Source organism: Cupressus sempervirens, chromosome 9, assembly GCF_028749045.1.
Source record: "Cupressus sempervirens isolate cs-2001-9-10 chromosome 9, ASM2874904v1, whole genome shotgun sequence".
In the NCBI taxonomy this organism is placed as follows: domain Eukaryota; kingdom Viridiplantae; phylum Streptophyta; class Pinopsida; order Cupressales; family Cupressaceae; genus Cupressus; species Cupressus sempervirens.
This window is the reverse complement of record NC_143126.1, coordinates 104014610-104158788: the sequence shown is the minus strand read 5'-3', so window position 1 is coordinate 104158788 and position 144179 is coordinate 104014610. Positions and strand designations below refer to the sequence as shown.

General features: G+C 30.7%; 2 protein-coding genes across 2 annotated transcripts; both read left to right on the top strand.

The window, feature by feature from the left end:
• Positions 1 to 40138: 40138 nt before the first annotated feature.
• Positions 40139 to 40759, top strand: LOC149537784 (uncharacterized). The gene has a single exon (XM_089802382.1). It carries the CDS (start codon positions 40139 to 40141, stop codon positions 40757 to 40759), a length of 621 nt encoding a protein of 206 aa, XP_089658508.1.
• Positions 40760 to 40888: 129 nt separating this feature from the next.
• LOC149537783 (uncharacterized) lies at positions 40889 to 96130 on the top strand. Its single transcript, XM_089802381.1, has 9 exons — positions 40889 to 41110; positions 41221 to 41412; positions 41509 to 41847; positions 42088 to 42597; positions 42793 to 43320; positions 43482 to 43652; positions 43771 to 44163; positions 44245 to 44433; positions 95879 to 96130. Exons 1-9 carry the CDS (start codon positions 40889 to 40891, stop codon positions 96128 to 96130), a joined length of 2796 nt encoding a protein of 931 aa, XP_089658507.1.
• The last annotated feature ends 48049 nt before the right edge of the window (positions 96131 to 144179 follow it).

Sequence of the window (144179 nt, the reverse complement as noted above, 5' to 3'; positions counted from 1 at the left end):
TATTATGACTATGCAAGAGTTGACCAATTTCTTCCCATACTAGTTTTTTATCAATATTACTAACTGGACCATACACATTAATGATAATGAAATTAAGTTTTGATTTTAAGCTTTGTACTTTACCACTAATCCAATTATTGGAGCAATTAAGGATGCCCAAACTAACCTTCCTGGGATCCTAGAGGATTCCCAATCCCCCTAATGCCCCTAAAGATTCTTGAAACTTAGACCACTAGACTCCAATCATCCTGCTAAACTTATCTATTTCTACAGACTTTAATTTAGATTCTTGAATAAGAACAATATCCGAGTTAAAAAATTTTAGGTTATGTTTTAATAACCTTTTTTTGCTAGGGGAGTTGAGACCCCTAGCATTCCAAGTAGTAATCTTCATACCTAACTAGGAAGGTGCTTCCCCTTCCCATTGTGGAAAATCTGATCAATCTTCTGCTATTCTTTACTCAGGCCTTCTGCTTCTCGAAGTAATTTAAGAGATTTCCGGCCTCTTTTACCCTTTATTCTACCACAATTTGGTGATTTAGGTCCTTCTTGGAACATATAGATACCTAGCTGGTCCAGGTTTACTTCCGCTATCTGTGTTGTATCCTTTTTTCCTGTTATGGACTGATCCTGCTCTTTTGGTTCGACTTCTGATAGAATCTATTTAGCTAGACTCTTGTGACTGATGAATTCTGTTGCCAAGTCTTCCATTTGAATATCTATTATATCTCTTTTGAGATCTGCATAAGTGTAATCCTCACCCCCTAACTATAAAATTCGTTGAATAAGCTCTTCCTTCTGCTCTGTTGTAGTATTGTCACAATCTTCAAGGCTGAAAGCTAGGACTAATTCATCAGTGAGCTTATTAATCTTCTCCCCTTCTTCCTTTGACATATCTAGTGCGATGTTATATGTATCTGAGAAATTTTCCTTGTTCAAGAATTCCTGAAATTCTTTGATTGTTAACCCAGCTTCTTTGTCACTGTCTTTATCTTGATCCTGAAGTCTGTTGTTAGGAGTGAATGGAGAGCTACAGGTAGCTACTGGTGTTTGCCAAAATTTATTTTTTTCTTTGGGCTTCTCTGGCATGCTATCCACAATCCTTGGTTGATTAGGTTTTGGTGAGCTTACATCCTTTTGAGTTTCTTGAATACTGCTATCCCTGCACGAAGTGAATAGCATGCATTTTTCCATCTCTTCTACTTGATTTGAACTTGGAAATCTTCTGGATCATCTATTTTTTGAGGATCATGGATCTTTCCCTATTGACAATCTTTCCTTTCTGTGGCTATAGTTCTCTTATAATCTTGGTAATAATTTTCTTTTGAAACTCTGAAGGGTGATTGATATACAGATTAATGAGAATTTTTACATTGTTGCAACTATAAAACTAAGCGTCAATAGCAATAACTTTACCTATTGCAGAGCCTACCTCAATAATAATGTCAACATCACATAGCTCCGGAGGGAGAGATACCATGGAGAACCATAACAGAATCATGCAATCCACACTATCTATATGGAAATTTGGAAGCCATTCTACAAATTTTACACAGAAACCTTTAAAGAAACATTCAGAGATAGCAATAAATTCTTTTTTAATCGATTCTTCTTCACATTTTAAAAACAAAGTGTTTTCATCATGGTGGAAAATACTTATCTATTCCTGGCAGTTACCTGATAGCTAATTTATTAGGGGATGGATATCTTTGGGAGGACCAGTACAAATTGCAAAGATCCCTTTCGATTGACATTCAGACCAAGAATTATCGATATCTTCGATGGTGATGTGAATAGGTTTATCAAGGGGGTTTGATCGCAGCGTTTTGGGAGAGTACTTGTGGATGGATGATTGGGGATTCTGGGTATGCCGTTTGTGAGGAGGTATATAAGATGAAGGGGAGGCCGGTTTCATATCAAATTCGTCAAATGAAAGGCTAGAATAAGATACGGTGTTCCTTTGTACAATTTGGGTTATAGATGGGTTTGGATAAGAATACTTTGTCATATTAAAAATACTGATCTGTTTATCAAGCTTATCTACCATAAAGATAGGCAATTGTGGGCGACTTACATGTTGATCTTTGCAATTAGAGGGGGCTTATGTATTGGTTTTGGCTACTGGAAGCCCTTCTTCTTGACTCAAATTAATTGTTGCCATTGTAGATTTGTCTAGTGCCCTAAATCTGTTGGTCGTAGGGACCTCGAACCTTGCATCTATAGTTCAAAATTTCCTGTAATGAGTCTTGCTTTGGTTCGCTAGAGAGCATCCTTGCCTGGTTATTTCAATCACGTGAGAGTTCCTAGGGTGTGTCCTTCTGTCCAACTATCCTCGATTCGGGCTTGAATGAAGGATTTGAATTTTCGCTATCAGCATATTCACAGAGCAGAATAATTTGCTTATATTACCATAAGACACGTTCGATTTAACTCATTTTTGATCAATAGTGAACTGGAAATTTCCCTTTTTGAACAGAAGAGAGATTTTGTTGAGATATTTAATTTAATAAAATGAGATATGCTCTCATAATTAATTTTTCTATTTAACAAAATAATCTTTAATTAATTAGAGACACTTTTTTTATTTACTTAAATAACTTCATTTAATTAACTAGGAATGGCTTCTCATTTAATTAAATAACTTTGTTTAATTAATTAGAAGTAAGTACTCCATTTAATTAAATAATTTCATTTAATTATTTCAAAATTCTTTTCGAAACTAGTCAACTCAAGTCAACCGTGGTTAAATCTGGTCAACTTTTGGTCAAACTTGATCTTCGCGTATGTGAATATGAGCAAATGTAAGCATTAATTCTAGCACCAATTCGATGCAAATTCTCATTCAAACTTTCAAAATGAATAGATGAGGGTCTCTTAAATAGACTTTCCTGGAATTCATCAAAGGTTGAGATCGATTTCAATCAACGGTCAGGATTAAAGGTGAAGTTCAGTCATAAAGGGAGATTTCCAAATTAAAGGGAGTTAACAGATTTAATTTGAGTAAAATAAAGAGTTAACTGATTCAATTTGAGTAGAAAAAGGATTTAACTCATTTTTGATCAATAGTGAACTAAAAATTTCCCTTTTTCAACTTTTGGTCAAACTTGATCTTTGCGTATGTGAATATGAGAAATGTGAGTATGAATTCTAGTACCAATTTGATGCAAATTCTCATTCAACCTTTCAAAATGAAGAGATGAGGATCTCCTAAATAGACTTTTCTGGAATTCAACAACGGTTGAGATCGATTTCAATTAATGGTCAGGATTAAAGGTGAAGTTCAATCATAAATGGAGATTTCCAAAATAAAGGGAGTTAACAAATTTAATTTGAGTAAAATAAGGAGTTAATTGATGCAATTTGAGTAGAAAAAGGACTTAATTGATTTAACTCGTTTTTGATCAATAGTGAACTGGAAATTTCCCTTTTTGAACTGAAGAGAGATTTTGTTGAGATATTTAATTTAATAAAATGAGATATGCTCTAATAATTACTTTTTCTATTTAATTGAATAATGTTTAATTAATTAGAGACACTTTTCTTATTTAATTAAATAACTTCATTTAATTAATTAGGAATGGCTTCTCATTTAATTAAATAACTTTGTTTAATTAATTAGAAGTAAGTACTCAATTTAATTAAATAATTTCGTTTAATTATTTCAAATTTTTTATCCTAACTAGTCAACTCAAGTCAACCATGGTTAAATCTGGTCAACTTTTGGTCAAACTTGATCTTTGCGTATGTGAATCTGAGCAAATGTTAGTATGAATTCCAGCAACAATTCGATGCAAATTCTCATTCAACCTTTCAAAACGAAGACATGAGGGTCTCTTAAATAGACTTTCCTAGAATTCATCAATGGTTGAGATCGATTTCAATCAACGGTCGGGATTAAAGGTGAAGTTCAGTCGTAAAGGGAGATTTCCAAATTAAAGGGAGTTAACAGATTTAATTTGAGTAAAATAAGGAATAAACTGATTCAATTTGAGTAGAAAAAGGAGTTAAATGATTTAACTCATTTTTAATCAATAATGAACTGGAAATTTCGATTTTTGAACTGAAGAGAGATTTTGTTGAGATATTTAATTTAACAAAATGAGATATGCTCTCATAATTACTTTTTCTATTTAATTAAATAATCTTTAATTCATTAGAGACACTTTTCTTATTTAATTAAATAACTTCATTTAATTAATTAGGAATGGCTTCTCATTTAATTAAATAACTTTTTTTAATTAGCTAGAAGTAAGTACTCCATTTAATTAAATAATTTCATTTAATTATTTTAAAATTCTTTTCGAAACTAGTCAACTTCAGTCAACCGTGGCTAAATTTGGTCAACTTTTGGTCGAACTTGATCTTTGCATATGTAAATATGAGCAAATGTGAGTATAAATTCCAGCAACAATTCGATGCAAATTCTCATTCAACCTTTCAAAATGAAGAGATGAGGGTCTCTTAAATAGATTTTCCTGGAATTCATCAACGGTTGAGATCGATTTCAATCAACGATAAGGATTAAAGGTGAAGTTCAGTCATAAAGGGAGATTTCCAAATTAAAGGGAGTTAACAGATTTAATTTGAGTAAAATAAGGAGTTAACTGATTCAATTTGAGTAGAAAAAGGAGTTAACTGATTTAACTAATTTTTGATGAATAGTGAACTGGAAATTTTCCTTTTTGAACTGAAGAAAGGTTTTGTTGAGATATTTAATTTAATAAAATTAGATATGCTCTCATAATTACTTTTTCTATTTAATTAAATAATCTTTAATTAATTAGAGACACTTTTCTTATTTAATTAAATAACTTCATTTAATTAATTAGGAATGGCTTCTCATTTAATTAAATAACATTGTTTAATTAGTTAGAAGTAAGTACTCTATTTAATTAAATAATTTCATTTAATTATTTCAAAATTCTTTTTGAAACTAGACAACTCAAGTCAACTGTGGTTAAATCTGGTCAACTTTTGGTCAAACTTGATCTTTGCATATGTGAATATGAGCAAATGTGAGTATGAATTCCAGAAACAATTCGATGCAAATTCTCATTCAACCTATCAAAATGAAGAGACGAGGGTCTCTTAAATAGACTTTCTTGAAATTTATCAATGGTTGAGATCGGTTTCAATCAATGGTCAGGATTAAAGGTGAAGTTCAGTCATAAAAGGAGATTTCAAAATTAAACGGAGTTAAAAAATTTAATTTGAGTAAAATAAAGAGTTCACTTATTCAATTTGAGTAGAAAAAAGAGTTAACTGATTTAACTCATTTTTTATCAATAATGAACTGAAAATTTCCCTTTTTGAACTGAAGAGAGATTTTGTTGAGATATTTAATTTAATAAAATGAGATATGCTCTCATAATTACTTTTTCTATTTAATTAAATAATATTTAATTAATTAGAGACACTTTTCTTATTTAATTAAATAACTTCATTTAATTAATTAGGAATGGCTCCTCATTTAATTAAATAACTTTGTTTAATTAGTTGGAAGTAATTACTCCACTTAATTAAATAATGTCATTTAATTATTTCAAAATTCTTTTCGGAACTAGTCAACTCAAGTCAACTGTGGTTAAATCTGGTCAACTTTTGGTCAAACTTGATTTTTGCGTATGTGAATATGAGCAAATGTGAGTATGAATTCCAGCAACAATTCGATGCAAATTGTCATTCAACTTTTCAAAATGAAGAGATCAGGGTCTCTTATATAGACTTTCTTGGAATTCATCAACGGTTGAGATCGATTTCAATCAACAGTCAGGATTAAAGGTAAAGTTTAGTCATAAAGGAAGATTTCCAAATTAAAGGGAGTTAACAGATTTAATTTGAGTAAAACAAAGAGTTAATTGATTTAATTTGAGTAAAAAAAGGAGTTAACTGATTTAACTCATTTTTGATCAATAGTGAACTGGATATTTCCCTGTTTTAACTAAAGAGAGATTTTTTTGAGATATTTAATTTAATAAAATGAGATATGCTCTCATAATTACTTTTTCTATTTAATTAAATAATCTTTAATTAATTAGAGACACTTTTCTTATTGAATTAAATAACTTCAATTAATTAATTAGGAATAGCTTCTCATTTAATTAAATAGCTTTGTTTAATTAGTTAGAAGTAAGTACTCCATTTAATTAAATAATTTCATTTAATTATTTCAAAATTCTTTAGAAAATAGGTCAACTAAAGTCAATCGTGGTTAAATGTCGTCAACATTTGGTCAAACTTGATCTTTGCGTATGTGAATATGAGCAAATGTGAGTATGAATTCTAGCGACAATTCGATGCAAATTCTCATTCAACCTTTCAAAATGAAGAGATGAGGGTCTCTTAAATAGACTTTCCTAGAATTCATCAACGGTTGAGATCAATTTCAATCAACTGTCAAGATTAAATGTGAAGTTCAGTCATAAAGGGAGATTTCCAAATTAAAGGGAGTTAACAAATTTAATTTGAGTAAAACAAACAGTTAAATGATTCAATTTGAGTAGAAAAAGGAGTTAACTGATTTAACTCATTTTTTAACAATAGTGAACTGGAAATTTCCCTTTTTGAACTGAAGAGAGATTTTTTTGAGAACTTCAATTTAATAAAATGAGATATGTTCTCACAATTACTTTTTCTATTTAATTAACTAATCTTTAATTAATTAGAGACACTTTTCTTATTCAATTAAATAATTTCATTTAATTAATTAGGAATGGCTTCTTATTTAATTAAATAACTTTGATTAATTAATTAGAAGTAAGTACTCCATTTAATTAAATAATTTCGTTTAATTATTTCAAAATGAAGAGATGAGGGTCTCTTAAATAGACCTTCCTAGAATTCATCAATGGTTGAGATCGATCTCAATCAACGGTCAGCATTAAAGGTGAAGTTCAGTCATAAAGGGAGATTTCCAAATTAAAGGGAGTTAACAGATATAATTTGAGTACAATAACGAGTTAACTGATTCAATTTGAGTAGAAAAAGGAGTTAACTGTTTTAACTCATTTTTGATCAATAGTGAATTGGAAATTTCCCTTTTTGAATTGAAGAGAGATTTTTTAGAGATATTTAATTTAATAAAATGAGATATGCTCTCATAATTACTTTTTCTATTTAATTAAATAATCTTTAATTAATTAGAGACACTTTTTTTATTTAATTAAATAACTTCATTTAATTAATTAGGAATGGCTTCACATTTAATTAAATAACTTTGTTTAATTAGTTAGAAGTAAGTACTCCATTTAATTAAATAATTTCGTTTGAGTATTTCAAAATTCTTTTCGAAAATAGTCAACTCAAGTCAACCGTGATTAAATCTGGTCAAATTTTGGTCAAACTTGATCTTTGCGTATGTGAATATGAGCAAATGTGAGTATAAATTCCAACAATAATTGGATGCAAATTCTCATTCAACCTTTCAAAATAAAGAGATGAGGGTCTCTTAAATAGACTTTTCTGGAATTCATCAATGGTTGAGATCGATCTCAATCAACGGTCAGGATTAAAGGTGAAGTTCAGTCATAAAGGGAGATTTTCAAATTAAAGGGAGTTAACATATTTAATTTGAGAAAAATAAGGAGTTAACTGATTCAATTTGAGTAGAAAAAGGAGTTAACTGATTTAACTGATTTTTGATCAATAGTGAATTGAAAATTTTCTTTTTTGAACTGAAGAGAGATTTTTTTGAGATATTTAATTTAATAAACTGAGATATGCTCTCAGAATTACCTTTTCTATTTAATTAAATAATCTTTAATTAATTAGAGACACTTTTCTTATTTAATTAAATAACTTCATTTAATCAATTAGGAATGGCTTCTCATTTAATTAAATAACTTTATTTAATTAGTTAGAAGTAAGTACTCCATTTAATTAAATAATTTTGTTTAATTATTTCAAAATTCTTTTTGAAACTAGTCAACTCAAGTCAACTGTGGTTAAATCTGGTCAACTTTTGGTCAAACTTGGTCTTTGCGTATGTATATATGAGCAAATGTGAGTATGAATTCTAGCAACAATTCGATGCAAATTCTCACTCAACCTTTCAAAATGAAGACATGACGGTCTCTTAAATAGACTTTCCTAGAATTCATCAATGGTTGAGATCGATTTCAATGAACGGTCAGGATTAAAGGTGAAGTTCAGTCATAAAAGAAGATTTCCAAATTGAGGGGAGTTAACGGATTTAATTTGGGTAAAATAAGGAGTTAACTAATTCAATTTGAGTAGAAAAAGGAGTTAACTGATTTAACTCATTTTTTATCAATAGTGAAGTCGAAATTTCCCTATTTGAACTGAAGAGAGATTATGTTGAGATATTTAATTTAATAAAATGAGATATGCTCTCATAATTACTTTTTCTATTTAATTAAATAATATTTAATTAATTAGAGACACTTTTATTATATAATTAAATAACTTCATTTAATTAACTAGGAATGGCTTCTCATTTAATTAAATAACTTTGTTTAATTAGTTAGAAGTTCTCCATTTAATTAAATCATGTTGTTTAATTATTTCAAAATTCTTTTTGAAACTAGTCAACTCAAGTCAACCGTGGTTAAATCTGGTCAACTTTTGGTCAAACGTTATCTTTGCGTATGTGAATATGACCAGATGTGAGTATGAATTCCAGCAAAAGTTTGATACAAATTCTCATTCAACTTTTCAAAATAAAGAGATGAGGGCCTCTTAAATAGACTTTCCTGGAATTCATCAACGGTTGAGATCGAGTTCAATCAACGATGGGATTAAAGGTGAAGTTCAATCATGAAGGGAGATTTCCAAAGTAAAGGGAGTTAACAGATTTAATTTGAGTAAAATAAGGAGTTAACTGATTCAATTTGAGTAAAAAAAGTAGTTAGCTAATTTAACTCATTTTTTATCAATAGTGAACGTGAAATTTCTCTTTTTGAACTGAAGAGAGATTTTGTTGAGATATTTAATTTAATAAAATTAGATATGCTCTCATAATTAGTTTTTCTATTTAATTAAATAATCTTCAATTTATTAGAGACACTTTTCTTATTTAATTATATAACTTCACTTAATTTATTAGGAATGGCTTCTCATTTAATTAAATAACATTGTTTAATTAGTTAGAAGTAAGTACTCCATTCAATTATTTCAAAATTCTTTTCGAAACAACTCAACTCAAGTCAACCGTTGTTAAATCTGGTCAACTTTTTGTCAAACTTAAGCTTTGCATATGTGAAAATGAGCAAATGTGAATATGAATTCCAGCAACAATTCGATGCAAATTATCATTCAACCTTTCTAAATGAAGAGATGAGGGTCTCTTAAATAGACTTTCTTAGAATTCATCAACGGTTGAGATCGATTTCAATTAACAGTCAGGATTAAAGGTGAAGTTCAGTCATAAAAGGAGATTTCCAAATTAAAGGGAGTTAAAATATTTAATTTGAGTAAAATAAGGAGTTAACTGATTCAATTTGAGTAGAAAATGGAGTTAACTCATTTTTTATCAATAGTGAACTAAAAGTTTTCCTTTTTGAACTGAACAGAGATTTTGTTGAGATATTTAATTTAATAAAATGAGATATGCTCTCATAATTACTTTTTCTATTTAATTAAATAATCTTTAATTAATTAGAGACAATTTTCTTATTTAATTAAATAACTTCATTTATATAAATAGGAATGGCTTCTCATTTAATTAAATAGTTTTGCTTAATTAATTAGAAGTAAGTACACCATTTAATTAAATAATTTCAAAAAAAAATTCGAAACTAGTCAACTCAAGTCAACCGTGGTTAAATCTGATCAACTTTTGGTCAAACTTGATCTTTGCGTATGTGAATATGAGCAAATGTGAGTATGAATTCCAACAAAAATTCGATGCAAATTGGCATTCAACCTTTCAAAATGAAGAGATGAGGGTCTCTTAAATAGACTTTCCTGGAATTCATCAACGATTGAGATCGATTTCAATCAACGGTCAGGATTAAAGGTGAAGTTCAGTCATGAAGGGAGATTTCCAAATTAAAGGGAGTTAACAGATTTAATTTGAGTAAAATAAGGAGTTAACTGATTCAATTTGAGTAGAAAAATGAGTTAACTGATTTAACTAATTTTTGATGAATAGTGAACTGGAAATTTTCCTTTTTGAACTGAAGAAAGGTTTTGTTGAGATATTTAATTTAATAAAATTAGATATGCTCTCATAATTACTTTTTCTATTTAATTAAATAATCTTTATTTAATTAGAGACACTTTTCTTATTTAATTAAATAACTTCATTTAATTAATTAGGAATGGCTTCTCATTTAATTAAATAACATTGTTTAATTAGTTAGAAGTAAGTACTCTATTTAATTAAATAATTTCATTTAATTATTTCAAAATTCTTTTTGAAACTAGACAACTCAAGTCAACCGTGGTTAAATCTGGTCAACTTTTGGTCAAACTTGATCTTTGCATATGTGAATATGAGCAAATGTGAGTATGAATTCCAGCAACAATTCGATGCAAATTCTCATTCAACCTATCAAAATGAAGAGACGAGGGTCTCTTAAATAGACTTTCTTGAAATTCATCAATGGTTGAGATCGATTTCAATCAATGGTCAGGATGAAAGGTGAAGTTCAGTCATAAAAGGAGATTTCAAAATTAAACAGAGTTAAAAAATTTAATTTGAGTAAAATAAAGAGTTAACTTATTCAATTTGAGTAGAAAAAAGAGTTAACTGATTTAACTCATTTTTTATCAATAATGAACTGAAAATTTCGCTTTTTGAACTGAAGAGAGATTTTGTTGAGATATTTAATTTAATAAAATGAGATATGCTCTCATAATTACTTTTTCTATTTAATTAAATAATATTTAATTAATTAGAGACACTTTTCTTATTTAATTAAATAACTTCATTTAATTAATTAGGAATGGCTCCTTATTTAATTAAATAACTTTGTTTAATTAGTTGGAAGTAATTACTCCACTTAATTAAATAATGTCATTTAATTATTTCAAAATTCTTTTCGGAACTAGTCAACTCAAGTACACTGTGGTTAAATCTGGTCAACTTTTGGTCAAACTTGATTTTTGCGTATGTGAATATGAGCAAATGTGAGTATGAATTCCAGCAACAATTCGATGCAAATTCTCATTCAACTTTTCAAAATGAAGAGATCAGGGTCTCTTATATAGACTTTCCTGGAATTCATCAACGGTTGAGATCGATTTCAATCAACGGTCAGGATTAAAGGTAAAGTTTAGTCATAAAGGAAGATTTCCAAATTAAAGGGAGTTAACAGATTTAATTTGAGTAAAACAAAGAGTTAATTGATTTAATTTGAGTAAAAAAAGGAGTTAACTGATTTAACTCATTTTTGATCAATAGTGAACTGGATATTTCCCTGTTTTAACTAAAGAGAGATTTTTTTGAGATATTTAATTTAATAAAATGAGATATGCTCTCATAATTACTTTTTCTATTTAATTAAATAATTTTTAATTAATTAGAGACACTTTTCTTATTGAATTAAATAACTTCAATTAATTAATTAGGAATAGCTTCTCATTTAATTAAATAGCTTTGTTTAATTAGTTAGAAGTAAGTACTCCATTTAATTAAATAATTTCATTTAATTATTTCAAAATTCTTTAGAAAATAGGTCAACTAAAGTCAACCGTGGTTAAATGTCGTCAACATTTGGTCAAACTTGATCTTTGCGTATGTGAATATGAGCAAATGTGAGTATGAATTCTAGCGACAATTCGATGCAAATTCTCATTCAACCTTTCAAAATGAAGAGATGAGGGTCTCTTAAATAGACTTTCCTAGAATTCATCAACGGTTGAGATCAATTTCAATCAACTGTCAAGATTAAATGTGAAGTTCAGTCATAAAGGGAGATTTCCAAATTAAAAGGAGTTAACAAATTTAATTTGAGTAAAACAAACAGTTAAATGATTCAATTTGAGTAGAAAAAGGAGTTAACTGATTTAACTCATTTTTTAACAATAGTGAACTGGAAATTTCCCTTTTTGAACTGAAGAGAGATTTTTTTGAGAACTTCAATTTAATAAAATGAGATATGTTCTCACAATTACTTTTTCTATTTAATTAACTAATCTTTAATTAATTAGAGACACTTTTCTTATTCAATTAAATAATTTCATTTAATTAATTAGGAATGGCTTCTTATTTAGTTAAATAACTTTGATTAATTAATTAGAAGTAAGTACTCCATTTAATTAAATAATTTCATTTAATTATTTCAAAATGAAGAGATGAGGGTCTCTTAAACAGACCTTCCTAGAATTCATCAATGGTTGAGATCGATTTCAATCAACGGTCAGCATTAAAGATGAAGTTCAGTCATAAAGGGAGATTTCTAAATTAAAGGGAGTTAACAGATATAATTTGAGTACAATAACGAGTTAACTGATTCAATTTGAGTAGAAAAAGGAGTTAACTGTTTTAACTCATTTTTGATCAATAGTGAATTGGAAATTTCCCTTTTTGAATTGAAGCGAGATTTTTTAGAGATATTTAATTTAATAAAATGAGATATGCTCTCATAATTACTTTTTCTATTTAATTAAATAATCTTTAATTAATTAGAGACACTTTTTTTATTTAATTAAATAACTTCATTTAATTAATTAGGAATGGCTTCACATTTAATTAAATAACTTTGTTTAATTAGTTAGAAGTAAGTACTCCATTTAATTAAATAATTTCGTTTGAGTATTTCAAAATTCTTTTCGAAACTAGTCAACTCAAGTCAACCGTGATTAAATTTGGTCAAATTTTGGTCAAACTTGATCTTTGCGTATGTGAATATGAGCAAATGTGAGTATAAATTCCAACAATAATTGGATGCAAATTCTCATTCAACCTTTCAAAATAAAGAGATGAGGGTCTCTTAAATAGACTTTTCTGGAATTCATCAACGGTTGAGATCGATTTCAATCAACGGTCAGGATTAAAGGTGAAGTTCAGTCATAAAGGGAGATTTTCAAATTAAAGGGAGTTAACATATTTAATTTGAGAAAAATAAGGAGTTAACTGATTCAATTTGAGTAGAAAAAGGAGTTAACTGATTCAACTGATTTTTGATCAATAGTGAATTGAAAATTTCCCTTTTTGAACTGAAGAGAGATTTTTTTGAGATATTTAATTTAATAAACTGAGATATGCTCTCAGAATTACCTTTTCTATTTAATTAAATAATCTTTAATTAATTAGAGACACTTTTCTTATTTAATTAAATAACTTCATTTAATCAATTAGGAATGGCTTCTCATTTAATTAAATATCTTTATTTAATTAGTTAGAAGTAAGTACTCCATTTAATTAAATAATTTTATTTAATTATTTCAAAATTCTTTTTGAAACTAGTCAACTCAAGTCAACTGTGGTTAAATCTGGTCAACTTTTGGTCAAACTTGGTCTTTGCGTATGTGAATATGAGCAAATGTGAGTATGAATTCTAGCAACAATTTGATGCAAATTCTCACTCAACCTTTCAAAATGAAGACATGACGGTCTCTTAAATAGACTTTCCTAGAATTCATCAATGGTTGAGATCGATTTCAATGAACGGTCAGGATTAAAGGTGAAGTTCAGTCATAAAAGAAGATTTCCAAATTGAGGGGAGTTAACGGATTTAATTTGGGTAAAATAAGGAGTTAACTAATTCAATTTGAGTAGAAAAAGGAGTTAACTCATTTAACTCATTTTTTATCAATAGTGAAGTCGAAATTTCCCTATTTGAACTGAAGAGAGATTATGTTGAGATATTTAATTTAATAAAATGAGATATGCTCTCATAATTACTTTTTCTTTTTAATTAAATAATATTTAATTAATTAGAGACACTTTTATTATATAATTAAATAACTTCATTTAATTAACTAGGAATGGCTTCTCATTTAATTAAATAACTTTGTTTAATTAGTTAGAAGTACTCCATTTAATTAAATCATGTTGTTTAATTATTTCAAAATTCTTTTTGAAACTAGTCAACTCAAGTCAACCGTGGTTAAATCTGGTCAACTTTTGGTCAAACGTTATCTTTGCGTATGTGAATATGACCAGATGTGAGTATGAATTCCAGCAAAAATTTGATACAAATTCTCATTCAACTTTTCAAAATAAAGAGATGAGGGCCTCTTAAATAGACTTTCCTGGAATTCATCAACGGTTGAGATCGAGTTCAATCAACGATGGGATTAAAGGTGAAGTTCAATCATGAAGAGAGATTTCCAATGTAAAGGGAGTTAACAGATTTAATTTGAGTAAAATAAGGAGTTAACTGATTCAATTTGAGTGAAAAAAGTAGTTAGCTAATTTAACTCATTTTTTATCAATAGTGAACGTGAAATTTCTCTTTTTGAACTGAAGAGAGATTTTGTTGAGATATTTAATTTAATAAAATTAGATATGCTCTCATAATTAGTTTTTCTATTTAATTAAATAATCTTCAATTTATTAGAGACACTTTTCTTATTTAATTATATAACTTCACTTAATTTATTAGGAATGGCTTCTCATTTAATTAAATAACATTGTTTAATTAGTTAGAAGTAAGTACTCCATTCAATTATTTCAAAATTCTTTTCGAAACAACTCAACTCAAGTCAACCGTTGTTAAATCTGGTCAACTTTTTGTCAAACTTAAGCTTTGCATATGTGAAAATGAGCAAATGTGAGTATGAATTCCAGCAACAATTCGATGCAAATTATCATTCAACCTTTCTAAATGAAGAGATGAGGGTCTCTTAAATAGACTTTCTTAGAATTCATCAACGGTTGAGATCGATTTCAATTAACAGTCAGGATTAAAGGTGAAGTTCAGTCATAAAAGGAGATTTCCAAATTAAAGGGAGTTAAAATATTTAATTTGAGTAAAATAAGGAGTTAACTGATTCAATTTGAGTAGAAAATGGAGTTAACTCATTTTTGATCAATAGTGAACTAAAAATTTTCCTTTTTGAACTGAACAGAGATTTTGTTGAGATATTTAATTTAATAAAATGAGATATGCTCTCATAATTACTTTTTCTATTTAATTAAATAATCTTTAATTAATTAGAGACAATTTTCTTATTTAATTAAATAACTTCATTTATATAAATAGGAATGGCTTCTCATTTAATTAAATAGTTTTGTTTAATTAATTAGAAGTAAGTACACCATTTAATTAAATAATTTCAAAAAAAAATTCGAAACTAGTCAACTCAAGTCAACCGTGGTTAAATCTGATCAACTTTTGGTCAAACTTGATCTTTGCGTATGTGAATATGAGCAAATGTGAGTATGAATTCCAACAAAAATTCGATGCAAATTGGCATTCAACCTTTCAAAATGAAGAGGTGAGGGTCTCTTAAATAGACTTTCCTGGAATTCATCAACGATTGAGATCGATTTCAATCAACGGTCAGGATTAAAGGTGAAGTTCAGTCATGAAGGGAGATTTCCAAATTAAAGGGAGTTAACAGATTTAATTTGAGTAAAATAAGAAGTTAACTGAATCAATTTGAGTAGAAAAAGGAGTTAATTGATTTAACTCAATTTTTATCAGTAGTGAACTAGAAATTTCCCTTTTGGTACTGAAGAGAGATTTTGAAGAGATATTTAATTTAATAAAATGAGATCTGCTCTCATAATTAATTTTTTATTTAATTAAATAATCTTTAATTAATTAGAGACACTTTTCTTATTTAATTAAATAACTGATTAGGAATAACTTCTCATTTAATTAAATAACTTTGTTTAATTAATTAGAAGTAAGTACTCCATTTAATTAAATACTTTCGTTTAATTATTTCAAAATTCTTTCTGAAACTAGTCAACTCAAGTCAACTGTGGTTAAATCTGATCAACTTTTGGTGAAATTTGATCATTGCGTATGTGAATATGAGCAAATGTGAGTATGAATTCCAGCAACAATTCGATGCAAATTCTCATTCAACCTTTCAAAATGAAAAAATGAGGGTCCCTTAAATAGATTTTCTTGGAATTCATCAATGGTTGAGATCGATTACAATTATCGGTCAGGATTAAATAGATATGCTGTCATAATTATTTTTTCTATTTAATTAATTAGAGACACTTTTCTTATTTAATTAAATAACTTCATTTAATTAATTAGGAATGGCTTCTCATTTAATTAAATAACTTTTTTTAATTAGTTAGAAGTAAGTACTCCATTTTATTAAATCATGTCATTTAATTATTTTAAAATTCTTTTCGAAACTAGTCAACTCAAGTCAACTGTGGTTAAATCTGGTCAACTTTTGGTCAAACTTGATCTTTGCGTATGTGAATATGAGCAAATGTTACTATGAATTCCACCAACAATTCGATTCAAATTCTCATTAAACTTTTCAAAATGAAGAGATAAGGGTATCTTAAATAGACTTTCTTGAAATTCATCAACGGTTGAGATTGATTTCAATCAACGGTCAGGATTAATGGTGAAGTTTAGTCATAAAGCGAGATTTCCAATTTAATGGGAGTTAGCAGATTTAATTTGAGTAAAATGAGGAGTTAACTGATTCAATTTGATTAGAAAAAGGAGTTAACTGATTTAACTCATTTTTAATCAATAGTGAACTGGAAATTTTGCTTTTTGAACTGAAGAGAGATTTTGTCAAGATATTTATTTCAATAAAATGAGATATGCTCTCATAATTACTTTTTCTATTTAACTAAATAATCTTTAATTAATTAGAGACACTCTTCTTATTTAATTAAATAACTTCATTTAATTAATTAGGAATGGCTTCTCATTTATTTAAATAACTTTGTTTAATTAGTTAGAAGTAAGTAATCCATTTAATTAAATAATTTCATTTAATTATTTCAAAATTCTTTTCACAACTAGTCAACTCAAGTCAACCGTGGTTAAATTTGGTCAACTTTTGGTCAAACTTGATCATTGCATATGTCAATATGAGCAAATGTGAGTATGAATTCCAGCAACAATTTGATGCAAATTCTCATTCAACCTTTCAAAATGAAGAGATAACGGTCTCTTAAATAGACTTTTGTAGAATTCATCAACGACTGAGATCGATTTCAATCAACCGTCAGGATTAAAGGTGAAGATCAGTCGTAAAGGGAGATTTCCAAATTAAAGGGAGTTAACAGATTTAATTTGAGTAAAATAAGGAGTTAAATGATTCAATTTGAGTAGAAAATGGAGTTAACTGATTTAACTCATTTTTTATCAATAGTGAAATGGAAATGTCCCTTTTTGAACTGAAGAGAGATTTTGTTGAGATATTTAAATTAATAAAATGAGATATGCTCTCATAATTACTTTTTCTATTTAATTATCTAATCTTTAATTAATTACAGACACTTTTCTTATTTAATTAAATACCTTCATTTAATTAATTAGGAATGGCTTCTCATTTAATTAAATAACTTTGTTTAATTAATTAGAAGTAAGTACTCCATTTAATTAAATAGACTTTTTTGGAATTCATCAACATTTGAGATCGATTTCAATCAACGGTCAGGATTAAAGGTGAAGTTCAGTCATAAAGGGGGATTTCCAAATTAAAGGGTGTTAACATATTTAATTTGAGTAAAATAAGGAGTTAGCTGATTCAGTTTGACTAGAAAAAGGAGTTAACTGATTTAACTCATTTTTTATCAATAGTGAACTAAAAATTTCCATTTTTGAATTGAAGAGAGATTTTGTTGAGATATTTAATTTAGTAAAATTTGACATGCTCTCATAATTACTTTTTCTATTTAATTAAATAATCTTTAATTAATTAGAAACACTTTTCTTATTTAATTAAATAACTTCACTTAATTAGTTATGAATGGCTTCTCATTTAATTAAATAACTTTGTTTAATTAGTCAGAAGTAAGTACTCCATTTAATTAAATAATTTCATTTAATTATTTCAAAATTCTTTTCGAAACAAGTCAACTCAAGTCAACTGTTGTTAAATGTGGTCAACTTTTGGTCAAACTTGATCTTTGCATTTGTGAATATGAGCAAATGTGAGTATGAATTCCTGCAACAATTTGATGGAAATTCTAATTCAACCTTTCAAAATGAAGAGATGAGGGCCTCTTAAATAGACTTTCCTGAAATTCATCAACGGTTGAGATCGATTTCAATCAACGGTCAGGATTAAAGGTGAAGTTTAGTCATAAAGAGAGATTTCCAAATTAAAGGGAGTTAACAGATTTAAATTGACTAAAATAAAGAGTTAACTGATTCAATTTGAGTAGAAAAAGGAGTTAACTCATTTAACTCATTTTTTATCAATAGTGAACTGGAAATTTCCCTTTTTGAACTCAAGAGAGATTTTGTTGAGATATTTAATTTAAAGAAATGAGATATGCTCTCATAATTATTTTTCTATTTAATTAAATAATCTTTAATTAATTAGAGACACTTTTCTTATTTAACTAAATAACTTCATTTAATTAATTAGGAATGGCTTCTCATTTAACTAAATAACTTTGTTTAATTAATTAGAAGTAAGTACTTCATTTAATTAAATAATTTCGTTTAATTATTTCAAAAAAAAAATTGAAACTAGTCAACTCAAGTCAACTGTGGTTAAATCTACCCAACATTTGGTCAAACTTGATCTTTGCGTATGTGAATATGAGCAAATGTGAGTATGAATTTCAGCAACAATTCAATGCAAATTCTCATTGAACCTTTCAAAATGAAGAGATGAGGGTCTCTTAAATAGGCTTTCCTAGAATTCATCAACCGTTGAGATCGATTTCAATCAATGGTTAGGATTAAAGGTGAAGTTCAGTCATAAATGGAGATTTTCTAATTAAAGGGAGTTAATAGATTTAATTTGAGTAAAATAAGGAGTTAACTAATTCAATTTGAGTAGAAAAAGGTGTTAACTGATTTAACCCATTTTTTATCAATAGTGACCTGGAAATTTCCCTTTTAACTAATTCAATTTTAGTAGAAAAATGAGTTAACTGATTTAACTCATTTTTTGAACTGAAGAGAGATTTTGTTGAAATATTTAATTTAATAAAATTACATATGCTCTCATAATTACTTTTTCTATTTAATTAAATAATCTTTAATTAATTAGAGACACTTTTCTTATTTAATTAAATAACTTCAATTAATTAATTAGGAATGGCTTCTCATTTAATTAAATAACTTTGTTTAACTAATTAGAAGTGAGTACTTCATTTAATTAAATAATTTCATTTAATTATTTCAAAAAAAAAATTGAAACTAGTCAACTCAAGTCAACCGTGGTTAAATCTGGTCAGCTTTTGGTCAAACTTGATCTTTGCGTATGTGAATATGAGCAAATGTGAGTATGAATTCCAGCAACAATTCGATGCAAATTCTCATTCAACCTTTCAAAATGAAGAGATGAGGGTCTTTTAAATATACTTTCCTAGAATTCATCAACGGTTGAGATTGATTTCAATCAACGATCAGGATTAAAAGTGAAGTTCAGTCATAAACGGAGATTTCCAAATTAAAGGGAGTTAACAAATTTAATTTGAGTAAAAGAAGAAGTTAACTGATTCAATTTGATTAGAAAAAAAGAGTTAACTAATCTAACTCATTTTTTTATCAATAGTGAACTAGAAATTTCCCTTTTTGAACTGAAGAGAGATTTTGTAGAGATATTTAAATTAATAAAATGAGACATGCTCTCATAATTACTTTTTCCATTTAATTAAGTAATCTTTAATTAATTAGAGACACTTTTCTTATTTAATTAAATAACTTCATTTAATTAATTAGGTATGGCTTCTCATTTAATTAAATAAATTTGTTTAATTTATTAGAAGTAAGTACTCCATTTAATTAAATAATTTTGTTTAATTATTTCAAAAAAAATTTTGAAACTAGTCAACTCAAGTCAACCGTGGTTAAATTTGGTCAACTTTTGGTCAAACATGATCTTTGCATATGTGAATATGAGCAAATGTCATTATGAATTCCAGCAACAATTTGATGCAAATTCTCATTCAACCTTTCAAAGTGAAGAGATGGGGGTCTCTTAAATAGACCTTCTTGGAATTCAAAAATAGTTGAGATCGATTTCAATAACCGGTCAGGATTAAAGGTGAAGTTCAGTCATAAAGGGAGATTTTCAAATTAAAGGGAGTTAAGAGATTTAATTTGAAAAAAATAAAGAGTTAACTAATTCAATTTGAGTAGAAAAATGAGTTAACTGATTTAACTCATTTTTTATCAACACTGAACTGAAAATTTTCCTTTTTGAACTTAAGAGAGATTTTGTTGAGACATTTAATTTAATAAAATGAGATATGCTCTCATAATTACTTTTTTTATTTAATTAAATAATCTTTAATTAATTAGAGACACTTTTCTTATTTAATTAAATAACTTCATTTAATTAATTAGGAATGGCTTCTCATTTAATTAAATAACTTTGTTTAATTAATTAAAATTAAGTACTCCGTTTAATTATTTCAAAATTTTTTTCGAAACTAGTCAACTCAAGTCAACTGTGGTCAAATTTGGTCAACTTTTGGTCAAACTTGATCTTTGCGTATGTGAATATGAGCAATTGTGAGTATGAATTCCAGCAACAATTCCATGCAAATTCTCATTCAACCTTTCAAAATAAAGAGATGAGAGTCTCTTAAATAGACTTTCTTGGAATTCGTCAACGGTTGAGATCGATTTCAATCGACAGTCAGGATTAAAGGTGAAGTTTAGTCATAAAGGGAAATTTCCAAATTAAATGGAGTTAACATATTTAATTTGAGTAAAATAAGGAGTTAACGGATTCAATTTGAGTAGAAAAAGGAGTCAACTGATTTAACTCATTTTTTATCAAGAGTGAACTGGAAATTTCCCTTTTTGAACTGAAGAGAGATTTTGTTGAGATATTTAATTTAATAAAATGATATATGCTCTCATAATTACTTTTTCTATTTAATTAAATAATCTTTAATTAATTAGAGACACTTTTCTTATTTAATTAAATAACTTCATTTAATTAATTAGGAATGGCTTCTCATTTAATTAAATAACTTTGTTTAATTAATTAGAAGCAAGTATTCTATTTAATTAAATAATTTTGTTTAATTATTTCAAAATTCTTTTAGAAACTAGTTAACTCAAGTCAACCGTGGTTAAATCTGGTCAACTTTTGGTCAAACTTGACCTTTCTCTATGTGAATATGAGCAAATGTGAGTATGAATTCCAGCAACAATTCGATGCAAATTCTCATTCAACCTTTCAAAATGAAGAGATGAGGGTCTCTTAAATAGACTTTCCTAAAATTCATCAACAGTTGAGATCGATTTCAATCAACAGTCAGGATTAAAGGTGAAGTTCAGTTATAAAGGGAGATTTCCAAATTAAAGGGAGTTAACAGATTTAATTTGAGTAAAATAAGGAGTTAACTGATTCAATTTGAGTATAAAAAGGAGTTAACTGATTTAACTCATTTTTGATCAAAAGTGAATTGAAAATTTCCCTTTTTGAACTGAAGAGAGATTTTGTTGAGATATTTAATTTAAAAAAATAAAATATGCTCTCATAATTACTTTTTCTATTTAACTAAATAATATTTAATTAATTAGAGACACTTTTCTTATTTAATTAAATAACTTCATTTAATAAATTAGGAATGGCTTCTCATTTAATTAAATAATTTCATTTAATTATTTTAAAATTGTCTTCGAAAGTAGTCAACTCAAGTCAACCGTGGTTAAATCTGGTCAACTTTTGGTCAAACTTGATCTTTACGTATGTGAATATGAGCAAATGTGAATATGAATTTCAGCAACAATTCGATGCAAATTCTTATTCAACTTTTCAAAATGAAGAGATGAGGGTCTCCTAAATAGACTTTCCTAGAATTCATCAATGGTTGAGATTGATTTCAATCAATGGTCAAGATTAAAGGTGAAGTTCAGTCATCAAGGGAGATTTCTAAATTAAAGGGAGTTAATAGATTTACTTTGAGTAAAATAAGGAGTTAACTGATTCAATTTGAGTAGAAAAAGAAGTTAACTGATTTAACTCATTTTAGATCAATAGTGAACTGGAAATTTCCTTTTTTGAACTGAAGAGAGATTTTGTTGAGATATTTAATTTAATAAAATGAGATATACTCTCATAATTACTTTTTCCATTTAATTAAATAATCTTTAATTAATTAGAGACACTTTTCTTTTTTAATTAAATAACTTCATTTAATTAATTAGGAATGGCTTCTCATTTAATTAAATAACTTTGTTTAATTAATTAGAAGTAACTACTCCATTTAATTAAATAATTTTATTTAATTATTTCAAAAAAAATTTCGAAACTAGTCAGCTCAAGTCAACAGTGGTTAAATCTGATAAATTTTGGTCAAACTTGATCTTTGCGTATGTGAATATGAGCAAATGTGAGTGTGAATTCTAGCAACAATTCGATGCAAATTTAGTTCCTACCCTTGTCCACATCTTTTCTTCACATTGTTATTATTATCAGACTATGATAGACTAGGCTTATGTTGATGGATAAGTGGTATTGTTTTGACATGATTAGACATTATGTTATGGATTCAGTGGTTATATGATGAGATCATTTATATTTTACATTTCATGCATACATGATAATCATTATACTGTTTTCAGTTATTATTGATGATTAGATGGATGGTTTATTATCTTATGTGTTTTACTATGGATACTTACCGCATACTTGCATGTGTATGGTGTGTGTGTTTTCTTATTGTATGGTGTGTCTGATGTGGTTAAGGAAGGGAGTCGTAGTCATCTACTTAGTTGGGATCTACACGATGCACCACTTCCCGCCATTGTCTATTTAGCTTAGCATTATATATATTGTATATACATGCATGGTTTTTTGGCAGGTTGCAGGTATCGGGTATCGACTTTTCTGAATTGCGAGGATGAGCGTACCCTATTATACTATGTCAATGATAAGAGAAGGGAGATAAATTCTCAAGTCCAAATCTCAAGCCTTTAAGCCAATTGTCCTAGTGAGGTAAGACAAGTATCTGGATATTTTACCCGCCGAATGTGTCAGATGACATAATTCGTGATTTTTAACCCTTTAGACTGATTTTGAGTGATTTGCTCTATGATGGGTTTTCATATTTCATCTTGGAAGTCTATGGTGAATTTTCTATTAATTAAGTCTTAATAAATAGATTTAATTAATAAATTAATTATTTGAAAAAATTAATATAAAATATCATGTTATTTGATATTTTGATTATAATTAATTAAATGTGAATTATTTATTAAAAATGAATTAAATAAAAGAAAATTAGAAATTAAAATTAATAATAATAATAAAATAATAATAAAGTAATAAATAAATAATAATAATAAAAGTTATAAAAGTTAAAATGAAAGTTATAAATATTTAAATAGAAATTATATAAAAAGTGAATTAGAGTTATAAGCTTGCATGGGAGTTAGCGCACTTCTCTATTTCTCAAGTGTCAACAACACGAGGGTTAGTTCATCAATTAAGCACATGGTGTCTAAAACCCTATGGCTTGTCTTGAAGGTTGGAAAAGACCCATGCTTAGTTGGTGACACCTTCCAGCTATTTCTAAAAGCATTCTAGATGTTTTCTGAAAGCTCTTTATATTCAGGCATTCATAGAAGCTTAGACATGGCGTTGGGAGAGCAATTGGAGCATTGGAGGACTCGAGAATTCTGAAGAAGGGAGGAGCTTGCTCTGCGGATTTTCTGAGGAAGAGCGATTTAGCATTAGAATCAGGGTAGATTCTCATGATTTTATTTATGCTATTTTCACATCATGCATTCCCCATCTTCTTCGTGTCTTCCATATGTCTTCTTAGAAGTTTCATATTTATATGCATTCTCAATATGGGTAGATTAATTTTATTGGAGAATCTTATATGCATTCTATAACGCAAATATTTTATTCTTAATATTTAAGTTATTTTTATTTGATAAATGATTTATATTAAAGGTTTATTTTCATAAGGTGACTCTTTAATAACTTTCAACTATTTAATAATTTAAATGTTTTAAATTATTAAATAAACAATTGATAGTTGGGTGGGGGATGTATTAAACAAATGTTATTAATTGGAAAATGGATTTTTAGTTCTAATAAGGAAAACTTTTATTTATCCAAAAACAATATATGTGTTCCTCCATTCATTCTTCAGACTTGAAAACTTAAACTGAGATCTCTACATTTAAACTCAAGTTGTAAAACCAAAACATGCGTTTGCATTGTGTATTCTTTATGCTATTGTTTTTTGTTTTGGGTTGACTAGTGTTGACCAGTATAGGATGTCTACCAGAGGCTTGGGGGTTATGTGATTGTGGAGACATGGTGATGTTTTAATCTCGATCTTTATAAACCCAACCATGGTTATGTGATGGAATGCTCTATGTATTGGTTGTGATTACTGATTGTTATAGTTGAGATTCTTATGTATGAGACACTTGACTTAACCATTATTTTTGGTCATCAATCAGTTATCCTTGGTTTATTTTCTAGTCGCCATGATGGGATTGAAATGTTGATTTATTTTTGATGATGTCATGTTGTGACATGTTTGACTCAACCATTTTTGGAGTCTTCGATCAGTATGATTGATATATATATATATATTTTGGTTATTGAGAACCATTGGATATTTGATTATCAGTGATACTTCAGTTGCCAATAGAGAGCTGTTGTGTTCATGATTTTCTATGGATGTTAGCTCATTAAGATTTGATCCTTTTATGCATATTTGATGATTTTATGGATTATATTTTGTGATATTGAGATTTATGATTCCATGAGCATTAGGGTAGGATATCTACATGTAGTGACGGGAAGTGGCTTGCAATGGGGGTCGGGGCCCTAAGAGGCTGCCAGGGTAACTCATTATAAGTTGGATTAATAAGCGATAACATTCACACCTAATACTAACTAAATGAAGCTAAAAAGATAAGTGTTTTGTTCTCGCCCATCCCTTGAGTGCTTCTACAGACTAGGATGGGAGTAGTGAGATGCATGGTTGCGACCTTGCATTCTGCAATATGCCTCATTAGTATGAGAGGATACTAGAGGCTGCATGAAATCAGTATTGACCCGTGGAGTTTAGCTAACTGCCAGGGTAACTTGTACGTGATAATTGCGATGACACTTTCCCGCTTGCATAGTAGGTTCCTACATGTCATTGTGTGCCTCTGGGATTAGATGTCAGATTTTATTTTTGAAACCTTTGAGTTAGTATACTTTTAGGATTCCTGGACTGATAGAGATATGTGCTATGTATATTTGATAGCCTGTTTGGGACTTGAGATTATCTCCTTAGCATGGTGGGAGTGGACCACTTATGTACCACGCGGTTGGGTGGTAGTGTATTTTCCACTCTTATCATTTTGAGATTCATTGAGACATCGTGGTTGATGTGTCCTTCATAATGGTGGATATGTATCTTTTTTCATTGATGATCTACATATGTTAGATGGTGTTATCTTATGCTTTTATTTGCATGTTAGATTACTTCTATATATGATGTTGTATTTATTAGGAGTGACATTCCTATTATGTAATACCGATGATCTCTTTGGTGATTTGGAATGTTATGTACGGAGGGATGGCTAGGATCCACGATGGTCTAATGATGCTATTGACGGTTGGGAGGAACCGTGCACTTAGTTTATTATGTTTGATCTTTATGATGGATGTATATGTTTTCTATGATGTTGTATCATGTGTATCATGTGATTATCTCTACTTTGATGTATCATGGATTAGAATAGGATGATGTACCTTATTCTATGTATGTATATTCTTTTGAGCTTGTCATACCCTGTGACATGTACGGTGGATGATTAAGTATTTGAAATGTAATGTATAAACATTGGACTTATCATTATTATTTCATGTGGATGTTTTACTAAATGGATTCATGTATGTAATTCAATGTTAAGGGATCTTAAAGAATGTAATCTGTTATTTATGTTATGTTTAATTTTCAGATGGACATTGCTATTGCTTCTGTTACTGTGCAAAAGTTATATGTGGTGTTTACTTGCATATAAAAAAATGCCACTAATCTTAGTGAAATTCTAGGTTAATTCTTTGGATCCCTTGGCAAGGCATTACATTTGGTATCAGAGTCAGGTTTCTACATTGGGAGCTCTAGGTATTTTGGAACAACTAGGACTATGAACTATTAAGTGTAACTTTCCAAACTTGATCTAGGTGAATTGAAATAGGACTCAAACTGTTACTTGAATGTTTTTCATACTTCAATACTTAGATTCAAAACTGGAAATTTTACTTAAACTTAGACATAGAACTAAACTTAGTACCTTGTAATTTTGTAGGATGGTATCTGGGACTAGGTCTTTTGTTAGAGGCCATGGTAGAGGCCGTGGTAGAGGTCATGGATGTGGCAGAACTATCAATGTCCATGGGTATGCCCATGAGGGATCGGCTCATGTAGAGAGCAAGGAAGAGCACTCTAGTAGGCAGCAGGAAGAGAGCCGTAGAGAGGACCAAGTTGATCTAGAAGTCCTCCGAAGGAACTTCAGAGGTCCATTGTGTCCACTCAGATGAAGGATCTTTCAAGATCCAAGGTTAAGCCTTTCAATGGGCAAGGTTCTGGTTATGTGGCCGAACAGTGGCTTATTTCTCTCGACAGGATTTTTGCCATGCAAGAGTTCGACAGCAATGTTAAGGCAAGGTTTGCGATCACTAATCTAGAGAATTTTGGGGCCACTTGGTGGACGATAGAGGAGAAGAAGTTGGGAATTGATATGAGCAGTGTCACATGGGAGTTATTCCTAGAGAGTTTCGTGAATGATTCCTACCAGAGGAATGGAAACAACAAAGGGCTAATGAATTTCATAATCTCAGATAGTACACTTTGTCAGTGATCGAGTATGAGCGTAAGTTTTATGAGCTTATTCCTTTTTCAGGGTTTGGTGAAAATTCAGCTCAGTTGACACAACATTTTATTAGGGGTTTGAATAAACGTATTATTGGGGGAGTTAAGGTATTTGAACCAAAAACCCTCAAGTATGTGGTGCATTGAGCTATCCTTGTTGAGAAAAGTGTCAACCTTGGTCAAGGTGGTTTTGTAGGAGCACCAGCAGCATCAGGATCTAAAAGTAACTACAATTCAGGTGGTAACAAGAAGTTTTCTTTCTCTAAGGGGAAATAGTATTAGCAACAGTCTCAATAGACACATCAATAGAAGGGCTCGAATTCTCAAGCTCAAGGCGGTGGCAAAGGTTCTAACATCAAGAACAACCACAATGCTCAACGCAATAAATAGAATCAGACCAATCAACCAGCTCAGAGTAGCCAATCTTTTGTGAGTAGGAACAGTCGTCAACAATCAAATGTACTACCTATGGGAAGAGGTTCTGGCAGAAATATGGAATGCTTTTCATGTGGTTAGATTGGACATCATGCAGCTCAGTGTCCTCAGCAAGCACCTCAATTTTCAGAACCTAGACCTACCGTTTCAGAGCCTATAGTTGGTGATGTCGGTAGAGCTCATAGAGGTTTTATAGTAGTTGATCAGCGTCAGGCAGATCATTAGAGAATAGTGGTTGAGACCATAGGTGCTATTAGAGGTATATCTCATTCAATATTGTTGATTTAGGAGCTACAGATTCATTTATTTCACCATCTATAGTTTCTAAGTGTAAGCTAGATGCGGTGAAGCAAGATTGTGGTTGGCAAGTGGAACTAGCCTCAGGCATTAAGGTCTCCACAGATTCTATAGTTCATAAGTGTGGGCTTAGTTTAGGAAGCTTCGATACGGTAGTGGATCTTTGAGTCATACACCTTGGTTCCTATGATGTGGTTTTAGGCATGGACTGGCTTGGATCTCATAGAGCCAGTATAGATTGTAGGAAGAAGATTATTAGGTGCCAAGATGACCAAGGGAATGATGTGCAGATAGTTGGGATACCGAGGCCTATATCTCTGTGGATGATTTCTGCTATGCAATTGAAGAAAAGTTTCCGTAAGGGATGTCAGATATTTGATGTTATGGTAAATCATCTTGATGAGGAAGATTCCATGAGCGAGACTTTAGATCACCCAATTTTGCAGGAGTATGCAGATGTTTTTCCAAGAGATATTCTAGGCATGCCTCCAAAGAGGGACATTGACTTTATTATTGATCTGATTCCTGCAGCGGAGCCTATCTCTAAAGCTCCTTATCACATGACTACTCAAGAATTGGGTGAGCTACGTCTTTAGCTAGAGGAACTTCTGGCCAAAGGGAGAATTCGACCTAGTATATCACCATGGGGAGCTCCAGTGCTCTTTGTGAAGAAGAAAGATGGTTCTTTGCGCCTTTGTATTGACTATAGACAATTGAATAAGGTGACTATTAAGAACAGGTATCCTTTGCCTAGGATTGATGACTTATTCGATCAGATCAAGGGAGCTACAGTATTCTCTAAGATTGATCTTAAGTTAGGATACCACCAGCTTCGCATTAAGGAAGCAGATATTCACAAGACTGCTTTTCGAACTCATTATGGGCATTATGAGTTCACAGTGGTACCTTTTGGATTGAGTAATGCTCCATTAGTTTTCATGAGTTTGATGAATGGTGTGTTTCGATCTTATCTAGACAGGTTTGTACTCATGTTTTTTGATGACATATTGATATATTCTAAGACTCAGAAGGAGCATGAGGAACACATGCGATTGGTATTGCAGTGTTTAAGGGACAATCAGCTTTATGCTAATGCGGCTAAGTGCGAATTCTTCAAAATGGAGATTCAATATTTAGGGCATGTTATTTCAGGTGATGGTATTTTAGTGGATCCTGCAAAGATTCAGGCGATACTAGATTGGTCGACACTGACTAATGTGTCAAAGATTCATAGTTTCATGGGTTTAGCTGGTTATTATCGTAAATTTGTCCAAAACTTCTCTAGGATAGCACATCCTATCACTTCTCTTCAAAGGAAAGGAAACAAGTTCGTATGGACAGAGAAATGTGAGGAAACTTTTCAGAAGCTCAAGGAGATATTGACCAATGCATCGATTCTAGCTGTACCTGATCCAGAAGGTGATTTCATGGTATGTACAGATGCTTCTCTTGAAGGGATTGGGGCAGTGTTAATGCAGAATGGACGGGTGATTGCGTATGAATCACGCAAGCTCAAGGGCTATGAGTTAAATTATCCTACACATGATCTTGAGTTAGTAGCAGTAGTTCATGCTTTAACAAGGTGGAGACATTTCTTGTTGGGGCACAAATTTGAGCTACATAGCAATCATCGTAGTCTTCAGTACATTTTTACTCAGCCTAAGTTGGATGCTCTCCAGAGGCGATGGATGGAGTTTCTATGCCAGTATGATTTTGAGGTTAAGTACATTCAGGGTAAGGAGAATGTGGTGGCAGATGCTTTGAGTCGTAGGAGACATGTGTTATCATCAATGACTCTTAGTGTGGATTTGAGGAGTTGGATTGTTCAAGCACTTACTATGGAATCCTGGTATCAGGAAGTGTGCGGAGAGATTGATTCAAGAAGATCTTTGGAAGGTAAGTTTGCAAGTTACGTTCGAGAGTCAGATGGTCTTTTGAGACATTTGGGGAGGATTTATGTGCCATTTTTGGATGAGCTTCACACCTTGATACTAGCAGAAGCCCACCATACACCTTACTCAGCACATCCAGGTGTCAAGAAGATGTATGCTGATTTGAGACGTTTGTTCTTTTGGTCTGGGATGAAGCGAGATATTGCTGATTTTGTGGCTAGGTGCCTTGAGTGTCAGAGAGTTAAGGTAGAACATCAGCACCCAGTTAGACTTTTGCAGCCAAATCTCATTCATTCTTGGAAGTGGGATATCATCTCCATCGATTTTATTGTGGGATTACCTATGACAGCTCGACATCATGATGCTATCATGGTCACCGTTGATCGGTTGACTAAGGTGGTGCATTTTTCACTAATTAGGTCTTCCTACACAGCAGCTTCTGTAGCTAATGTCTTTATGCGTGATATTGTGAGGTTACATGGTATTCCTAGAAAGATCATTTCTGACAGGGATCCTGTATTCACATCTGCATTCTGGACATCGCTGCAGCATGAGCTTGGAGCTCAGTTAAACTTCAGTTTGGCATATCATCTAGAGACTAATGGTTAGGCAGAGAGGGTGAATCAAGTTTTGGAGGATATGTTATGGATGTATATGATGGATAGGTAGACACATTGGGAGGACTATCTCTACTTAGTGGAGTTTGCTTACAACAACGAGTATCATAGTTCTATTGGTATGGCACCATTTCAGGCATTATATGGATGTCCTTGTCATACACTATTGAGCTGGGATAGCCTTGAGGATCGCATCCTATTGGGTCCTGAGATGCTTTGTGATATGGAGCAATAGGTAGTGCGTATCCATGAGCATTTGACTATGGCATAGGATAGGCAGAAGAAGTATGCCGATGCTCATAGGACTAATAAGTAGTTTGCTGTGGGTGATAAGGTTTTCTTGAGAGTGTGACTGCGAAAGAGTCTGATCCGATATGGAAAGGGTTCTAAGCTAGCATCTCGCTTTGTGGGACCATTCGAGATTTTGGAGAGGATTGGCCCGGTTGCTTACCATCTTGGTCTACCACGCAACCTACCTCGCATTCATGATATTTTCCATGTTTACTGCTTCAGCATTATATTCCTAATAGTGTACATGTCCTTGATTGGAATGCGTTTTAGGTAGAGGATGGGCAGCTAGCTTTGGAGCCGGTTTGTATTCTAGAGCAGCGAGAATTGACCCTCAGGGGTCGCACCATCGAGCAGGTAAGGGTCCAATGGGACCCTACCGATGATTCTTCAGCTACTCGAGAGGATGCAACTAGATTGAGGGAGTTATATCCCTACTTGTTTGTAGGCTTCCAGGAGTAAGCCTAACCCAAGGGGGGGTGGATGTAGTGCCTACCCTCGTCCACATCTTTTCTGGACATTGTTATTATTATTAGACTATGATAGACTACTCTTATGTTGATGGATTAGTGGTATTGTTTTGACACTATCAGACATTATGTTATGGATTCAGTGGTTATATGATGAGATCATTTAGATTTTACATTTCATGCATACATGATGATCATTATACTATTTTCAGTTATTATTGATGATTAGATGGATGGTTTATTATCTTATGTGTTTTATTATGGATACTTACCCCATACTTGCATGTGTATGGTGTGCATGTTTTCTTATTGTATGGCGTGTCTGATGTGGTTAAGGAAGAGAGTCGTAGTCACCTGCTTAGTCAGGATCTGCATGATGCACCACTTCTTGCCATTGTCTGTTTAGCTTAGCATTATATATATTGTATGTACATGCATGGTTTTTTTGTAGGTTGCAGGTATCGGGTATTGACTTCTCTGAATTGCTAGGATGAGCATACCCTATTATACTATGTCAATGATAAGAGAAGGGAGATAAATTCTCAAGTCCAAATCCCAAACCTTTAAGCCAATTGTCCTAGTGAGGTAGGACAAGTATCTCGATATTTTACCCGCCGAATGTGTCGGATGACATAATTCATGATTTTTAACCCTTTAGACTGATTTTGAATGATTTGCTCTATGATGGGTTTTCATATTTTATCTTGGAAGTCTATGGTGAATTTTCTATTAATTAAGTCTTAATAAATAGATTTAATTAATAAATTAATTATTTGAGAAAATTAATATAAAATATCATGTTATTTGTTATTTTGATTGTAGTTAATTAAATGTGAATTATTGAGGAAAAATGAATTAAATAAAAGAAAATTAGAAATTAAAATTAATAATAATAATAAAATAATAATAAAGTAATAAATAAATAATAATAATAAAAGTTATAAAAGTTAAAATGAAAGTTATAAATATTTAAATAGAAATTATATAAAAAGTGAATTGGAGTTCTAAGCTTGCATGGGAGTTAGCGCACTTCTCTATTTCTCAAGTGTCAACAACATAGGGGTTAGTGCATCAATTAAGCACATGGTGTCTACAACCCTATGGCTTATCTTGAAGGTTAGGAAAGACCAATGCTTAGTTGGTGACACCTTCTAGCTGTTTCTAGAAGCATTCTAGATGTTTCTTGAAAGCTCTTTATATTCAGGCATTCATAGAAGCTTAGACATGGCGTTGGGAGAGCAATTGGAGCATTGGAGGACTCGAGAATTCTGAAGAAGGGAGGAGCTTGCTCTGCGGATTTTCTGAGGAAGAGCGATTTAGCATCAGAATCCGAGAAGATTCTTGTGATTTTATTTATGCTATTTTCGCATCATGCATTCCCTGTCTTCTTCGTGTCTTCCATATGTCTTCTGAGAAGTTTCATATTTATATGCATTCTCAATATGGGTAGATTAATTTTATTGGAGAATCTTATATGCATTCTATAATGCAAATATTTTATTCTTAATTGTAGATATAATCTTTGTGGAAAAAAAAAGAGACATACATGGTTATATGTTCAGATCTGCATACATATATATATACATATATATATATGTATATACATATGTATATATATATATATGTATATATATATATGTGTATATATATATACATATGTATATATATATATATGTATATATATATATGTATATACAATATATATATACATATGTATATATATATATATGTATATACATATGTATATACATACATATGTATATATATATATGTATATATATATATATATATGCATATGTATACATTTATTATGAATCAATTATAAAATTCAAATATATGTATATATACATACATATATATATATACATACATATATATATATACATACATAAATATATATATATATATGTACTGATATATATATATATATATATATATACACACCTATGTATATAATGCACCGAATTGAGCGATTGATAAAATTTTAGTGGAAAATTTATTAAATCGCATCATGATTCATATCGCATGAAACAAGTATATATATTATATGTTGTGGGCACGATTCGTACCTTGCACCGGCAGAAGGCAGAGACCTGCCATCGCAGGTCTACGGCGATAGGGGTACTACGTACCTGCTGTCGGCACAGTGCCTGCGACCACAGGTACTGTGTACCGCAGCAAGTGTTTTGGGGGTTATTAATGTTAATGTGATGCAAGGAAAAAATGTTTTTGTTAAAACGTTTATAAACAATCGATTTCTCATTGCTATATAATATGAAGTCAATCGAAATTGTTAAATCGATTTTATGAAAACATATTAATATATTTACATATGTATGTATGTATATATGTAATATGTAAATATGTTATTTATAAATTTAAGTAATTTTTATTTGATAAATGATTTATATTGAAGGTTTATTTTCATAAGGTGACTCTTTAATAACTTTCAACTATTTAATAATTTAAATGTTTTAAATTATTAAATAAGGAATTGATAGTTGGGTGGGGGATGTATCAAACAAATGTTATTAATTGGAAAATGGATTTTTAGTTCTAATAAGGAAAACTTTTATTTATCCAAAAATAATATATGTGTTCCTCCATTCATTCTTCAGACTTGGAAACTTAAACTGAGATCTCTACATTTAAACTCAAGTTGTAAAACCAAAACATGTGTTTGCATTGTGTATTCTTTATGCTATTATTTTTTATTTTGGGTTGACTAGTGTTGACCAGTATAGGATGTCTACTAGAGGCTTGGGGGTTATGTGATTGTGGAGACATGGTGATGTATCTTTATAAACTCAACCATGGTTATGTGATGGAATGCTCTATGTATTGGTTGTAATTACTGATTGTTATAGTTGAGATTCTTATGTATGAGACACTTGACTTAACCATTATTTTTGGTCATCGATCAGTTATCCTTGGTTTATTTTCTAGTTGCCATGATGAGACTGAACTGTGGATTTATTTTTTACGATGTCATATTGTGAATGTTTGACTCTTTTTGGAGTCTTCAATTAGTATGATTGATATATATATATTTTGGTTATTGAGAACCATTGGATATTTGATTATTAGTGATACTTCAGTTGCCAATAGAGAGCTATTGTGTTTATGATTTTCTAGGGATGTTAGCTCATGGAGATTTGATGCTTTTATGCATATTTGATAATTTTATGGATTATCTTTTGTGATATTGAGATTTATGATTCCATGAGCATTAGGGTAGGATATCTGCATGTAGTGACGGGAAGTGGCTTGCAATGGGGGTCGGGGCCCTAAGAGGCTGCCAAGGTAACTCGTTGTAAGTTGGATTAATAAGTGATAACATTCACACCTAATACTAACTGAATGATCCTAAAAAGATAAGTGTTTTGTTCTTGCCCATGCCTTGAGTGCTTGTACAGACTAGGATGGGAGTAGTGAGACGCATGGTTGCGACCTTACATTCTGCAGTATGCCTCGTCAGTATGAGAGGATACTAGTGGCTGCATGAAATCAGTATGGACCCACGGAGTTTAGCTAACTGCCAGGGTAACTTGTACGTGATAATTGCGATGACACTTTTTCGCTTGCATAGTAGGTTCCTACATGTCATTGTGTGCCTCTGGGATTAGATGTCAGATTTTGTGTTTGGAACCTTTGAGTTAGTATACTTTTAAGATTCCTGGACTTATAGAGATATGTGCTATGTAATTTTGATAGCCTGTTTGGGACTTGAGATTGCCTCCTTAGCACGGTGGGAGTGGACCACTTAGGTACCACACGGTCAGGTGGTAGTGTATATTCCACTCTTATCATTTTGAGATTCATTGAGACATCGTGGCTGATGCATCCTTCATAATGGTGGATATGTATCCTTTTCATTGATGATTGGCATATGTTAGATGATGTTCTCTTATGCTTTTATTTGCATGTTAGATTACTTGTATATATGATGTTGTATTTATTAGGAGTGACATTCCTACTATGTAATACCGATGATCTATATAGTGATTTGGAATGTTATGCATGGAGGGATGGCTAGGATCCACAATGGTCTAATGATGCTATTGATGGTTGGGAGGAACCGTGCACTTATTTTATTATGTTTGATCTTTATGATGGATGTATATGTTTTCTATGATCTTGTATCATGTGTATCATGTGATTATCTCTACTTTGATGTATCATGGATTAGAATAGGATGATGTACCTTATTCTATGTATGTATATTCTTTTAAGCTTGTCATAACCTGTGACATGTACAGTGGATGATTAAGTATTTGAAATGTAATGTCTAAACATTGGGCTTATTATTATTATTTCATGTGGATGTTGTACTAGATGGATTCATGTATGTAATTCAACATTAAGAGATCTTAAAGAATGTAATCTGTTATATATGTTATGTTTAATTTTTCGATGGACATTGCTATTGCTTCTGTTATTGTGCATAAGTTATATGTGGTGTTTACTTCAATAAAAAAAAAATTGCTACTAATCCTAGTGAAATTTTACGTTAATTCTTTGGATCCCTTGGCGGGGCATTACAGAGTATTCTCTTTCAACCTTTCAAAATGAAGAGATGAGGGTCTCTTAAATAGACTTTCCTGAAATTCATCAACGGTTGAGATCGATTTCAATCAACGGTCAAGATTAAAGGTGAAATTCAGTCGTAAAGGGAGATTTTCTAATTAAAGGGAGTTAATAGATTTAATTTGAGTAAAATAAGGAGTTAACTGATTCAATTTGAGTAGAAAAAAGAGTTAACTGATTTGACTCATTTTTTATCAATAGTGAACTAGAAATTTCACTTTCTGAACTGAAGAGAGATTTTTTTGAGATATTTAATTTAATAAAATGAGATATGCTCTCATAATTACTTTTTCTATTTAATTAAATAATCTCTAATTAATTAGAGACACTTTTCTTATTTAATTAAATAACTTCATTTAATTAATTAGGAATGGTTCTCATGTAATTAAATAACTTTGTTTAATTAATTAGAAGTAAGTACTTCATTTAATTAAATAATTTCGTTTAATTATTTCAAATTATTTGTTGAAACTAGTCAATTAATGTCAGTCGTGGTTAAATCTTGTCAATTGTTGGTCAAACTTGATCTTTGCGTATGTGAATACGAGAAAATGTGAGTATGAATTCCAGCAACAATTCGATGCAAATTCTTATTCAACCTTTCAAAATTAAGAGATGAAGGTCTCTTAAATAGACTTTTTTGAAATTCATCAACGGTTGAGATCGATTTCAATCAACGGTTAGGATTTAAAGGTGAAGTTTACTCATAAAGGGAGGTTTCCAAATTAAATGGAGTTAACAGATTTAATTTGAGTAAAATAAGGAGATAACTAATTCAATTTGAGTAGAAAAAGGAGTTAACTAATTTAACTCATTTTTGATCAATAGTGAACTGGAAATTGCCCTTTTTCAACTGAAGAGAGATTTTGTTGAGATATTTAATTTAATAAAATGAGATATACTCTCATAATTACTTTTTCTACTTAATTAAATAATCTTTAATTAATTAAAGACACTTTTGTTTTTTAAATAAATAACTTCATTTAATTAATTAGTAATGGCTTCTCATTTAATTAAATAACATTGTTTAATTAATTAAAAGTAAGTACTCCATTTAATTAAATAATTTTATTTAATTATTTCAAAATTCTTTTCAAAACTAGTCAACTCAAGTCAACTGTAGTTAAATTTGCTCAACTTTTGGTCAAACTTGATCTTTGCGTATGTGAATATGAGCAAATGTGAGTATGAATTCCAGCAACAATTCAATGCAAATTCTCATTCAACCTTTCAAAATGAAGAGATGAGGGTCTCTTAAATAGACTTTCCTGGAATTCATCAACGGTTGAAATCAATTTCAATCAATGGTCAGGATTAAAGGTGAAGTTCAGTCATAAAGGGAGATTTCCAAATTAAAAAGAGTTAATAGATATAATTTGAGTAAAATAAGGAGTTAACTGATTCAATTTGAATGGAAAAGGGGTTTACTGATTTAACTCATTTTTTATAAATAGTGAACTGAAAATTTCCCTTTTTGAACTAAAGAGAGATTTTGTTGAGATATTTAATTTAATTAAATGAGATATGCTCACATAATTACTTTTTCTATATAATTAAATAATATTTAATTAATTAGAGACACTTTTCTTATTTAATTAAATAGCTTCATTTAATTAATTAGGGATGGCTTCTCATTTAATTAAATAACTTTGTTTAATTAATTAGAAGTAAGTACTCCATTTAATTAAAAAAATTCGTTTAATTATTTCAAAATTCTTTTCGAAATTAGTCAACTCAAGTAAACCGTGGTTAAATCTGGTCAACTTTTGGTCAAACTTGATCTTTGCATATGTGAATATGAGCAAATGTGAGTATGAATTCGAGCAACAATTCGATACAAATTCTCATTCAACCTTTCAAAATGAAGAGATGAGGGTCTCTTAAATAGACTTTTCTAGAATTCATCAATGGTTGAGATCGATTTCAATTAACGGTCAGGATTTAAAGGTGAAGCTTAGTCATAAAGGGAGATTTCCAAATTAAAGGGAGTTAACAGTTTTAATTTGAGTAAAATAAGGAGTTAACTGATTCAGTTTGAGTAGAAAAAGGAGTTAACTAATTTAACTCATTTTTTATCAATACTGAACTAAAAATTTCCCTTTTTGAACTGAAGAGAGATTTTGTTGAGATATTTAATTTAATAAAATGAGATATGCTCTCATAATTATTTTTTCTATTTAATTAAATAATCTTTAATTAATTAGATATAATTTTCTTATTTAATTAAATAACTTCATTTAATTAATTAGGAATGGCTTCTCATTTAATTAAATAATTTTGTTTAATTAATTAGAAGTAAGTACTCCATTTAATTAAATAATTTCATTTAATTATTTCAAAATTCTTTTCGAAACTAGTCAACTCAAGTGAACTGTGGTTAAATCTGGTCAACTTTTGGTCAAACTTGATCTTTGCGTATGTGAATATGAGAAAATGTGAGTACGAATTCCAGCAACAATTCGATGCAAATTCTCATTCAACCTTTCAAAATGAAGAGATGAGGGTCTCTTAAATAGACTTTCCCAGAATTTATCAACAGTTGGGATTAATTTCAATCAACGGTCAGGATTAAAGGTGAAGTTCAGTCATAAAGGGAGATTTCCAAATTAAAGGGAGTTAACAGATTTAATTTGAGTAAAATAAAGAGTTAACTGATTCAATTTGAGTAGAAAAAGGAGTTAATAGATTTAACTCATTTTTTATCAATAGTGAACTGAAAATTTCCCTTTTTGAACTGAAGAGAGATTTTGTTGAGATATTTAATTTAATAAAATGAGATATACTTTCATAATTACTTCTTCTATTTAATTAAATAATTTTTAATTAATTATAGACACTTTTCTTATTTAATTAAATAACTTCATTTAATTAATTAGGAATGTCTTCTCATTTAATTAAATAACTTTGTTTAATTAATTAGAAGTAAGTACGATCTACGATGACTCTTATACTGAATAGTATCTGATGGTAATAGTTGGAAAAATCAAGCTGCAGAGATGGTTGGGTGGATGGGCGTCTGTGCGAGGACGTCGAGCTAGGGCAGTCGTGCCCTAGCTCTGTTCGAAGCTTTTTGAGCGTGCGCCTGCGGGGGGAAGGGTTGCAGATGGCGGGAGGGCTGGTGTTTGGCCTATAACGCCATTTTGGCCGGGTGATTTTGGCTCTTGGGTTGTTCGGCGGGCAAACAGGACCAGGGGTTGTGCGGCGCCTGGGTTGGGGTCCCCCATGGGGTCTAATCCAGGCTAGTGGAAGGATGTCGAGGGGTGAGCCATCTAGGGTTTCACCAGACGTCATTTTGCATGATGCAGAGGACATACATCCGCCAAATCAAGGGGAGAGGGTGTTTGATAATGCCCTTTTTGCTCAGAATTCTGGGGTTGCAGCACCGAATATATCCAGCAGTTCTCGGATCACAAAGATTAACGGGTGCCTGGAGAGATGTAAAGAAAGACCTAAATGGGTAATCCCTTACGAGATGATTGTTGAGGATGTGGAATACTATTCAAAGCATTCACTGTACTGTAAATTTATGGGTTTAAGAGTATCCCTTCAATTTCTAGAAAATTGGGCTCAGAGAATCTAGGAGCCGGAGGGTGAAATGGAGGTCACATTGCTTACGAACAATTTTTTCATGGTTACATTCACTTGCATGTCAGATCGTAATAGGGTATTTGAAGGAGGGCCATATTTTTACAACTAGGTTGGGCTATTTGTCAAGCCATGGCATGCAGGATTTAACCCTTCTGAGGAGCTTTCGAATCGGGTCCCAGTGTGGGTTTGGCTACCCAGATTTCCAATAGAGTGTTGTCGGTAGGATGTTTTCCATATGCTTGCTTCGATGCTGGGGAAACCGGTAGGGTCCTTAACCCAAACCCTTGGGAAGAAGGTCATGACTTTTTCTCGAATCTGTGTGGAGCTTGATTTGAGTAGACCACTGCCAGATGAAGTTGAAATGTGCGCAGGGCCATATTTTTGGGTGCAACAACTTGATTATGAGACCCTTCCCTTCCGGTGCTGACTTTGTCATGAATATGATCACCTTCTGCGTAGGTGCCTAAAGGCCAAGTCAGTCGATCAGCAGCCTCTGCCCCCTCCTTGTCACAATTTTGGGGCTGATAAAGGGAAGAAGTCAAATTTAGGAGAGGAAAAGGATGTTGAGGGCTTTGTACAGGTTAAGGCTCGCAATCGTAATAGAGGTCACAAGAGGACTATGATAGAGAGACAGGAGGAGGATACCTTTAATAGATTTGATGTTCTAGATGAGCTGGGGCAGCAAGAAGTTATTCCGGGATCTAGTAGCTTGGCCCAATTGGTTGTGGAGCCTGATCATGGGATTGTCTCTTCTGACCCTCCTCCCATTCCACAGGTTGAACCTGCTATGCCTATGGTCACTGATGGACAGGCAGGGGCTCAGATGCCTTTGGGGTTGAATGTTGATCGAGGTCAAGATGTAGGGGAGGTGGCCCATCCTACAAGGAGTGTAGTTTTGGATACGGATAAGTGTGGTAAGTCTTCTCCTCTCTTGGCTATTCTTCAGAAGGATGGCAAGAAAGGGGTTTCTGAGAAAAGTGGTAAAAGTGGCCCTAAGAAGGACATGGAGAAGATTAAAATGATTCGGGAGAATCTAGTGGAGTCAGGAGCTGTCAAGACCTTGGATTCTCATTTCCTGGCTCCCTAGAAATGATCATTATTTCATGGAATGCAAGGGGCTTGAACAGCGGCCCTAGACAAAAAGCTGTTCGAGATTTGGTTAGAACTCATTCTCCTGATGTTCTCTTTCTGCAGGAGACCAAAGTTTCTGTTGAGAGTATGATGAGTATAGTTCCTAAATTTTTGAAGAATGGTCAATGTCAATGCATTAGTGCTCAAGGTTCTTCAGGGGGGGTAGCTTGCTTCTGGAACCCTCGTAAGATTAGGCCTATGTGGTGGACATCTTTTAGATCTTCGGTATCCTTGGTCTCTTTGTGCTACAAGTTTGGAGAGTCTATTCTTCTCTCCAACATCTATGCCCCTATGGAGATCCAAGGTAAAATCCTTACATGGAATAATATTCATTTTGTTCGTGGACTATTCCCTTATTTGCCATGGATTATTGCTGGAGATTTTAATGCTATTCTGGATCTCTCTGAAAAATGGGGGGGTATGGCAAGACTTGAGCCCTCCTCTGTGCTTCTTCGAGATAATATTTTGGCACTCAATCTTGTGGATACCAAGCCTAGTAATGGCCAGTTCACCTGGAATAATAGAAGGATAGGAGATCACTGCATTGCGGAGCGACTAGATCGTTTCATGATATCCTAGTTTTGGGTGGGTGGATTATCGTCATCTAGGTCTGAGATATTATATTGGAGAGGATTGGATCATTGGCCCATTAAGTTAGTTATCTCCTCCAACCGGATGCCTTAGAAGCCTCCTTTTAAGTTCCAGCTTATGTGGTTAAGGGACCCAAATCTGTATGGCTATGTAGCTCAGTGGTGGAAGGAGGGTAGACTGGCCTTTGGGACGGCAATGTATATCTTCGCTAAACTACTACAATATGTTAAATATCAGCTTAAAAGATGGAACAGGTATTGCTTTGGTAATATTTTCCAAGAGAAATATGCAGCACAGGCTGAGTTGAATGATATTACCAGGATGCTAAGGGAAGAAGGGGTGTCAGATTATTTTTGCGGGAGGAAGCTAGGGCTTTGAAAACTCTGGAGGAGTGGGAACTGAGAGAGGAAATCTACTAGAAACAAAAAGCTCGTGTGGAATGGCTTCAGGAAGGTGATAAGAATACTGCTTTCTTCTTTAATACAGTTAAGGCAAAACAACATGGTAACTTCATATCTACCTTGGTGAATGATAGGGGAGAGATGCTTTCTTCCTCTCAGGATATTTTCAGCGAAGCTGTGCAGTATTTTGAGTCTTTATTTAAGGAGGTTTCACAGGGGGACTTGATTGAAGAGGCCCAGGTCCTTTCTTGTATTCCTTCTTTAGTCTCTTTGGAAATGAATGAGCATCTTATGAGTGCCATCTCTTTGGAGGAATTAGAAGGGACTGTTTTCTAGATGAAAAAAGAAAAAGCTCCAGGTCCAGACGGCTTTTCGATTGAGTTCTTCCAGGAATTTTGGGATATTATCAAGATAGACTTACTGGCAGTTGTTCAAGAATCCCAGAGGAACAAGAAAATGCTTCGGGCTCTGAATTCTACTTTCCTTGCTCTCATCCCCAAGGGGGAAGGGGCTGATCGGATTAGTCAATTCCACCCTATCTCTCTATGCAATGTTATTTATAAAATTATATCTAAGCTGATAGCTAACAGGTTAAAAAAGTGGTTTCCAAGGTTAATTTCTGAAGAACAGAGTGGATTTGTAATGGGGCACCAGATCCTGGATGGGGTGGTTGTGGCAACTGAGACTATTCATTCTATGGCCAATTCCAAAGACAAGGCTATGTTCATTAAGCTGGACATGGCTAAGGCATATGATAGAGTCCATTGGTCTTTTCTCCAAAGGGTGCTGGGTGCCTTTGGTTTTGAGGAGGAATGGATTCGGTGGGTTATGAGTTGTGTGAATTCGACTTCTTTCTCAGTCTTGATTAATGGGGAACATTCTAACCTTTTTGGTGCTTGTCGGGGATTACGGCAGGGCGATCCCCTATCTCCTTATTTGTTTCTTCTTTTGGCAGAAGGTCTGGGGCGATTGATAAAAAATAATGTTGAAGGGGGCTTTATTCAGGGCTGGCAATGGGGAGGAGGGCTTCTTGTGCAATCTCACCTTCAGTTTGTGGATGATACTGCCATGATGGGTTTGGCTACCATTTGGGAAACTTCTAATATTCGCAAAGTGTTGGATGTTTATCTTGCTGCTTCAGGTCAGATGATTAACGAGGACAAATCTTCTATTTATTTCTTTAATACTCCCCTTTCTATTCAGAGGAGAATCATTCAGATACTCAGATTCCAAATTGGAAGTCTTCCGATGTCCTACCTCGGCATTCCTATCTCTGGTGGTAGGCATTTTAAGGAGTCATGGCAGGCCATTCTTGATAAGTTCTGGGCCAAAGTTACTCATTGGACCCACCGCTGGCTATCCTTTGCTAGACAGGTCCAACTGATTCAATCTATGGTTCAAGCTCTTCCTCTCTATAGGAGTATGGTACAAGTGGCACCATTAAGCTTTGTTAGGGAATTGGATTCCCTAGCAAGACAATTTTTATGGGTTGGTAACCTATCAACAACCAAGTGGAGTCTTGTCAAATGGGAGGTTGTCTGTAGCCCAAAACGGTTTGGTGGTCTTGGTCTACGAAAATCAGTGCTAACTAGTATTACTCTGGCTACTAAATTGTATTAGCGTTGGTGTGTGGAAAAGGAACAGGCCTGGGCTAGAATTTTGTCTCTGAAGTACTTTCCAGGGATCCCCCATATTGATATTCCTCGATATGGTTTGTGTGGGAAAGGCTCTGTGATTTGGAGTACTCTCAAGAAAGGAGCAGCGCTCACTAAGGGTGGCTTACATTGGATCTGCAAAAGTGGCTCAGAGGCTCAATTTTGGCATGACGCTTGGGATGGGTATCCTCCCTTGGTTGTTCAGTACCCTCATTTGCGCAGGTTGGCTCAGAGTTTCTGTAATGTTGGATGGTCAAGAGTATGCGACTTTAAATCCTTTTCCCCTCAGGGCCAGCTGGTGGAGACAAGGTGGAAGACTTCGGGGGAGTGGCCTACTTTTGGTTCGGAAGCAGAGTGGGCTGAGCTCCTACTCGTTCTTTCAGGGTGGGACTGTAATGCCCTTAGGGGTGAAGATGTGCTGGCCTGGTCCCCTAATCCCAAGGGCATTTATACTGTCTCCTCTGGTTATCAGGAGTTGCTCTCCCAGCAGCTGGTAGGAGGGGAGGTTCAATGGTGGAAGAAAGTTTGGAGTCAGTTTTCTTGGCCAAAATGTAATTGCTTTATTTGGACCTTGGCTTGGAACAGGTGCCTGACTTGGGACAATATTCAGAATAGGGGTTTTTCTGGTCCGTCGAGATGTATCCTTTGTTATAGGGAGGAAGAAGACTCTATGCATTTATTCTTCCAATGCTCTTTCACTCTACAGTTATGGCATCTCTGGTGGGAGGTTTGGAAGTGCTCGTGCTTTCATGCCTCCTCTTTGATGGATTTTTGGTTGAGACTTGGGAGGCCCCCGTCCCTGGCTCCCTTCTTACAGGATGTTTGGTATTTTGGTCCTACCTTCTTACTATGGCAAGTTTGGCTGGAACGTAATCGAAGAATTTTTTGGGAGGAAGCTTTGGAGATTCAGCAGGTCTAGACTAGAATTTTGGGTATGATCAAGGACACAGTATTAGCTAAAAGTGAGGTGGTGATGCCTCTTGAGAGGAATGATGCTGTATTGGTGGACACGTTTGGAATTAAAGGAATTTCTCCAGATTCTGCCTGTATTAGGAGAGGCAGGAACGTGAAACATAAAGTCCAGAGGATAGGGAAGTGGAAGGCCCCTCCTCCTAGCATTTTAAAAGTTAATACTGATGGTTCCTCTAGAGGTAATCTAGGGCTAGCTGGTATAGGTGGGATTGGTAGGAACTCTTTTGGTAGGGTGGTTTTTATATTCTCTATCAATAAAGGGATGCAAACTGTTAATCGAATGGAAGGAATGGCTATTCTTTATGCTCTGCAGAGGGCACATGCTCTAGGGTGGCGCAAGGTGATTTGTGAATCTCACTCTCAGGTTATTGTGAATCTTCTTCTTGAGAGGAAGTATTCGGATGTTAGTTGGGAGTTGTCTTTGATAGTGCAATAGATTTTACAGGTTAGTTCTATGATGGATTCAGTTTCTTATATCCATATTCCAAGGGAGTGGAATAGGGCAGCTAATAGTTTGGCAAAGTGGGCATCTGGAAATGAAGATGGTTGGCAGATTGATGAGTGGCAGCAGCTGACAGGTGAGTTACATCAAGACTTGGAGAGAACGTTGACGGAGGATGTAAATGGAATCAAGGCAAGTTGAGTTTGCCTCTTCGGTTTTTCTGTGGTTTCTAGTGGTTCCTGGGGTTTAGGCCCTGGGTTGTTTTGTACTGCTTTGTTCTTTTCTGCAATAAAGTTTTTACCCCTCTTTTTTCAAAAAATTAGAAGTACTCCATTTAATTATATAATTTCGTTTAATTATTTCAAAATTCTTTTCGAAACTAGTCAACTCAAGTCAACCGTGGTTAAATCTGGTCAACTTTTGGTCAAACTTGATCTTTGTGTATGTGAATATGAGCAAATGTGAGTATGAATTCTAGCAAAAATTCAATGCAAATTCTCATTCAACCTTTCGAAATGAAGAGATGAGTGTTTCTTAAATAGACTTTCCTGGAATTCATCAACGGTTGAGATCCATTTCAATCAACGGTCAGGATTAAAGGTGAAGTTCGGTCATAAAGGGAGATTTCTAAATTAAAGGGAGTTAATAGATTTAATTTGAGTAAAATAAAGAGTTAACTGATTCAATTTGAGTAGAAAATGGAGTTAACTGATTTAACTCATTTTTGATCAATACTGAACTGGAAATTTCCCTTTTTGAACTGAAGAAAGATTTTGTCAAGATATTTAATTTAATAAAATGAGATATGCTCTCATAATTACTTTTTCTATTTAATTAAATAATCTTTAATTAATTAGAGACACTTTTCTTATTTAATTAAATAACTTTATTTAATTAATTAGGAATGGCTTCTCATTTAATTAAATAACTTTGTTTAATTAACTAGAAGTAAGTACTCCATTTAATTAAATAATTTAGTTTAATTATTTCAAAATTCTTTTCGAAACTAGTCAACTCAATTCAACCGTGGTTAAATCTGGTCAACTTTTGGTCAAACTTGATCTTTGCGTAAGTTAATATGAGCAAATGTGAGTATGAATTCCAGCAACAATTCGATGCAAATTCTGATTCAACCTTTCAAAATGAAGAGATGATGGTCTCTTAAATAGTCTTTCCTGGAATTCATCAACGGTTGAGATCAATTTCAATAAACAGTCAGGATTAAATGTGAAGTTCAGTCATAAAGGAAGATTTCCAAATTAAAGGGAGTTAACAGATTTAATTTGAATAAAATAAGGAGTTAACTGATTCAATTTGAGTAGAAAAAAGAGTTAACTGATTTAACTCATTTTTTATCAATAGTGAACTGGAAATTTCCCTTTTTGAACTGAATAGAGATTTTGTTGAGATATTTAATTTAATAAAATAAGATATGCTCTCATAATTACTTTTTCTATTTGATTAAATAATCTTTAATTAATTAGAGACACTTTTCTTATTTAATTAAATAACTTCATTTAATTAATTAGGAATGGCTTCTCATTTAATTAAATAACTTTGTTTAATTAACTAAAGGTAAGTACTCCATTTAATTAAATAATTTTGTTTAATTATTTTAAAATTCTTTTCGAAACTAGTCAACTCAAGTCAACTGTGGTTAAATTTGGTCAAGTTTTGGTCAAACTAGATCTTTGCGTATGTGAATATGAGCAAATGTAGGTATGAATTCCAGCAACAATTCTCTATAAATTCTCATTCAACCTTTCAAAATGAAGAGATGAGGGTCTCTTAGATAGATTTTGTTGAAATTCATCGACGGTTGAGATCGATTTCAATCAACGGTCAGGATTAAAGGTGAAGTTCAGTCATAGAGGGAGATTTCCAAACTAAATGGATTTAATAGATTTTATTTGAGTAAAATAAGGAGTTAAATGATTCAATATGAGTAGAAAAAAGAGTTAACTGATTTAACTCATTTTCTATCAAGAGTGAACTGGAAATTTCCCTTTTTGAACTGAAGAGAGATTTTGTTAAGATATTTAACTTTACAAAATGAGATATGCTCTCATAATTACTTTTTCTATTTAATTAAATAATCTTTAATTAATTATAGACACTTTTCTTATTTAATTAAATAACTTCATTTAATTAATTAAGAATGGCTTCTCATTTAATTAAATAATTTTTCTTAATTAACTAGAAGTAAGTACTCTATTTAATTAAATAATTTCATTTAATTATTTTAAAATTCTTTTTGAAACTAGTCAACTCAAGTCAACCGTGGTTAAATCTGGTCAACTTTTGGTCAAACTTGATATTTGCATATGTGAATATGAGCAAATGTGAGTATGAATTCTAGCAACAGTTCGATGCAAATTGTCATTCAACCTTTCAAAATGAAGAGATGAGGGTCTCTTAAATAGACTTTCTTAGAATTCATCAATGGTTGAGATCGATTTCAATCAACTGCCATGATTTAAGGTGAAGTTTAGTCATAAAGGGAGATTTCCAAATTAAAGGGAGTTAACTGATTTAATTTGAGTAAAATAAGGAGTTAACTGATTCAATTTTAGTAAAAAAATGAGTTAACTGATTTAACTCATTTTTGATCAATAGTGAACTGAAAATTTTCCTTTTTGAACTAAAGAGAGATTTTCTTGACATATTTAATTTAATAAAAAGAGATATGCTCTCATAATTACTTTTTCTATTTAATTAAATAATCTTTAATTAATTAGAGACACTTTTCTTATTTAATTAAATAACTTTATTTAATTAATTAAGAATGACTGCTCATTTAATTAAAAAACTTTGTTTACTTAATTAGAAGTAAGTACTCCATTTAATCAAATAATTTTGTTTAAATATTTCAAAATTCTTTTCGAAACTAGTCATCTCAAGTCATCCGTGGTTAAATCTGGTCAACTTTTGGTTAAACTTGATCTTTGCGTATGTGAATATGAGCAAATGTGAGTATGAATTCCAGCAACAATTCGATGCAAATTCTCATTCAACCTTTCAAAATTAAGAGATGAGGGTTTCTTAAATAGACTTTCCTGAAATTCATCAACGGTTGAGATCAATTTCAATCAACGGCCAGGAATAAAGGTGAAGTTCAGTCATAAAGGGAGATTTCCAAATTCAAGGAAGTTAATAGAATTAATTTGAGTAAAATAAGGAGTTAACTGATTCAATTTGAGTATAAAAAGGAGTTAACTGATTTAACTCATTTTTGATCAATAGTGAACTAAAAATTTCCCTTTTTGAACTAAAGAGAGATTTTGTTGAGATATTTAATTTAATAAAATGAGATATGCTCTCATATTTACTTTTTCTATTTAATTAAATAATCTTTAATTAATTAGAGACACTTTTTTTATTTAATTAAATAACTTCATTTAATTAATTAGGAATGGATTCTCATTTAATTAAATAACTTTGTATAATTAATTAGAAGTAAGTACTCCATTTAATTAAATAATTTAATTTAATTATTTCAACATTCTTTTCAAAACTAGTCAACTCAAGTCAACCGTGGTTAAATTTGGTCAACTTTTGGTCAAACTTGATCTTTACGTATGTGAATATGACCAAATGTGAGTATGAATTCCAGCAACAATTCGATGCAAATTCTTATTCAACCTTTCAAAATGAAGAGATGAGGGTCTCTTAAATAGACTTTCTTGGAATTCATCAATGGTTGGGATCTATTTCAATCAATGGTTAGGATTATAGGTGAAGTTCAGTCATAAAGGGAGATTTCTAAATTAACAGGAGTTAATAAATTTAATTTGAGTAAAATATGGAGTTAACTGATTCAATTTGAGTAGAAAAAGGAGTTAACTGATGTAACTCATTTTTAATCAATAGTGAACTGGAAATTTCCCTTTTTGAACTAAAGAGAGATTTTTTTCAGATATTTAATTTAATAAAATGAGATATGCTCTCATAATTACTTTTTCTATTTAATTAAATAATCTTTAATTAATTAGAGATAGTTTTCTTATTTAATTAAATAAATTCATTTAATTAATTAAGAATGGCTTCTCATTTAATTAAATAACTTTGTTTAATTAATTAGAAGTGAGTACTATATTTAATTAAATAATTTCATTTAAATTTTTCAAAATTCTTTTCGAAACTAGTCAACCCAAGTCAACCATGGTTAAATTTGGTCAACTTTTGGCCAAACTTGTTCTTTGCGTATGTGAATATGAGCAAATGTTAGTATGAATTCCAGCAACAATTCGATGCAAATTCTCATTCAACCTTTCAAAATGAAGAGATGAGGGTCTCTTAAATAGACTTTCCTAGAATTCATCAATTGTTGGGATCGATTTCAATCAACGGTCAGGATTAAAGGTGAAGTTCAGTCATAAAGGGAGATTTCCAAATTAAAGGGAGTTAACAGATTTAATTTCAGTAAAATAAGGAGTTAACTGATTCAATTTGAGTAGAAAATGGAGTTAACTCATTCAACTCATTTTTGATCAATAGTGAACTGAAAATTTTCCTTTTTGAACTGAAGAGAGATTTTTTTGGGATATTTAATTTAATAAAATGAGATATGCTCCCATAATTAGTTTTTCTATTTAATTAAATAATCTTTAATTAATTAGAGACACTTTTCTTATTTAATTAAATAACTTCATTTAATTAATTAAGAATGGCTTCTCATTTAATTAAATAACTTTGTTTATGTAGTGTCTGCCCTTGGATCACATTTTGTTATCGTTGTTGAACTCTGTTAGAGCTAGTTTTATGTTGTTGGTTAGCAAAATTCTTTTGATATTATCAGATATTGTGCTATGGATTCAATTTATTATGTGATGAGATTACTTAAACTCTACATTTCATGAATGTATGATGGTTATTTTTTGTGTTTGCAATTATTGATGATGATTATTACATTGCTTTCAATTATTAATGATGATTAGTAAGATGATTTATTATCATATGTGTTTTATTATGGATACTTACCCCATACTTGCGTGTGTATGGTGTCTGTGTTTGCTTTGTGTGTTTTCTTTTATATGACGTGTCTGATGTGGTTAAGGAAGGGAGTCGTAGTCACCTGCTAGTCAGGATCTACACAATGCACCACTTCCTACCATTGCCTATTTAGTTTAGTATATATTGTGTTTGTACATGCTTGATTTTTATGCAGGTTATAGGTACTGAGTATCGACTTCTCTAAATTATCAGGATGAGCGTACCCTATCACATCATCTCAATGATAAGAGAGGGGAGATAAATTTTGAAGTCCAAATCCCAACCCTTTAAGCCATTTGTCCTAATTGGAAAATTAGGACAAGTATCTGAGTTGAGTACCCTCCGAATGTGTCAGATGACGTAATTCATGATTTAAACCCTTGGTTTGATTTTTTATGTATTTTGGCTATGATGAATTTTCATATTTTTACCTTATGAGTCTTTGATGTATTTTTTATTAATTAAGCCTAATTAAAAGATTTAATTAATGGTTTAATTTAATGACAAATTAATATGATATTTTAATATTTATTTTATATAATTAATTGGAAATTAATTAAATAAAATAATTAAATTTAAAAATAAAAAGTTATAATTTTAAATTTGGAATCTGACAATATTTATTTTAATAATAATATATTTGGAGCTCATTTTTAAATAAATGACTAAATAATATTATTATTAAAGCTAATAAATATTTTAGCAATTAAGTTTTGAAAATAAAATTTAAAAGTGAAAAATATATTTAAATTCATAAAAGATTCTAAATCTCATGTGATTAAAATATAAATATATTAAGATTGAAAAGTGGAATTATCAAAGTTAGTGCATGATACTTAATAAATAAATAAATTAAATTAGAAAGAGTAAAGTAAATATTATATTAATTAATATGCATTATTTTAATGTTTGCTCACATAGGAGTTGGCAAATTCTCGGGAGTTATCATGTAGACAACACAAGAGTTTGCACTCTAAGAATGCACAAGTTGTCTACACTTAAAAGTTAGCATTTTATATGAGCACATGGTGTCTACAACTTTAAGATTTATCTAGAAGGTTGGGGAAGATCCATGCTTGATTGTCATGCTTATCTTCTAGTTGTTTCTAGAGACACTCTAGATGAATCTTAGAGACCTTTAAATAGAGGCTCTCTTAGTGTGTTTTGGACAAGCTGAATGGAAGTTACAAGCTACAAGCTTCAAGCTAAAATAGAAGCTTCAAAGCTTACATGCATTGGAGAAGCTCATATGCTCATATGTTTTTACTTGCTTCTATGCTTCTTCTAGCACTTCTAGTCACTTGGAGGATTCGATTGACTTGGATTCTTGGAAGAATTACGAATGATGGAAAAGGAAGGGATTGCAAGGCAAATTAGCATCAGTGTCCAGGTGCACTAGTGATATTCGCATATTCTCTTTGCATTATTTCTTTTCCTGTCTTCATTGTGTCTGTTATATGTGTCTGAATATCCTCTATGATTGGATTTGCAATTTTAAAATTGGAATCTAGATATGCTATTTGGTTGAGAAGAAAACAATAGAAAAAAACTTAGATCCAATTAAGGAGAAATAATTAGATCTAAAACGGGTTTGGGTTCGATTTGGAATCAAATTGATTAATGGACTTAAAAAATGGTTTCTAAAACTATTAGAACAATTGGATAAATTTAGAGAATAATTATTTTAAGAGAAAATTCTTAATTCATCACAAATTGTCCTGTCGCTGCCCCTTGGATAGACCTGAACTCAGTCATTCATAACTTTTTATCGTGATCGAATTTATTTGATTGCTCCAATTAGAATTCACAAAATTTGGCCTTCTCCAACATATTTCAATTTCAGCCCGATCCAACAGTTCATTAAGGAGATATGGCACTCGTACTGGGACTATTTTATTCAAGGACAGATATTTCTCTATTTTCCATAACCAAGAGTTCTTTATGCTTAAACTTCACAAAAATAATATATCAAAGCATGGAATGAATTAAAAATATTATTGTAATCTTTTCTTATTAGAATCTTATTAATATAGTTTTATATGGTTTATTATCTAATCTAATTAAATCAAATTTAATTAAGATTAGTTAATAGTAGAAGAAGTGTAATTAATTATTAGTCAATCTAAGTAAATAGATTTTTAAATGAAAGAAAATTTTAAAAAAAGAGATTTTAATATAGTTTATATAGTGGACTTTTTATAATGTATATTAAATACTATTTAATATATATTAAATAATTCAAAGATAGTAATTTTATATTACATTTTTAAATGAAGAGACTTTGATGATAATGGATTAAGATTTAATTGACATGGAGTACTGTTATAACATTGTTATAATTTGAATTACTATGGTATTATTAATATGTTATATATTATTAACTAAATTATTGATATACCTTAATGGTATTAAGAGTTAGCTAATAAAGCTTATGTAAAATTCTTTAGATCGATTAATAATAGTTTTGATGAGTTTATTATTTATTAATGTTTGTTGCGTCTAACAAACTATTAATAAATAATAGTATAAATAGTTTAAATAGTTATAAATTAATACGATCAGAGTTAATCTAGAGGAGATTAGTTAATGATTGAAGTACTGTAAAAGATATTAATCAAATTGAATTGGTTAATAATTTGGAAGAGTATCAATTAACTGAATCAACGTACATAGGGGAAACTTATTTGAGATAATAATACTTGGTATTGGAGATTTATTATAACTTGTTATTATTAAAATATAAATGGGGACATTGTTGCAAATGTCATGCCCAAACTACATGGGCAAAACACAATTTTTTTAAAAATAGATTTAATTGGAATAATTCAATCTTTGCCAATAATTTCTTTTAAATGAAAATCCATAAAGCCTAATTACAACCTTAACATACAAGAATATGAATTATCCATTTTAAATCAACGATGCAAGAATTGTTTGATTCAAATAATCATGCAACCTGAATCTACATCCATGATCATAATTTTCATTTTCAACATGAAAGAAAACTTGAAATTTAACCAAATTCAACATCATCAATTCCATACTATTTTTGAGATACATCCATCTAAATTTAAATCACGATTTAATCACATGATAACCAATTATACTCAACCACCAATTTTATTGGCAAACCTGATTCAAAGGCTCAGCCGGGAAAGAACCAGGAAGAAAATCTGGCTTCGTTGCCATTTACAACAAAGTTTAAAATACAATTACATTAGGATATCAATCCCAAATTTTAACAATATAATTGAATTTTCTTCATATCCCTCATCAAGGGATTCATTTCAATTTTTTTTGCAACACATTTCTACGAACTGAGGAGGAAACAAATATTTGATCAGGTGACAACCAAGAATAATCATACATGGTTTACACAATAGGATTCACAATGAATCAAAACTAGGGAAAGGTGGATTCTTCCAACCAGGAGAAGTCAACCACAACACCAAACAGATGCCCAATCAGGGCTATATACCAAGAACTTCTGTTCTTCCATTTCAACATTCCATAATCATACCATAATCATACAAGGTTTGTGCTAACAGGTAGGGGCCCATAACACCCTACCCTTTCTCCTTCTTCTCATCCTAAGAAGAGACTCTACACTGGTTGGAGTCTGACTAAACAGACCTTTCCCAAAATTGGTCACTTCTACCCTCTCCAAGGGTGAGTAATACCAAAACACCCATGCAAAAAAAATCTCAAAATTGCAAACATAAACATGAAAGGAAATCATCCAAAAATAACATGTTTTTCGAAGCTTCCAAACATACCCACAAACATACGAACATTGAAACAATAACAAGGTAGTATAAGCATGAAACAAGAATGAAATCTGAACAAGGGAGATGAGAAATCCAACCTTCACAAGAGGTAATGGCAATGAACAAGTTTGACTAGAGTTTCCTTCTCCTTGCTTCAATCTTCAAGAACTCCTCTCTAAATGTAGAGATTGGGTAAACCCCTCAACTAGTCCAATGAAGGCCTCTAAATAAGCCTCCAACTCAACCACCCAAAAGAAGCAATAACTACTTCCACCCACCAGTAATTCTAGAAACTCCTAACTCAACCTACACTATGGTTAAACCCTAAGTGGAGATGAGGTGAGTTAACTCAAGATAACCATGGTCAATTTTCGCACAAAGGCAAAAAGAGACTTTTTGAGTGACCTCAAAAGTCAAAAAAAGGGGCTTAGGGGTTGGAAAAGACCCCTAACCCATACCCATACCCTTTGGGTATAATTATATCATGTTTTAAGCCTTAGAAAATAGGTTTAGAGCCAAAAAAAATTTAGAAATAAAATAGGACCAACTAATAACTCTAAAATGCAAATTAAGCACTAATCTGGATTAAGGGTGACTAAACTCGATTAAGAACCCAATTAGCAAATTGACACCAACTTAAGCCAACTTGGGTCCAAAGGTTACACAACTAACCCTAATCAGCACACTGAAGAACATAAACAATTTACGAGTGTCAAGCGACAGTAAAAGAACATAGTTACGAACACTAACATTTATTGAACACAGAAAGATACATACATACATCTCACAGTACAATACGTGAATTACAAACAACAAGGTTTCCAAAATTAGCACATAGAAATCAGTTCTGTTCCTCCGTCGATTTCCTCGGCTAAAATTATCTGCACACTCATTGCACACATCAGTAGTCCCAAAAATCACATGCACATATGTACGTATCAAAAATTCACATAAATTGAAACATACATCAATCAGGGTTTCTTTCATCCTACTTAATTCTTAACCAATTAAAATATCCCAAACCAAAATATCAATCCTACATTACTAATTTCATCAACATACATATATATGAAACATTAAATGACAATCATCAAATATATCTGAAAGTAACATCACACAACATGAAATAATAAAGTATGTTCGAGTATCTGGTAATGTCTCGATATCTCGAGTCGTGAGTAACAAAAAAGATAAAGTAACAACTAAGGCTACAAAGGGTCAGGGCGAACTTAGAACATAATGCTTTAATTACTTAACTATTTAATTCATTTCTACTCACATTTAATCATCAAAAATTACATTATCAATATGACATATAACTTAATCATTAATTCAGATTAAATACGAGAATAATCATTGTTAGGCATGCATATACCTAAACATCATAACATCACCAATAGTGAATATTGAACTATCTAACTGCATAGAATCCTAATCATTGAGGTAACAAAATCAATGACATCATCATGAAGTGAAACACCTTGTATTATTGTTAGTGCAAATTAATGTTTTAAATAGTCGAGACAACATAGTTATTCTCTAATCTTTAAGTATTAAAGCATGGATGTATCTATTGTTCTCAATTTTCATTAGGACATCTAAGAAAACTACAACATTACTCCATATCCATTCAAATCTCCTACAACGGATTTGATAGAGAAATTCATATTTAATAAGTATGTGCGAGAAGGGACCTCACATCCTCCCCCACTAGCCTTTGACTTCCTCCTGGAAGTCACACAACTACAATGTTCATCTTATGCTAGACTTTTTCTAGACCTGTTCCAAAATTTATTCTTATAAAAAGATTGATTAATAATTCACTTACATATTTAGGGGAGATAACATATTTTTCTGATGACCATGTTAAAAGAGAAGTTCAATCCAAAATTCTAATGTGGTTACATTTTCCAGGGTCAATTATTCCTTAAAACATATAGGTCATATATAAACAACATTTTAATCTCTTATAAAATACTTATGAAGTCTCGAATAATAATAACAAAACCAAGGTATTTTGAATTCCATGTACCCACTCATAGAGTAACAGTTGTACGAGATTCCCTTAAACGAGGTTTCATAATAAGCAACTTGTCCCTTTATTCAAGGTCAAACATTGTTACTTTAGAGTTTCCACGACATACTGATTTCTCGATAGGATACTAAACAACCCATTGCAATCTATCACTCATAATAGTTAACAAAAAAAAAAAATTCATTGCACTAAATCTTGAAGTCTTGGGAAAGGGTGGGGCTTGACTACTCTTACTGATAACCCCATACCCTAGTGTTACACATCCACTTAATTGTCATGAATCCCTCTGGTAGGCCCATCATATGCAACTTTTGCCAACAACACTTAGAAAACAAAAAAAATGCCTCAAAATTTAAATTCAACATCAAGGATGAAATATCCAACACAAAAAGTCTGAAATCAAAGAAATAAAGAGTGGCCACAATAGTGAAATTTTAATCAAGAAATAAAGACATAACGAAGACGAAAAATAGAATTATCAATAATACATTTGGCTAACAGCCCCACATCACACTGTTTGGAAAAAAGAAAAGAGCATTAAATATCAAAAATCTGCAATCAGACAAATATGGAAAGAAAAAAAAAAATCCAATTACTTACAAATTGACATTACTGACATAAGGCGGCCATACCAAGGTCTCTGAGGAAAATGAGGAATCTTAGGTCCCCCAATACATTGCAAGGATCAAGAATAGAAATTATATGGGGGTCTAACGACCATGTCACCCAACTATGATTGATCCCACGTACTAACTACATACCAATCTTCACCAACATCGCCCTATGATTAAGGTTTGTTGTACTAAGGGGTTTGCCTTGATCAAAACTCATTCAAACGTGCAAATGCGAGGATACTGAAATGAGGTTCCATCAATTCTCTTGTTATTATATTAGTTTCCTTTTGAAGAATCTTAGCATGTGGGGACAACAATGCCAGAAGAGTTGGTTGATCAAAATTTAGGTTCACTCTCCTAGGTGAACTAGTTCTACATCTTTGACAAGTTATCTAATACCTTAATACTTGATTCCAATTGTTAAAATAACTATTAAACTAATTTAAAAAAAATTAAAAAATTAATTAATTAATTATCATTAAATTAGTTACCAAGTTCATTCCATCTTCAAACTTAATCAAATTTACCAACTCAAGAAAGATGTCTAGCCAATCCCTTATAAACATTTCACACACATTAACATGTCCTGATAACACCTTAAAATCAAAACATTAATAACAATATCATCATATCAAAGCAATTATTTACTAGAATAATATACTGCTTAGGTTCATTCATTATTTTAAAACTAAGTATAGACATATTCATTCATCAAAGGGCATTTGGGTTAAACTCCAATACTAATTTTATAGACTAATGTTCGTAATACCTTTTATCCACTTTATTAAATTTTTGCCTATTAGTATAATTAAATTTAAAATGAAATCCTAACATATAACTTTGAACAATAACAATTAAATTTAATTATTTATTTATCCATTCAAAACTTAAATTAAAAACCAACACTAAGACATACTAAATAAATAACTTAATGCAACATAAAACTTATGCAATTATTCCTATCTCCAACAATTTAACCAAAAAATTAAATAATCATTTCTATTTAACATCAACTATTAACACTAAGCATTCTTTACTAACCACTAATCATCTAAATTCAAATATAGTGTTCATAAAACATAAATTAACACCTACATTAATTAAAGCTATTAACTTTATCACTTATTAATATTGTTCTTAACCTAACACCTACCATAACTAGCTTAACAAATAAAAAGATGTTAGGACAAAAAAATAAATAAAAATAAACTAACTACTTCCTAACATCTAACACATTCTAAAATAATGCTAATTTTATAATACATTCTATTAAACTAAATACCAACTAATTAAATCCTAAGTTAATTACCCATACTCATCATTTTAATTTTACGCAAACCAACAAACTAACAAACTAACTTTAAAACTAACATACATTACTAACTACTTCTATCATTTAACTAAAAGTAAATATTGGGATAAGTAATAACTAATTAAATTAGAAGGTCACTAACATATTTAAAATTACTAACTAACATTTAAGTACTAACAAATTTCTACATTACATCTTACTAACCTCCAAATCTAACCATACTTGTTTCACGAGCCTCAACAGGAGCACCAATGACAATTTCATAAGAAGAAAATAAATTCTAAAATTTCCTCTCTCTCATAGTATGTACTATATCAATAGCATGTCTCAGTAATGCAACACTGGTATAGATCTTTACAACTTCTAGATAGGAAGTAACTAATGGTTCAATTCCATATGTACTCATATCCTTGAGTAGACATTGCAATTTCTTGGTTTGCATGTTATTAGCCAGCAATAAGAGGAGGGGATCATAAACTTCTGAATTAAGTTTGAAGTTTGTTTGACCTTGTGCCCACCTAAAGTAATTCAGTGTTGTTTCTGTATCCTTTTGTCTCTTCAATACCTCTATAATAGACACTTGATGAATACAACAGCCAACATTTTCAAGTGCCTGTTCCATATCAGAACCCCATTTGCATATACTCATAATGCCACACACACAAGCTATGCATGTTTGTATGCTTCCTCTGACAATACAAATTTCAGATTGCTGTCCACAGTCAAGTAGTTGATATCTACTAGCTACTTGAAAAGCTTCATTTGGCAATGACGAAAGTTGCCTTCTCCAGGCAAGCGAACAATTGAAAATAGAATATTGGTACCAGAGATGTAAATACAGGCCTGCCTGTACATGATCTATATGTCTCTGAAATAAGTGCACTTTTCCAACCTATATACACACTGCACAAAGATGGTGAAGGGCATGTCAGAGATGACAACACTTGGGAAGGCAATTATAACATTTCAAAGCAAGGTAACTTTAATATATGTTGACTTAGCTCCTTTTAAACTTATCCACACTCCCTCACCCCAAGATTTTCCACACTACCCAAGGTTCACATGGGCACTCCCTTATGTGGGTCTACCAAAGGAAGGACACAGGAGGCCGTAGTTTTGGGGTGCATAGAGGGGGAGTCAATGATGATAGGCATGCATCCTCTCTCCCCATATTTGGTTTGCATACCAAATAAAAAATTTGAGCTCCTTCATAACATAACACCACCCTCCCCCATCAGTTAATATATCACCCCCCAGCACGTGGCCCAATAGAAATTCATAGGTGGAATACAAATGGGTGTGGAGAAGATGGATCAAATGCTTGACTAAATAAATTTGTCGCCCATTAGCAAGAGGCTAGCCAAGACCATACGCATTGGCTCCAAACCACCCACGTGGGCGCAGAACCCCACACTGCCCATCCCCTTACATGGCGTGCTGCTCTTATCTTACCAATCGCATGGTCTGCATTTTTCTAGCTTGGGCAGCTCCCAACTCTCCCTACACGTGAACCAATGAGAGGCTGGTCACACGCATGGTGAAGTGAGGGTGGTTAAAATCCGTCCTCCCCACTTGCTCAAATTCGCATGTTTTTTTTGAAAAAGAGACCCCCTCCAAACAATATGCATTTAATATATGCACCAAGTCAAGGATGACTGCGCTTAGGGCTAGAAGGCTAAGAAGAATTATGGTTTTAAAGTAAGGTTGGTAGAATCCTAGGATATTTAAGAGTAGATATTTATCTTTCTTTCTTTATTTTTATTTTTTTTAATTTTTAATAATTTTTTTTATTTTTTTGAATTAAAAATTTTAAATGAGTAATTGTAGAGAATATTTCCTGTCAACACAAGAGGATTCAACTTCTTTTCCCATACAAAAAATAGAGAACTACTTTTATCTAAGAATGAACAATTTCTCAAGGCCCATTTTTTTTAAGGGTGGGATTTTTAATTTTATTTATATAGTCAAGGGGGAATTTTTTTTCAATTATAGCATAGAGTTTAAAAGTCTAATTAATACAATAAGATAGGATTATTTTTCCTTCCAATAAAATACGAATATGCGAGAGGAGATTTAATTCATGTAGTTTTAAATGTCCGCATTTTACATGGACCAATTATTGCCCAAGTGTTATGAAACCTGGCTCTAATAGCAGAGTGACGTATGTGATCATTAAAGATTTAATAATAAGATTTCTTCTATAGCTTGTCCTTAAATATTAGCAAGTTATTATTATTGAACTATGAACATGAATATTTGTGTATGGCTGACTTTTAGTTATTAGTCAACTAATATTCATTAGGTTGATGGTTTGGTTGTGAAATTATTAATTAAATCAATTAACTAGAGTTAATTGGATTCAATTAATAATTATGTTATGTAATGGAGATTTAGTTGATATAATTTTTTTAATGAGATTGTAAATTATCTATATCGAAGTTGATAAGTCTTATGACTTGAATAATGACTTTAGATATTATATGGTTGTCGACGTTGATAACGATTAAATTAAAAGACTCAAACTTTAGTAATACTTAATTAAGTTTCTAATTGAAAACTATTAGAATGTAATAGGTCATGGATGGTGTACCTATGTTAGTTGATCATTTTAATAAAGTTATAATCTTCTTATTTGAAAACTAGTAACTGGCTTTCTTATAACCTAAACGAATAATGATCCTTGATTTATGTTAAAAGTTGAAGTAACATTAAAGAAGAGTTAATCAATTAAAATATGGATCTTAGTTAAATGAAGAGAACAATTTAATTAAAGGTCAATGATGATCAGTTTAGTGAATATTTATCCTTAAGTTATTCTTAGAATGTAATTCTTAATAATGGAAGGATAATGCTATCGGGGAACAAATGGGATGACTTGTAGGTCAAATGATGAAACTTAGACACTTGAAGTATATTTGCAAATAGAAAACTGGAAACCCATACACATTATTCAACTATGTAATATAGAAAAACCAAAACATGTGTTTCCATCATGTTTTCTATATGCTTCTTATTTTGGGTTTTGGGTTGACTAGTGTTGACCAGTCCTAAGTTGTTACCAGAGGCTCGAGGGTTATGAGATATGATAACATGTTGATTTTATTTGGTCTTGATCTTTATAAGCCCAACCATGGTAATGTGATCGGATGCTCTATGAAATGTTTGTATTTACTGATTGTTATTGTTCATCAGTCTTCATGTGTGAAGCTGAGATGTATATGCATGAGACACTTGAGCTAATCATTTTTTTGAGTCATCGATCAGTTATCCTTGGATTATTTTCTAGTCACCATGATGGGACTGAAATGTGGATTTATTTATTCATGATGTCATATTGTGACATGTTTGACTCAACCATTTTGGAGTCTTCGATCAGTATGATTTTGAGATATTCTTGGTTGCTTGTTGAGAACCAATGGATATTGTGATTTATTTTGAGATATATTTTGGTTATTGAGAACCAATGATTATTATGATTATCAGTGATGCCTTCAGTTGCCAATAGAGAACTGTTGTGCTCATGATTTTCTATGGATGCTTTTTCAAATGCTCATGGAGATTTGATGATTCTTATCTTCGAGATTTGATGATTCTTATTATGGATATTTGATGCTTATATTGTGGATATTTAACGATTCTTTTTTTATGGATTATCTTTTGGATTTTCTTTCCAATCGCTTGTATAGGACTGGGGTGATTTTATGATTCCATGAGCTTAGGGTAGGTAATCTACTTGTAGTGTCGAGAAGTGGCTTCCAATGGGGGTCGGGGCCCTAAGTGGCTACCAAGGTAACTCATTGTAAGTTTTTTTAATAAGTGATAACATTTACAAACTAAATGGGGATTAAATGAACCTAAAAAGATAATTTTTGATGTTCTCGCCCATGCCTTGAGCGCTTGTATAGGCTAGGATGGGAGTAGTGAGAACACATGGTTGTGATCGTGCATTCCGTAGTGTGCCTCTTCAATATGAGAGGATACTAGTGGCCGCATGAGATCAGTATGGAACTGTGGAGTTTAGCTAACTACCAGGGTAACTTGTATGTGATAATTGCGATGACACTTTCCTGCTTGCATAGTAGGTTTCCTACATGTCATTGTGTGCTTCTGGAAATTAGATGTCGATTTTGTGTGTGATGGAACTTTTGAGTTAGCATACTTTTATGATTCCTGGACTTATAGAGATTTGTGCTTTGTGAATTGATATCATGTTTGGGACTTGAGATTATCTCCTCATCATGGTGGGAGTGGACCACTTAGGTTCCACGCGGTCAGGTGGTACTATATTTCCACTCTTATCATTTGAGATCCATTGAGACACCGTGGCTAGAGTATTCTTGGTTGGTATTCATCTTCATTATGTTCTTGGAGCATTATGATAGATGGTATACTCTATGATGGATGTATTTATTGGTATGTTTTCTTATATTGATGATTTGCATATTTTAGATGATGGTATCCTATGCTTTACTTTGCATGTTAGTAGGATGTTTTAGGAGTGACATTCTTACTATATTAATAGTCAATGATCTCTTCGGTGCTTTGGATATTACGCACGGAGGGATGGATAGGATCCACGATGGTCTAATGATGCTATTTATGGTTGGGAGGTACCATGCACTTAGTTATTTATATTTGTGGTATATGGTTATCTTTTATGATGGATGTTTATATCTTTATGATGATGATGTATCATGTATTGTTTATGGTTTCATTATGTTATTGCATCATGAATTAATATTGGATGATGATATACTTTATTTATATGAATGTTTATTCTTTTAAGCCTTTCATACCTCGTAACATGTACAGTGGATGATTGAGCTAAACTAAAATGTAATTACAAAAAAAAAGACACTTGTATATGGTTTAAGAACATTAGATATATCATTGTTATTTCATCAGGATGTGATGTTAGATGAATGGTTATGATTAGATGTGATTCAACATTAAGAGATCTTTACATAATGTAATCTGTTATGTTGTGTTAGGTTTACTTTCAGTCGGATGTTACTATTGCTTCCGCAAATGTTATGAATGTTTTTACTTTCATGTTAAAAAAAAAAAAAAAAAATTGTTTCGCAAACCTAGTGAAATTCTTTGGATCCCTTGGTGGGGCATTAAAGTTTAATTAACTAGAAGTAAGTACTCCATTTAATTAAATAATTTCGTTTAATTATTTCAAAATTTTTTTCAAAACTAGTCAACTCAAGTCAACCGTGGTTAAATCTTGTCAACTTTTGGTCAAACTTGATATTTGCGTATGTGAATATGACCAAATGTGAGTATGAATTCCAGCAACAGTTCGATGCAAATTCTCATTCAACTTTTCAAAATGAAGAGATGAGGGTCTCTTAAATAGACTTTCTAGGAATTCATCAATGGTTGAGATCGATTTCAATCAACGGTCGGGAATAAAGGTGAAGTTCAGTCATAAAGGGAGATTTCCAAATTAAAGGGGGTTAATAGAGTTAATTTGAGTAAAATAAGGAGTTAACTGATTCAATTTGAGTAGAAAAAGGAGTTAACTGATTTAACTCATTTTTTATCAATAGTAAACTGAAAATTTCCCTTTTTGAACTTAAAAGAGATTTTGTTGAGATATTTAATTGAATAAAATGAGATATGCTTTCATAATTACATTTTCTATTTAATTAAATAATCTTTAATTAATTAGAGACACTTTTTTTATTTAATTAAATAACTTCATTTAATTAATTAAGAATGGCTTCTCATTTAATTAAATAACTTTGTTTAATTAATTAGAAGTAAGTACTCCACTTAATTAAATAATTTCATTTAATTATTTCAAAATTATTTTCGAAACTAGTCAACTCAAGTCAACCGTGGTTAAATATGGTTAACTTTTGGTCAAACTTGATCTTTGCACATGTGAATATGAGCAAATGTGAGTATGAATTCCAGCAACAATTCGATGCAAATTCTCATTCAACCTTTCAAAATGAAGACATGAGGGTCTATTAAATAGACTTTCCTAGAATTCATCAACGAGTGAGATCGATTTCAATCAACGGTCAGGATTAAAGGTGAAGTTCAGTTATAAAGAGAGATTTCCAAATTAAAGGGAGCTAACAGATTTAATTTGAGTAAAATAAGGAGTTAACTGATTCAATTTGAGTAGAAAAAGGAGTTAACTCATTTAACTCATTTTTGATCAACAGTGAACTGGAAATTTCCCTTTTTGAACTGAAGAGAGATTTTGTTGAGATATTTAATTTAATAAAATGAGATATGCTCTCATAATTACTTTTTCTATTTAATTAAATAATCTTTAATTAATTAGAGACACTTTTCTTATTTAATTAAATAACTTCATTTAATTAATTAGGAATGGCTTCTCATTTAATTAAATTACTTTTTATAATTAATTAGAAGTAAGTACTCCATTTAATTAAATAATTTTATTTAATTATTTCATAATTCTTTTCAAAACTAGTCAACTTATGTCAATCGTGGTTAAATCTGGTCAACTTTTGGTCAAACTTGATCTTTGCATATGTGAATATGAGCAAATGTGAGTATGAATTCCAGCAACAATTCGATGCAAATTCTCATTCAACCTTTCAAAATGAAGAAATGAGGGTCCCTTCAAAAGATTTTTCTGGAATTCATCAACGGTTGGGATTGATTTCAATCAACAGTCAGGATTAAAGGTGATGTTCAATCATAAAGAGAGATTTCCAAATTAAAAGGAGTTAAAAAATTTAATTTGAGTAAAATAAGGAGTTAACTGATTCAATTTGAGTAGAAAAAGGAGTTAACTGATTTAACTCATTTTTTATCAATAGTGAACTGGAAATTTCCTTTTTTGAACTGAAGAGAGATTTTGTTGAGATATTTAATTTAATAAAATGAGATATGCTCTCATAATTACTTTTTCTATTTAATTAAATAATCTTTAATTAATTAGAGACACTTTTCTTATTTAATTAAATAACTTCATTTAATTAATTAGGAATGGCTTCTCATTTAATTAAATAACTTTGTATAATTAACTAAAAGTAAGTACTCCATTTAATTAAATAATTTCGTTTAATTATTTAAAAATTTTTTTCGAAACTAGTCAACTCAAGTCAACTGTGGTTAAATCTGGTCAACTTTTGGTCAAACTTGATCTTTGCGTATGTGAATATGAGAAAATGTGAGTATGAATTTCAGTAACAATTCGATGCAAATTCTCATTCAACCTTTCAAAATGAAGAGATGAGGGTCTCTTAAATAGACTTTCCTGGAATTCATCATCGGTTGAGATTGATTTCAATCAACGGTCAGGATTAAAGGTGAAGTTCAGTCATAAAAGGAGATTTCCAAACTAAAGGGAGTTAACAGATTTAATTTGAGTAAAATAAGGAGTTAATTGATTCAATTTGAGTAGAAAAAGAAGTTAACTGATTTAACTCATTTTTGATCAATAGTGAACTGAAAATTTCCCTTTTTGAACTGAAGAGAGATTTTGTTGAGATATTTAATTTAATAAAATGAGATATGCTTTCATAATAACTGTTTCTATTTAATTAAATAATCTTTAATTAATTAGAGACACTTTTCTTATTTCATTAAATAACTTCATTTAATTAATTAGGAATGGCTTCTCATTTAATTAAATAACTTTGTTTAATTAACTACAAGTAAGTACTCCATTTAATTAAATAATTTCATTTAATAATTTCAAAATTCTTTTCAACAATAGTCAACTCAAGTCAATCGTGGTTAAATCTAGTCAACTTTTTGTCAAACTTGATCTTTTCGTATGTGAGTATGAGCAAATGTGAGTATGAATTCCAGCAACAATTCGATGCAACTTCTCATTCAACCTTTCAAAATGAAGAGATGAGGGTCTCTTAAATAGACTTTCCTGGAATTCATCAAAGGTTGGGATCGATTTCAATCAACGGTCAGGATTAAAGGTGAATTTCAGTCATAAAAGGAGATTTCCAAATTAAATGGAGTTAACAGATTTAATTTGAGTAAAATAAGGAGTTAACTGATTCAATTTGAGTAGAAAAAGGAGTTAACTGGTTTAACTCATTTTTGATCAATAGTGAACTGGAAATTTCCTTTTTTGAACTGAAGAGAGATTTTGTTGAGATATTTAATTTAATAAAATGAGATATGCTCTCATAATTACTTTTTCTATTTAATTAAATAATCTTTAATTAATTACAGACACATTTCTTATATAATTAAATAACTTCATTTAATTAATTTGCAATGGCTTCTCATTTAATTAAATAACTTTGTATAATTAACTAGAAGTAAGTACTCCATTTAATTAAATAATTTTGTTTAATTATTTCAAAATTCTTTTCGAAACTAGTCAACTCAAGTCAACTGTGGTTCAATATAGTCAACTTTTGGTCAAACTTGATGTTTGCATATGTGAATATGAGCAAATGTGAGTATGAATTCCAGCAACAATTCGATGCAAATTCTCATTCAACCTTTCAGAATGAAGAGATGAGGGTCTCTAAAATAGAATTTCCTAGAATTCATCAATGGTTGAGACCGATTTCAATCAACGGTCAGGATTAAAGGTGAAGCTCAGTCATAAAGGGAGATTTGCAAATTAAAGGGAGCTAACGAATTTAATTTGAGTAAAATAAGGAGTTAACTGAAGAGAGATTTTGTTGAGATATTTAATTTAATAAAATGAGATATGCTCTCATAATTACTTTTTCTATTTAATTAAATAATCTTTAATTAATTAGAGACACTTTTCTTATTTAATTAAATAACTTGATTTAATTAATTAGGAATGGCTTCTCATTTAATTAAATAAATTTGTATAATTAATTAGAAGTAAGTACTCCATTTAATTAAATAATTCCGTTTAATTATTTCATAATTCTTTTCGAAACTAGTGTACTCAAGTCAACCGTGGTTAAATTTGGTCAACTTTTGGTCAAACTTGATCTTTGCGTATGTGAATATGACCAAATGTAGGTATGAATTCCAACAACAATTCGATTCAAATTCACATACAACCTTTCAAAATTAAGAGATGAGGGTCTCTTAAATAGACTTTCTTGGAATTCATCAACGGTTGAGATCAATTTCAATCAACGGTCATGATTAAAGGTGAAGTTCAGTCATAAAGGGAGATTTTCAAATTAAAGGGAGTTAACAGATTTAATTTGAGTAAAATAACGAGTTACTTGATTCAACTTGAGTAGAAAAAGGAGTTAACTCATTTAACTCATTTTTTATCAATAGTGAACTGAAAATTTTTCTTTTTGAACTGAAGAGTGATTTTGTTGAGATATTTAATTTAATAAAATTGGATATGCTCTCATAATTATTTTTTCTATTTAATTAAATAATCTTTAATTAATTAGAGACACTTTTCTTATTTAATTGAATAACTTCATTTAATTAATTAGCAATGGCTCCTCATTTAATTAAATAACTTTGTATAATTAACTAGAAGTAAGTACTCCATTTTATTAAATAATTTCGTTTAATTATTTCAAAATTCTTTTTGAAACTAGTCAACTCAAGTCAACCATGGCTAAATATTGTCAACTTTTGGTCAAACTTGATCTTTGCGTATGTGAATATGAGCAAATGTGAGTATGAATTCTAGTAACAATTCCATACAAATTCTCATTCAACCTTTCAAAATGAAGAGATGAGGGTCTCTTAAATAGACTTTGCTGGAATTCATCAACGGTTGAGATCGATTTCAATCAACGGACATGATTAAAGGTGAAGTTCAGTCATAAAAGGAGATTTTCAAATTAAAGGGAGTTTTACAGATTTAATTTTTGTAAAATAAGGAGTTAGCTGATTCAATTTGAGTAGAAAAAGGAGTTAACTGATTTAACTCATTTTTGATCAATAGTGAACTGGAAATTTCCCTTTTTGAACTGAAGAGAGATTTTGTTGAGATATTTAATTTAATAAAATGAGATATGCTCTCATAATTACTTTTTCTATTTAATTAAATAATCTTTAATTAATTAGAGAGACTTTTCTTATTTAATTAAATAACTTCATTTAATTAATTAGGAATGGCTTCTCATTTAATTAAATAACTTTATTTAATTAACTAGAAGTAAGTACTCCATTTAGTTAAATAATTTCATTTAATTATTTCAAAATTCTTTTCGAAACCAGTCAACTTAAGTTTACCGTGGTTAAATCTGGTCAAGTTTTGTTCAAACTTGATCTTTGCGTATGTGAATATGACAAAATGTAGGTATGAATTCCAGTAACAATTCGATGCAAATTCTCATTCAACCTTTCAAAATGAAGAGATGAGGGTCTCTTAAATAGACTTTTCTGGAATTCATCAACGGTTGAGATCGATTTCAATCAACGGTCAGGATTAAAGGTGAAGTTCAGTCATAAAGGGAGATTTCCAAATTAAATTGAGTTAATAGATTTAATTTGAGTAAAATAAGGAGTTAACTGGTTCAATGTGAGTAGAAAAATGAGTTAACTGATTTAACTCATTTTTGATAAATAGTGAACTGAAAATTTTCCTTTTTGAACTGAAGAGAGATTTTTTTGAGATATTTAATTTAATAAAATGAGACATGCTCTCATAATTACTTTTTCTATTTAATTAAATAATCTTTAATTAATTAGACACTTTTCTTATTTAATTAAATAACTTCATTTAATTAATTAGAAATGGCTTCTCATTTAATTAAATAACTTTGTTTAATTAACTAGAAGTGAGTACTCCATTTAATTAAATAATTTCATTTAATTATTTCAAAATTCTTTTTGAAACTGGTCAACTCAAGTCAACCGTGGTTAAATCTGGTCAACTTTTTGTCAAACTTGATCATTGCGTATGTGAATATGAGCAAATGTGAGTATGAATTCCAGCAACAATTCGATGCAAATTCTCATTCAACCTTTCAAAATGAAGAGATGAGGGTCTCCTAAATAGACTTTCCTGGAATTCATCAACGGTTGGGATCGATTTCAATCAACGATTAGGATTTAAGGTGAAGTTCAGTCATAAAGGGAGATTTCCAAATTAAAGGGAGTTAACAGATTTAATTTGAGTAAAATAAGGAGTTAACTGATTCAATTTGAGTAGAAAAAGAAGTTAACTAATTTAACTCATTTTTGATCAATAATGAACTAAAAATTTCTCCTTTTGAACTGAAGAGAGATTTTGTTGAGATATTTAATTTAATAAAATGAGATATGCTCTCATAATTACTTTTTCTATTTAATTAAATAATCTTTAATTAATTAGAGACACTTTTCTTATTTAATTAAATAACTTCATTTAATTAATTAGGAATGGCTTCTCATTTAATTAAATATCTTTGTTTAATTAACTAGAAGTATGTACTACATTTAATTAAATAATTTCATTTAATTACTTTAAACTTCTTGTCGAAACTAGTCAACTCAAGTCAACCGTGGTTAAATCTAGTCAACTTTTGGTCAAACTTGATCTTTGCGTATGTGAATATGACCAAATGTATGTGAGGCCTCGCCCCGACCCTTCGTAGCCTTAGTGTTACTTTATCTTTTTTGTTACTCACGACTCGAGATGTCGAGACATTATCTGCTGCTTAGAACATACTTTATTATTTAGTGTTGTGTGATGTTATTTTTCAGATATATTTGATGATTGTCATTTAATATTTTATGTATATGTATGTTGATGAAATCAGTAAATGTATGATATATGCTTTGATTTAAGAGATTTTAAATGGTTAAGAATTAAGTAGGATGGAAGAAACCCTGATTGATGCATGGTTCAATTTATGTGAATTTCTGATACGTATATATGTACATGTTATTTTTGGGACTACTGATGTGTGCAATGAGTGTGCAGATATTTAGCCGAGAAACCCTACGAAGGAACAAAACTGATCTCTTTGTGCTAATTTTGGAATCCTTGTTGTTCGTAATTCATGTATTGTATTGTTAGATATATGTATGTATCTTCTTTGTTCAGTGAATGTTAATGTTCGTAATTATGTTCTTTCAGTGTCACTTGACACTCGTAAAATGTTTATGTGCTTCGGCGTGCTAGTTAGGGTTAGCTGTATAACCCATGGACCTAAGTTAGTTTAAGTTAGTGTCAGTTTGCTAATTGGTTCTTAATCGAGTTTAGTGACTCTTAATCCAGTTTAGTGCTTAATCTGCTTTTTAGAGTTGTTATTTGGTCCTTTTTATTTTCTAGATTTTTGTTTGGCTCTAAACCTTTTCCTAAGGCTTTAAAACATGGAATTCTTATACCCAAAAGGTATGGGTATGGGTTAGGGGTCTTTTCCAACCCCTAAGCCCCTTTTGTTGACTTTGTAGGCCACTCAAAAAGTCCCTTTTTGCCTTTGTGCGAAAATTGCATGTGGTTATTATGAGTTGTCTTACCCCACCTCCTTTTAGGGTTTAACCATAGTGTGGGTTGAGTTAGGAGTTTCTAGAATTGTTAGTGGATGGGAGAAGTTATTGATCCTTTTGGGTGGTTGAGTTTGAGGCTTATTTAGAGGCCTTTCTTGAACTAGTGGAGGTTGTTACCCAATCTCTAAATTTAGAGAGGAGTTCTTGAAGATTGAAGCAAGGAAAGGGAATTCTTATCTCCCTTGTTCAGATTTCATTCTTGTTTCATGCTTATGCTACCTTGCTGTTGTTTCAATGTTTGCATGTTTGTGGGTATGTTGGGAAGCTTTGGAAACCATGTTATTTTTGGTTGATTTCCTTTCATGTTATGTTGCAATTTTGAGATTTTTCTTACATGGGTGTTTTGGTATTACTCACCCTTGGAGAGGGCAGAAGTGACCAATTTTGGGAAAGGTTTGTTTAGTCGGACTCCATCCAGTGTAGAGTCTCTTCTTAGGATGATAAGAGGGAGAAAGGGTAGGGTGTTATGGGCCCCTACCTGTCAGCACAAACCTTGTATGATTTTGGTATGTTGAAATGGAAGGACGAAAGTTCTTGGTATATAGCCTCGATTGGGCATCTGTTTGGTGTTGTGCTTGACATCTCCTGGTTGGAAGAATCCACCTTTTCCTAGTTTTGATTCATTTTGAATCCTATTGTGTAAACCATGTATGATTATGCTTGTTTGATTGTCTCTTGATTATGCTTGGTTGTCACTTGATCAGATTTTGTTCCCTCCATGGTTCTAGAAATGTATTGCAAAATGGGATGTGGAACCCTTGTTGAGGGTCATGAAGGAAATTTCATTTAAGTGTTGTAATTCAAGATTGAATCCTATGTAAATTGTATCTCAAAACTTTGTTGGATTGGCAACGAAGCCTAGTTTTCTTCCTGATTCTTTCCCGGATGAGCCTTTGAATCAGGTTGGCCAATAAAATTGATGTTAAGTATAATTTCTTGTCATGTGATTTAATCATAAATTTTAAATTGAATGGATGCATATCAAAATAGGATGTAATTATGATGATATGGTTTTAATTAAGCAAATTTTTCTAGTATTCCTTATATGATATATGTGAAAAACTATGTTGGGGAAAGGATAATGGTTAAGGTTGATTTAGTTTAATCCAAGTTATTTAGAAGATCAAACTAATCAAGTATTATTGTGACAAGATTATTAACACCATGTTTAAATCCATTCAATTCTACTCCCTTGTATAAGTGATGGAAGGATATTGATCAAAGTATGATTTGTGAATGCCCCTACATGAAATTTGGTGTGAATTGAATGACAAATTTAGTCCTTGGTTAATCTATTTTAGATGTGATAAGAAAGTGTATTAAGAATAAAAGTTCAGTTTCTGTGATTATTGGAATTAGATCAATTCTTGCATTGTGGTTTATATGGATAAATAAATCTCTTGATTTATTAATTTGTAAGTAGTCTTCATAGATTTACCTTAAAATATATATATATATATATATATATATATATAACCCCCTCCTAGTTAATAATCAACTTCAAAATTCTTACTTAGAAAAATATAAGACAAAAAAAAAATGTGCCAAGAGAGCAAAAAAACTCTCTGGATTTTGTATGGAGAGCAATTTAAATGCTCCCCCTTGAGACAGAGAATCTATTAGATTCTCTTATTATCTTATTGTTTTGTGAATATTGTTTTTTTTAAACTAAATATAATAATGGAAGAAACAAAGAAATTTAAGAAAAAGAAAATTCCAATATAACAAATATCCTAACTTACCTAAGAAACTTTATGTCATCAATGTCTAGCTTTCTCCTTGGGCAGCAGTTATGAAGCTTATAATTTAAAAAGGTTATTTAAAAAAAAAGTTATTGTAAACATCAAATCAACATGGGGTGACATCACCCTATCCCCATGTCCCATCCCTTCTCCTTATCAAAGCAAGGCGTTCACCTCAGCCATGGGTAACATAAATTGTTTTTGAAAGCAAGTCAATGCCATCATAAGGCATGACGTTGCCTATCCTCTCCATAAATTTTCGCAGACCATGGACCATGCAAAGTAGATTAAATTTGTTTTTATTTTATCTCCCCACCTTGCATCTTGGTCGCCACCTTTCCAAGCTTGGGCTGTGTGACATGTTTCTCCCTAGGACAGGGGTCTGACCTGCCATGCGCAGGCCTAGGGAGAACATGGTGGGGAAGGGTAGGTGTAGGGGTAGTTATAGGTTAATGTTAGGGGAGATTAGTATTGGTTAGTTTAGTTTAGTCTAGATTAATAATAGTTAGATCATTTTAAGATTTGTTTAGTTTTAAATTTATGATTAATTAATATTAGTTAGTTAGGAATTTATCTTTTGTATATAGTTTAATTATTATGATCTTTTTAAAATATCAATTTTTGATATATTGTTTTTATGTTATTTTTAAAAGTTAGTAAAATTAAGTTAGTAGAATTTAAAGAATTAGTTTAAAATAATATTTGTTTCTTTTTAGTTAATTTTAGTATTAGTTTTTAGTTGTAGTTTAGATTAGTTGTTATGTTATTTTAGTTTAGTTTTAGATTAGTTATTTGTTAATAATTTTAGTTAGATTAAGTGTAGGTTGTGTGTGATAGTGTTTAGTTTAGTTTTTTTATTAAATTAAATTAGTTAGTTTAAAAGTTTAAGTTAGTTTTAGTTTAGTATTATGTTAAGCTAGTCTAGATTAGATTAGTATGTGTTGTATTTTTTTTAAGTCTTAAGTTAGTATGTTACTTACAAATATGTTTTAATTTATTAAAATTATTTTAGTTAGTAGACTTTATATTATGTTATTTTAGTTAGCTTTTAATTCAGTTAAATCTTAATTTTAATTATTAAATAAATTTAGCTATATTTTTGTTAATTCATTTTTGTATAGTATTTAATTAATTTAAAGATTAGATTATGTTAGATTTAGTTAGTTTAGTTTTATAATTGAATTAGTTGTTAATCAACTTAGAAAGCCATAACATAATGATTAGTTAAAAGATTAGTTAATTTTAAGATTAATATTAAATTAGTCCTTGAATATATATATTTTTAATATAGCTTAGTTGCTATTATAGTTTTAATTTTGTGACAATTGAATTTGGTATTTGATTTACAATTGTTTTAAAAATCAAAATGATAAGTGTAGTGTGGTTATGAATTAGTATCATGTTAAATTAATATTAAGTTATAGGATCTACCATCTTTTAAATTAGTGTAATGTTAGTGCTATACTGATATGATTTTAATTAGTTTAATGTATTTTTGATTTATATTTAGTAAGATTTTAATGGTTTATTAATTTGTTAAAAATAGTTGAAATGTTAAAGTTAATAAATTTGATATACATATATTCAGTTTGAATTCTAGTTAAATTGTTTTTCCTTAAAGTGACTTTTCAATATCGATTAGTTTGTAAATTGATTATTGTCTAAGAGTTTTATAGTTGATTTTGATTATACCTTTTCAATGAATCTAAACTCGAATACATTACATTGTCATTTAAATTAATTTTATATTATTGTTGAAGGTTAATGTAGAGAACCTGTACTAAAACTTTTATCTATCATTTCAACTTAGAGCATGCTTAATTATTAATTATTATTCAAAAAAAAAAATTTGAGAGTGTGTTTTTGCCCTCGTAGTTTGGACATGACAATGTAGGTATGAATTCCAGCAACAATTCGATGCAAATTCTCATACAAACTTTCAAAATGAAGAGATCAGGGTCTCTTAAATAGACTTTCTTGGAATTCATCAATGGTTGAGATCGATTTCAATCAACGGTCAGGATTAAAAGTGAAGTTCAATCATAAAGGGAGATTTCCAAATTAAAAGGAGTTAACAGATTTAATTTGAGTAAAATAAGGAGTTAACTGATTCAATTTGAGTAGAAAAAGGAGTTAACTAATTTAACTCATTTTTGATCAATAGTGAACTGAATATTTCACTTTTTGTACTGAAGAGAGATTTTGTTGAGATATTTAATTTAATAAAATGAGATATGCTCTCATAATTACATTTTCTATTTAATTAAATAATCTTTAATTAATTAAAGACACTTTTCTTATTTAATTAAATAACTTCATTTAATTAATTAGGAATGGCTTCTCATTTAATTAAATAAATTTGTTTAATTAATTAGAAGTAAGTACTCCATTTAACTAAATAATTTTATTTAATTATTTCAAAATTCTTTTCAAAACTAGTCAAGTCAAGTCAACCGTGGTTAAATCTAATCAACTTTTGGTCAAACTTGATCTTTGCGTATGTGAATATGAGAAAATGTGAGTATTAATTCCAACAACAATTCGATGCAAATTCTCATTCAACCTTTCAAAATGAAGAGATGATGGTCTCTTAAATAGACTTTTCTGAAATTCATCAACGGTTGAGATTGATTTCAATCAACGGTTAGGATTAAAGGTGAAGTTCAATCATAAAGGGAGAATTCAAAATTAAAGGGAGTTAACGGATTTAATTTGAGTAAAATAAAGAGTTAACTGATTCAATTTGAGTAGAAAAAAGAGTTAAATGATTTAACTCATTTTTGATCAATAGCGAACTGGAAATTTCCCTTTTTTAACTGAAGAGAGATTTTGTTGAGATATTTAATTTAACAAAATAAGATATGCTCTCATAATTACTCTTTCTATTTAATTAAATAATCTTTAATTAATTAGAGACACTTTTCCTATTTAATTAAATAACTTCATTTAATTAATTAGGAATGGATTATCATATAATTAAATAATTTTGTTTAATTAATTAGAAGCAAGTACTCTATATAATTAAATAATTTCGTTTAATGATTTCAAAATTCTTTTCGAAACTAGTCAACTCAAGTCAACTGTGGATAAATTTGGTCAACTTTTGGTGAAACTTGATCTTTACATATGTGAATATGAGCAAATGTGAGTATGAATTCCAGCAACAATTCGATGCAAATTCTCATTCAACCTTTCAAAATGAAGACATGAGGGTCTCTTAAATAGACTTTTTTGGAATTTATCAACAGTTGAGATCGATTTCAATCAGCGGTTAGGATTAAAAGTGAAGTTCAGTCATAAAGGGAGATTTCCAAATTAAAGGGTGTTAACAGATTTAATTTGAGTAAAATAAGGAGTTAACTGATTCATTTTCAGTAGAAAATGGAGTTAACTGATTTAACTCATTTTTGATCAATAGTCAACTGAAAATTTCCCTTTTTGAACTGAAGAGAGATTTTGTTGAGATATTTAATTTAATAAAATGAGATATGCTCTCATAATTACTTTTTCTATTTAATTAAATAATCTTTAATTAATTAGAGACACTTTTCTTATTTAATTAAATAACTTCATTTAATTAATTAGGAATGGCTTCTCATTTAATTAAATAACTTTGTTTAATTAATTAGAAGTAAGTACTCCATTTAACTAAATAATTTTATTTAATTATTTCAAAATTCTTTTCAAAACTAGTCAAGTCAAGTCAACCGTGGTTAAATTTGATCAACTTTTGGTCAAACTTGATCTTTGCGTATGTGAATATGAGAAAATGTGAGTATTAATTCCAACAACAATTCGATGCAAATTCTCATTCAACCTTTCAAAATGAAGAGATTATGGTCTCTTAAATAGACATTTCTGGAATTCATCAACGGTTGAGATCGATTTCAATCAACGATCAAGATTAAAGGTGAAATTCAATCATAAAGGGAGATTTTCAAATTAAAGGGAGTTAACTGATTTAGTTTGAGTAAAATAAGGAGTTAACTGATTCAATTTGAGTAGAAAAAAGAGTTAACTGATAAAACTCATTTTTGATCAATAGTGAACTAGAAATTTTCCTTTTTGAACTGAAGAGAGATTTTGTTGAGATATTTAATTTAATAAAATGAGATATGCTCTCATAATTACTTTTTTATATTTAATTAAATAATCTTTAATTAATTAGAGACACTTTTCTTATTTAATTAAATAACTTCATTTAATTAATTAGGAATGGATTATCATTTAATTAAATAACTTTGTTTTATTAATTAGAAGCAAGTACTCTATATAATTAAATAATTCCGTTTAATTATTTCAAATTTTTTTTCGAAACTCATCAACTCAATTCAACTGTGGTTAAATTTGGTCAACTTTTGGTCAAACTTGATCTTTGCATATGTGAATATGAGCAAATGTAGGTATGAATTCCAACAACAATTCGATGCAAATTCTCATTCAACCTTTCAAAATGAAGAGATGAGGGTCTCTTTAACAAACTTTCCTGTAATTCATCAAAAGTTGAGATCGATTTCAATCAACGGTTAGGATTAAAAGTGAAGTTCAGTCATAAAGGGAGATTTCCAAATCAAAAGGTGTTAACAGATTTAATTTGAGTAAAATAAGGAGTTAACTGATTCAATTTCAGTAGAAAATGGAGTTAACTGATTTAACTCATTTTCGATCAATAGTCAACTGAAAATTTCCCTTTTTGAACAGAAGAGAGATTTTGTTGAGATATTTAATTTAATAAAATGAAATATGCTCTCATAATTACTTTTTCTATTTAATTAAATAATCCTTAATTAATTAGAGACACTTTTCTTATTTAATTAAATAACTTCATTTAATTAATTAGGAATGGCTTCTCATTTAACTAAATAACTTTGTTTAATTAATTAGATGCAAGTACTCCATTTAATTAAATAATTTCATTTAATTATTTCAAAATTCTTTTCGAAACTAGTCAACTCAAGTCAACCCAGGTTAAATTTGGTCAACTTTTGGTCAAACTTGATTTTTGCGTATGTGAATATGAGCAAATGTGAGTATGAATTCTAGCAACAATTCGATGCAAATTCTCATTCAACCTTTCAAAACGAAGAGATGAGGGTCTCTTAAATAGACTTTCTTGGAATTCATCAACCATTGAGATCGATTTCAATCAACGGTCAGGATTAAAGGTGAAGTTCAGTCATAAAGGTAGATTTCCAAATTAAAGGGTTTTAACAGATTTAATTTGAGTAAAATAAAGAGTTAACTGATTCAATTTGAGTAGAAAAAGGATTAACTCATTTAACTCATTTTTGATCAATAGTGAATTGGAAATTTCCCTTTTTGAACTGAAGAGAGATTTTGTTGAGATATTTAATTTTATAAAATGATATATGCTCTCGTAATTACTTTTTTTATTTAATTAAATAATTTTTAATTAATTAGAGACACTTTTTTTATTTAATTAAATAACTTCATTTAATTAATTAGGAATGGCTTCTCATTTAGTTAAATAACTTTGTTTAATTAACTAGAAGTAAGTACTCCATTTAATTAAATAATTTCATTTAATTACTTCAAATTTCTTTTCGAAACTAGTACACTCAAGTCAACCGTTGTTAAATCTTGTCAACTTTTGGTCAAACTTGATATTTGCATATGTGAATATTAGCAAATGTGAGTATGAATTCAAGCAACAAGTTGATGCGATTCTCATTCAACCTTTCAAAATGAAAAGATGAGGGTCTCTTAAATAGACTTTCATGGAATTCATCTGCGGTTGAGATCGATTTCAATCAACGGTCATGATTAAAGGTGAACTTCAGTCATAAAGGGAGATTTTCAAATCAAAGAGAGTTAACAGATTTAACTTTAGTAAAATAAGGAGTGAACTGATTCAATTTGAGTAGAAAAAGGAATTAACTGATTTAACTCATTTTTGATCAATAGTGAATTGAAAATTTTCTTTTTTGAACTGAAGAGAGATTTTGTTGAGATATTTAATTTAATAAAATGAGATATGCTCTCATAATTACTTTTTCTATTTAATTAAATAATCTTTAATTAATCAGAGATACTTTTCTTATTTAATTAAATAACTTCATTTAATTAATTAGGAATGGCTTCTCATTTAATTAAATAACTTTGTTTAATTAACTAGAAGTAAGTACTCCATTTAATTAAATAATTTCATTTAATTATTTCAAAATTCTTTTTTAAACTAGTCAGCTCAAGTCAACCGTGGTTAAATTTGGTCAACTTTTGATAAAACTTGATCTTTGCGTATGTGTAGATGAGCAAATGTGAGTATGAATTTCAGCAACAATTTGATGCAAATTCTCATTCAACCTTTCAAAATGAAGAGATGAGGGTCTCTTAAATAGACTTTTTTGGAATTCATCAACAGTTGAAATCGATTTCAATCAATGGTCAGGATTAAAAAGTGAAGTACAATCATAAAGGGAGATTTTCATATTAAATGGAGTTAACAAATGTAATTTGAGTAAAATAAGGAGTTAACTGATTCAATTTGAGTAGAAAAAGGAGTTAACTGATTAAACTCATTTTGTATGAATAGTGAACTGGAAATTTCCCTTTTTGAACTGAAGAGAGATTTTGTTGAGATATTTAATTTAATAAAATGAGATATGCTCTCATAATTACTTTTTCTATTTAATTAAATAATCTTTAATTAATTAGAGACACTTTTCTTATTTAATTAAATAACTTCGTTTAATTAATTAGGAATGGCTTCTCATTTAATTAAATAACTTTGTGTAATTAATTAGAAGTAAGTACTCCATTTAATTAAATAATTTCGTTTAATTATTTCAAAAAAAATTTTGAAACTAGTCAACTCCAGTAAACTGTGGTTAAATTTGGTCAACTTTTGGTCAAACTTGATCTTTGCGTATGTGAGTATGAGCAAATGTGAGTATGAATTCCAGCAATAATTCGATGCAACTTCTCATTCAACCATTCAAAATGAAGAGATGAGGGCCTCTTAAATAGACTTTCTTGAAATTCATCAACGATTGAGATCGATTTCAATCAACGGTCAGGATTAAAGGTGAAGTTCATTCATAAAGGGAGTTTTCGAAATTAAAGAGAGTTAACAGATTTAATTTGAGTAAAATAAGGAGTTAACTGATTCAATTTGAGTAGAAAAAGGAGTTAACTGATTTAACTCATTTTAGATCAATAGTGAACTGGAAATTTCCCTTTTTGAACTGAAGAGAGATTTTGTCGAGATATTTAATTTAATAAAATGAGATATGCTCTAATAATTACTTTTTGAATATAATTAAATAATCTTTAATTACTAAGAGACACTTTTCTTATTTAATTAAATAACTTCATTTAATTAATTAGAAATGGCTTCTCATTTAATTAAATAACTTTATTAAATTAATTAGAAGTAAGTACTCCATTTATTTAAATAATTTCGTTTAATTATTTCAAAATTCTTTTCGAAACTACTCAACTCAAGTCAACCGTTGTTAAATCTGTTCAACTTTTGGTCAAACTTGATCTTTGCGTATTAGAATATGAGCAAATGTGAGTATGAATTCCAGCAACAATTCGATGCAAATTCTCATTCAACCTTTCAAAATGAAGAGATGAGGGTCTCTTAAATAGACTTTCCTGGAATTCATCAATGGTTTAGATCGATTTCAATCAACGATCAGGATTAAAGGTGAAGTTTAGTCATAAAGGGAGATTTCCAAATTAAAGGGAGTTAACAAATTTAATTTGAGTAAAATAAGGAGTTAACTGATTCAATTTGAGTACAAAAATGAGTTAACTGATTTAACTCATTTTTTATCAATAGTGAACTAAAAATTTCCCTTTTTGAACTGAATAGACATTTTGTTGAGATCTTTAATTTAATAAGATGAGATATGTTCTCATAATTACTTTTTCTATTTAATTAAATAATCTATAATTAATTAGAGATAGTTTTCTTATTTAATTAAATAACTTCATTTAATTAATTAGGAATGGCTTCTCATTTATTTAAATAAGTTTGTTTAATTAACTAGAAGTAAGTACTCCATTTAATTAAATAATTTCTTTTAATTATTTCAAAATTCTTTTCCAAACTAGTCAACTCAAGTCAACCGTTGTTAAATCTAGTCAACTTTTATTGAAGCTTGATCTTTACATATGTGAATATGAGAAAATGTGAGTATGAATTCCAGCAAAAATTCGATACAAATTCTCATTCAACCTTTCAAAACGAAGAGATGAGGGTCTCTTAAATAGACTTTCCTGGAATTCATCAACGGTTGAGATCGATTTCAATCTACTGTTAGAATTAAAGGTGAACTTCAGTAATAAAGGGAGGTTTCTAAATTAAAGGGAGTTAACAGATTTAATTTGAGTAAAATAAGGAGTTAACTGATTCAATTTGAGTAGAAAAAGGAGTTAACTAATTTAACTCATTTTTTATCAATAGTGGACTGTAAATTTCCCTTTTTGAACTGAAGAGATATTTTGTTGAGATATTTAATTTAATAAAATGAGATATGCTCTCATAATTACTTTTTTTATTTAAATAAATAATCTTTAGTTAATTAGAGACACTTTTCTTATTTAATTAAATAACTTCATTTAATTCATTAGGAATGGCTTCGCATTTAATTAAATAACTTTGTTTAATTAACTAGAAGTAAGTACTCCATTTATTTAAATAATTTCGTTTAATTATTTCAAAATTTTTTTCGAAACTAGTCAACTCAAGTCAATCGTTGTTAAATTTGTTCAACTTTTGGTCAAACTTGATCTTTGCGTATTAGAATATGAGCAAACGTGAGTATGAATTCCAGGAACAATTCGATGCAAATTCTCATTCAACCTTTCAAAAAGAAGAGATGAGGGTCTATTAAATAGACTTTCCTGGAATTCATCAATGGTTTAGATCGATTTCAATCAACGATCAGGATTAAAGGTGAAGTTTAGTCATAAAGGGAGATTTCCAAATTAAAGGGAGTTAACAAATTTAATTTGAGTAAAATAAGGAGTTAACTGATTCAATTTGAGTACAAAAATAAGTTAACTGATTTAACTCATTTTTTATCAATAGTGAACTGAAAATTTCCCTTTTTGAACTGAATAGACATTTTGTTGAGATATTTAATTTAATAAGATGAGATATGTTCTCATAATTACTTTTTCTATTTAATTAAATAATCTATAATTAATTAGAGATAGTTTTCTTATTTAATTAAATAACTTCATTTAATTTATTAGGAATGGCTTCTCATTTATTTAAATAAGTTTGTTTAATTAACTAGAAGTAAGTACTCCATTTAATTAAATAATTTCTTTTAATTATTTCAAAATTCTTTTCCAAACTAGTCAACTCAAGTCAACCGTTGTTAAATCTAGTCAACTTTTGGTGAAGCTTGATCTTTACGTATGTGAATATGAGAAAATGTGAGTATGAATTCCAGCAAAAATTCGATACAAATTCTCATTCAACCTTTCAAAACGAAGAGATGAGGGTCTCTTAAATAGACTTTCCTGGAATTCATCAATGGTTGAGATCGATTTCAATCTACTGTTAGGATTAAAGGTGAACTTTAGTAATAAAGGGAGGTTTCCAAATTAAAGGGAGTTAACAGATTTAATTTGAGTAAAATAAGGAGTTAACTGATTCAATTTGAGTAGAAAAAGGAGTTAACTGATTTAACTCATTTTTTATCAATAGTGAACTGTAAATTTCCCTTTTTGAACTGAAGAGATATTTTGTTGAGATATTTAATTTAATAAAATGAGATATGCTCTCATAATTACTTTTTTTATTTTAATAAATAATCTTTAATTAATTAGAGACACTTTTCTTATTTAATCAAATAACTTCATTTAATTCATTAGGAATGGCTTCGCATTTAATTAAATAACTTTGTTTAATTAACTAGAAGTAAGTACTCCATTTAATTAAATAATTTTGTTTAATTATTTCAAAATTCTTTTCGAAACTAGTCAACTCAAGTCAACCGTGGTTAAATTTGGTCAACTTTTGGTTAAACTTGATCTTCGCGTATGTGAATATGAGCAAATGTGAGTATGAATTCCAGCAACAATTCGATGCAAATTCTCATTCAACCTTTCAAAATTAGGAGATGAGGGTCTGTTAAATAGACTTTCTTGGAATTCATCAATGGTTGAGATCGATTTCAATCAACGGTCAGGATTTAAAGGTGAAGTACCGTCATAAAGGGAGATTTCCAAATTAAAGAGAGTTAACAAATTTAATTTGAGTAAAATATGGAGTTAACTGATTCAATTTGAGTAGAAAAATGAGTTAACTCATTTAACTCATTTTTTATCAATAATGAACTAGAAATTTCCCTTTTTGTACTGAAGAGAGATTTTGTTGAGATATTTAATTTAATAAAATGAGATATGTTCTCATAATTTTTTTTTTATTTAATTAAATAATCTTTAATTAATTAGAGACACTTTTCTTATTTAATTAAATAACTTCATTTAATTAATTAGGAATGGCTTCTTATTTAATTAAATAACTTTGTTTAATTAATTAGAAGTAAGTACTCCATTTAATTAAATAATTTTGTTTAATTATTTCAAATTTTTTTTCAAAACTAGTCAACTCAAGTCAACCATGGTTAAATCTGGTCAACTTTTTGTCAAACTTGATATTTGCATATGTGAATATTATGTATGTGAAAATGCGGCCTATGCTAACACACGCACTTCAACACGGTCTTTATTTGCGGATTCATCGCGGAATGAACATTGAATTGTTCATTTGAACTTTGCCCTACAAAGCGACCTGTTGCCTTCTATGTAAAGGGATTTTGCCTGTTAATATCCTCAGAATCGAGGTGCAGGCAACTAGACCCTCTAAGAACGAAGGATTTGACAATGGAATTAAGCTAAGAATGAGTATACAGATTAATCTGAAAAAAATGAAAGATGCAATGTAATCTAAGAACAAATGAAGCAAACTAGATTAAGCATATGCATAATTAAACTAAAATGAGATCAAACTAAGAATGAGAATGTATGCAAGAAATGTAGGTAAACATGAGCATGAATTTCAATAGCAATTCGATAGAAAATCAATTCATCCTCCTAAAATGAAGAGATGAGGGTCTCTTAAATAGAGTCTCCTGGAATCCATCAATGGTTGAGATCGATTTAGATCAACGATCAGGATTGAAGATGAGTTTCAGTCATAAAGGGAGATTCCCAAATTAAAGGGAGTTAACAGACTTAATTTAAGTAAAATAAGGATTTAACTATTTTAATTTGAGTAGAAAAAGAAGTTAACTGAGTTAACTCATTTTTGATCAATAGTGAACTGAAAATTCCCCTTTTTTGAACTGAAAAGAGATTTTGTTAAGATATTTAATTTAATAAAATGAAATATGCTCTCATAATTACTTTTTCTATTTAATTAAATAATCTTTAATTAATTAGAGACACTTTTGTTTAATTAAATAACTTCATTTAATTAATTGGGAATGGCTTTCCATTTAATTAAATAACTTTGTTTAATTATTTAGAAGTAAGTACTCCATTTAATTAAATAATTTCTTTTAATTAATTAGAAATACCTTTCCAATTTAATTAAATAATTACATTTAATTAATTAAGATAGGCGTATTTATTAAATTAAATAAATTTAATTCCATAGTACTTTAGCCTTAGGATATAATTTAATTTAATTAAAGTATAAATACTTTAATAATTAAAATAAATATTAATCAATATGTTTAATGTGACTATTATGAGTAAATACTATAGGAATTAAATAATAAGTATGATGAATGTAGATTTAGGTTTTCTACATCGGACAATTAAGTCAAGTAGCGAATAGCAGAATGAGAATTGCCTATTAGAATAGGACTTTGAAATTATCAAGAATAGACTAGAATTGGTATAATGGCAATGAGCCAATTTTGGGGTATTACATTTTGTCCCTCTTTGAATGAATGTACGAGCAGCACACTGTATTCAAAGATAATCAGAAAGCATGATACGAACATGAGATTGGTTCCGAAGGTGATGATACGGAGACCAATTGATAAGCTTTTTGAGGACTATCTCTAGAACAGAGCTTAATCCTAAGGAATTCAAGTAGAGCACTTAGATACCTAAGATTGATAGCATTTAAAAGACTACCTCCAAAATGAAGCCTAATCTTTAAGGATCCAGACAGAACGTCTAGATACCTAAAATTGAGAAGCACTTAAAAAGTTTCTTCAGAACGAAGTTTAACCTTTAAGGATCCAGATAGAACACCTGGATACCTAAGAGTGATAGAGCATTTAGAAGACTATCTCTAGAATAGAGCTTAATCTTCAAGGATCCAGATAGAACACCTAGATACCTAGAATTGAAAGCATTTAGAAGATTATCTCCAAAACAAAGCTTAAACTTCAAGGATCCAGATAGAACACCTAGATACCCAAAATTGATAAAAGAAAGATAACAAGGTTCAATCATGAGTCGTAGAATCATCCTCAGAATGAGGCTTGATCCTTAGGAGAAGGGGTTTAGTCTATCCCAATCCCTGTCTATTGAATTCTGAGAAGAGTTGTTATAAGGTTGATAAATTGATGAAAAGATAAGATAGATGGTAGAGATGCCAGATAGAAGGAAACAATATGCCCCAAGTGATGTGATGCCCCAAGTGACTAGGACATAAGATGGGAACTAGATGCCCCGAGAAAATAGTAGTGGTTTTGAGCTCCTGGAGGCGAGAGTTTGGGACAGAGTTAGACGCTCTGTGCCTGATTTTTTATTTTGATCTCTAGCTATGTATCGATTGGTGTGCCAGCACCACATGTATCATTTTTTTTGATCGATTGTGCTCGAGTAGCGCCCATTTTTGTACTGACCCATTCTTTGATATATATACAAGATTTTGAGCCGAGTATTCTTATGTACATGTCATTTTCTTTTTTGTTTTTCTCTGATGTACATGAGATGTATGTTTAGATAGAACACATATGTATGAACTGACATCTGATGTAGTGTTGTGTGTTTGTGTTTGACAGTCACAGGTATTCCATTGAGGAGTGAGAACTGATTAACCAAATGCTTGTGCAACCGTGGAAGAATCTGATGCATGTGGAGTATGAACAAGATTACCATCGAATCGTGTGCTAATGCAAATGAAGTATGCAAGACTATGTTAAATGCAACCCTAGGTCTGGTTACCACACCTCGATGATTTATCATCATTGGATATAAAATAAAGCTTGTATGTTATACAATTTCCATTGACATTGCAATCATGAAAATATGAATATAACATACGTTATTGGGATGTCAGGATTAAATGTAAGCATTTGAGGCACAAGAAGCCAGAAAGACCAAAACATTTGTCCCTTTTAATATAGCAAGTTAAAATAAGCATCAAAGCATGAATGCTAGGATGACCTGAATGTTGCTTGCATGACAGGCATACCAAACACACGGGAGATTCCTCTTATGCTAAGTATTCAGTATTAATTCTGTCCCCAACGACCCTTGCATTCGTAACCTGAGACAAAAGTGTGCTAGATATACTCACAGTGACCCATACATTCACTTAATAGGACGAGTATCAATATTTACTGTAGCATGAAGAGTTCACTCCAACAAACAAGGAGAAGAACCAATGTCATTGATGTATCTGTATAAAAGGAGTCGAGGTACACATGGCCATCCAATATGAGATGGAGGCTCTTATAGTGGACACCCCTCTTATAGGAATAGATCAACTTATTAGAACGAAACCGGAAACAAAAAGCAAAGAAAAAGATCATGCCCCCAGTCATTACCTCTCTAGTCGAAGATGACATCATCTAGTTACTCGAGGAGATATGATAAAGCAAAACAAAGCAAACAAAGAAAATGCTCAGCATATACAAACAAGTATATCATTGAGTTTAATGTTTTTGGGATTGATGTCAAGTGTCAATGTCCAGAATATGTAAGAAAGAAATCTCTTCAGTAGGGTGACAACAGTAGGCAGACGCAGTCAGAATGACTAGTGACTGAGGTCAAAGAGGAATCTTCACAATGAAGAACCTAAGAAGGACTAAGCGATAGTAGACAGGCACAGCAAAGATGACTGGTGATTGACACAAAAGAGATCTTCCATAAAGGAATCTTGAGACATGACCTGAGCAATGGTAGGCAGACACAGCTAAAATAGCTGGTGACCATTGCGAAAGAGATTCTATGAGGAGAATCTCGAAAAGAGTGACACTGGCGACCGTAGGAAGACGCAATCAAAATGACTGGTGACTATCATGTGGGAGATTCTATGATGAGAATCTAAAAAAGAGTGACACTGGTGATAGTAGGCAAACACAGTCAGAATGACTGGTGACTGTCGCGTAGGAGATTCTATGAGGAGAATCTCAAAAAGAGTGACACTGGCGATAGTAGGCAAACACAGTCAGAATGACTGGTGACTGTCGTGTAGGAGATTCTATGAGGAGAATCTTGAAAAGAGTGACACTAGCGATAGTAGGCAGACACAGTCAGAACGAATGGTGACTGTCACGTGGAAGATTTTATGAGGAGAATCTCGAAAAGAGTGACACTGGCGACAATAGGCAGACGCAGTCAGAATGACTGGTTACTGTCGCGTAGGAGATTTTTTGAGGAGAATCTTGAAAAGAGTGACACTGGCGATAGTAGGAAGACACAGTCAGAATGACTGGTGACTTTCGCATAGGAGATTCTATGAGGAGAATCTCAAAAAGAGTGACACTGGCGAAAGTAGGCAGACACAAGCAGAATGACTGGTGACTATCACGTAGGAGATTCTATGAGGAGAATCTCAAAAAGAGTGACACTAGTGACAGTAGGCAGACATAGTCAGAATAACTTGGTGACTGTCGCGTAGGAGATTCTATGAGGAGAATCTTGAAAAGAGTGACACTGGTGATAGTAGGCAGACACAGTCAAAATGACTTGGTGACTGTCGCGTAGGAGATTCTATGAGGAGAATCTTGAAAAAGAGTGACACTAAGGGGGTAATGCCCCCGAGCTATGAGAAGACTCAATCCATGGATACATGAGCAGGAAAAGTAGGAAAGCGAAAGCATGAAAGTGACTAACAAGAGGCGCTTATTTACTAGGTTTTCACCTTCTTGGCAGGATTTTCCTTGTTTTTTTTTTTTTTTTTTTAATTTTAGAATTTTTTTTAGGACATTTAGATATGTATAGAGAGCTTGCTGAGATTGAATCAACTATAAAACTGCTTCAGGTGGAGAGTGTTCATAGGCTCTTTAAGCACTTCTCCTTCAGTTGTGGAAAGTTGATAGGCGCCAGATCCATATACTGTAGTAATGATGTAAGGACCTAGCCAATTTGGTTCAAACTTTCCCTTTTGCATTCGTTGTTGTTGATTCTTAGGATTCTCCCTTAGGATGAGATCACCCAGCTGGAAGTCACGTGGCCTAATTCTCTTATTGTAGCTTCGTGCCATTCTTTGTTGATATGCTCATAGATGATCACAGGCCACTTGTCGTTGTTCATCCAGCAACACGAGCTCTTAAAGTCGGGCTATCCTATAGTCATCATCTTTGATAAGACCTTTCATAGAGATTCTCAAGGTAGGAATCTCGACCTCTATCGAAAGCACAACATCCACCCCATATACCAACGCAAAAGGAGTCGTGCCCGTTGGAGTTCTAATGCTTGTTCTATATGCCCACAGGGCTGGATTGATCTGGAGATGCCAGTCTCGCCCTGACTTACTGACTGTGCAATGAAGAATTTTGAGGATCGCCTTATTGGATGCCTCAGCTTAGCCATTACCCTGGGGGTAATAAATGGAAGACCAACGTTGTGTAATTTTGAATTTCTTGCACAGTTCCTTAAGGTCTTTATTTTTGAATTTTCCTCCATTATCAGTAATGATTGAGGACAGTATACCATATCTATAGATGATGTAGTTTGTGATAAAAAGAACTACAGTTTTGCCATCAACAATTGTGAGAGGGACTGCCTCTACCAATTTCGTGAAATAATCAGTAGCGGTGATAATGAACTTATGTCCATTACAAGAGGTTGGGTGAATCTATCCCACCAAGTCAAAGGCCCATTGTTGAAATGGCCATGTTGTAGTAGAGGGAATCAACTCTCTAGCTGGAGCGTGAATGAGATTCTCATGCAGTTGACACTGTTTGCAGGACCTAGCATATTTAATAGCTTCTTGCTCCATTTTAGGCCAGTAGTAACCAGCACGAAGGAATTTGCAAGCTAGTGTTAGGCCATTGGAATGAGATCCGCAAATGCCTTCGTGAACGTCAATTAGTGCACATTTGGACTCATTGGGTTCTAAACACCTAAGGAGTGTTCCGTCAAGACCTCTCTTATACAAATCTTCAGCAATAATGACATAATGTGAAGCGTTACGGATTAAGTAATGTTTCTCATTATGGGTCAAACCTTTCGAAATGGTTTGATTACGGAGGTAGGAATAGATGTGATGGTAGTGGGATGATTCTTGTCCTATAATAGAACATATCATCTTGGAATCAGGTGTCTCATAGGCTGGGTAGTGTAACGCTTCCACCAAGAACTTGTGTCGGAGATCATTTTCTGGCATTTGTAGAAGGGAGGCCAGAATGGCCATGGCATCAGCCGCTTTATTATCTGTGCGTGGAACCTATTAGAAGGTGATGTGTGCAAAATATTTTGTCAAGTCATCAACCATGCATTTGTAAGGAAATAGTTTTTCATCCTTTGTTTGATACACATCATTTACTTGGTTGATGACAAGCTGAGAGTCACCGAAGATATCCAACTGATCTACTCTCCATTCAACTAAAATTTTCATACCATTGATCAAAGCTTCATATTCAGCAATATTATTTGTACAAGGAAACAAAATCTTGTATGCTTTGGGCAATGAGTATTTCTGTGGTGTGATGAAAAGTAATCTAGCACCTGATCCTTGTTGTGTGAAGGATCCATCGAAGAACATAACCCATGTATGGTGAGTGAGTGTTAGAATTGACTCAACTGGAAAATCAATGTTTATTGGTAGAAGACTCTATATGGGTGCCTCAGCCAGTTGATCTGCAATTGCTTGTCCCTTTATGGCTTTGTGTTGAACATATTGGATGTCAAACTCACTTAGTATCATGACCCATTTAGCCAATCTTCCTATGAGAGCTGCCTTACTGAGCAAGTACTTTAATGGATCTATTTTAGCCACAAGCCGTGTAGTGTGGGCAAGCATGTAGTGTCTCAACTTTTGGGAAGCAAAGACAACTGCCAAGAAAGCTTTCTCAATAATACTGTAGTTTTTCTCATAAGATACCAATGTTTGGCTTAAGTAATAAATAGCTCTTTCTTTGTTGTCATTGTCTTCTTGAGCCAACAGGATTCCCAAAGATGTTTCAGTGGCTGAAATGTATAAAAGCAAAGGCTTCCCATGCATAGGAGGCATCAGAATTGGTGGATTGACAAGATATTGTTTAATCTGTGTTAAGCTTTGCTCACAATCCTGGCTCCAATTGAATTTCACACCCTTATGTAAGGTGTTTGTGAAAGGTTGCGATTTATCCGCCAATTGTGAAATAAATCTGCAAATAGATTGAAGCCTTCCCTGTAGTCCTCTCATCTCACTGATGTTTCGAGGTGGTGGCATGTCCATTATTGCTTGTACTTTTTTTGGATCTACTTCGATTCCCTTTGCAAAAACAATATATCCTAACAGTTTTCCTGATGTGACACCAAATGCACATTTCTTAGGATTGAGCCGAAGACTAAACTTTTCCATACGATCTAGGATTGGTCCCAAATCTTACAAATGAGTATTGCATTTAGTTCTTTTGACCAAAGTATCATCAATATAGTCCTCCATAGTTTGATGCATCATGTCATGGAAAATTGTAGTAACAGCCCGCTAATACGTAGCTCCAGCATTCTTTAAACCAAATGGCATCACATTCCAACAAAAGGTTCCCCATGCACATGTGAAAGCTATTTTCTCTTGATCTTCTAGCGCAATTTTTATCTGATTATATCTAGAAAAACCATCCATAAGTGATTACATCTCATAACCAGCCATCATGTCCACGATCATATCAATATTAGGGAGTGGAAAATCATCTTTAGGACATGCCAAGTTAATATCACGAAAGTCTGTACAAACTCTGATAGACTTATCATGCTTGGACACAGGGACAATATTGGATATCCATTCAGCATAATCAATTTTATGAATGAAACCAGCCTTCAAAAGTTTCTCCAATTCAGCTTTGACTAGTAATGCAACATGAGGATGCATTTTCTGAAGCTTCTGTTTAACTGGTTTTATGCCTGGTGTTATGGACAAGTGATGCATAATAAGATCAGGATCCAATCCTGGCATGTCAGAATATGTCCAGGCAAAATTTATTTTCTTTCCCTTGAAAAAGGCAATGAATTGTTCCTTTTCTTCAGTTGACAATGACTAAGCCAGATGTATCACGAGGATGTTCTTCTATGCCTAGGTTAATCAACTGTGTTAGCTCTATTAACACTAATGATCTCTCCTGGAAGTGACTGGGAAGGACATCAAATATCTCATCCGCGGGCGCCTTAGAGAGGTTTTCACCCTTGGATACATCTTTTGTTTTTACTTTTTTTGGATCTGACACTACCACAATGTGGTTTTCACCATCAAACCTCTTGCATTTTTTCTTTTTAATTATGTGACTGAGATATTTGATGTCGGCCTCAGTCATGTTGATGCTCTGCTCATTGGTGGAAGATATTACAGATTCGATAGCGTTTAGGTAATAGGCAAGAGTATAGTCATTCTAAAAACATGGGGACTTCATTAGATGCATTGGGGTTCCAGTCTATAAGCTCGGGATGTGCGAGTGAGAGAGTAGTGGCTGGTTTAGTTGTGTTCACAGTATAGTTATTAAATGTGTGGACCAACAATTTGAGACCTACGACGACCTCACCCATAGGTGTATTCAAATGTCTCAGAGTATGAACGTTAGTAATTGAAAACTCTAAGACACTAGTTGGATTAGACCCCTGTGACCTATCCCTAGACGTTTCACTCACTTCGATTTGATTTTCATAGACATGCACTTGGTCAATGTCTTTATCAATAGTTGCTTCTGAAAGATTGTCAAATTCATATTCATGAGAATCAGTGCTACATGGTGAGAGACTATAGAACTCCCCAATAGTGATAGGGACATACTCTCCTTCAGCCTCTGGATTCTTACACAAATACTCAATATGGCATGACTGACTAGATTCCCCCTTTTTTGAATGATATTTGAGTTGCTCAGTATTGTCCTCAGAAGAATCACTAGTATCATCCACAGTGCTAACACGTGGCACAAAGTCATCTAGCTCAGCAAAGAATTTAGCAAGATCATAAGGAATAGGATGAGGGTAAGAATCCTCATCATCAAATTCTTCCTCTCGAGTACCTGATTCAGATTGTGACTCATTTTCAGATGAACTCTTAGGTACGGGTATGAATTTATTGGATCCCAAATGGAAAGGGACCTTCTTGAACCCTAGGCCAATTGTGTCACTGTTGCTTTGAGCTATTGCTTTGACAGGATCTATTAAACCATTGTTATTGCACCCGATAGGGCCGATTCCCTTGTAGCCAAAACGGTTCATAAGCTTAAGACCAGGTCCATACTTCTTAGGAGTAATTTCTCAAGCTTGTTCTGTTAGGTCTACTGGAGACTCTTCTTTGTAAAGCCATGCATCAATGGCTCTGTTTTCACTTCATCTTCTAAGGGAACTGTAGCTTTGACAAAAGAGCCATTAAACTTGGTCTGAGGTGTCAACACGAATGGCTTCTTTGCTACTGAGGGTCTCTCAAAATGTCGAGGGGACTCCGAAATTGATGTTAATGATAACACTGGTTCCATGTGGTACTCTCCCATACCAGTTTCTTTCAATTTAAATGACTTCTCAATTTGTTTAAGCTTATTGTTGTGACAATCAGTAGACTCACGGTTAGCAGGGATGAAAGAATCAGCAGCTTTGAGCATATTGCAAGTGTAGCTAGTAGTTGCAGGAATAGTAACATCAGAGCCATGAAATGGGAATTTAATGCATTGGTGGTATGTGGATGGCACAACGCACATCTCATGTATCCATGGTCGTCCCAACAGAATGTTGTAGGCTAAGGGAATGTCAAGCACCTGACAGGTGACATCCCTTTCGACAGGACCGACGCGAATTGGTAAAGTCACAAGACCTAGTGACTTTCATTCTACTTCATCGTATGCTTTAATAGTGATCTTTCGTCGAGGATCAACAGAGTCCATAGAATAATCCAATTGTCTAAGCAGAGCTGCAGAAATAATATTTAGGCTAGCGCCATTGTCAATGAGTACCCGACGAACATGTGTCTAGTGGATCATAACCTCAATGTGTAGAGGCTGATTGTGTGGGTGATTCAGTGAGTTGTCGTCCTCCTCAGAGAAGGTCATTAGATGAGGTGAGGTCAGGTGACCTACCATGGATTGAAATCATTCAAGATCAAGATCTTGAGGAACGTTTGCCTCAGTGAGGGCTTTGTCTAGAATTTTCCTATGAGCAGGCGAGATTTTAAGCAGCTCAAATATAGAAATGTGAGCATTGGTTCATTTCAATTGATCTAGAACACTATAATTGGTTCCAGTCAAGTTCGTTGTGTGTTTTGCACCTTTACCGAATGGACCAACAAGGGCTTTGTCCTTGTGTTGTTCAAGATTTGAAGTAGGAGGTGTAGGGCCTTTGAGCACCAATTTCGCAAGAGATCGAGTAACAACGTTAGCACAATGTTGCAAAGATGCATTATCCATGTTATTGGAAGTAGGGCCTCTCAAGACAAATGGTGTTTTGGGTTTATCATTATCTTGCTTCCCCTTTATGGTAATAACGTTGCAGTATTCAGAATCTATAGGTTCAACCATGTGAATGACATTGTCATCATTGAAATACATATAGTTGACCTTATTGTAGGGGTCTGGTTTCAAAGTCTCTCCTTTTTCATTAGCTGGGAAAGGCTCTTTGAACGCCTTGTGGTCTGAGTTTTTGTTATGTCCATCTACCACAAGTTCACCGGTATCAATCATGTCCTAGACTTTATGATGTAAGTTTATACAGTTGATGGTTTTATGTCCCTTGTTCTGGTGATACTCACAAAATGAGGTCTCATTCCACCATGGTGGACATGGTTGTGGATCATAGGGATGAGGGTTATCCATTGGTTCGTGTTGCCCATGAGTTTCTCGATTTGTTCCTAGACATTTTATTGTCAGGAGGAGGCTTCTTAACACTTTTGGCCACTTTGAAGCAGTCTGTGAGATTAAATGCTGCTTTAGCAGGTTTTGGTGTGACATTATCAACAACCCCATCATGTACAATTTCTTGGTTCTTGTTGACATGTTTGGTTTTATCCCTGTTGGAAGTGGAACCTTGTTTTGAGTCTCTCTGAAGAGTGAGCTCACCTTTCTTGACCATAAATTCTTTGATACGGATAGCCTGTGTAATCATGTCTTCAAAGGTACATGGACCTTGTAGTTGGACTCTATACCCAAAATCAGGTAAGAGGTTATCAGTGAAAATGTCGAGCTTCTTCGTTTCAAGGATTTTACGGGAGTACTTAGTATAAAGCTATCTCCAGCATTGGAGGAAAGTGAGAAAAGGCTCACCAACCTTCTGTTTAAGGTTGCATATATCTCGAATATTTATAGGATGTTGAATGTTATGAGAATATTGCTGAACAAATGAATTAGCAATTTCGTCAAACGTCTTGATACCAGGAGGTAAATGTGAGAACCACTCCAAAGCTTGACCACCTAGGCTTCTAGGGAATAAACGCATGAGGTACATTTGATTGTGTATAAACTCCATAGACAAAGCACCAAATTCCTGCAAGTGATCTTGGGGATCAGTAGTACCAAAGTACTTGTCATATTTGGGTAGTTCTACACCTCCTGGGAAAGGCAGCATGTTTATACTTTTGTCAAATGGAAATGAACAAAGAGTGTCCAATGTGTATGTCTTTTTGGGTTTTTCTTTGTCATGCATCATCTGAGCCAATTGGTCTTGCATAATTTTCAGTTGTTTTTGGAGTTTAGTGGTCTCGGTTTCTTCTTCACGTGTGATAATGGTCTCCACATCGAAATGTGTGGGCAGTTTAGCTCCCTCTTGGGTGAGTTTGAGAAAGTACTTTTCTTTCTCTTCGTTGATTAGGATTCCCATGACCTTTTGAAAGTTTTTGTCTCTTCGACATCTTGCTATGTGTTCAGGAAGGATTTCCACCTCTTCTTGTTCTTCATCAGTGTCATTTTCTTTCTCTTTCTCCTTGTCATCCCTAGGTTGTTCTTGATATCGACTATGGCTACCCCGTTCAGGTTCACGATTAGTCATTATAGGAACTTGTTCAGTTTATGCACGTTGTGTTTCAAAAGGGTCTATGGAGAAAGGGTCATACATTGTGTTTGAGAATGCAAGACTCCTACTTGTCTCAGTATCCTTTTGGTAAAAAGGATTCCTAATTTGTTGCAAATTGGAAAATGTTCGTTGAACTTGAGATGACCTTGCAGGTGAGGAAGACCGTGAAGATGCCTCACTAGCCAAACTTGATATAGATTGCATAGTGAAAGGTAAGCTACCTCTGCTGCGATTACGACCCCTAGCGTGACCACGTCTAATGTTATCAAGATAAAACATGTTGCCGCTTCTGGTTGTGATAGTCATAGGCAAGGAAAAGAACCTAGAACCTGGACAAGGACTATACTAAAACTAAGTCTCAAAAAGGACAAGATAGTAGCAAGAATGATGTTCACTAAGGCACAAATGGTCTAATTTAAAGGCTAGAACAGCCAGAGATTATGACCACTGCAGCACAAAGAATGACAAGCATTAAGATGAGGACCAAGATTACGTATGAGACGAGACTAGTCAAGGTATAAGACACAAGTTTTAGTTAAGTGAAGTGTCGCTATTCTAGTACTATTTGCAAATAGAGAGCGATAAGCGAACGCAGAAAAGGATAGCGTGCAGGCTACAGATAGCTAGAATAGACCTAGATTATAAATGATGATACAAAATCTCACGCAAAAAACCTTTACGGGTCGTGTGAAGAAGTTTTACAGGCCGCACGAAGATGTTTCTGTCTTGCACGAAGATTAGTAACAGTTTTTAATTTCACGGGAGAATGTTTCTGGATCACGCAAAGATGCGCAACAAAACTTTAATTTCATGCGAGGGAAAAATGGCTTCGCACGAGAGCCAAATGATTTTGCACGAGAGCCAAATGATTTAGCACGAGACCAAAATATTTCATGCGAAAGGACAGAACAGTTTCACAATAGCAACTAATTTTGACAAAATTTTTGATCAATCCAATAACCAGGAAGATAAATAGGCACGTAGAATAGCAAGCAAGTGATTTCAAGCACGTCTGAAAACAATGAGCAAGGGCAAAAGCAACCTTGCGCATGGATAATCAAGTGACTTAGTTTGTGCTAATCCCTAAGAGAGCTATTTGTGTACATTTTCAAAGAGTTTTTCAATCATTGCACACATTCCTAGAAAATAAAAGTTGGCTTCTCTAAGGTATTTAATAATGGTTTGACTCTGCAACTTTTATGGCTCACAGGGGTGACCTCCAATCCTGGTGCACCAAAGTTTTGACACAGTTTGAGAACTTAATCTTCAAGAGCTGCTAGGGAGATCTGACAACCCACAATGAACCACACTTGTGGAGATTTCTTCCACAAGGACATTTATATAGTGGTTGTCACTACCATGGCAAAAATGGCTATTACCACTTGAGGTTTTGTCATCACAGTTTTCCCTGTAGAGTGATTTTCTGCTACGGTTAACCCTCTCTAAAGGTGATCGACTCACAATAGTATACCACAAGGGGACTTAGCTTCCAGATTCAAGGTTTTGACACCTTTTCACCTTTAGCCCAATCAAAACAAACAGATTAATCTGACACGCTAGACTAAGATTATCTCTTAAAGATCTATGATATCATCTTCATGTGATCTATCACCCTCTCCGAAGAAAGGATGCCTTAATCAACAAGTCGAAGATCCATCTATCTACAAGATGCTCAAAGTATCCTCCCCACCCATAAGGAATCTATCTTAGAGAGGAGTTTCACTAGGAACCCACTCCCTCAAGATCCACGAATAGTGTTCATGGGAGCTTAATTACTATGTGTGTACAGATGTTAATTCCTAAAAGAAAATTTATCTAAAAGTAATCAAAAAGCACAACGTGGTAAACTTAACGCTTTAACTAATGTGAGGTGAGTCCAAAGATGTGGAACATTTAACCCCTCACACAAGCCAAAACGAGTCCACAACTCAAAAATTAGTGAGTTCTAAAAAGCACAAAAGGGTTGCCTTGTGGAGCCTTTAACGCTTATGTCCTGTAGACCCCTCCCTTATTTAACGTGGTGCTGAGCTTGCAACCATAGGGTGGAATGAGGGGCCGGCGGATTAGCGAGTCCAATAACCCAAGATAGCTAATCAGATCTATCACTAAAGACTAAGCCTGCTAAATGAATACTAACAGAGATTACACCCTAGTATGAATTTATGCATGTGTTGTAAAATGGAAATACAGAAGGAAACACACAAGCTCAACATGAAAGATGTTTGTTTTAGATCCAAATGAAATGTTATTAGCTGATGAAGATTACCTGGTGATCCACGCAACTCGCTTAGTAGATTTTTACCTATTTCTGACAACTTTAGCACGCTTTTCCCATTGTTCCACAAACTGCTGCTATGCTGTTCAAAAAAATCAAAAAACTCAAAAACACTAGAAATCATGAACAGTCAGCAGAAAAATCAGAAAACACGCAAATCAATGCAAAAAATTTGCCTCTGTCAGTAGAGTTTCACACAAAATTCCTGACAGTCCGCACGAAGAAGTTTTACGGCTCGCGTGAAATCAAATTCGGCTCGTGTGAAATTAAATTTGGCTCGCGCAAAATTAAAATCGGCTCGCGCGAAATTAAAATCGGCTCATGCGAAGAAACAGGTCTTGCGAAAACATTCTCGCGTGATGTGGAAAGAATCTTCACATGAAGATTCTAGATCCTCACGCAAAAATTAACAGTTTCACGCGAAGATTCCCAAATCTATACTGAATAGTACGGACAGAGAACAAAAAAATGATTTAAAAAATACAGAAAGAGCCCAAAAAAATTGATTTTCATGCCCCACGGTGGACGCAAGAAATGTGTATGTGAAAATGCAGCCTATGCTAACACACGCACTTCAACACAGTCCTTATTTGCAGATTCATCGCGGAATGAACATTGAATTGTTCATCCGAAATTTGCCCTGCAAAGCGACCTGTTGCCTTCTATCTAAAGGGAGATTTCCAAATTAAAGGGAGTTAATAGATTTAATTTTAGTAAAATAAGGAGTTAACTGATTCAATTTTAGTAGAAAAAGCAGTTAACTGATTTAACTCATTTTTTATCAATAGTGAACAGGAAATTTCCCTTGTTGAACTGAAAAGAGATTTTGTTGAGATATTTAATTTAATAAAATGAGATATGCTCTCATAATTACTTTTTCTATTTAAATAAGTAATCTTTAATTAATTAGAGACACTTTTCTTATTTAATTAAATAACTTCATTTAATTAATTAGGAATGGCTTCTTATTTAATTAAATAACTATGTTTAATTAATAAGAAGTAAGTACTCCATTTAATTAAATAATTTCATTTAATTATTTCAAAAAAAAATTTGAAACTATTCAACTCAAGGCAACCATGGTTAAATCTAGTCAACTTTTGGTCAAACTTGATCTTTGTGTATGTGAATATGAGCATATGTGAGTATGAATTCCAGCAACAATTTGATGCAAATTCTCATTCAACCTTTCAAAATGAAGAGATGAGGGTCTCTTAAATATAATTCCTAGAATTCATCAACAATTGAGATCGATTTCAATCAACGATCAGGATTAAAGGTGAAGTTCAGTCATAAAAGGAGATTTCCAAATTAAGGAGAGTTAACAGATTTAATTTGAGTAAAATAAGGAGTTAACTGATTCAATTTGAGTAGAAAAAGGAGTTAACTGATTTAACTCATTTTTGATCAATAGTGAATTAGAAATTTCCTTTTCTAAATTGAAGAGAGATTTTGTTGAGATATTTAATTTAATAAAATAAGATATGCTCTCATAGTTACTTTTTCTATTTAAATAAATAATCTTTAATTAATTAGAGACACTTTTCTTATTTAATTAAACAACTTCATTTAATTAATTAGGAATGGCTTCTCATTTAATTAAATAACTTTGATTAATTAACTAAAGTACTCCATTTAATTAAATAATTTCGTTTAATTATTAAAAAAAAATTTCGAAACTAGTCAACTCTAGTCAATCGTTGTTAAATCTGGTCAACTTTTGGTCAAACTTGATCTTTGCGTATGTGAATATGAGCAAATGTGAGTATGAATTCTAGCAACAATTCGATGCAAATTCTCATTCAACCTTTTAAAATGAAGAGATAAGGGTCTCTTAAATAGACTTTACTAGAATTCATCAACGGTTGAGATCGATTTCAATCAACGGTCAGGATTAAAGGTGAAGTTCAGTCATAAAGGAAGATTTTCAAATTAAAGGGAGTTAACAGATTTCATTTGAGTAAAATAAGGAGTTAACTGATTCAATTTGAGTAGAAAAAGGAGTTAACTAAATTAACTCATTTTTTATCAATAGTAAATTGGACATTTTCCTTTTTGAAATGAAGAGAGATTTTGTTGAGATATTTAATTTAATAAAATGAGATATGCTATCATAATTACTTTTTCTATTTAATTAAATAATCTTTAATTAATTAGAGACACTTTTCTTATTTAATTAAATAACTTCATTTAATTAATTAGGAATGGCTTCTCATTTAATTAAATAACTTTGTTTAATTAATTAGAAGTAAGTACTCCATTTAATTAAATAATTTCTTTTAATTATTTCAAAATTCTTTTCGAAACTAGTCAACTCAAGTCAACCGTGGTTAAATCTGGTCAATTTTTGGTCAAACTTAATCTTTGCGTATGTGAATATGAGCAAATGTGAGTATGAATTCCAGCAACAATTCGATGCAAATTCTCATTCAACCTTTCAAAATGAAGAGATGAGGGTCTCTTAAATAGACTTTCCTGGAATTCATCAATACTTGAGATCGATTTCAATCAACGTTCAAGATTAAAGGTGAAGTTCAGTCATAAAGGGAGATTTCCCAATTAAAGGGAGTTCAATGATTTAATTTGAGTAAAATAAGGAGTTAACTGCTTCAATTTGAGTAGAAAAAAGAGTTAACTGATTTAACTCATTTTTTATCAATAGTGAACTAGAAATTTCCCTTTTTGAACTGAAGAGAGATTTTGTTGAGTTATTTAATTTAATAAAATGAGATATGCTCTCATAATTACTTTTTCTATTTAATTAAATAATCTTTAATTAATTAGAGACACTTTTCTTATTTAATTAGATAACTTCATTTAATTAATTAGGAATGGCTTCTCATTTAATTAAATAACTTTGTTTAATTAATTAGAAGTAAGTACTCCATTTAATTAAATAATTTCATTTAATTATTCCAAAATTCTTTTCGAAACTAGTCAACTCAAGTCAACCGTGGTTAAATTTGGTCAACTCTAGGTCAAACTTGATTTTTGCGAATGTCAATATGAGCAAATGTGAGTATGAATTCTCATAACAATTCGATGCAAATTCTCTTTCAACCTTTCAAAATGAAGAAATGAGGGTCTCTTAAATAGACTTTCCTAGAATTCATCAACGGTTGAGATCGATTTCAATGAACGGTTAGGATTAAAGGTGAAGTTCTGTCATAAAGGAAGATTTCCAAATTAAAGGGAGTTAACAGATTTAATTTGAGTAAAATAAGAAGTTAACTGATTCAATTTGAGTAGAAAAAGGAGTTAACTTATTTCACTCATTTTTTATCAATAGTGAATTAGAAATTTCTCTTTTTGAACTAAAGAGAGATTTTTTTGAGATATTTAATTTAATTAAATGAGATATGCTCTCAGAATTACTTTTTCTATTTAATTAAATAAACTTTCATTAATTAGATACACTTTTCTTATTTAATTAAATAACTTCATTTAATTAATTAGGAATGGTTTCTCATTTAATTAAATAACTTTGTTTAATTAATTAAATGTAAGTACTCCATTTAATTAAATAATTTTATTTAATTATTTCAAAATTCTTTTCGAAACTATTCGTCTCAAGTCAACCGTGGTTAAATCTAGTCAACTTTTGGTCAAACTTGATCTTTGCATATGTGACTATTGACAAATGTGAGTATGAATTCCAACAACAATTCGATGCAAATTCTCTTTCAACCTTTCAAAATTAAGAGCTGAGGGTCTCTTAAATAGACTTTCCCGAAATTCATCAACGGTTGAGATCGATTTCAATCAATAGTCAGGATTAAACGTGAAGTTCAATCATAAAGGGAGATTTCCAAATTAAAGGGAGTTAATAGATTTAATTTGAGTAAAATAAGGAGTTAACTAATTCAATTTGAGTAGAAGAACGACTTAACTGATTTAACTCATTTTTCATCAATAGTGAACTGGAAATTTCCCCTTTTGAACTAAAGAGAGATTTTGTAGAGATATTTAATTTAATAAAATGAGATATGCTCTCATAATTACTTTTTCTATTTAATTAAATAATCTTTAATTAATTAGAGACACTTTTTTTATTTAATTAAATAACTTCATTTAATTAATTAGGAACTGCTTCACATTAAATTAAATAACTTTGTTTAATTAATTAGAAGTAAGTACTCCATTTAATTAAATAATTTTGTTTAATTATTTCAAAATTCTTTTCGAAACTAGTCAAGTCAAGTCAACCGTGGTTAAATCTGGTGAACTTTTGGTCAAACTTGATCTTTGGGTATGTGAATATCAGCAAATGTGAGTATAAATTCCAGCAACAATTCAATACAAATTCTCATTCAACCTTTCAAAATGAAAAGATGAGGGTCTCTTAAATAGACTTTCCTGGAATTCATCAACGGTTGAGATCAATTTCAATCAACGGTCAGGACTAAAGGTGAAGTTCAGTCATAAAAGGAGATTTCCAAATTAAAGAGAGTTAACAGATTTAATTTGAGTAAAATAAGAAGTTAACTGATTATATTTGAGTAGAAAAAGGAGTTAACTGATTTAACTCATTTTTGATCAATAGTGAACTGAAAATTTCCCTTTTTGAACTAAAGAGAGATTTTGTTGAGATATTTAATTTAATAAAATGAGATATGCTCTCATAATTACTTTTTCTATTTAATTAAATAATCTTTACTTAATTAGAGACACTTTTCTTATTCAATTAACTAACTTTATTTAATTAATTAGGAGTGGCTTCTCATTTAATTAAATATCTTTTTTAATTAATTAGAAGTAAGTACTCCATTTAATTAAATAATTTCGTTTAACTATTTCAAAATTCTTTTCGAAACTAGTGAACTCAAGTCAACTGTAGTTAAATTTGGTCAACTTTTGGTGAAACTTGATCTTTGCGTATGTGAATTTGAGCAAAAGTGAGTATGAATTCCAGCAATAATTCGATGCAAATTCTCATTCAAGTTTTCAAAATGAAGAGATGAGGGTCTCTTAAATAGACTTTCCTAAAATTCATCAATGGTTGAGATCGATTTCAATCAACGGTCAGGATTAAAGGTGAAGTACAGTCACAAAAGGAGATTTCCAAATTAAGGGGATTTAACAGATTTAATTTGAGTAAAATAAGCAGTTAACTGATTCAATTTGAGTAGAAAAAGGAGTTAACTAATTTAACTCATTTTTTATCGATAGTGAATTAGAAATTTCCTTTTTTGAATTGAAGAGAGATTTTGTTGAGATATTTAATTTAATAAAATAAGATATGCTCTCATAGTTACTTTTTCTATTTAACTAAATAATCTTTAATTAATTAGAGACACTTTTCTTATTTAATTAAATAACTTCATTTAATTAATTAGGAATGGCTTCTCATTTAATTAAATAACTTTGTTTAATTAATTAGAAGTAAGTACTCCATTTAATTAAATAATTTCATTTAATTATTTCAAAATTCTTTTCGAAACTAGTCAACTCATGTCAACCGTAGTTAAATTTGGTCAACTTTTGGTCAAACTTGATCTTCGTGTATGTGACTATCGGCAAATGTGAGTATGAATTCTAAAAAAAATTCAATGCAAATTCTCATTCAAGCTTTCAAAATGAAGAGATGAGGGTCTCTTAAATATACTTTCTTGGAATTCATCAACGGTTGAGATCGATTTCAATCAACAATCAGGATTAAAGGTGAAGTTCAGTGATAAAGGGAGATTTCCAAATTAAAGTGAGTTAACAGATTTAATTTGATTTAAATAAGGAGTTCACTGATTCAATTTTAGTAGAAAAAGGATTTAACTAATTTAACTCATTTTTTATCAATAGTGAACTAGAAATTTCATTTTTTGAACTGAAGAGAGATTTTGTTGAGATATTTAATTTAATAAAATAAGATATGCTCTCATAATTACTTTTTCTATTTAATTAAATAATCTTTAATTAATTAGAGACACTTTTCTTATTTAATTAAATAACTTCATTTAATTAATTAGGAATGGCTTCTCATTTAATTAAATAACTTTGTTTAATTAATTAGAAGTAAGTACTCCATTTAATTAAATAATTTCATTTAATTATTTCAAAATTGTGATTTGAATATGACGATTTAATTGTGTGATTTTTGAGTCAAACTCGATGACCCATGTTTCAATATTCTTTTCGAACCTAGTCAACTCAAGTCAAACATGGTTAAACCTGGTCAACTTTTGGTAAAACTTGATCTTTGCGTATGTGAATATGAGAAAATGTGAGTATGAATTCTAGCAACAATTCAATGCAAATTCTCATTCAACCTTTCAAAATGAAGAGATGAGGGTCTCTTAAATAGACATTTCTGGAATTCATCAATGGTGGAGATCGATTTCAATCAATGGTCAAGATTAAAGGTGAAGTTCAGTCGTAAAGGGAGATTTCTAAATTAAAGGGAGTTAACAGATTTAATTTGCGTAAAATAAGAAGTTAACTGATTGAATTTGAGTAGAAAAAGGAGTTAACTGATTTAACTCATTTTTTATCAACAGTGAACTGAAAATTTCCTTTTTTGAACTGAAAAGAGATTTTGTTGAGATATTTAATTTAATAAATTGATATATGCTCCCATAATTACTTTTTTTGTTTAATTAAATAATCTTTAATTAATTAGAAAAACTTTTCTTATTTAATTAAATAACTTCATGTAATTAATTAGAAATGGCTTCTGCTTTAACTATATAACTTTGTTTAATTAATTAGAAGTAAGTACTCCATTTAATTAAATAATTTCATTCAATTATTTCAAAAAAATTTTTTGAAACTAGTCAAGTCAAGTCAACCGTAGTTAAATTTGGTCAACTTTTGGTCAAACTTGATCTTTGCGTATGTGAATATGAGCAAATGTGAGTATTAATTCCAGCAACAATTCAATGCAAATTCTCATTCAACCTTTCAAAATGAAGAGATGAGGGTCTATTAAATAGACTTTCCTAGAATTCATCAATGGTTGAGATCGATTTCAATCAACGGTCATGTTTAAATGTGAAGTTCAGTCATAAAGGGAGATTTCCAAATTCAAGAGAGTTAAGAGATTTAATTTGAGTAAAATAAGTAGATAACTGATTCAATTTGACTAGAAAAAGGAGTTAACTAATTTAACTCATTTTTGATCAATAGTGAACTGAAAATTTCCCTTTTTGAACTAAAGAGAGATTTTGCTGAGATATTTAATTTAATAAAATGAGATATGCTCTCATAATAACTTTTTTATTTAATTAAATAATATTTAATTAATTAGAGACACTTTTCTTATTTAAATAAATAAAATTATTTAATTAATTAGGAATGGCTTCTCATTTAATTAAATAACTTTGTTTAATTAATTAGAAGTAAGTACTCCATTTAATTAAATAATTTTGTTTAATTATTTCCAAATTCTTTTTGAAACTAGTCAACTCAAGTCAATCGTGGTTCAATCTGGTCAACTTTTTGTCAAACTTGATCTTTGCGTATGTGAATATGAGCAAATATGAATATGAATTCTAGCAACAATTCGATGCAAATTCTCATTCAACCTTTCAAAATGAAGAGATGAGGGTCTCTTGAGTAGACTTTCGTAGAATTCATAAATGGTTGAGATCGATTTAAATCAACGGTCAGGATTAAAGACGAAGTTCATTCATAAAGAGAGATTTCCAAATTAAAGGGAGTTAACAGATTTAATTTGAGTAAAATAAGGAGTTAATTGATTTAATTTGAGTAGAAAAAAGAGTTAACTGATTTAATTCATTTTTTATCAATAGTGAACTGGAAATTTCTCTTTTTGAACTGAAGAGAGATTTTGTTAAAATATTTAGTTTAATAAACTCAGATATGCTATCATACTTACTTTTTCTATTTAATTAAATAATCTTTAATTAATTAAAGACAATTTTGTTATTTAATTAAATAACTTCATTTAATTAATTAGGAATGGCTTCTTGTTTAATTATATAACTTTTTTTAATTAATTAGAAGTAAGTACTCCATTTTATTAAATAATTTCACTTAATTATTTCAAAATTCTTTTCGAAACTAGTCAACTCAAGTCAACCGTGGTTAAATATGATCAACTTTTTGTCAAACTTGATCTTTGCATATGTGAATATGAGAAAATGTGAGTATGAATTCTAGAAACAATTTGATGCAAATTCTCATACAACATTTCAAAATGAAGAGATGAGGGTCTCCTAAATAGACTTTCATGGAATTCATCAACGGTTGAGATCGATTTCAAAAGAGGGTCAATATTAAAGGTGGAGTTCAGTCATAAAGGGAGATTTTCAAATTAAAGGGAGTAAATAGATTTAATTTGAGTAAAATAAGGAGTTAACTGATTCAATTTGAGTAGATAAATGAGTTAACTGATTTAATTTCAGTAGAAAAAAGAGTTAACTGATTTAACTAATTTTTGATCAATAGTGAACTGAAAATTTCCCTTTTTGAACTGAAGAGAGATTTTGTTGAGATATTTAATTTAATAAAATGAGATATGCTCTCATAATTACTTTTTCTATTTAATTAAATAATCTTTAATTAATTAGAGACACTTTTCTTATTTAATTAAACAACTTCATTTAATTAATTAGGAATGACTTCTCATTTAATTAAATAACTTTGTTTAATTAATTAGAAGTAAGTACTCCATTTAGTTAAATAATTTTGTTTAATTATTTCAAAATTCTTTTCAAACTAGTCAACTCAAGTCAACTATGGTTAAATCTGCTCAACTTTTGGTCAAACTTGATGTTTGCTTATGTGAATATGAGCAAATGTGAGTATGAATTTCAACAACAATTCGATGCAAATTTTCATTCAAACTTTCAAAATGAAGAGATGAGGGTCTCTTAAATAGACTTTTCTGGAATTCATCAATGGTTGAGATCGATTTCAATCAACGATCAGGATTAAAGGTGAAGTTCAGTCATAAAGGGAGATTTTAAAATTAAAGGGAGTTAACAGATTTAATTTGATTTAAATAAGGAGTTCACTGATTCAATTTGAGTAGAAAAATGAGTTAACTCATTTAACTCATTTTTTATCAATAGTGAACTGGAAATTTCACTTTTTGAACTGAAGAGAGATTTTGTTGAGATATTTAATTTAATAAAATGAGATATGCTCTCATAATTACTTTTTCTATTTAATTAAGTAATCTTTAATTAATTAGAGACACTTTTCTTATTTAATTAAATAACTTCATTTAATTAATTAGGAATGGCTTCTCATTTAATTAAATAACTTTGTTTAATTAATTAGAAGTAAGTACTCCATTTAATTAAATAATTTCATTTAATTATTTCAAAATTGTGATGTGAATATGAGGATTAAATTGTGTGATTTTTGAGTCAAACTCGATGACCCATGTTTCAATATTCTTTTCGAAACTAGTCAACTCAAGTCAAACATGGTTAAACCTAGTCAACTTTTGGTCAAACTTTATCTTTGCGTATGTGAATATCAGCAAATGTGAGTATCAATTCCAGCAACTATTCAATGCAAATTCTCATTCAACCTTTCAAAATGTAGAGATGAGGGTCTCTTAAATAGACCTTCCTGGAATTCATCAACGGTCGAGATCAATTTCAATCAACGGTTAGGATTAATTGTGAAGTTAAGTCATAAAAGGAGATTTCTAAATCAAAGAGAGTTAACAGATTTAATTTGAGTAAAATAAAAAGTTAACTGATTCAATTTGAGTACAAAAAGGAATTAACTGTTTTAACTCATTTTTGATCAATAGTGAATTGAAAATTTTCCTTTTTGTACTAAAGAGAGATTTTGTTCAGATATTTAATTTTATAAAACGAGATATGCTCTCATAATTACTTTTTCTATTTAATTAAATAATCTTTAATTAATTAGAGACACTTTTATTATTTAATTAAATAACTTCATTTAATTAATTAGGAATGACTTCTCATTTAATTATATAACTTTGTTTAATTAATTAGAAGTATGTAATCCATTTAATTAAATAATTTTATTTAATTATTTGAAATTTTTATTTGAAACTAGTCAACTCAAGTCAACTGTAGTTAAATCTGGTCAACTTTTGGTCAAACTTGATATTTGCATATTTGAATATGAGCAAATGTGAGTTTGAATTCCAGTAACAATTCAATGCAAATTCTCATTCAGCCATTCAAAATGAAGAGATGAGGGTCTCTTAAATAGACTTTCATGGAATTCATCAATGCTTGAGATCGATTTCAATCAACGGTCAGGATTAAAGGTGAAGTTCAGTCATAATGGGAGATTTGAAAATTAAAGGGAGTTAACAGATTTAATTTGAGTAAAATAAAGAGTTAACTGATTCAATTTGAGTAGAAAAATGAATTAACTAATTTAACTCATTTTTTATCAATATTCAATTGAAAATTTTCCTTTCTGAACTGAAGAGAGATTTTGTTGAGATATTTGATTTAATAAAATGAGATATGCTCTCATAATTACTTTTTCTATTTAATTAAATAATCTTTAATTAATTAGAGACACTTTTCTTATTTAATTAAATAATTTCATTTAATTAATTAGAAATGGCTTATCATTTTATTAAATAACTTTGTTTAATTAATTAGAAGTAAGTACTCGATTTAATTAAATAATTCTATTTAATTATTTCAAAATTCTTTTCGAAACTAGTCAACTAAAGTCAACTATAGTTAAATTTGGTCAACTTTTGGTCAAACTCAATCTTTGTGTATGTGAATATGAGCAAATGTGAGTATGAATTCCAGCAACAATTCGATGCAAATTCTCATTCAACCTTTCAAAATGAAGAGATAAGGGTCTCTTAAATACACTTTCCAGGAATTTATCAATGGTTGAGATCGATTTAAATCAACGGTCATGATTAAAGGCGAAGTTCATTCGTAAAGAAATATTTGCAAATTAAAGGGAGTTAACAGATTTAATTAGAGTAAAATAAGGAGTTAACTGATTTAATTTGAGTAGAAAAAGGAGTTAACTGATTTAATTTATTTTTTATCAATAGTGAACTGAAAATTTCTCTTTTTGAACTAAAGATAGATTTTGTTGAGATATTTAATTTAATAAAATGAGATATGCTCCCATACTTACTTTTTCTATTTAATTAAATAATCTTTAATTAATTAGAGACAATTTTGTTATTTAATTAAATAACTTCATTTAATTAGTTAGGAATAGCTTCTCATTTAATTATATAACTTTCTTTAATTAATTAGAAGTAAGTACTCCATTTCATTAAATAATTTCACTTAATTATTTCAAAATTCTTTTCGAAACTAGTCAACTCAAGTCAACCGTGGTTAAATATGGTCAACTTTTTGTCAAACTTGATCTTTGCGTATGTGAATATGAGAAAATGCGAGTATGAATTCTAGCAACAATTCGACGCAAATTCTCATACAACATTTCAAAATGAAGAGATAAGGGTCTCCTAAATATACTTTCCTGGAATTCATCAACGATTGAGATCGATTTCAATCAACGGTCAATATTAAATGTGAAGTTCAATCATAAAGGGAGATTTTCAAATTAAAGAGAGTTAACAAATTTAATTTGAGTAAAATAAGGAGTTAACTTATTCAATTTGAGTAGATAAAGGAGTTAACTGATTTAATTTGAGTAGAAAAAGGAGTTAACTGATTTAACTAATTTTTGATCAATAGTGAACTGGAAATTTCCATTTTTGAACTGAAGAGAGATTTTGTTGAGATATTTAATTTAATAAAATGAGATATGCTCTCATAATTATTTTTTCTATTTAATTAAATAATCTTTAATTAATTAGAGACAATTTTCTTATTTAATTAAATAACTTCATTTAATTAACTAGGAATGGCTTCTGATTTAATTAAATAACTTTGTTTAATTAATTAGAAGTAAGTACTCCATTTAATTAAATAATTTCATTTAATTATTTCAAAATTCTTTTCAAACTAGTCAACTCAAGTCAACCGTGGTTAAATCTGGTCAACTTTTAATCAAACTTGATCTTTGCGTATGTGAATATGGGCAAATGTGAGTATGAATTCCAGCAACAATTCGATGCAAATTCTCATTCAACCTTTCAAAATGAAGAGATGAGGGTCTCTTAAATAGACCTTCCTAAAATTCATCAACGGTTGAGATTGATTTCATTCAACGATCAGGATTAAAGGTGAAGTTCAGTCATAAAGGGAGATTTCCAAATTAAAGGGAGTTAACAGATTTAATTTGATTTAAATAAGGAGTTCACTGATTCAATTTGAGTAGAAAAAGGAGTTAACTCATTTAACTCATTTTTTTTCAATAGTGATTTGGAAATTTAACTTTTTGAACTGAAGAGAGATTTTGTCGAGATATTTAATTTAATAAAATGAGATATGCTCTCATAATTAGTTTTTCTATTTAATTAAATAATCTTTAATTAATTAGAGACACTTTTCTTATTTAATTAAATAACTTCATTTAATTAATTAGGAATGGTTTCTCATTTAATTAAATAACTTTGTTTAATTAATTAGAAGTACTCCATTTAATTAAATAATTTCGTTTAATTATTTCAAAATTGTCATGTGAATATGAGGATTTAATTGTGTGATTTTTTATTCAAACTCGATGACCCATGTTTCAATATTCTTTTCAAAACTAGTCAACTCAAGTCAAACATGGTTAAACCTGGTTAACTTTTGGTAAAACTTGATCTTTGTGTATGTGAATATGAGCAAATGTGAGTATGAATTTCAGCAACAATTCAATGCAAATTCTCATTTAACCTTTCAAAATGAAGAGATGAGGGTCTCTTAAATAGACTTTCCTGGAATTCATCAACGGTTGAGATCGATTTTAATCAACGGTCAAGATTAAAAGTGAAGTTCAGTCGTAAAGGGAGATTTCTAAATTAAAAGAAGTTAACAGATTTAATTTGAGTAAAATAAAGAGTTAACTAATTCAATTTGAGTAGAAAAAGGAGTTAACTAATTTAACTCATTTTTTATCAATATTGAAATAGAAATTTCCCTTTTTGAACTAAAGAGAGATTTTGTTGAGATTTTTAATTTAATAAAATGAGATATGCTCTCATAATTACTTTTTCTATTTAATTAAATAATCTTTAATTAATTAGAGACACTTTTCTTATTTAATTAAATAACTTCATTTAATTAATTAGGAATGGCTTCTCATTTAATTAAATAACTTTTTTTAATTAATTAGAAGTAAGTACTCCATTTAATTAAATAATTTCATTTAATAATTTCAAAATTCGTTTCGAAACTAGTCAACTCAAGTCGATCGTGGTTAAATCTTGTCAACTTTTGGTCAAACTTGATCTTTGGATATGTGAATATGAGCAAATGTGAGTATGAATTCCAGCAACAATTCGACGCATATTCTCATTCAACCTTTCAAAATGAATATATGAGGGTCTCTTAAATAGACTTTCTTGGAATTCATCAACGGTTGAGATCGATTTCAATCAACGGTCAGGATTAAAGGTGAAGTTCAGTCATAAAGGGAGATTTCCAAATTAAAGGGAGTTAACAGATTTAATTTGAGTAAAATAAGGAGTTAACTGATTCAATTTGAGTAGAAAAAGGAGTTAACTGATTTAACTCATTTTTGATTAATAGTGAACTGGAAATTTCTCTTTTTGAACTGAAGAGAGATTTTGTTGAGATATTTAATTTAATAAAATGAGATATGCTCTCATAATTAGTTTTTCTATTTAATTAAATAATCTTTAATTAATTAGAGACACTTTTCTTATTTAATTAAATAACTTCACTTAATTAATTAGGAATGGCTTCTCATTTAATTAAATAATTTTTTAAAATTAATTAGAAGTAAGTACTCAATTTAATTTAATAATTTATTTTAATTATTTCAAAATTCTTTTCGAAACTAGTCTACTCAACTCAACCTTGGTTGTATCTAGTCAACTTTTGGTCAAACTTGATCTTTGCGTATGTGAATTTGAGAAAATGTGAGTATGAATTCCAGCAACAATTCGATCCAAATTCTCATTCAACCTTTCAAAATGAAGAGATGACGGTCTCTTAAATAGACTTTCCTAGAATTCATCAATGGTTGAGATCGATTTCTATCAACGGTTAGGATTAAAGGTGAAGTTCAGTCATAAAGGGAGATTTCCAAATTAAAGGGAGTTAACAGAATTAATTTGAGTAAAATAAGGAGTTAACTGATTCAATTTGAGTAGAAAAAGGAGTTAACTCATTTAACTCATTTTTTGTCAATAATGAATTGGAAATTTCCCTTTTTGAATTGAAGAGAGATTTTGCTGAGATATTTAATTTAATAAAATGAGATATGCTCTCATAATTAGTTTTTCTATTTAATTAAATAATCTTTAATTAATTAGAGACACTTTTCTTATTTAATTAAATAACTTCACTTAATTAATTAGGAATGGCTTCTCATTTAATTAAATAACTTTTTTAAATTAATTAGAAGTAAGTACTCCATTTAATTTAATAATTTATTTTAATTATTTCAAAATTCTTTTCGAAACTAGTCAACTCAAGTCAACCTTGGTTAAATCTGGTCAACTTTTGGTCAAACTTGATCTTTGCGTATGTGAATTTGAGAAAATGTGAGTATGAATTCCAGCAACAATTTGGTCCAAATTCTCATTCAACCTTTCAAAATGAAGAGATGAGGGTCTCTTAAATAGACTTTCCTAGAATTCATCAACTGTTGAGATTGATTTCTATCAACGGTCAGGATTAAAGGTGAAGTTCAGTCATAAAGGGAGATTTCAAAATTAAAGGGAGTTAATGGATTTAATTTGAGCAAAATAAGGAGTTAGCTGATTCAATTTGAGTAGAAAAAGGAGTTAACCGATTTAACTCATTTTTTATGAATAGTGAACTGAAAATTTCCCTTTTAGAACTGAAGAGAGATTTTGTTGAGATATTTAATTTAATAAAATGAGATATGCTCTCATAATTAGTTTTTCTATTTAATTAAATAATCATTAATTAATTAGAGACACTTTTCTTATTTATTTAAATAACTTTATTTAATTAATTAGGAATGGCTTCTCATTTAATTAAATAACTTTGTTTAATTAATTAGAAGTAAGTACTTCATTTAATTAAATAATTTTGTTTAATTATTTCAAAATTCTTTCCGAAACTAGTCAACTCAAGTCAATTGTGGTTAAATCTGGTCAACTTTTGGACAAACTTGATCTTTGCATATGTGAATATGAGCAAATGTGAGTATGAATTTCAGTAACAATTTGATGCAAATTCTCATTCAACCTGTCAATATGAAGAGATGAGAGTCTCTTAAATAGACTTTTTTAGTATTCATCAACAGTTGAGATCGATTTCAATCAACGGTCAGTATTAAAGGTGAAGTTCAGTCATAAAGGTAAATTTTAAAATTAAAGGGAGTTAACGGATTTAATTTGAGTAAAATAAGGAGTTAACCGATTCAATTTGAGTAGAAAAAAGAGTTAACCTATTTAACTCATTTTTTATCAATAGTGAACTAAAAATTTCCCTTTTTGAACTAAAGAGAAATTTTGTTGAGATATTTAATTTAAAAATGAGATATGCTCTCATAATTACTTTTTCTATTTAATTAAATAATCTTTAATTAATTAGAGACACTTTAATTATTTAATTAAATAACTTCATTTAATTAATTAGGAATGGCTTCTCATTTAATTAAATAACATTGTTTAATTAACTACAAGTAAGTACTCCATTTAATTAAATAATTTCAAAATTCTTTTCGAAACTAGTCAACTCAAGTCAATCGTAGTTAAATATGGTCAACTTTTGGTCAAAATTGATCTTTGCGTATATGAATATGAGCAAGTGTGAGTATGAATTCCAGCAACAATTCGATGCAAATTCTCATTCAACCTTTCAAAATGAAGATATGAGGGTCTCTTAAATAGACTTTCCTAGAATTTATAAACGGTTGACATTGATTTCAATCAATGGTCAGGATTAAAGGTGAAGTTCATTCATAAAGGGAGATTTCCAAATTAAAGGGAGTTAAAAGATTTAATTTGAGTAAATTAAAGAGCTAACTGATTCAATTTGAGTTGAAAAATGAGTTAATTGTTTTAACTCATTTTTTATCAATAGTGAACTGAAAATTTCCCTTTTTGAACTGAAGAGAGATTTTGTTGAGATATTTAATTTAATAAAATGAGATATGCTCTGATAATTACTTTTTCTATTTAATTAAATAATCTTTAATTAATTAGAGACACTTTTCTTATTTAATTAAATAACTTCATTTAATTAATTAGGAATGGCTTCTCATTTAATTAAATAACTTTCTTTAATTAATTAGAAGTAAGTACTCCATTTAATTAAATAATTTTGTTTAATTATTTAAAAAAATTTTTGAAACTAGTCAACTCAAGTCAACCGTGGTTAAATCTGGTCAGCTTTTGGTCAAACTTGATTTTTGCGTATGTGAATATAAACAAATGTGAGTATGAATTCCAGCAATAATTTGATGCAAATTCTCATTCAACCTTTCAAAATGAAGAGATGAGGGTCTCTTAAATAGACTTTCTTGAAATTCATCAAATGTTGAGATCGATTTTAATCAACGGTCAGAATTAAAGGTGAAGTTCAGTCATAAAGGGAGATTTCCAAATTAAAGTGAGTTAACGGATTTAATTTGAATAAAATAAGGAGTTAACCAATTCAATTTGACTAGAAAAAAGAGTTAACTGATTTAACTTATTTTTGATCAATAGTGAACTGGGAATTTCCCTTTTTGAAATGAATAGAGATTTTGTTGAGATATTTAATTTAATGAAATGAGATATGCTCTCATAATTACTTTTTCTATTTAATTAAATAATCTTTAATTAATTAGCGACACTTTTCTTATTTAATTAAATAACTTCATTTAATTAATTAGGGATGGCTTCTCATTTAATTAAACAACTTTGTTTAATTAATTAGAAGCAAGTACTCCATTTAATTAAATAATTTTATTTAATTATTTCAAAATTCTTTTCGAAACTAGTCAACTCAAGTCAACTGTAGTTAAATCTGGTCAACTTTTGGTCTAACTTAATCTTTGCGTATGTGAATATGATCAAATGTGAGTATGAATTCCAACAACAATTCGATGCAAATTCTCATTCAACCTTTCAAAATAAAAAGATGAGAGTCTCTTAAATAGACCTTCTTGGAATTCATCAACGGTTGAGATCGATTTCAATCAGCAGTCAAGATTAAAGGTGAAGTTATTCATAAAGGGAGATTTCTAAATTAAAGGGAGTTAACAGATTTAATTTAAGTAAAATAAGGAGTTAACTGATTCAATTTGAGTAGAAAAAGGAGTTAATTGATTTAACTCATTTTTGATCAATAGTGAACAGAAATTTTTTCTTTTTCAACTGAAGAGAAATTTTGTTGAGATATTTAATTTAATAAAATGAAATATGCTCTCATAATTACTTTTTCTTTTTAATTAAGTAATCTTTAATTAATTAGAGACACTTTTCTTATTTAATTAAATAACTTCATTTAATTAATTAGGAATGGCTTCTAATTTAATTAAATAATTTTGTTTAATTAATTAAAAGTAAGTACTCCATTTAATTAAATAATTTTATTTAATAATTTCAAAAAAAAAAATTGAAACTAGTCAACTAAAGTAAACCGTTGTTAAATCTGGTCAACTTTTGGTCAAACTTGATCTTTGCGTATGTGAATATGAGCAAATGTGAGTATGAATTCCAGCAACAATTCGATGCAAACTCTCATTCAACCTTTCAAAATGAAGAGATGAGGGTCTCTTAAATAGACTTTCATGGAATTCATCAGTAGTTGAGATCGATTTCAATCAACGGTCAGGATTAAAGGTGAAGTTCAGTCATAAAGGGAGATTTCTAAATTAAAGGGAGCTAACAGATTTAATTTGAGTAAAATAAGGAGTTAACTGATTCAATTTGAGTAGAAAAAGGAGCTAACTAATTTAACTCATTTTTTATCAATAGTGAACTGAAAATTTTCCTTTTTGAACTGAAGAGAGATTTTGTTGAGATATTTAATTTAATAAAATGAGATATGCTCTCATAATTACTCTTTTTATTTAATTAAATAATCTTTAATTAATTAGAGACACTTTTCTTATTTAATTAAATAATTTCATTGAATTAATTAGGAATGCCTTCTCATTTAATTAAATAACTTCGATTAATTACTAAAAGGAAGTACTCCATTTAATTAAATAATTTTGTTTAATTAGAACAAAATTCTCTTCGAAATTAGTCAACTCAAGTCAACCATGGTTAAATCTGGTCAACTTTTGGTCAAACATGATCTTTGCGTATGTGAATATGAGCAAATGTGAGTATGAATTCCAGCAACATTTTGATGCAAATTCTCATTCAACCTTTCAAAATGAAGAGATGAGGGTCTCTTAAATAGACTTTCCTGAAATTCATCAAAGGTTGAGATCGATTTCAATCAACGGTCAGAATTAAAGGTGAAGTTCAGTCATAAAGGGAGATTTACAAATTAAAGTGAGTTAACGGATTTAATTTGAATAAAATAAAGAGTTAACCAATTCAATTTGAGTAGAAAAAAAAGTTAACTGATTTAACTTATTTTAGATCAATAGTGAACTGGAAATGTCCCTTTTTGAACTGAATAGAGATTTTGTTCAGATATTTAATTTAATGAAATGAGATATGCTCTCATAATTACTTTTTGTATTTAATTAAATAATCTTTAATTAATTATAGACACTTTTCTTATTTAATTAATTAACTTCATTTAATTAATTATGAATGGCTTCTCATTTAATTAAATAACTTTGTTAAATTAATTAGAAGTAAGTACTCCACTTAATTAAATAATTTCATTTAATTATTTCAAAAAAAATTTCCAAACTAGTCAACTCAAGTCAACTGTGGTTAAATTTGGTCAACTTTTGGTCAAACTTGATCTTTGCGTATGTGAATATAAGCAACTGTGAGTATGAATTCCAACAACAATTCGATGCAAATTCTCATTCAACCTTTTAAAATAAAGAGATGAGGGTCTCTTAAATAGACTTTTCTGAATCTCATCAACGGTTGAGATCGATTTCAATCAGTGGTCAGAATTAAAGGTGAAGTTCAGTCATAAAGGGAGATTTCCAATTAAAGGGAGTTAACATACTTAATTTGAGTAAAATAAGGTGTTAACTAATTCAACTTGAGTAGAAAAAGGAGTCAACTGATTTAACTCATTTTTTATCAATAGTGCACTGGAAATTTCTTTTTTTCAACTAAAAAGAGATTTTGTTGAGATATTTAATTTAATAAAATGAGATATGCTCTCATAATTACTTTTTCTATTTAATTAAATAATCTTTAATTAATTAGAGACAATTTTCTTATTTAATTAAATAACTTCATTTAATTAATTAGGAATGGCTTCTTATTTAATTAAATAACTTTGTTTAATTAATTAGAAGTAAGTACTCCATTTAATTAAATAATTTCGTTTAATTATTTCAAAAAAAAATTTGAAACTAGTCAACTCAAGTCGACCGTGGTTAAATCTGGTCAACTTTTGGTCAAACTTGATCTTCGCGTATGTGAATATGAGCAAATGTGAGTATGAATTCTAGAAACAATTCGATGCAAATTCTCATTCAACCTTTCAAAATGAAGAGATGAGGGTCTCTTAAATAGACTTTTCTGGAATTCATCAACGGTTGATATCGATTTCAATCAACGGTCAAGATTAAAGGTGAAGTTCTGTCATAAAGGGAGATTTTCAAATTAAAGGGAGTTAACAGATTTAATTTTAACTGATTTAACTCATTTTTTATCAATAGTTAATTGGAAATTTCTCTTTTTGAACTGAAAAGAGATTTTGTTAAGATATTTAATTTAATAAAATGAGATATGCTCTCATAATTACCTTTTCTATTTAATTAAATAATCTTTAATTAATTAGAGACACTTTTCTTATTTAATTAAATAACTTCATTTAATTAATTAGGAATGCCTTCTCGTTTGATTAAATAACTTTGTTTAATTAATGAGAAGTACTCCATTTAATTAAATAATTTCGTTTAATTATTTCAAAATTCATTTCGAAACTAGTCAACTCTAGTCAATCGTGGTTAAATCTGGTCAACTTTTGGTCAAACTTGATCTTTGCGTATGTGAATATGAGCAAATGTGAGTATGATTTCCAGCAATAATTTGATTCAAATTCTTATTCAACCTTTCAAAACGAAGTGATGAGGGTCTCTTAAATAGACTTTTCTAGAATTCATCAACGGTCGAGATCGATATCAATCAATGGTTAGGACTAAAGGTGAAGTTCAGTCATAAATAGAGATTTCTAAATTAAAGGGAGTTAACAAATTTAATTTGAGTAAAATAAGGAGTTAACTGATTCAATTTGAGGAGTAAAAGGAGTTAACTGATTTAACTCATTTTTGATCAATAGTGAACTGGAAATTTCTCTTTTTAAACTGAAGAGAGATTTTGTTGAGATATTAATTTAATAAAATGAGATATGCTCTCATTATTACTTTTTGTATTTAATTAAATAATCGTTAATTAATTAGAGACACTCTTTTTATTTAATTAAATAACTTCATTTAATTAATTAGGAATGGCTTCTCGTTTAATAAAATAATTTTTTAAAATTTATTAGAAGTAAGTACTCCATTTAATTAAATAATTTCGTTTAATTATTTCAAAATTCTTTTCGAAACTAGTCAACTCAAGTCAATCGTGGTTAAATCTGATCAACTTTTGGTCAAATTTGATCTTTGCGTATGTGAATATGAGCAAATGTGAGTATGAATTCTAGCAACAATTCGATGCAAATTCTCATTCAACTTTTCAAAATAAGGAGATGAGGGTCTCTTAAATAGACTTTCCTTCAATTCATCAACTGTTGAGATCAATTTCAATCAATGGTCAGGATTAAAGGTGAAGTTCAGTTATAAAGGGAGATTTTCAAATTAAAAGGAGTTAACAGATTTAATTTGAGTAAAATAAGGAGTTAACTCATTCAATTTGAGTACGAAAAGGAGTTAACTGATTTAACTCATTTTTGATCAATAGTGAAGTGGAAATTTACCTTTTTGAACTGAAGAGAGATTTTGTTGAGATATTTAATTTAATAAATTGAGCTATGCTCTCATAATTACTTTTACTATTTAATTAAATAATCGTTAATTAATTAGAGACACTCTTCTTATTTAATTAAATAACTTCATTTAATTAATTAGGAATGGCTTATCATTTAATTAAATAACTTTGGTTAATTAATTAGAAGTAAGTACTCCATTTAATTAAATACTTTTGTTTAATTATTTCAAAAAAAAATTTGAAACTAGTCAACTCAAGTCAATCGTGGTTAAATTTGGTCAACTTTTGGTCAAATTTGATCTTTGTGTATGTGAATATGAGCAAATGTGAGTATGAACTTCAGGAACAATTCGATGCATATTCTCATTCAACCTTTCAAAATGAAGAGATGAGGGTCTCTTAAATAGATTTTCCTAGAATTCATCAACAGTTGAGATCGATTTCAATCAACGGTCAAGATTAAAGGTGAAGTTCAGTCATAAATTGAGATTTACAAATTAAAGTGAGTTAACAGATTTAATTTGAGTAAAATAATGAGCTAACTGATTCAATTTCAGTAGAAAAATGAGTTAACTCATTTAACTCATTTTTTATCAATAGTGAACTGGAAATTTCCCTTTTTGAACTGAAGAGAGATTTTGGTGAGATATTTAATTTAATAAAATGAGATATGCTCTCATAATTACTTTTTCTATTTAATTAAATAATCTTTAATTAATTAGAGACACTCTTCTTATTTAATTAAATAACTTTATTTAATTAATTAGGAATGGCTTCTCATTTAATTAAATAACTTTGTTTAGTTAATTAGAAGTAAGTACTCCATTTAATTAAATAATTTTGTTTAATTATTTCAAATTTTTTTTCAAAACTAGTCAACTCAAGTCAACTATGGTTAAATCTGGTCAACTTTTGGTCAAACTTGATCTTTGCATATGTGAATATGAGCAAATGTGAGTATGAATTCCATCAACAATTCAATGCAAATTCTCATTCAACCTTTCAAAATGAAGAGATGAGGGTCTCTTAAATAGACTTTGCTGGAATTCATCAACGGTTGAGATCGATTTCAATCAACGATCAGGATTAAAGGTGAATTTCAGTCATAAAGGAAAATTTTCAAATTAAAGGGAGTTAACAGATTTAATTTGAGTAAAATAAAAAGTTAACTGATTCAATTTGAGTAGAAAAAGGAGTTAACTGATTTAACTCATTTTTGATTAATAGTGAACTGAAAATTTCTCTTTTTGAATTGATGAAAGATTTTGTTGAGATATTTAATTTAATAAAATGAGATATGCTCTCATAATTACTTTTTCTATTTAATTAAATAAACTTTAAATAATTAGAGACACTTTTATTATTTAATTAAATAATGTAGTGCCTACCCTCGTTCACATCTTTTCTGGACATTGTTATTATCTTCAGACTATGTTAGACTAGTTTTATTTTGATGGATTAGTGGTATTGTTTTGACACTATCAGACATTATGTTATGGATTCAGTGGTTATATGATGAGATCATTTAGATTTTACATTTCATTCATACATGATGATCATTATACTATTTTCAGTTATTATTGATGATTAGATGGATGGTTTATTATCTTATGTGTTTTATTATGGATACTTACCCTATACTTGCATGTGTATGGTGTGCATATTTTCTTATTATATAGCATTTGTGATGTGGTTAAGGAACGGAGATGTAGTTACCTGCTTAGTCAGGATCTACACGATGCACCACTTACTGCCATTGTCAGTTTAGCTTAGCATTATATATATATATATATATATATATATATATATATATATATATATATATATATATATATATATATATATATATATATATATATATATATATATATATATATATATATATATATATATATTGTATGTACATGCATGGTTTTTTTGCAGGTTGCAGGTATCGGGTATCGACTTTCTTGAATTGCCAGGATGAGCATACCCTTATTATACTATCTCAATGATAAGAGAAGGGAGATAAATTCTCAAGTCCAAATCCCAAACCTTTAAACCAATTGTCCTAGTGAGGTAGGACAAGTATCTGGATATTTTACCCACCGAATGTGTCAGATGACATGATTCATGATTTTTAACCCTTTAGACTGATTTTGAGTGATTTGCTCTATGATGGGTTTTCATATTTTATCTTGGAGGCCTATGGTGAATTGTCTATTAATTAAGTCTTAACAAATGGATTTAATTAATAAATTAATTATTTGAAAAAATTAATATAAAATATCATGTCATTTTATATTTTGATTGTAATTAATTAAATTTGAATTATTGAGAAAAATGAATTAAATAAAAGAAAATTAGAAAATTAAAATTAATAATAATAAAATAATAATAAAGTAATAAATAATAATAATAATAATAAAAGTTATAAAAGTTAAAATTAAAGTTATAAATATTTAAATGGAAATTATATTAAAAAGTAATTAGAGTTATAAGCTTGCATGGGAATTAACGCACTTCTCTATTTCTCAAGTGTCAACAACACAGGGGTTAGTGCATCAATTAAGCACATGGTGTCTACAGCCCTAAAAGCTCTTTATATTCAGGCACTCATACAAGCTTAAAGAGAGCGTTTGGAGTGCAATTGGAGCATTGGAGGATTCGAGAATTCTGAAGAAGGAAGCTTGCTCTACGATTTTTCTGAGGAAGAGCGATTAGCATCAGAATTCGGCTAGATTCTTGTGTTTTTACTTATTCTATTTCTGCATCATGCATTTCCTGTCTTCTTCATGTCTTCCATATGTCTTCTAAAGAATTTCATAATTTACTGTGCATTCTCAATATGGGTAGATTAATTTATTTGAGAGTTTTTATATGCATGGATCTAAAAAAAAACATGAGGCTAGGGTTGAAATTTATAGTCAAACCCATTAGATTAATTATTGGAAATTTTTGGAGATTAAAGGTCTATGGAAGAATTTTGAAAATTGAAGTTTGTATTCATATATTGTCAATTTTTTTATACATACATACATACATACATACATACATACATATATATATATATATATATATGCAATTATATATATATATATATATATATATATATATATATATATATATATATATATATATATATATATATATATATGTATATATATGTATGTATGTATGTATGTAAGCTCATATGCTGTGATATTTTAATTCTGTATATATATATATATATATACATACATATGTATATAATATATATATATATATATGTTTGTTAAAAAACCAGATGACATACCCATGGGCGGAAATTTTTTAATAAACATTTTTCGCAAATGAAATCGTGTAGCGATTGTTAAAAGAATAAATATTTTTAAGCATTGAGTCAGGGTGGGATGAGACCCGCACCCCACTACGGACGCAGCATACCCCGTTGCAGGTACTGCGACGGTAGTGGTACGCAGTACCACTGACGTCGCAAGCCCTGCAACCGTAGGGTCCTGCATACCGACGGTTATATTAATAATGTGTGTGTTATTTTTTTTAAAAAGTGTTTGCCATATTCGATTTGGCATTATTCAAATTTGATTAAATCGATTTTGTTAAACGATAAATAATTTGGATTGAAATTATAATTAAAGAATGGATTTGTATTCATATATAAATGTTCCTTCAAATTCTTTCTCTTAACTTGGAAACATAAATTGAGATCTCTACACTTAAATTCAAGTTGTAAACTTAGCCAAACCAAAACATGTGTTTACATCGTGTATTCTTTATGCTACTGTTTTCGGTTTTGGATTGACTAGTGTTGACCAGTATAGGATGTTTATTAGAGGCTTGGGGGTTATGTGATTGTGTTGACCTTATTCTATGTATGTATATTTTTGAGCTTGTCATACCCTGTGACATGTACAGTGGATGTAAGAGCATTAGAAATGTAATGTATAAACATTGGACTTATCATTATTATTTTATGAGGATGTTGTACTAGATGGATTTATATATGTAATTCAACATTAAGGGATCTTAAAGAATGTAATCTGTTATTTATGTTATGTTTAATTTTAGATGGACATTGCTATTGCTTCCATTATTGTGCATGAGTATGGTATTTATTTTCAAAAAAAAAAAAAAAAATGCTACTAAAACTTAGTGAAATTCTAAGTTAATTCTTTGGATCCCTTGGCGGGGCATTACATTTGGTATCAGAGCCCAAGTTTCTACATTGGGAGCTCTGGGTATTTTGGAACAACTAGAACTTTGAACTATTAAGTGTAACTTTCCAAACTTCATCTAGGTGAATTGGAACAGGACTCAAACTATTACTTGAGTATATTTTTTTCATACTTCAACACTTAGTTTCAAAACTGGAAATTTTACTTAAATCTAAACATAGAACTGAACTTAGTACCTTGTACTATTGTAGGATGGTATCTGGGACTAGGTCTAACAAGAGCATCAGGCAGAACAAGAGCATAGACCCAGATCTAGAAGTCCTCGAAAGGAACGTCAAAGGTCCATTGTGTCCACTTAGATGAAGGATCTTTCAAGATCCAAGGTTTAGCCTTTCAATGGGCAAGGTTCTAGTTATGTGGCCGAGCAGTGGCTTATTTCTCTCGACAGGATTTTTGCCATGCAAGAGCTATTAGAGGTATATCTCTTGCAGTATTGTTTGATTCAGGAGCTACAGATTCATTTATTTCACCATCTATAGTTTCTAAGTGTAAGCTGGATGTGGTGAGGCAAGATCAGGGTTAGCAAGTGGAATTAGCCTCAAGCAATAAGGTTTCCACAGATTCTGTAGTTCATAAGTGTGGGCTTAGTTTAGGAAGCTTTGATATGGCAGTGGATCTTCGAGTCATACCCCTTGGTTCCTATGATGTGGTTTTATGCATGGACTAGCTTGGATCTCATAGAGCTAGTATAGATTGCAGGAAAAAGATTATTAGGTGCCAAGATGACCAAGGGAATGATGTGCAGATAGTTGGGATATCGAGGCCTATATCTCTGCGAATGATTTCTACTATGCAATTGAAGTGAAGTTTCAGTAAGGGATGTCAGATATTTGTTGTTATGGTAAATAATCTTGATGAGAAAGATTTCATGAGGAAGACTTTGGATCACCTGATTTTGCAGGAGTACGCAGATGTTTTTCCAAGTGAGATTCCAGGCATGCCTCCGAAGAGAGACATTGACTTTAGTATTGATCTGATTCCTGGAGCGGAGCCTATCTCTAAAGCTCTTTATCGCATGACTACTCAGGAATTGGGTGAGCTACGTCTTCAGCTAGAGGAACTTCTGGCCAAAGGGAGCATTCGACCTAGTATATCACCATGGGGAGCTCCAGTGCTCTTTGTGAAGAAGAAAGAAGGTTCTTTGCGCCTTTGTACTGACTATAGACAGTTGAATAAGGTGACTATTAAGAACAGGTATCCTTTACCTAGGATTGATGACTTATTTGATCAGATCAAGGGAGCTACAGTATTCTCCAAGAATTACCTTAAGTCAGGATACCACCAGCTTCGAATTAAGAAAGTAGATATTCACAAGATTGCTTTTTGAACTTGTTACGGGCATTATGAGTTCACAGTGGTACCTTTTGGATTGACTAATGCTCCATCAATTTTTATGACTTTGATGAATGGTGTGTTCTGATCTTATCTGGATAGGTTTGTACTCATGTTTCTTGATGACATATTGATATATTCTAAGACTTAGAAGGAGCATGAGGAACACCTGCAGTTGGTATTATAGTGTTTGAGAGAATCAGCTTTTTGCTAATGCAACTAAGTGTGAATTCTTCAAATTGGAGATTCAGTATTTAGGGCATGTTATTTCAGGTGATGGCATTTTAGTAGATCCTGCAAAGATTCAGGCGATAATAGATTGGCCAACACCAACTAATGTGTCAGAGATTCATAGTTTCATGGGTTTAGCTGGTTATTGTTGCAGATTTGTCCAAAACTTCTCTTGGATAGCACATCCTATCACTTCTCTTCAAAGGAAAGGAAAGAAGTTCGTATGGATAGAGAAATGCGAGAAAGCTTTTCAGAAGCTCAAGGAGCTTTTGATCAGTGCACTGATTCTAGCTGTACCTTATCCAGAAGGTGATTTCATGGTATGTATAGATGCTTCTCTTGAAGGGATTGGGGCAGTATTGATGCAGAATGAATGGGTGATTGCATATGAATCATGCAAGCTTAAGGATCATGAGTTAAAGTATCCTACACATGATCTTGAGTTAGCAGCAGTAGTTCATGCTTTGACAAGGTGGAGACATTTCTTGTTGGGGCACAGATTTGAGCTACATAGCGATCATCGTAGTCTTCAATACATTTTTACTCAGTCTAATTTGAATGCTCGCTAGAGGCGATGGATGGAGTTTCTATGCGAGTATGATTTTGAGGTTAAGTACATTCAAGGTAAGGAGAATGTGGTGGCGGATACTTTGAGTCGTAGGAGACATGTGTTATCATCGATGACTCTTAGTGTGGATTTGAAGAGTCAGATTCTTCAGGCACTTCTTATGGATTCCTGGTATCAGGAAGTGTGTAGAGAGATTGATTCAGAAAGATCTTTGGAAGGTAAGTTTGCAAGTTACGTTTGAGAGTCAGATAGTGTTTTGAGACATTTGGGGAGGATTTATGTGCCATTTTCGGATGAGCTTCACACCTTGATAGTAGCAGAAGCCCATCGTACACCTTACTCAGCACATCCAGGTGTCAAGAAGATGCATGCTCATTTGAGATGTTTGTTCTTTTGGTCTGGGATGAAGTGAGATATTGCTGATTTTTTGGCTAGGTGCCTTGAGTGCCAAAGAGTTAAGGCAAAACATCAGCACTCGGCTGGACTTTTGCAGCCAAATCTCATTCCTTCTTGAAAGTGGGATATCATCTCCATGGATTTTATTGTGGGATTACCTATGACAGTTCGATGTCATGATGCTATCATGGTCACCGTTGATCGGTTGACTAAGGTGGCACATTTTTCACCGATTAGGTCTTCCTACACAGTAGCTTCTATAGGTAATGTCTTTATGCGTGATATTGTGAGATTACATGGTATTCCTAGAAAGATCATTTCTGACAGGGATCCTGTATTCACATCTGCATTCTGGATATCGCTGCAGTATGAGCTTGGAGTGCAGTTAAACTTCAATTCGGCATATCATCCAGAGACTGATGGTCAGACAAAGAGGGTGAATCAGGTTTTGGAGGATATGTTACAGATGTATGTGATGGATAGGCAGACACATTGGGAGGATTATCTCTACCTAATGGAGTTTTCTTACAACAACGGATATCATAGTTCTATTGGTATGGCACCATTTTAGTCATTATATGGACGTCCTTGTTGTACACCATTGAGTTGGGATAGTCTTGAGGATTGCATCCTATTGGGTCATGAGATGCTTCATGATATGGAGCAATAGGTAGTGCGTATCCATGAGCATTTGACTACGGCACAAGATAGGTAGAAGAAGTATGTCGATGCTCATAGGATTGATAAAAAATTTGCTGTGGCTGATAAGGTTTTCTTGAGAGTGCGACCGTGAAAGAGTTTGATATGGTATGGAAAGGGTTCTAAGCTAGCACCTCATTTTGTGGGACCATTCAAGATTCTAGAGAGGATTGGCCCGGTTGCTTATCGTCTTTCTCTACCATCCAGCCTAGCATGCATTCATGATGTTTTCCATGTTTCAGTGCTTTCGCAGTATATTTTTGATATTGTACATGTTCTTGATTGGAATCTGTTGCAGGTAGAGGACGAGCAGCTGGCTTTGGAGCCGGTTCATATTCTGGAGTAGTAGGAGTTGACCCTCAGGGGTCAAACCATTGAGTAGGTAAGGGTCCAATGGGACCCTACTGATGATTCTTCAGCTACTTGGGAGGATGCAGCTAGATTGAGGGAGTTATATCCCTACTTGTTTGTAGGCTTCCGGGAGAAAGCCTAACCCAAGGGGGGGTGGATGTAGTGCCTACCCTTGTTCACATCTTTTCTAGACATTGTTATTATTTTTAGACTATGTTAGACTAGTTTTATGTTGATGGATTAGTGGTATTGTTTTGACACTATCAGATATTATGTTATGGATTCAGTGGTTATATGATGAGATCATTTAGATTTTACATTTCATGCAGACATGATGATCATTATACTATTTTCAGTTATTATTGATGATTAGATGGATGGTTTATTATCTTATGTGTTTTATTATGGATACTCACCCCATACTTGCATGTGTATGGTGTGCGTGTTTTTTTATTGTATGACATTTCTGATGTGGTTAAGGAAGGGAGTCATAGTTACCTACTTAGTTGGGATCTACATGATGCACCACTTCCTACCATTGTCTGTTTAGCTTAGCATTATATATATATTGTATGTATATGCATGGTTTTTCAGTAGGTTGCAGGTACCGGGTATCAACTTCCCTAAATTGCCAGGATGAGTGTACCCTATTATACTATATCAATGATAAGAGAAGGGAGATAAATTCTCAAGTCCAAATCCCAAACCTTTAAACCAATTTTTCTAGTGAGGTAGGACAAGTATCTAGATATTTTACCCACTGAATGTGTCAGATGATGTGATTCATGATTTTTAACCCTTTAGACTGATTTTGAGTGATTTGCTCTATGATGGGTTTTCATATTTTATCTTGGAGGTCTATGGTGAATTGTCTATTGATTAAGTCTTAATAAATGGATTTAATTAATAAATTAATTATTTGAGAAAATTAATATAAAATATCATGTCATTTGATATTTTGATTGTAATTAATTAAATGTGAATTATTGAGGAAAATGAATTAAATAAAAGAAAATTAGAAAATTAAAATTAATAATAATAATAAAATAATAATAAAGTAATAAATAAATAATAATAATAAAAGTTAAAATAAAAGTTATAAATATTTAAATGGAAATTAAATTAAAAAGTAATTGGAGTTATAAGCTTGCATGGGAATTAATGCACTTCTCTATTTCTCAAGTGTCAACAACACGGGGGTTAGTGCATCAATTAAGCACATGGTGTCTACAACCCTAAGGCTCATCTTGAAGGTTGGAAAAAACTCATGCTTAGTTGGTGACACCTTCCAACTGTTTCTAGAAGCATTCTAGATGTTTCCTAAAAGCTCTTTATATTCAGGCACTCATAGAAGCTTAGAGAGAGCGTTTGGAGTGCAATTGGAGCATTGGAGGATTCGAGAATTCTTAAGAAGGGAGCTTGCTCTACAGGTTTTCTGAGGAAGAGTGATTAGCATCAGAATCCAGGTAGATTCTTGTGTTTTTACTTATGATATTTCTGCATCATGCATTTCCTGTCTTCTTCGTGTCTTTCATATGTCTTCTGAAGAATTTCATAATTTATTGTGCATTCTCAATATGGGTAGATTAATTTATTTGAGAGTTTTTATATGCATGGATCTAAAAAATAACACGGGGCTAGAGTTGAAATTTATAGTCAAACTCATTAGATTAATTATTGGAAATTTTTGGAGATTAAAGGTCTATGGAGGAATTCTAAAAATTGAAGTTTGTATTCATATATTCTCAATTTGTTTATACATACATATAAATATATATATATATGCAATTATATATATATATATATGTATATACGCTCATATGATGTGATATTTTAATTTTGTATATATTTATATATATATACATACATATATATATACATATACCTTTACATATATATATATATATATATGTTTGTTAAAAAACCAGATGACATACCCATGGGCGAAAATGTTTTACTAAACATTTTTCGCAAATGAAATCGTGTAGCGATTGTTAAAAGAATAAACATGTTTAAGCATTGAGTCGGGGTGGGACGAGACCCGCACCCCACTACGGATGTAGCATACCCTGTCGTAGGTACTGTGATGGCAGTGGTACACAGTACCACTGACATCGTAAGCCCTGCAACCGTAGGGTCCTGCATACCGGAGGTTATATTAATAATGTGTGTGTTGTTTTTTTAAAAAATGTTTGCCATATTCGATTTGGCATTAATCAAATTTGATTAAATCGATTTTGTTAAATGATAAATAATTTATTCATATATGTATTTATATGTATATATTTTAATAAATATATATATATATATAAGTATGTATATAATATGTAAATATAATTATATGTTTTATAATTATGAATTTGTTAATTGGTATATATCAAGGGCTCATGATTAAAATTAATTGTTTTATTAAAAATGAATTTGCAAGGGGAACGTTTGGATTGAAATTATAATTAAAGAATGGATTTGTATTCATATATAAATGTTCCTTCAAATTCTTTCTCTTAACTTGGAAACATAAATTGAGATCTCTACATTTAAATTCAAGTTGTAAACTTAGCCAAACCAAAACATGTGTTTACATCGTGTATTCTTTATGCTATTATTTTGAATTTTGGGTTGACTAGTGTTGACCAGTATAGGACATTTACTAGAGGCTTGGGTTATGTGATTGTGGTGACATGATGATGTTTTAATCTCGATCTTTATAAACCCAACCATAGATATGTGATGGAATGCTCTATGTATTGGTTGTGATCACTGATTGTTATAGTTGAGATTCTTATATACGAGACACTTGACTTAACCATTATTTTTTGTCATCGATCAGTTATCCTTGGTTATTTTTCTAGTCACCATGATGGGATTGTAACGTGGATTTATTTTGATGATGTCATGATGTGACATGTTTGACTCAACCATTTTTGGAGTCTTTGATCAATATGATTGAGATATATATATTTTGGTTATTGAGAACCATTGGATATTTGATTATCAGTGATACTTCAGTTGCTAATAGAGAGCTGTTGTGTTCATGATTTTCTATGGATGTTAGCTCATGGAGATTTGATGCTTTTATGCATATTTGATGATTTTATGGATTATCTTTTGTGATTTTGAGATTTATGAGTCCATGAGCATTAGGGTAGGATATTTGGATGTAGTGATGGGAAGTGGCTTGCAATGGGGGTCGGGGCCCTAAGAGGCTGCCAGGGTAACTCATTGTAAGTTGGATTAATAAGTGATAACATTCACACCTAATACTAACTGAATGAACCTAAAAAGATAAGTGTTTTGTTCTCACCCATGCCTTGAGTGCTTGTACATGCTAGGATGGGAGTAGTGAGACGCATGTTTGTGACCTTGCATTCTGCAGTATGCCTCGTCAGTATGAGAGGATACTAGTGGCCGCATGAAATCAGTATGGACCTGTGAAGTTTAGCTAATTGCCAGGGTAACTTGTACATGATAATTGCGATGACACTTTTCCGCTTGCATAGTAGGTTCCTACATGTCATTGTGTGCCTCTGGGATTACATGTTAGATTTTGTGTTTGGAACCTTGAGTTAGTATACTTTTAGGATTCCTGGACTTATAGAGATATGTACTATGTGATTTTGATAGCCTGTTTAGGACTTGAGATTATCTCCTTAGCATGGTGGGAGTGGACCACTTAGGTACCACGTGGTCAGGTGGTAGTGTATTTTCCACTCTTATCATTTTGAGATTCATTGAGACATCGTGGCTGATGTGTCTTTCATGATGGTCGATATGTATCCTTTTTCATTGATGATTAGCATATGTTAGATGATGTTATTTTATGCTTTTACTTGCATGTTAGAGTACTTCTACATATGATGTTGTATTTATTAGGAGTGACATTCCTACTATGTAATACCGATGATCTCTTCGATGATTTGGAATGTTACGCACAGAGGGATGGCTAGGATCCACAATGGTCTAATGATGCTACTAATGGTTGGGAGGAACCATGCACTTAGTTTATTATGTTTGATCTTTATGATGGGTGTATATGTTCTCTATGATATTGTATCATGTGATTATCTCTACTCTAATGTATCATGGATTGGAATAGGATGATGTACCTTATTCTATGTATGTATATTTTTGAGCTTGTCATACCCTGTGACATGTACAGTGGATGAAAGAGCATTAGAAATGTAATGTATAAACATTGGACTTATCATTATTATTTTATGAAGATGTTGTACTAGATGGATTTATATATGTAATTCAACGTTAAGGGATCTTAAACAATGTAATCTAATATTTATGCTATGTTTAATTTCAGATGGACATTGCGATTGCCTCCGTTATTGTGCATAAGTATGGTATTTATTTTCAAAAAAAATGCTACTAAAACGTAGTGAAATTCTAGGTTAATTCTTTGAATCCCTTGGCGGGGCATTACAAATAACTTCATTTAATTAATTAGGAATGGCTTCTAATTTAATTAAATAACCTTGTTTAATTAATTAGAAGTAAGTACTCCATTTAATTAAATAATTTCGTTTCATTATTTCAAAATTCATTTTGAAACTAGTCAACTCAAGTCAACCATAGTTAAATCTGGTCAACTTTAGGTCAAACTTGATCTTTGCATATGTGAATATGAGCAAATGTGAGTATGAATTCCATCAACAAATCGATGCAAATTCTCATTCAACTTTTCAAAATGAAGAGATGAGGGTCTCTTAAATAGGCTTTGCTGAAATTTATCAACGCTTGAGATCGATTTCAATCAACAGTCAGGATTAAAGGTGAAGTTCAGTTATGAAGGGAGATTTGCAAATTAAAGGAAGTTAACAGATTTAATTTGAGTAAAATAAGGAGTTAACTGATTCAATTTGAGTAGAAAAAGGAGTTAACTGATTTAACTCATTTTTGATCAATAGTGAACTAAAAATTTCCCTTTTTGAACTGAAGAGAAATTTTGTTAAGATATTTAATTTAATAAAATGAGATATGCTCTCATAATTACTTTTTCTATTTAATTAAATAATCTTTAATTAATTAGAGACACTTTTCTTATTTAATTAAAAAACTTCATTTAATTAATTAGGAATGGCTTCTCATTTAATTAAATAATTTTTTTTAGTTAATTAGAAGTAAGTACTCCATTTAATTAAATAATTTCATTCAATTATTTCAATTTTTTTTTTAAACTAGTCAACTCAAGTCAATCGTAGTTAAATCTGGTCAACTTTTGGTCAAACTTGATCTTTGCATATGTGAATATGAGCAAATGTGAGTATAAATTTTAGCAACAATTCGATGCAAATTCTCATTCAACCTTTCAAAATGAAGAGATGAGGGTCTCTTAAATAGACTTTCCTGGAATTCATCAACGATTAAGATCGATTTCAATCAACGGTCAGGATTAAAGGTGAAGTTCAGTCATAAAGGGAGATTTCCAAATTAAAGGGAGTTGACAGATTTAATTTGAGTAAAATAAGGAGTTAACTGATTCAATTTGAGTAGAAAAAAGAGTTAACTAATTTAACTCATTTTTTATCAATAGTGAACTGAAAATTTCTCTTTTTGAACTGAATAGAGATTTTGTTGAGATATTTAATTTAATAAAATGAGATATGCTCTCATAATTACTTTTTCCATTTAATTAAATAATCTTTAATTAACTAGAGACACTTTTCTTATTTAATTAAATAACTTCATTTAATTAATTAGGAATGACTTCTCATTTAATTAAATAACTTTGTTTAGTTAATTAGAAGTAAGTACTCCATTTAATTAAATAATTTCGTTTAATTATTTCAAAATTCTTTTTGAAACTATTCAACTCAAGTCAACCGTGGTTAAATCTAGTCAACTTTTGGTCAAACTTGATCTTTGCGTATGTGAATATGAGCAAATGTGAGTATGAATTCCAGCAACAGTTCAATGCAAATTCTCATTCCAACTTTCAAAATGAAGAGATGAGGGTCTCTTAAATAGACTTTCCTGAAATTTATCAACGATTGAGATCGATTTCAATCAACGGTCAGGATTAAAGGTGAAGTTCAGTCATAAAGGGAGATTTCCAAATTAAAGGGAGTCAAAAGATTTAATTTGAGTAAAATAAGGAGTTAACTTATTCAATTTGAGTAGAAAAGGAGTTAACTAATTTAACTCATTTTTGATCAATGGTCAACTGGAAATTTCCCTTTTTGAACTGAAGAAAGATTTTATTGGGATATTTAATTTAATAAAATGAGATATGGTCTCATAAAAACTTTTTCTATTTAATTAAATAATCTTTAATTAATTAGAGTGATTTTTATTATTTAATTAAATAACTTCATTTAATTAATTTGGAATGGATTCTCATTTAATTAAATAACTTTGTTCAGTTAATTAGAAGTAACTACTCCATTTCATTAAATAATTTTGTTTAATTATTTCAAAAAAAAATTGAAATTAGTCAACTCAAGTCAACCGTGGTTAAATCTGTTCAACTTTTGGTTAAACTTGATCTTTGGGTATGTGAATATGAGCAAATGTGAGTTTGAATTCTAGCAACAATTCGATGCAAATTCGCATTCAACTTTTCAAAATGAAGAGATGAGATTCTCTTAAATAGACTTTCTTGGAATTCATCAATGGTTGAGATCGATTTCAATCAACGGTCATGATTACAGGTGAAGTTCAGTCACAAAGGGTGATTTCCAAATTAAAGAGAGTTGACAGATTTAATTTGAGTAAAATAAGGAGTTAACTGATTCAATTTGAGTAAAAAAAGGAGTTAACTCATTTAACTCATTTTTGTTCAATAGTAAACTGGAAATTTCCCTTTTTGAACTGAAGAGAGATTTTGTTGAGATATTTAATTTAATAAAATGAGATATGCTCTCATAATTACTTTTTCTATTCAATTAAATAATCTTTAATTAATTAGAGACAATTTTCTTATTTAACTAAATAACTTCATTTAATTAATTACGAATGTCTTCTCATTTTTATAACTAACTTTGTTTAATTAATTAGAAGTAAGTACTCCATTTAATTAAATAATTTCATTGAATTATTTTTAAAAAAATTTCAAAACTAGTCAAGTCAAGTCAACCGTGGTTAAATTTGGTCAACTTTTGGTCAAACTTGATCTTTGCATATGTGAATATGAGCAAATGTGAGTATGAATTCTAGCAACATTTCGATGTAAATTCTCATTCAACCTTTTAAAATGAAGAGATGAGGGTCTCTTAAATAGACTTTTCTGGAATTCATAGACGGTTGAGATCAATTTCAGTCAATGGTCAGGATTAAAGGTGAAGTTCAGTCATAAAGGGAGATTTCCAAATTAAAGGGAGTTAATAGATTTAATTTCAGTAAAATAATGAGTTAAGTGATTCAGTTTGAGTAGAAAAAGGAGTTAACTGATTTAACTCATTTTTGATCAATAGTGAACTAAAAATTTACATTTTTGAACTGAAGAGAGATTTTGTTGAGATATTTAATTTAATAAAATGAGATATGCTCTCATAATTACTTTTTCTATTTAATTAAATAATCTTTAATTAATTAGAGACACTTCTCTTATTTAATTAAATAACTTCATTTAATTCGTTGAGAATGGCTTCTCATTTAACTAAATAATTTTGTTTAGTTAATTAGAAGTAAGTACTCCATTTAATTAAATAATTTCATTTAATTATTTCAAAATTCTCTTCGAAACTAGTCAACTCAAGTCAACCGTGATTTAAAATGGTCAACTTTTGGTCAAACTTGATCTTTGCGTATGTGAATATGAGCAACTGTGAGTATGAATTCCAGCAACAATTCGATGTAAATTCTCATTCAACTTTTCAAAATGAAGAGATGAGGGTCTCTTAAATAGACTTTCCTAGAATTCATCAACGGTTGAGATCGATTTCAATCAACTGTCAGGATTAAAGGTGAAGTTTAGTCATAAAGGAAGATTTTCAAATTAAAGGAAGTCAATAGATTTAATTTTAGTAAAATAAGGAGTTAACTGATTCAATTTGAGTAGAAAAAGGAGTTAACTGATTTAACTCATTTTTGATCAATAGTGAACTGGAAATTTCCCTTTTTGAACTGAAGAGAGATTTTGTAGAGATATTTAATTTAGTAAAATGAGATATGCTCTCATAATTACTTTTTCTATTTAATTAAATAATCTTTAACTAATCAGACACACTTTTCTTATTTAATTAAATGACTTCATTTCAGTAATTAGGAATGGCTGCTCATTTAATTAAATAACTTTGTTTAATTAGTTAGAAGTAAGTACTCTATTTAATTAAATAATTTTGTTTAATTATTTCAAAATTCTTTTCGAAACTAGTCAACTCAAGTCAACCGTGGTTAAATCTGGTCAACTTTTGGTCAAACTTGATCTTTGAGTATCTGAGTATGAGGAAATGTGAGTATGAATTCCATCAACAATTCGATGCAAATTCTCATTCTACCTTTCAAAATGAAGAGATGAGGGTCTCTTAAATAGACTTTCCTAGAATTCATCAACGGTTGAGATTGATTTCGATCAACAGTTAGGATTGAAGGTGAAGTTCAATCATAAAGGGAGATTTTCATATTAAAGGGTGTTAACATATTGAATTTGAGTAAAATAAGGAGTTAACTGATTCAATTTGAGTAGAAAAAGGAGTTAACCGATTTAACTCATTTTTTATCAATAGTCAACTGGGAATTTTTCATTTTTGAACTGAAGAGAGATTTTATTGAGATATTTAATTTAATAAAATGAGATATGCTCTGATAATTACTTTTTCTATTTAATTAAATAATCTTTAATTAATCAGAGACAGTTTTCTTATTTAATTAAATAGCTTCATTTAATTAATTAGGAATGGCTTCTCATTTAATTAAATAACTTTGTTTAATTAATTAGAAGTAAGTACTCCATTTAATTAAATAATTCCATTTAATTATTTCAAAATACTTTTTGAAACTAGTCAACTCAAGTCAACCTTTGTTAAATCTGGTCAACTTTTGGTCAAACTTGATCTTTGCGTATGTGAATATGAGAAAATGTGAGTATGAATTCCAACAACAATTCGATGCAAATTCTCATTCAACCTTTCAAAATGAAGAGATGAGCATTTCTTAAATAGACTTTCCTGGAATTCATCAACGTTTGAGATCGATTTTAATCAACGGTCAGGATTAAAGATGAAGTTTAGTCATAAGGGGAGATTTCCAAATTAAAGGTAGTTAAGAAATTCAATTTGAGTAAAATAAAGAGTTAATTGATTCAATTTGAGTAGAAAAAGGAGTTAATTGATTTAACTCATTTTTGATCAATAGTGAATTGAAAATTTCCCTTTTTGAACTGAAGAGAGATTTTGTTGAGATATTTAATTTAATAAAATGAGATATGCTCTCTTAATTACTTTTTCTATTTAATTAAATAATCTTTAATTAATTAGAGACACTTTCCTTATTTAATTAAATAACTTTATTTAATTAATTAAGAATGGCTTCTCATTTATATAAATAACTTTGTTTAATTAATTAGAAGTAAGTACTCCATTTAATTAAATAATTTCGTTAAATTATTTCAAACTTCTTTTCGAAACTAGTCAACTCAAGTTAACCGTGGTTAAATCTGGTCAGCTTTTGGTCAAACTTGATCTTTGCGTATTTGAATATGAGCAAATGTGAGTATGAATTCTAGCAACAGTTCGGTGCAAATTCTCATTCAACCTTTCAAAATGAAGAGATGATGGTCTCTTAAATAGACTTTCCTAGAATTCATCAACAGTTGAGATCGATTTCAATCAACGGTCAAGATTAAAGGTGAAGTTCAATCATAGAGGGAGATTTCCAAATTAAAGGGAGTTAACAAATTTAATTTGAATAAAATAAGGAGTTAACTGATTCAATTTGAGTAGAAAAAGGAGTTAACTCATTTAACTCATTTTTGATCAATAGTAAACTGGAAATTTCCCTTTTTGAACTGAAGAGAGATTTTTTTGAGATATTTAATTTAATAAAATGAGATATGCTATCATAATTACTTTTTCAATTTAATTAAATAATCTTTAATTAATTAGAGACACTTTTCTTATTTAATTAAATAACTTCATTTAAATAATTAGGAATGGCTTCTCATTTATATAAATAACTTTGTTTAATTAATTAGAAGTAAGTACTCCATTTAATTAAATAATTTTGTTTAATTATTTTAAAATTCTTTTTGAAACTAGTCAACTCAAGTCAACTGTGGTTAAATTTGGTCAACTTTTGGTCAAACTTGATCTTTGCATATGTGAATATGAGCAAATTTGAGTATGAATTCTAACAACATTTCGAGGCAAATTCTCATTCAACCTTTCAAAATAAATAGATGAGGGTCTCTTAAATAGACTTTGCTGGAATTCATAGACGGTTGAGATCTATTTCAGTCAACGGTTAGGATTAAAGGTGAAGTTCAGTCATAAAGGGAGATTTCCAAATTAAAAGGAGTTAACAGATTTAATTTGAGTAAAATAATGAGTTAAGTGATTCAATTTGAGTAGAAAAAAGAGTTAACTGATTTAACTCATTTTTGATCAATAGCGAACTGGAAATTTCAGTTATTGAACTGAAGAGAGATTTTGTTAAGATATTTAATTTAATAAAATGAGATATGCTCTCATAATTACTTTTTCTATTTAATTAAATAATCTTTTTCATTTAATTAGAAGTAAGTACTCCATTTAATTAAATAATTTCATTTAATTATTGCAAAATTCTTTTCGAAAGTAGTCAATTCAAGTCAACCATGGTTAAATATGGTCAACTTTTGGTCAAACTTGATCTCTGCGTATGTGAATATGAGCAAATGTGAGTATGAATTCTAGCAACAATTCGATGTAAATTCTCATTCAACCTTTCAAAATGAAGAGATCAGGGTCTCTTAAATAGACTTTCCTGGAATTCATCAATGGTTGAGATCGATTTCAATCAACTGTCAGGATTAAAGGTGAAGTTCAGTCATAAAGGAAGATTTCCAAATTAAAGGGAGTCAACAAATTTAATTTGAGTAAAATAAGGAGTTAACTGATTCAATTTGAGTAGAAAAAGGAAATATTTGATTTAACTCACTTTTGATCAATAGTGAACTAGAAATTTCCCTTTTTGAACTGAAGAGAGATTTTGTAGAGATATTTAATTTAATAAAATGAGATATGCTCTCATAATTTCTTTTTCTATTTAATTAAATAATCTTTAACTAATCAGAGACACTTCTTTTATTTAATTAAATGACTTCATTTAATTAATTAGGAATGGCTGCTCATTTAATTAAATAACTTTTTTTAATTAATTAGAAGTAAGTACTCAATTTAATTAAATAATTTTGTTTAATTATTTCAAAATTCTTTTCGAAACTAGTCAACTCAAGTCAATCGTGGTTAAATCTGGTCAACTTTTGGTCAAATTTGATCTTTGAGTATGTAATTATGAGCAAATGTGAGTATGAATTCCAGCAACAATTCGATGCAAATTCTCATTCTACCTTTCAAAATGAAGAGATGAGGGTCTCTTAAATAGACTTTCCTAGAATTCATCAACGATTGAGATTGATTTCAATCAACGGTCAAGATTAAAGGCGAAGTTCAGTCATAAAGGGAGATTTTCAAATTAAAGGGTGTTAACATATTGAATTTGAGTAAAATAAGGAGTTAACTGATTCAATTTGAGTAGAAAAAGGAGTTGACTGATTTAACTCATTTTTTATCAATAGTCAACTGGAAACTTTTTGTTTTTGAACTGAAGAGAGATTTTATTGAGATATTTAATTTAATAAAATGAGATATACTCTCATAATTACTTTTTCTATTTAATTAAATAGTCTTTAATTAATCAGAGACACATTTCTTATTTAATTAAATAACTTCATTTAATTAATTAGGAATGACTTCTCATTTAATTAAATAACTTTGTTTAATTAATTAGAAGTAAGTACTCCATTTAATTAAATAATTTTGTTTAATTATTTCAAAATTCTTTTCGAAACTAGTCAACTCAAGTCAACCTTGGTTAAATCTGCTCAACTTTTGGTCAAACTTGATCTTTGCGTATGTGAATATGAGAAAATGTGAGTATGAATTCCAGCAGCAATTCGATGCAAATTCTCATTCAACCTTTGAACCTTACGAAACTGACATCTAATTACTAGAGGCACACGATGACATGTAGGAAACCTACTATGCAAGCGGGAAAGTGTCATCGCAATTATCACGTACAAGTTACCCTGGCAGTTAGCTAAACTCCACGGGTCCATACTGATCTAATGCGGCCACTAGTATCCTCTCATATTGACGAGGCATACTACGAAATGCACAGTCGCAACCATGCATTCTCACTACTCCCGTCCTAGCCTATACAAGTGCTCAAGGCATGGGCGAGAACCAAAACAATTATCCTTTTAGGTTCATTTAATCCCCATTTAGTGTGTAAATGTTATCACTTATTAACCAAACTTACAATGAGTTACTCTGGCAGCCACTTAGGGCCCCGACCCCATTGCAAGCCACTTCCTGACACTACAAGTAAATTACCTACCCTAAGCTCATGGAATCATAAATCTCAAAATCACAAAAGATAATCCATAATAAAATCATCAAATATGCATAAAAGCATCAAATATCCATAATAAGAATCATCAAATCTCCAAGATAAGAATCATTAAATCTCCAAGATAAGAATCATCAAATCTCCATGAGCATCTGAAAAAACATCCAAAGAAAATCATGACCACAACAGTTTTCTATTGGCAACTGAAGGTATCACTGATAATCATAAGTATCCATTGGTTCTCAATAACCAAAATATATCTCAAAATAAATCACAATGTCCATTAGTTCTCAACAAGCAACCAAGAATATCTCAAAATCACACTGATCGAAGACTCCAAAATGGTTGAGTGAAAATATGTCACAACATGACATCATCAAGAAATAAATCAACATTTCAGTCCCATCATGACGACTAGAGAGTAATCTAAGGATAACTGATCGATGACTCAAAAATGATTAGCTCAAGTGTCTCATACACATACATCTTAGCTTCACACATGAAGACTGATGAACAATAACAATTAGTAAATACAAACATTTCATAGAGCATACGATCACATTAACATGGTTGGGCTTATAAAGATCAAGACCAAATAAGATCAACATGCCATCACATTTCATAATCCAGAAAGCCTCTGGTAACAACTTAGGACTGGTCAACACTAGTCAACCCAAAACCCAAAACAAGAAGCATAGAGAATACACGATGCAAACACATGTTTTGGTTTTGCTAAAATCTCATAGTTGAATCAAGTATAGGGGTTTCCAGTTTTATGTTTGCAAGTATACTTTCAAGTGTCTTAAGTTTTATCATTTGACCTACAAGTCAACCCAATTGTTCCCCGATAGCATTATCCTTCCATTATTAAGAATTACATTCTAAGAATAACTTAAGGATAAATATTTACTCATTAAACTAATCATCATTGACTTTTAATTAAATTGTTCTCTTTATTTAACTATGATCTACATTCTAATTGATTAACCTTTTAACTTTTCTAGGATCGTTATTTATTATATTATAAGAGGACCAATTATGATTCTTCGAATAAGAAGAATATAACTTAATTAAAATGATCAATTTAATCTATCAATTAACATAGGTACATAATCCATGACTCTTTAACATTCTAATGGTTCTCAAGTAAAACTTATTTAAATACTACTAAAGTTTGAGCCTTCTAATTTAATCATTATAACAGTTAAATCATCACTAATAACCATTAAAATATCTAAGTCATTATTCAAGTCATTAGAATAAGACTTATCAACTTCGATGTATTTACTTTGCAACTTTGCTAAAGAATCATATCAATTAAAAACTTTATTATATAACTTAATTATTAATTAAATCTACTTAACTCTAATTAATTGATTTAATTAATAATTACATAACCATGTCAACGACTGAATGAATATCAGTTGATTGTTAACTAACAATAGTTTGTACGTAGAAAGTCAACTTCAATCCAATACAAAAGTATTAATATTTCAATAATAATAATAACAAGTTACTTTGAAAATCTTATCCATAATGACCTCATTTGTCATACTAATATTTTTTTAACAAATTCATATTGATCGATCTAGAAAAACTTCCATAACTATTTTTCAATGCATTCCAAATGATATAAAGTTAACTATCTCTTAATATCATTAACTAACACCTACTTTAACCTTACGTCTTATACCTCTTGAGATTTTGGCTAAACCACTTATTGATCTATAAGTTATTGCTATACTTCAATTATTAACTAATCTCAATTTGAATTTAATTGAATTAATTAATAGTTATACCATCTATACTTATCATTCATGAATAATTGCTAACCTTAACAATTATTAATAAATAATAAACCCATTAATAATTTCATTATTATAATGATCAATATTTAAATCAGATTCATCGCTCATTCAATCATTCAATGAATATCAAGCAAATGTTAATATCTCTAAGAAGAATTGTTCTTTTAAAATCATATATAATTTTCTCAACTAAATATCTCTTATGTTGGTTGATAAATAGATTAATTATACTTATTCTACTATTAACTAATCTTAATTAAATTAGATTAGTATATAAGATTCTACTAAGGGAAGATGGCAATAATATCTTTAATTCATTCCATACTTTGATATATTATTTTTGTGAAGTTTAAGCATAAAGAACTCTTGGTTATGGAAAATGGAGAAATATCTGTCTTTGAATAAAACAGTCTCAGTACAACGGCCATTTCTCCCTAATGAAGTGTTTGATCGGCTGAAATTGAAATATGTTGGAGAGGGCCAAGTTGCGTCAATTCTGACCGGAGCAATCGAGTAAATTCAATCACGATAAAAAGTTATGAATGACTGAGTTCAGATCTATCCAAGGGGCAGCGACAGGACAATTTGTGATGAATTAAATTTTTTTTGTTAAAATAATTGTTCTCTAAATATAACCATAAAAGGGTTTGTTCATATGCATCTAAAAATATAATTGATAGAAAGATTACATCTAATCATTCGAATTTTCACCATAAAATTTCTATTTTAATTCCAAATCTTGTCTTTGTAATTTAATATAAATTTGAACCCAAACTCGATTAAACTCTAATTTTTTTCTCATTTGAAATTAGGGTTTTTCTATTGTTTTCTTCTCATCCAAATAAAATATCTAGATTCCAATTTCAAATAGTAGATTTAATCACAGAGAGTATTCAAACACATAAAACAGATATGATGAAGATAGGAAGAGAAAGAGTGCAAAGGGAATATGAGAATATCACAAGTGCACCTGGACACTGATGCTAATTTGCCATGCCTCAGAAGTTCATAAAAAATCCCTTCCTTCTCCATCATTCACAATTCTTTCAAGAATCCAAGCTGATCAAATCCTCCAAGTGATTAGAAGTGTTAGAAGGAGCATAGAAGTAAGTAGAAAATATATGAGCATATGAATCTTCTCCCATGCATGTAAGCTTTGAAGGTTCTATTTTAGCTTGTAGTTCATGGCTTCCATTAAGATTGTAGCTTCCATTCAACTTGTAGCTTCCATTAAGCTTTTCATTTAAGCTTCTATGAATGCTTGAATATAAAGAGCTCTCAAGAAACTTTTGGAATGCTTCTTGAAACAGCTGGAAGGTGTCACCAACTAAGCATGGGTCTTTTCCAACCTTTTTGACGAGTCATAGAGTTGTAGACACCTTGTGCTTAATTGATGCACTAACCCCTGTGTTGTTGACACATGTTAATTCCCATGAAAGCTTATAACTCCAATTTAATTATTTTATTTTCAAATTTAATTATTTTATTTAATTAATTTTTTAATTAATTAAATAAAATAAATATTAAAATATCATATTAATTTTTATTTAATTAAACCATTAATTAAATCTTTTAATTAAGCTTAATTAATAGAAAATACTCCGAAGACTCACAAAGGTAAAAATACGAAAAACCTATCAAAGCCAAAATACATACAAATCAAACCAAGGGGTTCATATCACGAATTACATCATCTGACGCATTCGGAGGGTACTCAACTTAGATACTTGTCCTAATTTTTCAATTAGAACAAATGGCTTAAAGGTTTTGGATTTGGACTTGAGAATTTATCTCCCTTCTCTTATCATTGAGATAATGTGATAGGGTACGCTCATCTTGGCAATTCAAGAAAGTGGATACCCGATACCTGCAACCTGCATAAAAACTATGCATGTACAAGGACAATATATACTAAACTAAACAAGCAATGGCAAGAAGTGGTGCATCGTGTAGATCCTGACTAGCAAGTGACTACGACTCCCTTCGTTAACCACATCAGACACACCATACAAAAGGAAACACACAAAGCAAACACACACACCATACACATGCAAGTATGGGGTAAGTATTCATAAGAAAACACATATGATAATAAATCATCTTATTAATCATCATTAATAACTGCAAACACTGAAAATAATCATCATACATACATGAAATATAGAGTCTAATTAATCTCATCACATATCAACTGAATCTATAGCACAATATTTGATAATCTCATAATAATGTTACTAACCATCAACATGAAACTAGCTCTAAAAGAGTTCTGCAATGATAACAAAATGTGAATCAGGGGTAGGCACTACATCCACCCCCCCTGGGATTAGGCTTACTCTTGAAAGCCTACAAGAATGAAAAGCTAAGATACTCACTATGTGGGTCCCATTGAACCCTTTTCCCTTGTAGGAGGATATGATTCTACTGAGGACACTACAATACACTTAGAGAAATATGATTCTAGTTTAATGGTAAAACAAACACCACACTGATTGAACATTTTTTCTTTTAACAACTACTAAAATAGATTCCTTAATACATTCTAAACAAGAGCAACTTAATGCTTGCAAAGATAAACAGAGGTTTACTACCTTACAGCATAGATAAAAGATACATATTTTGCAACTAGAATGAGTTTTAATTTTCCAATTTTACCCATGTTTAGGTTTAAGTAGAAAAAATATGCAAGTATCATCTTTAAGTTCTGTTTCAAATCACCTAGTTTCAAGTTTTCAGTTTGAAAAAGATACACATGATAGTTCAATATTTTCATTTTGTTTAACTAGTTAACAACTAGTGACATTCCAATATACCAAGAGCTCCCAATGTTAAAACTCGAGCTCTAATACCAAATGTAATGCCCTGCCAAGGGATCCAAAGAATTAACCTAGAATTTCACTAAGTTTGGTAACATTTTTTTTTTTAATAACATGAAAGTAAATACCACATATAACTTGTACATAATAACGAAAGCAATAGCAATGTCCATCTAAAAGTAAACATAACATACATAATCGATTTCATTCTTCAAGAATCTCTTAACGTTGAGTTACATCTAAACTAACTAACATACATGAATCCATCTAGTACAACATCCACCTGAATAATAATGATAAGTCCAATGTTCATACATTACATTTCCAAATGCTCAATCATCCACTGTACATGTCACAGGGTATGAAGGGTTAAAAGAATATACATATGTGAAATAAGGTACATCATCCTATTCTAATCCATGATACATCAAAGTAGAGATAATCACATGATACATTATCATAGAAGACATATACATCCATCATAAAGATCAAACAAAATAAACTAAGTCTATGATACCTCCCAACCGAATAGCATCATTAGACCATCGTGGATCCTAGCCATCCCTCCGTGCATAACATTCCAAAGCACCGAAGAGATCATCAGTATTAACATAGTAGGAATGTCACTCCTAAAACATCCTACTAACATGCAAAGTAAAGCATAGGATACCATCATCTAACATATGCAAATCATCAATATAAAAAACATACCAGCAAATACATCCATCATAAGGTATATCATCTATCATAATGCTCCAAGAACATAATGAAGATAAATACCAACCAAGAATGCTCCAGCCACGGTGTCTCCGACGGATCTCAAATGATAAGAGTGGAAAATACACTACCACCCATCCGCGTGGAACCTAAGTGGTCCACTCTCACCGTGCTGAAGAGATAATCTCAAGTCTTAAACAGGCTATCAATCCACAAAGCATAAATCTCTATAAGTCCAGGAATCCTAAAAGTATACTAACTCAAAGGTTTCAATCCAACAAAACTGACATCTAATTCCCAGAGGCACACAATGACATGTAGGAAACCTACTATGCAAGTGAAAAAGTGTCATCGCAATTATCACGTACAAGTTACCCTGGCAGTTAGCTAAACTTCACGGGTCCATATTGATCTCATGCGGCCATTAGTATCCTCTCATACTGACGAGGCATACTACAGAATGCACTGTCACAACCATGCGTTCTCACTACTCCCATCCTAGCCTGTACAAGCGCTGAAGGCATGGGCGAGAACCAAAAAATTTATCTTTTTAAGGTTCATTTAATCCTCATTTAGTGTGTAAATGTTATCACTTATTAACCAAACTTACAATGAGTTACCCTAGCAACCACTTAGGGCCCTGGCCCCCATTGCAAGCCACTTTCTGACACTACAAGTAGATTACCTACCCTAAGCTCATGGAATCATAAATCTCAAAATCATAAAAGATAATCCATAATAAAATTATCAAATATGCATAAAAGCATCAAATATCCATAATAAGAATCATCAAATTTCTAAGATAAAAATCATCAAATCTCCAAGATAAGAATCATCAAATCTCCATGAGCATCTAGAAAAGCATCCATAGAAAATCATGACCACAACAATTCTCTATTGGCAATTGAAGGTATCAATGATAATCATAAGTATCCATTGGTTCTCAATAACCAAAATATATCTCAAAATAAATTACAATATCCATTGGTTCTTATTAAGTAACCAAGAATATCTCAAAATCATACTGATCGAAGACTCCAAAATGGTTGAGTCAAAACATGTCACAACATGACATCATCAAGAAATAAATCAAAATTTCAGTCCCATCATGACGACTAAAAAGTAATTCAAGGATAACTGATCGATGACTCAAAAATAATTAGCTCAAGTGTCTCATACACATACATCTCAGCTTCACACATGAAGACTGATGAACAATAACAATCAGTAAATACAAACATTTCAACTAGCATACGATTACATTACCATGGTTAGGCTTATAAAGATCGAGACCAAATAAGATCAACATGCCATCACATCTCATAACCCCTGAGCCTCTGGTAACAACGTAGGACTGGTCAACACTAGTCAACCCAAAACTCAAAACAAGAAGCATAGAGAATACACGATGCAAACACATGTTTTGATTTTGCTAAAATCTCATAGTTGAATCAAGTATAGGGGTTTACAGTATTCTGTTTGCAAGTATACTTTCAAGTGTCTTAAGTTTCATCATTTGACCTACAAGTTAATCCAATTGTTCCCCGATAGCATTATCCTTCCATTATTAAGAATTACATTCTAAGAATAACTTAAGGATAAATATTTACTCATTAAACTGATCATCATTGACCTTTAATTAAATTGTTCTCTTTATTTAACTATGATCCACATTCTAAT

What these genes read in the sequence shown, in the direction of transcription:
- LOC149537784 (XM_089802382.1), top strand. Translation starts at nt 40,139, where the DNA reads ATGATCATTATTTCATGGAATGCAAGGGGCTTGAACAGCGGCCCTAGA.
- LOC149537783 (XM_089802381.1), top strand. Translation starts at nt 40,889, where the DNA reads ATGTGGTTAAGGGACCCAAATCTGTATGGCTATGTAGCTCAGTGGTGG. An exon ending in GGATGCTAAGGGAAGAAGGG is followed by an intron (nt 41,111 to 41,220) that starts GTGTCAGATTAT and finishes GAATGGCTTCAG; the next exon opens with GAAGGTGATAAGAATACTGC. An exon ending in AGGATGTAAATGGAATCAAG is followed by an intron (nt 44,434 to 95,878) that starts GCAAGTTGAGTT and finishes AATCATGAACAG; the next exon opens with TCAGCAGAAAAATCAGAAAA.